A 142,508-nucleotide genomic window follows, 5' to 3' on the forward strand; every position below is an offset into this window, starting at 1 on the left:
TCATTCACAATGTGAAACATGAACACATATTTCTTTCCTTTTTCTGTGCATTCTGTGGATTAAGGGTTCCTCTGACAAAAAATATCATGAAGCTTAAAGTACATTTAAAAATATATATTTTATAGTTTTGTTTCTGTACTAAAAGTATCAGTGTAAAAACTACTGTATATATTTCTTTTCAAATATTTGTCATTATTAGGAAGTGCATTGATGACTGGTATTTCCACAGTAAAGTGGATTAGGAGCCCTGTTGGAAGCCATCTTTAATAAATCATACACTGTGAATAAAATATGTGCAGATAAGAGCGACAAGTACTGCACTATTGTAAATTCATATGAATGCATTTTCACTTGTTGTAAGTTGAGCCACCCAAACCTTTGGTTCCTCACCCTGGTTGTGGAACAGGAACCAAGCTGGACAAAAGGCAGACTGTAAAATGAAGCTCATTGAAATCACCAGCGGTGTGCCTACTGACCTGAGTGCAGTTAGCAGAGTGGGCGACTACTCACCCCGCCGGCTTTTTTTAGCCACCGCCATCACAACCTCATTAGCGCTGACCACCACACACTCAAGGTCCGAGATGACCAGCTGGAGACCAGTTAAGGGTTGCGAGGCAGGTCAGCAGCATGACTCCATCAAATAGAAAAACACCATGAAAGATTGATGCGCTCACTTTTGAGCGTCGGCGTGCTCCAGTCACTGCAGGAGGAAAGTGTTTGGCATTTCAATCAGTTTTTACACCTTTGGAGTGTGACATTCGGAAATGTGCTTAAGATTCATGAATTAGTTGAGAGAAGTCGCCGTTGGTTTTAAGCAGTCATGAAAATGATCATTACTATGCAGTGTAGGGCCCTAGAATATCCTTTTTGATTTATTTTTTATTCTGTATTTATCTTTTTACACTTATTTTATCACCACAGATGTTTACTTGTATCTGTGAATAAAATGACTTAGATAAATGCCAAAATCCATTGCAGATGCAATTGCAAACATTTTATAATAATATAATATAAGATAGTTTTTAAATACACCCTTATTTTATTACTACTATTACAGAATGTGTTCCGTTCTTATTAAGGCCGAAAATATGGTGTGTGTGTTGAAAGTGTATTTTGACTGTTGCTAATTAAAATAGTTTTTTGCAAGTTTGCCAACTTGGGGACTTTGTGACTAAATCTGACGACATTCCAAACCATCTTGGCAACATATTTTCTCTATGACTGCCAGGAAATCTTTCTCTGAGGCAAGCTCAGGCAGAAAATGGTTGGAGTTGGTGATTCCCAGCAAGAAAAAAATATTTTAATCTGTCAATGCCATTTCACACGGGACTGTTTTTGTGTAGATGACAATGAAATATCCGCTAAACTGTTGCTGAATCCAGAAGCCACCCGCTCTCGCCAGGAAAGGTGCATTAATGTCAGACACATTATGCCTGCACTCTGTAAACGCAAACCTACGTTACCACTCTTTGAGTTCATACACAGTAAGTCAAGGGTCTCCAGCCAGTAGCTCATGATCTGCCAGTAGCTCCTAAACACTTTTCAATAAGCTCTCCAAATGTTTATTCATTTATCAACTCCTATAGAGACACAATTAGAAAATATAGTGAGTATGATACTTAGGAGCGCTTTGGGAGTGGGAATGCTCGGAGGTGGGCCGTGGGTGGAATAAGTTAAAACAGACCGTTTTGGAAATCCAAGGAAATACAGCTAGAAAAGGTGGAGATTCTGGAAGATCTAGCAAGTTTTCTGTACTGGTTAATGTGTGTAGCTGCTCTACAGGAGTCCATAACTCAATACTAAGGGTAGAAATTGAGCATAATAGGTCCCCTTTGACCTTTAGCTCTACCCAAGCTGCGTGTTTGGAGCTAAACAGCGTCAGCAGTACTAAATTTTGAGAACCACTGCACTAGAGCATTACACTGTGCCATTCTTATAAACAAAGCCTGAGAGGAACGATCCTAATCTATAATGGCACATTGCATCATATTTTTGTAGATGACCCATCACAACACACATCTGCTGGGTTTGGTGATCCATGTGCTCTGTGCCCTTCATATAAAATCATAACTGTGAAGATCTGTTAACATGTAACATAAAACATTACGTAGCATATTGTGCTGAGGTTGAAGGTGCAGTAAGAAACCTCACGTGTAACAGCTGTGTTATAGCATTTAGTTCAGCAATCATAATATGTCGAACACACGCACAAGAACCTCTCATTACTTTGTCACTTGCCCTGTCGAGACTATTCCTTGGACAACATATAATGAGATCGCCTAATTAGCCTTGGCTCTTAGGGAATGTAGTTGCCCAATGCTGTAACTCATGCTCTGTGTGTGTGTGTGTGTGTATAGTCCACAGTAATCTGTAGTCACACAGCACTCTGCCATTCTTCTACAGCAGCACATACTCTTGCATCCATCGATTCAATATGAATAATGTCATAGTAATAAAGTAGTAATAATACAAGTGCACACCTATAAAACTCACTCTGCAAACTGTGGTTTCTTCTTACTTTGTCCCTCTAATAAGACATAATAGGAGTGTCAATAGGGATGTTATTCCATGTCTAATAATATGGACATGGCTTAAAAATAATGTGAGAATTTTTTTGTTGGTTTACTTCTCATACTTATACATTTGAATGACTGTTAAGAATGAAAAAATATTAGATGTGTGTACAGTTGTCCCTCATTTATCGCAGTTAATTGGTTCCAGACACAACCATGATAAGTGAATTTCCACTAAGTAGGACTCAATGTTAATAAATGGAACATTTTTATAGTCAGAGCATAGAAAACCTGTTTATTACAATCTTTACCATAATTACAACCCTCACCTCGACACTCTGATTATTCTTTGTTTACACCACATTGCTCAACCGTAATGTGCAGTATACAAAATCACTGAAACACAAGACAACCATTAGCTTCAACCATTAGCAAGCTGGCAAGCTAGATAATTAGCCTTCCCTTTATTTACTGTATTCTAAACTTAAAGGGTTTAAAATGGAGTGAGGAAGAAGGACAAAAAAGCCCAAAACGTACCAGTTCCACAAGGAATGGGAGGAGAATTTCAGGCATGTCATGGCTGACTCCATGCAGTGTAACAATTTCAATGTCATGCCATGCAATTTCAATGTCATGTCTCAAAATGGAACATTAATTATGCCTATGGCCAGAATACTACTTTTTCTTTTAATATTTATGGACGAATACTACGCCATAGTCAACCACAAAACAGTGATCAATAATGAATTAATTAACGACCGCAAAAGGGCAACACTCATTTAGTTCATTCCCATGTCCCAAAACGAACTCCAGTTTTGTCTCCCAAGGATCCACTAAGAATCCATCCCACTGATTTTTTTTTTTTTTACACACCGATTTCGACATCTGGAGGAGTTCAAAAATAGCAGGCGGTGACGTCACTATGAACAAACAATGTGCAAGGCGGTTCAATATTTCAGAGTGGTGCTCTCACCAAAGAACACAAGCACAAGAGGATCATTATTCATACACTTTCCAAAATACACAGCATCATGCACGCATCTGCGGAGGGAAAAAAGTGGGAATTCCGAGTGTCGGTCAATTTGTTGTTTTGTTAAAGTCTATTCAGTAAGGTTACTTGTTTATATGTTTCCTCATTATATTGTCTGGGGGACGATATGACCACATGACGCCCCATCCCCCATCCCCCGGGGAACATTTAGCAAGGCTAGAATATTCTTTCTAATAAAAGCTGCTGTTGTTTTTCCACTCATTGTCCTATTTGCTCCAGGTCACTCACTGTGCTTTGTGTCCAATAATCCTATCTTAGGAATTAGTCATTGTAAAACACAGCATTTGTGTGATGAAACCTTCCATTTGGAATAATTAACCCTTTCTTGCCCCTGCCCTCTCATCTATGTTGTTTTTAATTTTTCCACTGTAACTAAAAGAGAAAAATACGAATTTCTGCCTCTTGCACGTGCACTCTCGCCTCCTTTCTGACTCAACCGCTTGGCTTTTTTCATCGACACTATTAACACGCTGATACAAACATCACACATACTGTACATGCAACATTGACTCACTGTATGTGATTTTTTTGTTTTTGTCCATGGCTGACGTGATGATAGCTCACTTTTTTTTTTATTACATTTTACTTTGTCTTAAAGACTGGGCACGTTACTTGGAAATGCTAGGAAGTTATATATACTTCAAGAAAAAAATTAAAAAGTGTATTATTAGTATGAATTTCGGCTGACAATGAACATTGATCAGAATGTTTTACCTGAACAGGAAGTTGCCTCTGACATCTTCAGTGTAACTTCCTTCAAAGTCCATTGGGATCTTTCTCTGACATAGAACAAAAACACAAAATATTTTATGTAAGTTTAAAATTGTCAGAGCGCTGACAAAAAATATGTACCTTCTGGTCTTCAGCCTAGATATATTCGTTGTTTAAATCACTAGCATTCTTGATCTGTCAATCAAGAAAATGAGTAGAGAACATTGCGTCTTGGCAGAATGTTAACAAGGCATCACACCTTGGGTATGATGTTCTTTATAATATGAGGGGAATCCCTTTGGATATGAAATGGAAGCTGAACAGGATGCCACGGTGTTGGTGGGTGTTTGAATCCCCATCAGAGTGAGGGGGCTGCAGGCTGGCACCTTCTTCCTCCACCTACTCCTCCTCCTGTGTCCCACAATGCAACTTCAAGGACATTGCATCACAGGGTGGGGAGCCTGTGCAACGTGACGTCTTACTCCAACAGATGGGCCTTGAGTTGATTCTTGGGAATAACATAATTGTCACTTTCCGAGTATTTTGTAGGACATTTTTCTGTTTTACAGTTTGGAGTAGCTGTGCTGACATTCATAGAGAATAGTAGTAGATATTATTACAGCCACAAGGGGGCTAATTTGCATATAGCATATTATATATAACTTACCATTCCATTCTTAGAATCACTTTTCTAACTTCATTGACTTGAATACATCAACAGCTGTACCATCCCAACACCATGTACTGTATGTATTTCCAACGTATTTGTGTTGTTTCAGCTTAAAACGGCACCAGACATGTGCTCTTCTATTGTGGAGTTGCATCATCACCTCTTTTTATTTAAATTTCATATAGTTTTATATCATCATATTGTGAATCATCCCCAAAATATTGTGATATATGCTGAGGTCCATATAGTAGCCCAACCATTAAAAACATAGACATAATTGTGAATGGTGATTAGTGATGATTATTTTAAAAACTGTGATTAATCTGATTAAAATTTGCAAACATTTGACAGCCCTGGTTATTTTCTCTTCTATAGTGGCAATACCATACAAAAAATGCAAGGACAACCCAAATTATTTGTGATTTGTGACAATTAAAATGAAGCAATGTAGAGTAGATGAACAGAAATGTCTCCTACTCACATCACGTCGGTGTGTGGCAGTTTGATGCTAGGCATAAACTGTCGGGCTCCATCATGACTGCCCCATAGGCCAAAAAAAAGATGCCACACTGGAACAGGAACAGGAAATGACAGCCCAAACTACAAAAGCATGAACAGACATTCATTTTGTCTGTGAGTCATTGCTCTGTATTGGATATAAAATAAGAATGGGGAAAAGGAGCCACCAGCTGGATCTGGCACAAAACTGACTGTATGAGCCAAAAGATCCTCCCATCTCCTCCCTCCCTCTGTACCTCCCTCTCTTCCTCATGGTGGCGCGAAGGCAGCGTGCATGTGGAGGAGTCTGCTCTTCAAGCACAAAGACAGAAGACTCTCTCTCAAGCAACCCTCCAACAGTTTTTCCCTTCACTTTCAGTTTGGACACCTTAGACACCTTCTTCTGTGTTCCAATAAGATTTGGACCTCCTCCTCCTCTTTCTCAGACATTCTGGATGACTTGGCAGAAGTTGCCCAGGTCACGGTGACTTTCAAGGCATGGACACGATGTAAACATTGGAAGATAAAACTGAGGGGAAGACGAAAGAAGAGGAGGAGGAAACAAACTCTACTTGTTATTTTTAGAGATAGACACAGGATGATCCCGCCAGCCAACACTCAGACTCAGGACGAAAGTGGGGGGAAAGAGGAAGAGCGGGACCAGAATGAGACTCCTAAATCTCCAACCAACACTGCCAACCAGGAGACCAAGGTAAGGGAGATGGGAATTGGGACTAAAATTCTTGAAAGGTTTGAAAAGTGCTAGAATGTTAAGGTAGTGCTTTAAATTTAAATTCCATCAAAACTTATAGAAATGGATTCATTAATGGGATGACTTTGATATGATGAAGTAAAATAATATATATTTATTTGACCTTTAACACAAACCCTTATTTTTCCGCACAAATAACCAAACGTATACTTACACATTATTGCAACTTTAAAAGGGTATAATGCACTGCACTTGTACCATCCATAATTAGCACTGCTAAAAGGACTCCAACCCCCCCTGTCAACCAAATGTGGTAACCAAAATACAATAAACCGTGTGCCTGCTTGACGATCAACAGAATAGAATCAGGTACCCAATAAAATCGTCCCATGACGCAAAACGGCTCCTGAACCTCACTTTGGGAACCCTTGCTCAAAAGCACTATAGCTGTACCTCATTGCGAGGCTGCATGTCATATGGAGTTAAGGTTCCCTTTCTAAAGATGTGAAGTAAAGCTGGATTTGTTTTTTGTTTTTTTTAATCCTTCCTGTAAGACGGTGAGGCCCGAACACCCCAAACGGAAGGTGAGGCGCCATGTTCGTGCATGTTGTATGCATTGCAATATATTACATGATATACAGTAAGATAACTCTTAAGTCAGTCATTGCAATGCATTGGCTATTACAGTAAGGGCTTTTGTTGATGATTTGTTTGTGTGCCTGCACTTATAGCATATATAATTATGTTTGATTTAATTTTACATGTTTATTTTTATTTTTAATTGATTTATTAAATTGATTTTGCATCGCTTGGGTGATTCGTCATTAAGCGTCCATGCCTGACATATAGAGAGCTGCATTTAGTGTCATTTAGTGAAAAGGTAGTTCATTTAATAATCATCTTTTGTAGAGAATATATGTATATTTTTAAATGTAACAGTATAGAACCATTGTAATTGAACTGTATTAAAATATTTATGTAATGTCATTTCATTTTGACTATTAAGAGCTTTTGTAGATTATGTGGTGTGTCGCTGCACTTTTAGGTTTGCATTTCATTCGATTGTGTTTGTCATTAGGCTCCCATGCTTTATATACAATATACTGTAGAACTACATTTGTGTCTACTTATAGCTTAAGCATATACTAGCTCTTCAGTATTGATGTTTTATCGCTGGTAAGGGTGCGTGTGTGCAAGTGAAGTAAATTGAGGACAATGTATTGTGTACATGTGTCCCAAATTGATTATTTGTGACCCACACAGCTTATTGATCGTCACCAACCGAACACTGCAACGATAAGCAGTCAAATAGTTCTATTTGCTGCAATATTACTAGACAAAAATAATGCTTTCCATGAAAATATGAGCGATCATCTTCTGTTTGTATGTTTTGAGGGTGGTTTGTGCAGCCTAAGTGGGACATAAAGACTCATTAGGACTTCTCCTCCACTCTTCATTTGCTTCAGAACAGAATCAATTCCCCACATAAGAGCCCTCACAGCGTTATTACAGTCGGGCTGGGATTCTTTATAGCGAGTGCAGGAGGATGAGATTAAATGAGAGGTTGTCAATGTTGGATATAATGAGATTGATCAATGCTTTGGCTGGGAAGCAGGCAGTGGGCAGCTCACTGTGTGACAAATGGTATTGATGCGATCAGCTGCACAGCACATCTTCCAGGTGGGGGACTATAGGTGATTGCATCAAAACGCACATGGTGATGTTAATGGTAATGGTTTTGAACATGCATCAGATTACAATTGAGGGCATCCCATAATCAGTTCACAGTTCCACAAAAGGAGTAGGAAAGAAGCAAAGCTTATTAAATCCTACCCCTCCATCTGGTACTTTTACAATCAGTAACGGTTACATTTGTTCACTTCCTGCCTTCCTAATATATATATATATATATATATTTATTTTTGTTTATTTACTTTTTGTCACATACCAAAGTACGAGGTGATATGACCATACAATGACATAATGGGTACCATGGTAAGTGTCAATATAGTGATATATATAGCACATCATGACTGGTTCAAGACTCTTCATCCTTGTATTTAGCAAACATCAACTGCTTGTATTGTTTCTTGAATTGGCTCATGGTTGTGCATTCAAGAAACAATACAAGCAGTTCATAAAATACACAACAGTTAATGATGCTGATACATGTGCTCCATATGGAGAAAAGTAGTGGCCCAATGTATGGGTAAAATTTCCATATTTTGATGCTCAAGCCCAAAACACCCCCCTCAAAAAACCACCAACAGTGTTCCATTAACAGTACATAACTGACTTGGATATTAACCAAGCTACATTGATATTGTTATTGTAGTGGCTAACACAAAAAACTATATCTGGCAGAGTAACACAACACCTCACTAGCCGCTCGTGTCAGAGTCACACACAGACGGAAGAGTGGATACCTAGCTCTCAATTTTGCTAAGAAGACTCAACAGGATGCTCGTTTGCTTTTAACATTTTTTAACTGAGGATTGGAGCACACATCTTGTGCTGGAAGATACAGCCACCACAATGAGAGGGGACATTGTAAGTTTCGTTGTTGTTTTTATGCTGCTGTTGTTGACGGAAGTAGCGTAACTAATGCACCTAGGAAAGACATTTCGGAAATGCTTTTAAATCATCCAAATATGGCCAGTCTACCTTTTAGAAATAAGTGTTGCAAAAAACTACTATAAGCCAAAGAAAAAGCAAAACATGGTCAGTTAATCATTCTGCCCTCATTCTGACAGCTCGCGTTAAATCAGGCATCGCAACTCAACATTTTTGTGTGACTTTATGGGCATCGTTATAACAGAATTCCGAAGTGTATGAGGTGTTCAAGGGGGGTTCGACTTTAGAGATTCCGCTCCAAATGACTGACCAAGACTTCCGTTTCTTTCAGTTGCAGAAGCTCAAGCGCTCTTTGTCCTTCAAGACCAAGAGCATCCGCAGCAAGAGCGCCGACAACTTCTTCCGGAGCAGTGGCGACAACAAGACGGAGCTGCTCTCTGACGTGAGCAGCAGCACGGGCCACCTCTACATCGGGATGGCACCACCGCACACCACCAGCCTGCCCATCCCTCCGGTGCCGCCCGCCATCCCCTGTGCTCCTCCTCCCACGTCACGCTCCCAGACACGCAACCCTCTGCAGGTGGACTCGGCCGGGCACTGCTTCATGGAGCACATCTTCAAGAAGCCCACCTTCTGTGACGTCTGCAACCACATGATCGTAGGTACGGGGTTGATGTGTGTCTCTTTTGTTAGCTTTCTAGTCTGATTATGACATAGCGCAAGAGGCTAGCAGGCTTGATGTTTCTGCGTCTACATAATCCACACAGCTTCAGGTAACAATTTACCATAATAGATGAACTTGCAAGATTTGAGGCCGCATTGACTGTCAAAGCCAGTGCTTCCATAGCCAAACAAACTTTGGCACAGGACGATGGTGCGTTTAAGGACCACCAAAACATTATCAGCAAAGGATAAAGACATAACATGGAAAGAAAATGTGTTATATACAGGCTATATGCTGGGCATTTTACCTTTTCTATCACAAAATTATGAATTATCAACGAGTTAAGGTGAATTTTCCGCGTTGAAAGGCCAACTTCTGAAGATTTGTGTGTGTGTGTGGGGGGGGGGGGTATACCAAAAATCCCTGAAATTGTGTAGCATTTCTCCTAAAAGTCATAATTATGAGATAAGTCATGAAATAAAAAGTCAAAATTACGAGATAAAAAGTCACAATACTGAGATAAGAAAGTCCTAATTATGAGATTAAAACATAAAAATTATGAGATAAAAAGTCATCATTATGAAAAGGTGAAAAGTCTTAATTACAAGATGAAAAGTCGAAATCAAGAGATACAAAGTGCGCGAGATAAGGTGATACATACACAGTTTATATCTCGTAATTTACACTTTTTATCTCATCATGACTGTTTATCTCTTAATTTCTACTTTTTCCTCTCATAATTATGACTTTCCTATCACATAATTATGACTGTCTATCTCGTAATTTTCACTTTTTATCTCAAAGACTTTCTTCTCTCATAATTCTGAATTACAATTGAGGTATTCTTTCTTTCACTGGTGAGAACAGGCTTTTCATACAATTGGCAAACCTTTTTTTCTCTCCTCTATTTTAAGCAAGTGTCATCATCATTACCAACAGTATACGAATCATTATTAATCCAGTCAACATTCTTTTTACAAGGCGCAGACAGGCGACACTAAACACCCACCTGCTTCTTGCATCACAGTCCCTTATTGTATGAAATGTCTGATGTGTGTCATACTGTATAAATAGGCTTGAGCTATATTGCAGCACATGCACTCTTTTAATGAAATAAATAAGAGGAAAACTAAATCAAAAGTATGAACACACAAAGAGACACTGCACATGATGGAACATTACTCGTGTTTTTTTGTTTTTTTTTTACAAATTCAGATGTAAACTGGTGCTTTATGAAAGTGAATTAGATTCAGTAGTACATAAAAATACTTGTGTGCTGACGGTGATATCGATTGCAGCAAGTTGCTAATTAAATAAACACCTACGTGGGCGAAAGGAAGCGTGTCTGACAGAGGGTGAAATGTAATTTACACTTGGAATAAGAGTATTTTATCAGCTTTTCGTGTAATAAATGTCTTGAATTAGTCAGGTTTTCTTGCTTTGGAGTTATCAGTGACTTGAATAAGATGAAAAGTACTGGGACACTTGATATTTTGTACTTAGGACACTTGATATTTTCAGGATAAAAGATACAAAAGGTTAATCTGACCCTGTAATTCTGTCCTATTACATTAATTCTCCTATTGAGGAGTATTTTCTGGCTTTGTATTTTAATAGCAAAACTGATATGGTTGAAAGTAATTAGTCTGCGAGCGCTTAAAGGTCAGCGTGTAAATAGAGGAGGAGGTGGAGGAGTTATTGGCAGGAAGTAAGGAGGTGTAGACTGGATTAGTGGATCAATGTGTGGCTATTCTAAGAAGAAATTAATAGAGGTTTGTTTGGAGGGTTATCCAAGACTATTCCCGAAAGAGCAGCAACCTCACAGATGTGACCATGTCACTGTGGAGTGGAAAGACACCTACACACACACACACACACACACACACACTCATGTCAGCATCCGCCATTGCCCAACTGTCAGTTTGTGATGCGCTAAGCTGCTAGTATGGAGGCGTCCCATTCTGCTCCCCGCATTGGAGTGAGTCAGACCAAACGAGCCGATGGACAGCAGCTTGACAAGGACATTAACGTGTGTGTGTGTGTGCAGTGAGACAGATCTGGACATTAGTTACAGTTGTTACCTAGAATGACACTCACTAGAGTGGAGTAAATGACATAAATGACAAAGCGCTCTGTTTGTTGGATGGTATCGTGTCCGGGTTCTGCAACTAGCAGTCTGCGCTCTGACAAGAACGAGACAGTAGTAGGCATTGAGTTCAGGAGAACGCGAAACAAGTCAAAAGGCATAGCAGATGTAACTGAGTCCCATCTGTGAGGATAATCTAGTTTGTTGATTGGCTGGAATAAATCATATGTTCCTATTGTAAACGCACTTTCGTTACCCAAAATGGATCCCAATAAAGAGCTACTTTTAATGTGCAGTTTCATCCAAGCATGCTAGCTGTCTGACTTTAATTTAAGAGGTCAATCTGTTGCTCAGCTCTGTCAGCTTTGCTTCTGTATTGATTGGTCAGTAAGCACATGCTGTGGCCCCGCCCACGCTGTGTGCGTGTGAAAATGTGCAAAGGAGCCATTGATTACTGGGGTCTGTTTACTAGAACAAGGACAGGCTATGTTTTTTCTATTATTAGCCCATTCTGTTCTTGCAATGTCCTTCGAAATCATGCAATTACATTCAATTTCAGATTACAAAGCAACAAGGCCGAATTCTTTTTCTGCTTTCTCTGCACGTGTTGAGTGTAATGGGAGCCAATGCTGGAAGCTGGAACCTGACCCACCAGTTACAGTGAGAGGGGAAAACGTGATAAACGTGATCTTGATCCAAACCTTGTTGAGCAGCTGCAGATCACCACGACAAAGTATCAGTATCATTAAAGCACAACCTGATATGTTCCTTTAAGGTCAGATGACCTCACCGGATTTAGATCTTACAACAGTATATTAACAACGCAAAGACAAAAAGTATTCTTACTGTTTGTTTGTAACTCTCTAGCTGGAATTTTAGTCAATGGGATCATCTGTGGTAGTGATTCTGCACTGGTTTGGCTGCTCAATGACAAATGGCAAACCAAACTGCTGAATCTTTTTAAAGTCAAAGTTTTCAAATGTCTATTTGCAACACAACATGAGCTACAGCAGTGAGGCGCTGTACTCTCTTTACGGCGTGGTATTCTCCAGCAGATATCTGTAACTGTGTGTCTGATGGATGGCACGTTAAAGCTCCACTCAATTTCCTTCCCCTCTTGGTCAACCTGGACAAAGTCAGCCATTAATATGGCACAAACCCTGTGACGGCGTCGCAAGCGAATAGCGCATGTTAGCATATGTTTTTGTTTTTTTTTTACCAGGCACACAGTGCTAAACATGAAAATGTGACTTGTGGTGATTTCAATACAAAAATACTTTTTGGTATCATGTTTTATCTTCTTATCCTTGGATACCAGCCATTATTACCATTACATACATATATTGTACAATATGTCTTCACAGGGGTGAGCGCAGTGAACTGTCAGGGGGGATGGCGAGAGGCTTTCAATGTTAGCGCACACCTGTCAATATGTCGAAATGTACTCAACATGCAATTTGATTGTTGAATACACTTGTATGCTGTCCATTTTGTTGTATTTTCCTGGTTTCAGTTTCAACTTCAGTGTGTACAGTACAGATAAATGAATAAATATTGTCTGTTTCTCTAGCATTTCAAATTGGGCGGGGTGTGTGAAAACATTCATGTGCCTTTGGGGGAACATGACAGGAAATAACTGAGAATCACTGACGTAAGATTTAGTGCAGTTCGTGGTGCAAAAGCCTAAAAATGTAATGTGACGCAAAAATATTTGAAGTCTTTGTATGTATACCAGGTACCACAGCCAAGCACGTGGTGTTCCTGGCGGGCAACACGGCAAAGCATGGCCTGCGCTGCAAAGCCTGCAAGATGAGCCTCCACCACAAATGTGAGAACGGCGTGGGACAGCAGCGCTGCATGGGCAAACTGGTGAGCACCTCTCATGTATAATTAAGATCACTAGTCTATTTTAGTCTTAATCAATAGCACCTCTGCTGGTCACATCCAAGTACTGCGCTCCATTTTGAATCATTTGTTTCAAGACCTGATTAATCAAATCATCAATCGATTCCACATTATCAACCAAATTCTTCATAATCAACAAAATAAGGATTTGCCACCAGAATGTGCTTATTCAGATGTCACACTCTACTGTATGTGTGAGTGTGTCAGTACATCTGTGACTCTATCTAGCCACCCGTCTTCGTCATCCTCCTCCTCCTCCTCCTCCTCCTCATCGTTATATCATTCCCCTGCCAGTCAGTCGGCTAACTAATTGTCACACAGCACGCCACTGACAAAAAAAAACGCTGACCTCCGCCTTGGCCTGCTGTCACCATGAGCCTATGAGGGCTTGCAGGATCGATACGATTGCAACCCTGAGCAGCTTTGTTAGAGTCATGTGACTGTGACACGCCAACAGATATGTCGGCCTCACCCTACAGGGTCATTTGCAAATTTACAATGCCGATTGTAGCATTCATAAAAGAGAAGAAAGACATTGTAGTATGCATTAAATAGAAAATATAATTTTTTTGTGGGCTAAGAACAATTGAATAATTGAAATGATCAATAATCACAAATAATTATCAATTATATTATATTATTATGATAACGAATGCTGACCTTCACGTTAGATGTAATGCAGTACTGAGCTGCAACCATCAGAGGCCCTGTTGAGTCAGTCTTAACCAGTTTGCTGTGAAAAGATGAAACCTTACTGTTAATGGATGGTGCCGATTTACTTTGGCAAACCTTACCTGACACATTATATCCATCCATGTATTTTCTATGACGCCTATCCACACAAAGGTCGCGGGTATGCTGGAGCCTATCCCAGCTGTCTTTGGGCGAGAGGCAGGGTACACCCTGGACTGTTCGCCAGCCAATCACAGGGCACATATAGACAAACAACCATTCACACTCACATTCATAGCTATGGACAATTTGGAGTCGCCAATTAACCGAGCATGTTTTTGGAATGTGGGAGGAAACCGGAGTACCCGGAGAAACGGGGAGAATACACAAAGATGCCCAAGCGGATAATCGAACCAAGGTCATCCCGATCCCGATATACTATATATATATACAAATTATCATACATATATATATATATATATAAATTATTTTTTCTTAGTTATTTGTTTTAAAGTTCATTCATGGCAAAAGAGGTGATACCCGGTGAACAGTATATCCTGTCAAGACATCTTTCCAGTAAGGCGATGAGCGGAAGGGCCTGATGATGTGATCTGCTCTCAGGAGTGGAAAATGAGGTTGAGAGGTCAAAGCGGACAAAAATTTCCCCAGCGGGACGCAGCTCTAAATTCAACTCTAATCTTGGATACATCTGCAGGCATGCTTGTTACTCTTCGGCCTGAGAACCCTCCCCGTCACCGTGCACCTGTAACGATCTAATGAGACCCAACAAAAGCCACGTTGGTGCACGAAAGCACTGCATCGTAATGAGATCTGTTTCTACAGCAACCACAGCATGAAGCGTATGGTAATACAATGACCCAAATGACACAGTTGACAAATCTGTCATCATTTTGTTGTTCACTATGCTTCTAGCTAAGGAAGCTGGTGCCAAAACACATGCACTGATATGACCCCCGCTACTCAGATATCAAGGTAAATAATACATGAAAAAGGATACCAATTCTCAGTCACAACTTTAGTCTCCCACTTTTTCCACCGCTGAATGTCATCCGTGGAATAAGGTGATGATTTATGACGGCCATGCATGATTTAGGACCGTAATCGCTCTCAGTCTTTTAATTCAGATGTAAAGCAATTTCAGAAGGTGGAATTCTGTGTGCTCATCCACATCATTTTTCCATTATCTTGCTCAGTAACTGAGACTATTTCTATGACGACATTTGCACTGTGGTCTTGGTGTGCAGCTAGACCCATTAGTGAACATTTAAGGCTTGCTCTGTTTGTCTCTGTCTCGCATTGTTTTAGTTAGAGTTTGACTTTTTCTGACCCGAACAAATCTCTCATCTCTGAGAAGTCATTTAGTCACAACGCTTGTCAAATATACACAGTATTATTGCCATTGCCTAAAGGGCTTTTTTCTTTTGCTTCTCCTGTTGAACTGTTGCATTCAGAAACATAAAAGTTTGCCAAACCATGCAGCCCCACTGTGTACACGGTGCTATTACTTTTCCAAGTAATCCTCCTCATGGTGGTACTGTCTAAAAGGCACCACACACGGGATGCAACATTGCTTCTACTCCATTCATTTTCAAAGGAACTTGCTCGATAGGGCGACATGCGAAATTCAGTTATTTGACATTTCTAAAAAAGAATATCGGGATATAAAGAAAAAAGCAGAGTAAACATATCTTCAAGTTTAAGCAAGTTTATCTTCAATACTAGCAACACCCGGTACGAGCAAGAGTCCTCAAGTAACCCTGGTCGCTTTTCCTCCTCTGAACAACGTTGATACCCCCAAAATTCCCTCCATATCTGACAGCGAATAAACCATGCAAGACTCGTACAATTCGGTCTGGATGTGAATGCGTTGCTTGTTGTCTCCCATGTGCATGGTTTGCTGTGCCTTGGCGATTTCGCCAATCATAGTCGTTTGTTGCCTCCCGTGTGTGGCGCCATAAAGCTCCAACGTTATAAAGTTTGACAGGCCACGTCGGTCAACTCTTCTTCCAATTATCCAAAAACTTGACTGATAGGCAGTCCAGTGATGCAAATCATTTCCTCTCTGTTTCTACATGTGTTTCTCTTCTTAGCCAAAAGGATTTAGGCGCTACTACAGCTCGCCATTACTGATCCAGGAACAGTACGGCTGCATCAAAGAAGTCATGCCCATTGGTGAGTAGCTTGATTCTTCCTAATGTATTAACATTGCTTTCTCTCCAGCCTTTAACATTTGTGTGCTCCCCTACAGCTTGTGGCAATAAGGTGGACCCTGTCTATGAAGCCCTGAGGTTCGGGACGTCGTTGGCTCAAAAGGCCAAGAGGACCAGTGGTTCGGACTCTCCCCAAAGAAATTCGGTAAGAACGGACTAGAAGGTTGTCATTTGCAAACAAATTTAGACATTTTTAAATATTTTAAAAATCTAATCATGTTATGTTAAGACGTAGGGCGGCACGGCGGTCGAGTGGTTAGCGCACAGACATCACAGCTACGAGACCAGGGTTCAATTCCACCCTCGGCCATCTCTGTGTGGAGTTTGCATGTTCTCCCCGGGTACTCCGGTTTCCTCGCACATTCCAAAAACATGGTTAATTGGTGACTCCAAATTGTCCATAGGTATGAATGTGAGTGTGAATGGTTGTTTGTCTATATGTGCCCTGTGATTGGCTGGCAACCAGTCCAGGGTGTACCCCGCCTCTCGCCCGAAGACAGCTGGGATAGGCTCCAGCACCCCCGCGACCCTCGTGAGGAAAAAGCGGTAGAAAATGAATGAATGAATGTTAAGACGTTAGTGTGTAGTTCCTTCCTACAAGATAACTAATGACTAAATGCAGTAGAATCACCCTTGCCCTTTTTGCATCTTATTAGCTAGCAGACAAAATTAAAGTTTTCATGACAGTCTTGTAATAATGTTTTGACACAAACCCACACAAATCAGATAAGTTACCTGTCAACTTCTCTTTCAAGTTACCAAATAAGCATTCCAAATGTGTGACAGAAAACACATCTCCACTCTGTGTGGAGCATTTAACTCCATGTAGCATACCCATGGACTCATAATGCCACACATACCACAGTGCAATTATGTCAAATGTTATTAAACATCCCATTCATCTTTGTCCTAACCTAACACTATGATGTCGAACACCCATACATCCGACTGTTGGTCCACCTCGGACACGTTGTTTATTTGGCCCCGCTGCCTATGACATGTTGAAGCTGATGGAGCAAATAGATACCACCTCTGCAGAGCCATAAACACTACCAATAAAGGCATTCTGGTCCAAGCAGTCTAGAAGGGAGCTGTTGTGCAAACGCTCATGTTACAGCCTTCAAGATGAAGTGGACTGATTATAAGAGCTGTGCACTCTCAGGCCACTTCTGCATCTCTACATTCAACGGTGGCATGTTTATGTGAAAGAGGGCTAATCACTTTGGGAGGCTACACACTGGTAAAACCTGTTTTTTTCTCCTGCATTGACAATACAAATAGTACAGCCCTGCTTTTCACATGTGTTAGATTCTGGGGCCAACAGTGAGTGGTGAAAATCCACAAGTAATTGCCCATACAAATGTCTATTTTTGACAAACTGCTCGCTCCCTACCCCTCCAAAGCCTCCTGCTTGCTTCATGTGGACATTCTACTCTGATTTCAGATCAGCATTTGCAATATGAGTGATTGTGGTAATTAGTAGACAGGACCCCTCCCCCCTTTGCTTGTCTATATTCCTCACAGATTTAGTAAACACGTTTACAATCATAAAATGCATAGGTACTCATAGGTATAGGTTTCACTTTTGCGTCTCATTGCAACTATGGTGCGTTCAAGTTACGTCTTACTAAGTGTGAAATCTCAACTCTTGATCAAAATAATACAAAAAAAAACATCAGTGAAGCGTAGCGACAAACTTAATAACGATGGGCCTTTTTTTACAAGACTTTTTAAAACGTATGCTTTACATTTTACCTGTATTATCAGGGACTTGCAGGGCCGTGAATGCTGAATCGTGAATGTGCATGGATGCACTGTAATAATAAAACATCCTTTCAACAGAAATGCTTGTTGCCAGGCAGGGTTCAATCATAACTGCCTCATAGGGTAATGAAAAATATCTTTGTGTGACATCACCCTTGACATCCCGCCTTTATTGTGGGGACATGTTTTCTTTGTGTGGACATTTTTCCTGGTGCACACATAAAAAAATTATAGGATGAATTGCTTTTGTACTGTTACACCATATGTGTATCCACATTTACAAATATGACATTTACAGTGCCCCTATTAGTTGTGGTCAAAATGCTTTGGAAGACATCTAATATAGATAAACTCAAACGTTTTATAATCGAGTCAATAACTTATGGATAATTACTTGCTGAGTCCCATCTACGGCCCTGAAAGACACTTTGCATGATGGCAGCCATGTTTTTCCAACCAAGGTAAACGGCGACCCGTCCCACTTTGTTCGAAGGTCCTTGAATGCACCGTAGTTGTGTCCATATGCTTTCTTTTTCCCATGCTGCACGGATCGACTACTATACTGTTTTTCTTTTGCGTCATATTTGGTCCAAAATGCTGATACTATGTGAGAATGTATAAAGGTTAGGTTTGATTACATTATTGAGGTCTAATATGCATATTTGTTGGGTGCACAACCTTACATAAAATCCATGCTAGTGTGGATGCGTGTGCTGTTAGCATCCATCAAACAGCGAGGTTATAATCTTCTCTCTGAAAAACAAACTCCAGGCTTGTACATGAGCCGGTCCGTGGGTGTAAAAAGGTTAGAGACAACTGTTCTAAAGTTGTGTACCAACTTTGGTAGTGATTCGGTTAAACACCCTGAAGTTACAGTAGGTGTTTTGTTTTGGGTGGTGCATAGAGCTGTGTGAGAAATTTCAAGTCAAGGGTCAAACTCTGGGATTTAATAACAGCACCAAAAAAAAATAAGGGTTGACTATTATTGACTTTTCTCTTCTTGTGTGTAGCGGTTCAGAAGCAGAAGAGTTCTACCTTATCTTTGTGTGGCACAGCTCTTAACATCCAATTTTTCTTTGTGTGGAGATTTTTGGCTTCTTACCTATTTTTTCTTTTTGCCTTGTCTTTGCAGACCAGTGACTTGGATAATGTTCCAGAGGAAGCGGTGGCTCACAGCAGCAGACAGGAGCTGTCAAGAAAGCACAGTGATGATGGTGAGTCGCTGTTGGGTCTGAGCCATGTAGTGACACCGCGGTGAAAAACGTCCCACAAGGAGTCTGTCAGAGTTGTATCATCCATCAAACAAGCATTTACCCTTTTGTTTTTTCCTCCTGCTCAGCCGAATATGTAACATTTTGGGTTGGTGGTGCGGATGTGAAAAAACGAAATATACAGATCGACTGCTCAGTCATTTGGGGCATAATAGCATGCTGTCTTACATTTTTCATTAACAGTGGAATCTCGGTTTTCATGATTATTCTGTTCCAAAAGGTAAAAATTGAAAATGTACCCAAACAAAGGCAATTTTTCCATAGTAAATAATGTAAATTCAATTAATTATCATCACTATGGTCGTGTGTATGCTGGAGCCTATCCCAGCTGTTTTTGGGCGAGAGGCGGGGTACACCCTGCACTGGTCGTCAGCCAATCACAGGGCACATATAGACAAACAACCATTCACACTCACATTCATACCTATGGACAATTTGGAGTCGCCAATCAACCTAACATGTTTTTGGAATGTGGGAGGAAACCGGAGTACCCAGAGAAAGCCGATGCATGCCCGGGGAGAACATGCAAACTCCACACAGAGAGGCCCAAGCAGAGAATTGAACCCAGGTCTTCCAGAACTTTTGACTGTATGGCTAACCACTGGTCCAGACTTCCAGTACGAATAATAATTAAAGTAATTTAATTCAATTGTGTTTTCCATTTTCTTCATGTGGAAGTGCACTTTTTTGGCCCCATAGCAGCAACTCATTGAGTACCCAAACAAAACACTCTTTTTCACGGAATGATGCAAAGAGACTAGTTTGTTTACTGCACATGCTGTACAAAAACCAGGACCGTGTGCAAAAACCTAGGAATTTTTTGGGGGTGAAAATCATACACAAACTGCACGATAGGTTTGACTGTATCAATTTAATTCAATTTTGTGTTTATTTTCTCTCAGTTTTCACGGTTATGGAGAACGGGGCAGAGCATTACCACCCACTTGAGAGAACGCCCCACGACTCTGAGGTGAGAAACATTTGGAGATACAGTATGATGTAGTGTTTGGGTTTATGCCTGGAGACTTTGCCAGTTGGATACAGTCGTCATAAATGCTTTAAATACCCTGTGCCATTACCGCTTCAGTTCCCAGGAAATAGAAGGAAAACTTCTTTTTTCTTGCAGTAATAAATCAAATTGGAGCTGACATAAGCACTGGCCTGCACTGACAGAGCCAAGCCTTGACCTTACTGTTTGGATCTCTGCTGCTTTATTCTCTCTCTGAAGTAAGACAGGAAGAAAATCTTGAATCTCTATTATAAAAAACACCCTTTTCTTCTTAATGGAATTTGTGTAGGAACTTCTCCTGGAGTGCAGATTTTGCTTACGTTTTTAGTTCAACATGTTTATCTCTGCCGTCTGTGAGAAAATAGACCACAGATACTAGGACAAACACCAACCAACCAAACAAATAACCATACAAGGCAAATACACAACTCTCTACTCTCCTCGGGCAAGCAATGGAGCAGTGCATCTGTCAAAAAGGGAAGTGACTTTCGTGTATCACGTTGCAGCGTTTAGTGGGTCGAGCTAGCGGCGGGGCTGTTAACGTGTCCTCTGACAGGTTTATTAGCCCCGCCTAATGGACAGACTGATGGAGATGCTGCAGGAAAAAACAATAGAGATGGGGCACTCAATTTCAGGAGCCAAGTGGGAACCTCAGATATAATAAGCTGTGATTACACTCACCCTATCAACAAAGAAAAATACTAATATTGAAAAAAGTATACTGTATATACGTATATACGTAATATAAAGTAGTGTGAAAAAGTGATGTTAACAGTCATGTCCTCAAGGTAAATGTCCCTGCAAGGAGTGTGGTACTGTATGTAGCAAGCAGGCGCCACACTTAAACTGACACAAAAGAAGGACACCCACCAGTTTTGGCGCCAACGTTTCTCCGACAACTTCCCGTTTTAACATCATCGGTGAAACCCGGATCCTGTTTTTCACACTTTTGTTGACAGTGGATTCAAAGGAACAGATTGCAGTTCAACTTTCGCAGCTCCTTGGTTTATCGGTAAAGCGTAAACAAGATGCTGTGTGCTTTGTCGGAATGCCAAGGTTATATTTACAGTTAGAAAAATAATTATTTAAAAGCATTGAGGAGGGTTAGGATCTCAACAGTGTGGGTATCTTACTACAGGGTTTCCCCAATTTAGGTTCGGGATCCATAATGAGTCACAACTCAACTGAGTCGATTAGGAGCAAAATGTTGTGTATTATTGACATTCTTGGCCCATTTGTTTGATTTATTTTTATGGTTGATAAATTAATGTCTTTTGTGTTGTTTTTAGTTCATGGCATTTCAAATGTGGATTGAGCTTTGTGAGGTTGCCATCTTTAGCCTGCGGGTGTTTTTTTATATAGCTGGTGACCAGCTGGCGACCAGTCCAGGGTGTACCCCTCCGCTCACCGCAAATTTTCTCTGGGTACTCTGGTTTCCTCCCACATTCCTACCAAAACATGCATGTTAAGTTAATTGGCAACTCTAAATTGTCCATAGGTATGAATGTGAGTGTGAATGATTGAAGTTAGAAAAGCAGCAGACTTCCGCCTTCTGTCGTCATCACAGAGAGACATGGCTTGCCATGATGTGTATGTGTTAATTACAAAACGTAAATAGCACAGTTAATGAACTAAATTCGTTATCGCCATTAACGTGCTATTTTTGACAGTCCAAATAAATAGTATACAAAAGAAAAGGGGGGAAAAAAAATCCATAAAACCACAATGTATCGCACTGGGCATCGTCTGATCTTTACCATTTGGTTATGCAGTTCAATAGACACAATCACATTTTGCAAAAAAATGTTTGAAGTTAAGACGTAATCATATTTGACCCATGCTGACAACTTAAAAAACTCTCACAAACTGCTCACAAACTGCATTTTGTGCCATTTAAATAACAAAAAGCATATGGATAAGACACATGTAATACTTACGTTTTGTTATCAGTGATATCTTTAAGAAGTCAGCCAGGCCAATAGCGCAATTAACATACGTATATCGTAGATTAGTACCATGAGAAAAATCAAGAAAAAATATGTTTTAAGCTTACTAAGCAAAGATATGTTTAAAAGGACAAAATAATAGACTTCTAGTTCTTACAGTAATATCAAGTCTGTGATGTACAGAGAACTCACAAATATATGATCCAGGAGTAGGGGAGACCCCAACTGTATTACCACAAGATTCCTGAGCTATTATGCCTAAGACTAGATCAGTTTCAAGTTGTAGTTGTGTTCCTTGGAGTGCTGCGTTGAACTCACCTCTAAAAGCAAACCGCCGTGTTGTTTGTTTGTGTTTGCCGTCTAGCTGGAGGACAGCCAGCTTCACAAAGATGCACTCAAGCTCAACACCTACGTGGCCTTGTACAGCTTCACTCCTCAAGAGAGCCATGACCTGGAGATGAGGTTAGTTTGCAAACACAACAAACACAAACACACACACACACTGTGGTTCTCCCATGATGACAATACGTGGTGTCATTAGCACGTGCGGCGCCTGCACCAAGGCTGCAGATGACATCCAGGTTGAGCCAAGCTGGCCTACTTACTTCTCCTGGTTGTTTTCTTTTGCAGACAAGATTGTTTCTTTGTCCGACAGCGAAGAGAGATGATTAAGAAAATAAGATTTCGAAAATTTTGATTTTGAAGGTGTTGTCGTTATTTTTGGGTTCATATGGTACATTGCATTGATAAGCATTCGAGACAATCATTTAGTACTTTGTAGTCCGTAGAGACAATTCCTTTCAGATTTTATTGGCAGCCTAGATCTTTTCCTAGATTATTCCATCCATCCATCTTCTTTCGTTCCTAGACCAGTTGAGTGACATCTTCTCTTTAATCGCCAGCCAATCACAGGGCACATATAGACAAACAACCATTCACACTCACATTCATACCTATGGACAATTTGGAGTCGCCAATTAACCTAGCATGATTTTGGAATGTGGGAGGAAACCGGAGTACCCATGAGGAGAACATGCTAACCAGTAATCCACCGTGAAGCCCAGTTGAGAGACATAGTCTTTCCCTGAGGCCTCCTACTGGTCCTGAACACCAGATGCCCAAGCCACCTCCTCTCATATTTCTAAAATATTATCAACCTATGGTGAATGAGATGATTTTCCTGTGGACAAAAATGCCTATTTTTGGAGAACAAAAAATGTTGAATGCAGAATTGCAAATGTGCACGGATCCACAACTATTGTTCCAATACTTTTATCCTCCAATCTTCATGAACTACTATATAGTCTTCATTTTCAAAATGCATACATGTTGCCTGCCTCTATTAAAACTAGTCCCAGCCACAACTATTATCACCACTCCGACAAACTAAGAATAGTTATGATTGATGAGCAATAATTTGCGACATACTTTGGAGACAGGAAGTACTAGTCACCATGTGTGGTCCTTCAGCTCAAGCAATCATTTGTTCTCAAATTACTCTGAGGATTTTAGGATAAGAGAGAGCACACTCTGACACTTACCGAGTCTTCCCCTTTGATGACAAATGCGCAATTTCTTCCTCTGTGAGTCCATGTTTTGCTCTTCCATCTTCCTGCTTTAATCAGCACATGCAACAAAAAAAAAATATTCACCAAATGATTGAATTTTACTTTGAAGTGAGGAAATCAGGTTTTAAAATACTTCCACTTTGGCATGCCCTGATTAAATGATGATGATGATAATGAGAGCTGCATTTTTTAGAGCCCTCTGTTGTATTCACCAACTTTTTGCAGCGCAGGAGATTTTAGATGTGGAAATGTTGTCTGTTTGATCTGAGTTGAACTGTGTTTTCTAAGAAATGGTGATCACTACCAGGATACCAGCACACTCTTAATCGAAACACAAGAGGTGGAAATGAGGGGGAAATTACGTAAACCCGCATTTTGTTCATTGGAGAGACGGCCCTTTACATTTTTTTTATTGGTCAAACTTTGGCAACGTGGCTTTCAGCAGCTGCTTGCAATTACTGTACAGAACTGCGGTACTGGGATTGATGTTTTTCCTGGAAAGGAAGAATTACTCACATAAAACGGGCTGGTGTGAATGATCTATTATAAAAGTCATAAACACCTTTTTTCTGACATTTGCTATTTTTATTGCTAGCATGGTAGCTTAGTTGGTGTTTATCCTTTAAGTTCATTTTTTGAAACGTATTACAATTTCTAATTGTTGTTGGTGTTGGTTTTTAATGACGGAAAATAACTGAGAACCACCAGCTTAGTACAACTAAAATAATGATGGAAAATTCTTTCAAGTAGCCATTGTTAAAAAAAAACAAAACACTATTTAAATTCATATTATATTTTCATTTTGTGAAGTATTTAATAGCATAAACTTGTAAAATTTGGAACAAGGTTTTGATATTACAGCTACTGTGAGAGCAATGTTAGCTTAGCTTAGCTTATCTACACCTAAACAGAACCAGAAAAGAGTGGAATGTTCTTTCAACCAACCATTGTTAAAAAGCACAATTTAAACTCAAATGTCGGTTTTAATTTCACTTATTGCAAGGTTTTTTGTATTTTTTTTTTAAATACTGAACAAGGTAGTCCAGAAATTTTGAACCAAGTTAAGCTATTGTACAAGCAAACTGTAAAAGCAATGTTAGCCTAGCCTAACTAGTGCCCATAAAAGTAGTTTAGTACAACAATAAACATAAAAAAAATATTGAAACTAGCCAATATTAAAAATCACAATAAATATTTTTATTTTCTCTTATTGCAAATATCGTTAATCTAAGATTCATCTAATAAATACATTTTATCTTAGCCTAGCCTAGCATCCATAAACATACTAGCTAATAGCAATATTATACATTCAACTAGCTACTGTTAAAAATCCAAATTTAAAAGTGAATAAGATAAAAATGTGTCGAAAGAAATATATATATGAACATATATATTTATATTTTACATTATATTTTATAAATATATATATTCTAGCAGCTATCCTGACAGCTCAGAAATGTATTTAACTACAGTTTGATTTCACCCAATACTGGATGACGGTAATCCTACCGTTTTGGCTGATTTCTTCTTTGTTTTGTTGTTTATTGCAGGGCAGGAGACAGAATATTTCTAGCTGATGACTCCAATGATGATTGGTGGAAGGTAGGCGTTATATTACCTTTACGCAGCGTGACTTCTTGATGCTATTATAAAAACTGAATCGTTTAGTAGCCATGAATCACACTTCCAATGTTCTTTCCCAAAATCACCAAAAAATGAACCTGGAAGAGATAAATTGGTGGATTAGCGTAACGGTAAATGATGGGAGCAAAGCAAAAGGCAACACTGAGTGTATATGATGATAATAATGGAAATATTATCATCATATCATAACAGTTCGCTTACCGTGAACAAAATCCTCTGCTGTTTTTCATCAGGTTGTGGATGAACACAGACATCTGGCCTGTTTGAATACTTTCACAAGACACAACCCCCACGTAATACTACAGTAATACTGGAGTTGCTGAGCTTTTATCAGCACTTCTGAAAGATGAAAAATCCTCCTGCGTGCCTTGCAATTCCCTCCTTGTCACTTATTAGTTGTTTGATATGTTCCAGGGGGTAATTGAGGACAGGATCGGATTCTTCCCGGCATCCTTCGCGCATCAGCTGAGGGTGGGAGACCAGGTTTTTCGATGTAACAGGACGTTTATTGGCTGCAAGGAGCAAGGCCAGATCACACTGAAGGAGGGACAGGTACTACCAGATCACATGACTTTGTCATGATGGCACATTGGCATTTTTTCCCTGCAAAATTACGGCAAGATTAGGCATTTTCTGCTTGTGTGCTTTTTACACAGAACCCAGCCAAATATTGCCACATCAGTGTGAGCTTGAATACAGCGATGCAGCATCATGCAATCAGATAATTAAATGATGTGTCTTGCATGACATACAAAATGGACAATTATCTCCTTTCGAAAGTACAGACACTTTCATACAGACATTGAGCAAATGTATCCACCTGTGGTTTTTATACAGGAACTATTTCACTATTGTAAAATACAGTATCCATAACATTATCCCCTTTTACACAGCCGGTGAAAACAGGTATTTTCTGTCTCACTGTTCCATATAAACAAAGTTCCAGTCAGTAGCCTCTTTCATACAGACATCCCGCACATTCATCCACCTGTGGCTTTTGTACAGAACCCTTCAAAATTTGATGTTGCAACTGTGTGTGCTTTCACACAGCATCCCGCAATCAGATATCATCTTATCCCCTTATCTGCCTTTGGCGGTAGTCACCCCTTTCATACAGACATCCTACAAATGTATCCATCTGTGGCTTTTATACAGGAACTATTGAAATTGGACATTGTTGCAACTGCATGTGCTCTCACACAGTGTCCCGCGAAACAGATAATTAGATGATGGAATGACGTAAAATACAGTATCAGTAACATTATTCCTTTTTACACAGCCGGTGAAAACAGGTATTTTCTGTCTCACTGTTCCATATAAACAAGTTCCAGTCAGTAGCCTCTTTCATACAGACATCCCGCACATTCATCCACCTGTGGCTTTTATACAGAACCCTTCAAAATTTGATGTTGCAACTGTGTGTGCTTTCACACAGCATCCCGCAATCAGATATCATCTTATCCCCTTATCTGCCTTCACCCCTTTCATACAGACATCCTACAAATGTATCCAGCTGTGGCTTTTTATACAGAACCCTTTGAAATTGGACATTGTCACAACTGTGTGCTAACCCCATCTTTGTTATGGCTCTGATACTGGCTCAAAATGCAAAAAACATGTCAGGTCAACTTTGTCCCACCAATCCGTGTTGTTTACACAGAACAGCCGTATGGCAAAAAGGTGGAAAAATGTCAGGTTTTACAGCTGTTCATTGTACAAAAGGCTGGTGTTACCTATTTACCAATAAGAGTTCATTGTTTTTCTTTGTTAGAGCTTCTTGTTTGGACCAATGTGACATGGTTTTTGCAGTTTGGTGTGACTTCCAAAGCATTTTTTAAATAATTCCTGCACCTTTATACAGATCCTCACCAAGTTTTAATGGGTGTGCTTTTTCATGTAATCATGCCAACTGCCTGTCATACGATTTACCATTGCTGCTATGAAAAACAAGGCAAAAGTACTACAATCAATGTTTTGGGGACGCATTGAAGAATCTTAACCTCCCATGTGTTGTGCCCACCTATGTGACTCGCCTTCCGAGCAGTTACTTCAGAAGTTCTTTTCTCCCTGATGGATTTACCCACACATGATCCGGCAAATCTGCATGTATCATAAACTTAAATCAGCCGTCCATTTTGCCCACATTGCTTGTGCCTGAGAGATTCAAACAATTCCCCAGTGGAGATGAAACCACTGAACACGAGATCAGACTGTTCCGAAAGAGCCGGGGGAAGCAGGGAACACGATGTGATCACTAAGGAGACCACAGGTCACATGAACACATTTTCTGGGTTGACTTGAGAGCTCAGCGTGGGCCAAAATCTCCCTCAATTTGGACATTTTTAACTCAATGTTACAACTTAACTAAAGGGAGACAAATTGTACTTTCATCCACTATTGGCATGCATGAGAAAAATCTAAAAGATACTCAGTATAATACGTTGTGGTTGTCAACAAAAGGTTTCCTAATTTTTAGTAACATTTTATATACAAGTTATGTTAAATAGGGAAATGTGAAGTATTTTTTGACAACACAAGGATACTGTTTAAAAATGGATGCAATGTCAGCGCCCCCTCTGCTGGACAAACTGTGTAATGCAACATTTTGCAGCATCCTCCTACAAATTGGGATTTGATGACCTATTGTAACTCAATATTCTGCAATACTTCCAACTATTTCAAATTACCACGTGGCCAACAGAAAACATGCTGGCTCTTACTTAAAAAGACTTATTTTTATTCGCTCAACTTTGTGTTTGTTGAATGGGTGTTTTGTAGCTGGAAATGACAAATTATTTTTTTTACATTTTGATCAAATATTCCATGTTAAAATTATTCACAGCATACCATACTTAATTCATATTTTAACTTTAAATGTATATAGAGATTCAAGGACAATTCCTTATCTTATTGATACGTTCAGCCTTCTCTTGTTACATTGTGCACTATTTTCCCAGTTTTTCTTTTTTTTTTGCTTTATTTTGGTTTACAATGCCAATAAAAAAAAACTACAGGCCGCACTTGGGGGACCCCTGCTCTAGACTATTGTAGAAATTAGCAGTATTTTTCAAACGACTGCAGGTATGGGAAGCATTTTCACAATTTAACTTAGAATGTAGCTAGTGTATGAATAATTTTGGGCTTAATTGTACTCGTCAGTTACGTAAATGTGATAAAATCCCTTTATTGTGACCAGTGGGTGGTTAAACGGTTTGTTTTTATTAAAATTAGCAGCATAAACATGTTTAGTAAAAGGGTTTTGAGCATGCAAACAAAAATATACTGGTGTACTTCTTGTTAGCATCAACATAATACACATTAATATGTGAACAATAATTACTTTTTTTGTGGTTCAAAGCCACCTATCACAATAAAGAAATATATTTTATTATTATTATTATTATTATATGATGAAAAAATATTGTAATAATCACAATTTTTCTTTCTACTTTTGTGACTTTTCCCATATTTTATATCATTATTTTTACTTTTTCATTACTATCATTGCCTTTTCTCAGTTGGCTGTTTGTAATCAAATGGATCTGCTGCCTTACAGTGAGACATTGTCACTTTCCAAATTTGATTCATAACCCCATAAATGATTATTCTTATCATCTGTCTCTTGCCAGATTTGTGTCAGCAGTGAGGGGGACAACAACGGCTTCATCATGGTGGAGAGCGGAAAGAAGCGAGGCTTTGTGCCCTGCGATGTCCTTGACATCATGTAAGGGCCAAGAAGCCACTAAAACAAAGATAACGTAGAATGTGATGCCATGGAGGTGAGACACGGTGGAAGCTACTGACTGCATCTGAAAGGTCACAGGAGGGCACGTCTTAAATAAATAAAAGCGCTGCTCTCTGTTGGCCAACCATCACTGGATTTAAGTTATACAGCTGCCTACTTTTTGAGCATCATTGAACTCATTTCTTACATTCTATTACAAGGTTTAAGTACATTGCACACACAAGGTTGGCAGTTCAAGTCCAGCCAATGATAATGCAAGAGACTCTATAAGAAAGTCTATAATGGAGTTCTGATCCTCAGAGAAGCACCAAAAGATCTGTCCACAGTAAAGACCCGATGTCCGTTTCCATAAGTTGACCTTTAACTTGAGTTTTCATTCTTGCACAAGTTTATTGCTATGGTATAGACATAAACTACAAAGGGATGTTTATTCTGGTTTTAATGCCTGAACACCAGTGGAAGCGAGTGCAGTCATCTAGCGTGTGGAAACGTTTTGTTTGAGTCCTTCTGAATAAAGATTGTGCATAAGAAGTCATAATATATATTATGCAGCGAGTTGTCCACCAGCTCTGCAGAATGTAGAATATATTGTACATAGTGTATGTAAAATATTAAAATTCTTTATCACACTGTTTCTTTGTGTTCTGAACTTGTATTATGTTTTGAGTGCAGTAGTTTGATCTTTTAGATAGCCGACTGGGAATTTAATAAAGGTAGGGTGTTTAATTAAAGAAGACTTTATGCTTTTCATAATATTTAACCATTAATTCTGTATTTATGTATAAATAACCATCACCAAAATTTAAGAACATTTGTTAGAAGTAAGGTGTTCATTAGAGAGGGGATCTTTATTATTTTCTAATTGCAAAAATAAATGTTTTAAATATTTAACCACTAATGTATTTCTATGCAAATAATCACTTCAAGAAGGTAAGTAATTTTATGCATATTTACTAGAGGTGTGGTGTTTATTATAGGAGGCATTTATTGACTTACAATTTTTTGTACCACTAATAATGTAGTTCTATGCAAATAACCACTTCACTTCAGGAGGATGATGTAATTTTAAGCACATTCACATTTGTTACATGTGAGGTGTTTATTAGAGAGGGAGCCTTTATTTTCTTTCTTACAAAAATGTATTTTTAAAAACATTTATCCATTAATAATGTAGTTCTATGCAAATAACCAATTCACTTCAGGATGATGATGTAATTTTAAGCACATTTGCATTTATTAGATGTGAGGTGTTTATTAGAGAGGGAGCCTTTATTTTCTTACTTGCAAAAATGTATTTCATAATGTTTAACCATGGGTGTATTTTTTGCGTGCAAATCACATCACCTCAGGACTGGGAAGCAATTTTAAGTGTATCAGCATTTATTAGAGGCCGTATTTTTTCTGATTTGAAAAAAATAATAATTATATAATTATGATATATGATGTACTAATTTAAATAAGCTAAAGCAAATATTAAATACAATAACTACAGAAATAACAGCCTTGGAGATTGGAAGTTTTTTTTTTTTTTACTAAGATCACAATGCACCCAGCAATTAAGTGAGGCACTTCGTCTATTAAGACAAAGAACTCTATTTGAAGAACTACAGTAAGTAATGTAAATTCTGTATTAAATGAAAAGATTAGTTCTTTACAATATCAAACTTTGACTAGTACATTAATTTTTTTTAAGGACAAATACAAATCTAACAAAATGCCTTTATACAGCTTTCAAGACCTTGCATAAGCACATAAATAAGTTGAACGAAGCATACAAACTATGTACACAAAAGTGTCTCAAAGAATATTTTTCCTTACTAGATTATGATGGTAATAATGTGTGGATTCTGGCTTAAATTGTATACTTAAAAGTTAGAGTATTCATATTTTTTTATGTGTGACATAAAATGTAACTGCAGATTTGACATGATTCCCAAACAAAGATCTGCCACTGTCGCTGAAGCATCACAAGGAGGCCACAGTGGTGAGCAGGCATGCTGCCTTTCTGTCTACGAAATACCCATTAGGCTGACTGTTGGTCCACGTCTGCTTTAGGGTTTCCCGGTCCAGCTTGTTGAGGCTCTGAGAGCAAAGACGGAGATCTCGGACGAGCTCTGACAAACTGTCCAAGTCTTCCACTCCTAAAGGCCCTGACACCTGGCAACCTGAGGATGGCACAACAAACACTGGACTCTTTTCCTTCCTCCAATAAAAAAAGATGTTGTATTTAAAATCGTACATGTACACATACCTTGAAGGTTTAGAAGGGTTAGAGGTCGACGCGCCTCTCGGAGGGCGTTCAGGATGCTGTGAAATCCAGCTGAGGTGATGGAGGGGTTTCCTGACAGGTTCAAATTCACTAGAGTGGGACATGTTGGCAGGCATCTAAAAATGAAGGGGGAAAAAAAGACTAAATAAGAAATATTAGAGCAAGAAAATTGAGAAAGAAAGTCAAAGTACAGGTATAAATATTTTTTAAATATATTTTTTAAGCACTGTAACTGCAATAATTTTTGAAAATAAATATATTTAGGAAAGTTATATATAAATATAAATGCATTTATGAAAAAATATTAAGGGATGACAAATAATAGAAATCTGCAACTTAAGAAAACTTAATATTGGAAGAGTACAGTTATAAAATTAATACAAATAAATATTTAATTAAATTGAAATAATGAAATAACAATTGTCATATGAATATAATTAATTTTTAATTAGTAAAAAAAACTGTAAAAACTATATACCATCTATTTAAGAAAATATACATTGAATATTATCACCAAACCACAACAACACAAACTAACCTGGCCAAAGTGGCTGCGCTGGTGTCTGTTAACCCATTAGCGGCCAAACTGAGGTGGCTTAATGAGCAATCATCCTATTAGGGAGAGAAAAACATGCACATACATATATTTACTTTAAATAGCAAATGCGCACATACAATACAAACACGATGGAGACTCACGGGGGACCATCACAATCTAAAGCCATATGGTGCTCCTAATATTTTGGCTACTTTATTTAGCTACTGGAGTCCCATTGTTCTAGAAGACATATTAGATGTTTCTTTCAGAATTGTGCAGCCCACATGTCAATCAAAAATGTGCCTTATAATCTTTGTAAAGGCACAATATTTGCATATACCTGTGACAGAAGGCTGGCGAGGTGTTCCAGTGCCGGGTAATCAGCAGGCCCCTTGCGTACTGCAGACAGGTCCAAGTGTGTGAGAGTGTGTAGGGGGAGAGTTTTCAACACCAGCTCAAAGCCTGTGGAGCCCAATGGGTTGTGGGATAGACACACTGACTTCAAGTGGCCCGTCCCTGAAAGATAATCAAGATTTCCTCCACATATTGTCCATCTGTGAGACACTATACTGCAGAACTAAAAACTATATTTCTTTGTGACCTGTGAGGGCGCTGGCGAGCAGCATGCGATGTTGCTGCAGGAAGCGAGAAGTGAGGTCACAGCCACGCAGAGACAGTTTGGCCAGCAGCGGGCAAGAGGACAGCAGGCAGGACAGAGATTCTGATATATTGTCACCGAGTGGATTCAGGCTGAGGTCCAACTCCTTCAGATACTGTCAAGAAACAGAAACATGGAGCAGAACTTCCTGAAGCTGGGAGATCAAAATTAAGTGAGGTTTTGTATGTAAATTACACAACGAGTCTTGGTATAATGAGTAATAATCATGGAGTAATATTGTACAAAAAACTAATAAAATGGCTAATTTTCTGGCTAAAGTTATTATGAAATCCTAATTTTACTTAACAAAAGTTTTTTTTTTAATAGTGCTTTACCGGAAATGCAGGCTGGCTGAGTCCCTTTAAAGTGCTGGCTGCCTTCTGGAGCCCCTCCCCTGTGACCCGATTGGATGAAATGTCCAGCAGAGCGAGCCGGGGAATGGTGGCAACAGTGGTGATCAGCTCGACGACGAGGTTATCGTGAAGGCGGTTGCCTGAAAGGCGCAGTTCGGTGAGGCTGGCCTGCAGTTTGAGGGCACGGAGGAGGGCGGCAAGGGCGGGCGGTGCCAAGCCGAGGCCGCATACCAACACGGAGGAGTTGCCGTCCTGCACCTCACACAGATGGGTGACGTGTTTGTTCTCCTCTGCATGGGAACACATATAGTAAATATTAATTTGATACATTTGTGTGTGTGTGTGTGTGTGTGTGTAGAACGCTCACCTACTGCCAGGCTAAGGCACGCCTTCTTGTAGCGCTCGGGAAGAGGGGGGAGGTCCCAGGAAGACACCTCCGCCAACACCTGTAATATTGTGCACTGAAGCCCAACTTTTCCATAATGTTCTTAGGACATGAAGACAATAAGAAAAGGGTCCAAACCTCCTCGTTGGTATGCAGAACAGTCAGGAGCAAGTCATGTGGGGACAGCAGCGCGCCCTCTTTCTGCAGAGAGAGGCGAGGCAGGAGGCCACACTTGTGGTAGTAACGCTGGGCTGCCTGATGGCAGAGCCATGACACGGTGCATGAGTCTGCCTCGCTATAATGAGCGTCATTATCATGATTTAGACCGAAGATATAAACAACACGGAAGCTCTATTACATCTCGAGTGATCAAACCTCTGTGGAACCGGGATGAGGAAGACATCATCCTGAACTCTGACCCTCATCCTTATAGGTGGAGGCAGTGATGCGGGGATGGAGACAGCTGGCGTCTGAGTCAGAGGCTGAAAAGGAGACAAAAATTTAAAAAATAAAAAAAACGTCCACTTCTTTGAGGAAGACAATATAGCATATATTGAAGATTATCACATCCTACAGTATTAATTGGCCCTGTACCCTAGAAAGCGCCCATGAATGATACGGGAAAAGGCTGAAATGATACTGTGTCAAAGCCCAGGGTAGTGATACTGATAAAATATAGAGTTTAACCATGTCCAGTATCAGCCCCCGTAGCTGTCCACTCAGAGCGCGCTGCTCTGGTATCGTGCCCGTGAAACAACCAATCAGAGAACAGCACACGAATGCTTAGTGCCTAGTGCTTCTCCAGTCACCAAAAAACCCAAACTTGATTAATGGAACTTTAATTGTCAGACATTGATAAGATAAGAAAAACAATAAAATATTATTGCTGAAATATTTTTGCAATTATTGTGTTTACACTGTTTAGATGTAATACATGTAATAAACTGAACATTTTCTGGAAACAAAATGGTCTTTTGATTAAATAGTATGTGATAATAAGCTCATGATTAAATAGTATGCGACCTTGGGGGCATGATACCTGGCCTGATACCAGACAAACCATGTGATAACCTATAATTAAATCATCTCAACTGCAAGAAAAATGAATGAGAGTACAATGTTTCTTGTTTTCTGACCTGCATGTGTGTTTGTTGAGGTGGTGGAGGTGTTTCTGGCCTTGTTTCATCATCTGTCAGGGTGGGGCTATGAGACCTGTTGATCTCTCGCCTCCCCAATCGGACCATACCCGGCATTTGTGTCATTTTCACCTGCTGAGGCTTCAATGAGTTATTCTTTCTCATAGAGAGTCCTCTGCTGCTAGATGGCAGAACTGCAGGACCTGAAAAAAATGTTTTCATTAAAAAGGTATGAAATATAGATGAAGAAAGTGTAGATAAAGAAAGTTGAAATGTTACTCCTGCAAGATGTCTGAGAGTTGGCCCCCCTGGCAGTTAAAGGCAGAACATCATCTCGTGCACCATTCTGTTGAACTTGAAGCTTCCTCTTCTTCTTGGGTTGACTCTCCTGCAAATCATCCTCCAGCCAGTCGTCCACCAGATACTCCTCCTCAGGAACCAGAGCTGATTTGCTGCTGCATGAAAGGCCCCGGGTACTGGAGAAGTGAGGCTGTGAGCCCTGCAGGAGAGTTTTAGCACTGCCCAACCCTCTGATGGCGCTGTGGTACTCCGCTTGGGTAAAGACAGATCCTGTGGAGGGATCCCTGACAGTATCCCGACTTGAGCCGATGTCCTTGTTTGGGATTGTATTATTTTGGCTTGGAGCTGCTGGTATGGAGGTTCTTGGGCGGGCTGGACGAAGGGGACTGACAGGGCTGTCGGAGTCGCTGTCTTCTGAAGAGCTGCTCTTATTCTGAAAAATAGATCCAAATCACTTCTTCTGAATACTGGACTTCCTGAAATAGCGTGCAAGGGACTGATTTGTTTATTTTATTCTAGAGGGCGGCACGGCAGTCGAGTGGTTAGCATGCAGACCACACAGCTAGGAGACTAGGGTTCAATTCCACCCTCGGTCAGCTCTGTGTGGAGTTTGCATGTTCTCCCCGTGCATGCGTGGGTTTTCCTCCCACATTCCAAAAACATGCTAGGTTAATTGGCCACAGGTATGAATGTGAGTGTGAATGGTTGTTTGTCTATATGTGCCCTGTGATTGGCTGGCGACCAGTCCAGGGTGTACCCCGCCTCTCGCCCAAAGACAGCTGGGATAGGCTCCAGCACCCCCGCGACCCTCGTGAGGAAAAAGCGGTAGAAAATGAATGAATTAATTCTAGATTCATTAATTAATTAGATTAATTAATTAATTAATTCCTTCATTTGTACAAATTCTTATGTAAAGTCACACTCTTGTCAATGGAAATGTGCGTCCTTTTACTTTACCTGGCAACTAATTGAATTGAACTAAGTGACAACCTACAGCAAGACAGTTTAACCTGTGAGCAGATTACTGTCATATAGAGGATCTTTGACTCTATAGATATATTATTAGATACTGCACAGATTTGCTTTGCCACCTATGACACAAAGCTAAGATGTTTGGTCAGAGAGCTACTTATATACTACTGCTTATATATACAACTTTGACTACCATAAACATATTGCTTCTGTTTTAATTAATGAGTGCATCTATAAATACAGTATATTAGCCATTTGGGGAGGTATTAAAATGTACAGTGGCTGCTCGCATTAACATTATATACAAACCAGAAGAATAGTGAGCTTAGTTTTCTGCATGGTAAAGGCCTCTATTTAAGCAAACAGTCAGTATAGACAGTATAGACAGTACCGTATAGACAAGAGTAGCCTCTGTGTCTCTGGCTCGGGGACGCTGAGATGAGCCACTGAGCTGCCGCCGTTTAATGCTCGCGGACACTGCCGTGTTCACCCCAGACCTCTCGGTAGTCCCAGGCCAGTCTTGGCTGGAGGCACACCCCCCATCTGAGGATGTAAGGGACTCAGAATTCTCTGCGTCAAACAGTTGGCTGTCCTGAAGTGCATCAAAAGGTTTGGGTGGGGCAGCAGCAAATTGGACTGCAGAGGGAAATAGATACAATATTATGTAAAAAACATATGCTAATTGATTGGAAAAGAATCTCATTATTTTCTTAGACAAGTCGCACCATATATCAAAATATATTCAGTTATCCCTTGTTCATCCTGGTGAATTGGTACCAGGCCTGAACACAATAAGTGAATGTATGCCAAGTAGGATTCAACATTAATAAACTAAATATTTTCATAGTTTGATGCAATGTGGCCAGGCGTCATTTAGTAAAAGAGTCTTCTTCAAGAACAAACTGACATTTATTAAACAGGTATGTTTTTAATTGTATCCATATACTTTAAAAATTACTTATTTCGGCTTCTGTAGTGTTTGTTGGTATAAACATTGCCCACCCTTCCTCTGGCTTCATCTTCTTCTCGAGAATTTACTGTTTTTAGGAGCGCCGCTATGATACCCCGAAACAAAAAGCTCATTCCGATGATAAATAAATCATAAATGATGTGCGACTTCTATGTATTTTCCTCTTCATGATGCATTTTTTGATTGATGCAACTTATACTTAACTTACAACTTAAGAGACTCTTAATCTGGAAACTACGACATACTCATATACTGTATACTTGCCTCCTCCTGCAAATGCCTTCTTCAGCAGTCGCTCCGTAGCAGCACATTCCTGCCTGGCTTCATGGTCCAATTCTTTGCTGTACATCCTCTGCCACTGACGGAGTGTGTCCAGTGCAGTCTCACCCTGACGGATAGAAAATATTATGAGACTGATAAACACCAGCATGTATGACAGTATTTCCGATGGTGCACATACTGACAGACCTTAGAGTTGCGGAGGTTAACAGAGGCCCCTCGTTCAACCAGGAGCCTGGCGACTGTAAAATTGCCGCACGCCAGGGCGTCGTGAAGAGGAGTTACCCCCTCACACAAGGGGCCGCCCTGGTCGTTGATGTTCGCACCTCGTTCTAGCAGCACAGCTACAATATCTGGATGAAATCAAGTGACGAAAGACTGAATCAATGATCTAAAATGAAACTTTGTTTAATGAGTTTAAATCTGTTACCATGGTGACCGTGGTTGCAGGCCTCATGTAGCGGAGACCAGCCACAGTAGTCCCTGGGGTTTATTGGGTGACCCTGACAACATAAACATAATAGCTCAAATACAAATATAAATACAGTAAATGTAACAAATGTTGTAGGAAGTACAGTATTTGTACATAATATTAATAATATATACCGTACATATATCAGATCCCTGTTATTCTTAAAAACACGTATAAAGGCTGGCAACCAGGCTGCACGGTGATTAAGTGGTTAGCGTGCAAGGCACACAGCTAGGAGACCTGGGTTTGATTTCCCCCTCAGGCATTTCTGTGAGGAGTTTGCATGTTCTCCCTGTGCAGGTATGTTAGTTTAATTGGTGACTCCAAATTGTCCATAGGTATGAATGTGAGTGTGAATGGTTGTTTGTCTATATGTTCCCTATGATTGGCTGGCGACCAGTCCAGGGTGTACCCCGCCTCTCGCCCAAAAGACAGCTGGGATAGGCTCCAGCACGCGTGTGACCCTCGTACACTTTGCGACATTAAAGTTGGCTGGATAATGAAAGTACATTTACGTGATGTCTTTGAACACGTCATTGCTCATAATAACAGGGTTTATTGTGATGCAAAAGCTGCTAATATTAAATATTATATAAATAATATTAATATTAAATAGACTCATGTTTTGATAGACTCACTTTTTTTTTTTTTAGCTTGATTGAGATTTTTCACGTCACATATACACACCTTAATCCTAATAAACACTAATGTTTACATAATAAACTTCACTGGCCAATGTATGACAAATTATGGTGGCATTTTATGATTTTTTCCAATGTATCCAATTAGACCCACCTGCTCCACCAGATACTGGACCTGCCTCAAGTTCCCGTCGATGCACGCCCTGTGGAGGGACGTCTCACCCTTCTCATTCCTCTTGTTCCACTGCAGCAGGAAAAAAAGAAGTTGGTCTTTAACAACAAATGTGTGCGACATAGTTCATCATCAAACTTAACATCTGCTACTCTCTTACCCGTACCACTTTCCTCCTTCCTGACACCATCTTGTCATATCCTTCCAGGTCGTCATCTAGAAACAACATGATTTTATGTTATGGTAATGGTTTTATTTAATTTGAACATACAAGTTACAATGAAATTGACAGTGTGCATAGCATGCATAAGGAGTAGAGGCATCATAACATTAAAACGTGACAAGATTTCTCATTCAGAATAAAATGTGTCAGGGGAACTAGACCAAGGATGATAATAAATTAATTTATTAATCACACAATAAATGAAAATGAACTTTGCCATGAGAATGCATGTCTCTTTTCCTCGTCTCCAGCCTCCAAACAGGCAGGAAGAGGTTTTCATTCTGTGCATTAGTTCCAGCACCTTGACTCTTTGTCTTGGTGGCTGGAGGCGGGGCCATTTGCCTACACACAGAGTGCAGCAGAGTGTAATGTAGTAGAAATTATACTAACAGACTGAAATATTCATTCATTCATTTTCTACCGCTTTTCCTCACGAGGGTTGCGGGGGGTGCTGGAGCCTATCCCAGCTGTCTTCGAGCAAGAGGCGGGGTACACCCTGGACTGGTCGCCAGCCAATCACAGGGCATGTTTTTGGAATGTGGGAGGAACCCAGAGAAAGCCCACGCATGCACGAGGAGAACATGCAAACTCCACACAGAGATGGCCGAGGGTGGAATTGAACCCAGGTCTCCTAGCTGTGAGGTCTGCGCGCTAACCACTAGTCCGCCGTGCCGCCCAGACTGAAATATATTGTTAAATATATTTTTCAATGTACTTTTCTTAAAAGTAAACTTAAAATTTCATATCAAATTTTTCGTTTCATAGGCCCAATCTTGACTTCTCATCCCGTGAGTGTCTTATGACACCTCTATTAAGGAGTGTAGGCTGTAAGACAAACAGCTATCACACCTACCTGAGTCAGAGAGAACAACATCACTATCATCCAGCGGTTCACTGTTGTCTACCCCCTCCTCTTGCTCTTCCTCCTCCTCCCCGTCACTGTCATGTGGATTCAAGCTCTCTGACGCACACAGCTCCAGCAATTTGGCTTCAATGTCATCGACGTTGGCTGAGCCACTTCGCCTCTGAGCTGCCAGCCATAGCCTCAATACACGCTTCTGTACAGGAGTGAGGTGGGCTAATTAACGACTTGCCACAATATTAGATACACCTATACAATACAAGAGTAATGTATTTTACAGATATTCTGAGGTTATTTAGATATTTTAAACACATAATGCAAATAAATTATAATATATACAGTATTTTAACCATGTTAGTATATTTAAAAAATATAAGAAAAAAATATTGTAATATATCTTTATAGTCCTGTCATCTGCATGTAAATCTCAATCTCTGCTTGTTTGTTTCTTTCATCTTTTTCCTGATTACAGAGTCGCTTTTTTAAAATCAGCATAGTGATTTGGCTTGAACCCTTTATATTCCGGATGCCCTTCCTGATGAATACCAATGGTGCTTACTAGAGGAGATTCGAACCCAGGGGCATCTGCTCCAAAGTCCAGAACGCTAACCACTACACCACAACGGGCTCGTAATTCTTAATCTCTGCAGTATATGAAAAATAAGAACACAGTTCATGTATGTTACAAATATAAGTCAGAAAGGGATGACTATTTATTCATTCTGCTCGTGGCTTCTTCTGGCTGTTACCATGGCAACATAGGTCCTAAAAGAGTTTGTGGATGCCTATTTTTATTTGGGATTGACATAATGATTGCATAGGTCCATATTGGCTTTCTTGTCAGTATCCTATTTATAAATAAACAAATGTTTGTGCAAAAATAAGACAATCACTGCATTATGCAAACATTTTTAAGGAATTGTTGCCAATAACGCTGCTACTATCAACAAGTATGACAGGTTCAAATTAATAAATTAACAAATAAGAATCAAATTAAATAATGCCGGCTATGGTACAATTTGGAAAGTTTCACATTTCTATGTGGCACAAACATCCATAACAAAGTGTAAAAATTATAACCTGGGCTCATTCAGCATGTCATGCATGAACACAGCATGAATGAAAAACATTAGATAAGGAGTATTAAAAGGACACCGCTTTACTCTCCCATTACCCTAACCAACACTTCATTTCAAATTTCATATTTCCAATCCAAAGGAAAAAAAATTAAGCTAGCAAGCTTATCGCTGTGTGTAGCACAACAAGGGCAGAAAAACCAATAGCGAAATTTTTTTTATGCCAATATCGGACGATAATATTGGTCGGCCGATATCAGACATCTTTAGTAATAACTGTGCACTACTGGCTGCAACCAGTAGAGGCACTGTTGATTCAGTCTTAACTAGAATGGCCACTAAAGCATCAGTTGAGGGAAGTTGAGCTACATTTATAATATTGCAACTCTTCTAAGCAGCATTATTATGCTCAATATGGCATAGAAACAGGAGTTCAGCACATTCAGAGAGAGATTCACCCATCCCCTCACATACATATGTCTACTTACTTGCAGTGTGGCCCGTCCACATGTTTCAGCACAACGTCGGGCCGCACAGAAGCTTTTCTCCTGATCCTCAAAGGTAGCACCACTCTCCTCCTGAGCTGCTGCAATGTTGAGCCAGGTGCTACATTCCTGACACACACACACACACACAATAAATCAAAGTCGACAGTGTTTTTCCACACATCACCGGTCCTGTAAATCTGATTACCTCGGCCGGGCTGCCCTGCCGTAATGCCAGCTCCTGCTTGTAGTGCAGCACCGCTTCACTGTGGCGACGCAGGTCAGTGAAGGTCGCGGCCAGAGACACATGGATGACCGCCAGCTCGCGTGCGGGCTTCCCCAATGCCTCAGCACCTGTGAGCTAATCCAGATAGATGAACGACATGTGAAATGTGCATTCATAGATTACATTTAAATGTAATTAAGTGAAAAATCACCTGGGCTTGATATGCATCCACGGCTTTATGGAAGCAGCCAACCTTACAGTAGAGATCTCCAAGTTGTTCAGCCAAACCCACGGCCTCATGGGAGTTCCTTCTCTGATTCTCACCCATCTCCTCTTCTAACTTAAAACCCTGGTCGGCTATACATTGAAGAAAGAAAAAAACAAACTTAATAATCGCTATCAAAATGCACTGTGCAAAAGATCTTACATACACCACTAGCTTTGTTGTTTTAATGAGTGAGTAATGGAACACAACAGGATTACACAGAAAAAACTACATCAAAGTGTGATGCATGAGAAGCAGAAGAGTTCATTGAATGATGGTGAGAATCTGGATAAAGGTGTGGATACAGGAATTTACATCACTATCGCATTGATGGAACAGTCCAATCCTGGGAAATGTTTGAAATGTTTCACTCTATGTGAATGTGTACAATAAATGGGTTTCACATTCTGAAATGAGTGACCAAATATATGGTACTTTTTCATGATATTCTCATTTGTATATAAGTGGGCTCTTTTACCGTATTTAAAAGCTTTCTTCGCTGCCTGCCTGTCCACAAGCTGCTGGGAACCCAATACCAGAGCCTTTTTCAGAGAGCGTCTTGCAGCCACAAAATCACCCAAAGAAAGCTGGACCTGTGGGTGGAAAAGAAGAAAAAAATCACTGACTTTGCCACTTAATTTTTGTCAGCAAATCCCAGCCCCCTCCCAAGTTGCCACCTTGCCAATGCAATGGAAGCACTCGCTCTCGCTGAACTTGTCCTTCATTTTTCGGGCGCACTCTTTGGCCTGCTCCAGGCAACGCACAGCATTGGAGTGTTGGCCGTTGCGGAAGAATATGTTGCCAAGGTTGAAGTTGGCACGGTAGAGATCTTCCAGGAGCATGCTCTTCCTATTTGGAGTAAAATTTGAATGGTACAGTGAACACTTGAACCAACTCAATTTTCAGTTTACATTCTAAAGGGAAATATGGTTAAAAAGGGTAAATCTTTGTATTTTGTTTAAAGTCTCCATCCATCCATTCATTTTCTATACCGCTTATCTTCACGAGGGTCATGGGCATGCTGGAGCCTATCCCAGCTGTCTTCGGGTGAGAGGCGGGGTACACCCTGGACTGGTCGCCAGTGTGTGTGCATGCAATTATGCACATATTATTGTGACTTTACCCACTGGGGCTAGACATTTTTCACGTGTTCTATTATAGGAAAGAGTGAAAGGATGCATTTCCACTCCACGGTACTGTGATGGTTCAGGACAGTTTTCCACACAGACTACTTTGAAAGCCCTGCGGCATTGAATGCATCAGTTAAAATTAAAAAATGTAATGAAAGTGTCATGAATTGAAGAGAAAACATACATTATATTCATATTATATGCACCATTTGGACACTTCTTACTCTGCGATGAAGACGCTGCGTCGAATGAACTCGCTGCAGCGCTTGGGCTCCCCCAGGTGGTCACAAACCAAACCAAGATTGAGGAAGAGTCGAGCTTTCATCTCATTAATCTCTCGCTCTGGCACTGTGCCTTTAATCAACAGAAAGTTTTAATAAGTTAAAAAAAGAAGAAGTTTAAAAAAAAGTACATCTTCACACCTATTAGATCATCTGCAATGGCCAAGCTCTTCCTGAAGGCATCTTCTGCTTCTTCTAGACTTTCCCTCGAGTGGTCCGATTCGTAGCGGAAGAGGTAGGTTCGGCCGATAGTGGCCAGCGCTCTCTGCTCCTCAGCGTGGTCGCTGACAGAACGGGCCAGGTCCAGGTGACAGCGCTGATGCTGAACACACACAACATGTCATTTATTGTTTATTTTTATGTGTAGTCTTACAGCAAATTCACTCACTTTCAAGGCTGCCTCAATGTTCCCCAACTCTGCATAGCACTCTCCTATCTTACGATTGGCCACAGCTCGCCCGATCACATCATTTAAAACTTCAGAGAGCGCCAACTCCTGCCGGTGCTCCTCAATGGCGGCCTCATAGTTACCTATCAAATAGACAAATACAAGAAAAGTCATTAAAAGGTAGGCAGGGGATGGCATTTTCTGGAAAATGCCCTTGCTATAGACTGACATGTTCATTGTTTCTAATTTATTTATGGTAAAACCAAACTTTTCATGACAATAACAACATATACTGTATTACACAGTGCCCCACAACTGTGTAATTTGACTGGGAATTAGGGCTGAAATCAGATTCCTGACCATATTTTTTTTTCTTTAGCCATTTTTCAGCCTATGTCAAGAGGTAGCTCTTTTAAAATTGCAGGAATTTTTATTCTGGATTAAACTTCCTTGTTCCTGGGTAAAATTCCTGCATTGGAACGGGCAAAAGATGCTCTCTAGGGTCACTGGGGCATCCTGGAGTTTATACCAACTCTATTTACAAGTCAATCATTTCAGGGTAACTGTACAAAAGAGGCGGATAATTATCAATATTGTACTGGATCCAGAATGTGACGCTTTAATTTGAAATGAAATACAAATCAATAAACTGTACAGATCAGTGTTGTTAAAATTACTCTCTCCAGTATTTTCTTTATGACTGAGCGATGATGGATAAAAAGAAACACTAAAAAAGAACTTACCATTTCTTGATAGCAGCTCTCCGAGCTGATTGCAGATGTTAGCCTCCTCTCTTATGTTGCTGCTGTTCTGGGCTTTGTCTTTGGCCTTTTGAAGCACTAAAACCACAACGATCACAAGCGATCAACAATCACTATAAGGTCAAATTACAATACTTACGTTTTATTTCCCGTGAAAAGCTCATCTTCGAGGTCAAAAAAACCAAAAGCTGGCTTAGTCGCTGACTGCTCGTGGGGCGCGCTTAACTCAAGCTGTTGCTGAGACACAAGTGCTGACTAGCGAACAGAATCACGCACGTTTATACTAAACTGTTACTTAGAGGCACGATTATTAGTCTACTTTGGTTGTTGGCGTCATTTATATGGCCGATCGCGGGCTTTAGCTTGTATTAAACGGCATAATTTCAGTTGATGATCTTTTCTTCCTGTTAAGGAACATTAGAAAGCCCCGCCAGGGCTGGCGTTAACTACACCAAAGAGAGCCCTACAGTTTGACTGAAAGGTACACGATCCACTCAACCTGCAGGGATAGAAATGTAGTAATTCAAGTAGTCTAAATATATCCACCCAGAAAATATTTATTATAACAATTATCAGATTATATGTCATTTTTTTAAAACATCAACATACTTGCAGAATACGATTGTAAGTCCACAGATAGAGAAAAGTAGTACCAAACAGAAGCGAGTTTTGATTGGTTATGGCAGACCACGTGACACAGACGGCGCTTCCTCATAGCAACAATATTATTCAGTTCTTCAGCGTCATGGCCCAGCGACATTTCTAATGTCTTTGTTATATTTATTATTTATTCGGGTGATATGAAACACTAGAGAACAGAGTTTCAAACAAGCAAATGTTGCTCTTTTTTGTAAAACAGAGGATTTGATTTTCAAAGTATACTACATGACGTGCAATGAACAATGCGGTGTGGTGTGGTTTTTGAACCGATAATCGTTTTTGTATTGACTCTTGGCATATTATTAATAAAAAATATATAATCTTATTGGTCGGCCAATATCATTTTAATAAATGATTTTAATATATGATTATTAGATATTGCTTTGTGACACTCCGGTTTCCTCCCACATTCCAAAAACATGCTAGGTTAATTGGCAACACCAAATGTGAGTGTGAATGGTTGTTTGTCCATATGTGCCGTGTGATTGGCTGGCGACCTGTCCAGGGTGTACCCCGCCTCACGCCCAAAATCAGCTGGGATAGGCTCCAGCATACACTGCGACCTTAAATGGGTCAATCAATCCAGAAAATGCCCCTATGTACCAAGAACAAAATATATGATTAAAGTTTCACCAAAAAAGACTAAAACATGTGTAGGAATTAGTGTACTGTAAGTGTGATTAAGCTGAGGGCAATGTCACATTAGGGCAACAAAGACAGCTGCACAAACAAAGCCTAATATTACTTACACCAATTTTCAGCCTGACGTCCATGGAGCTAACCCAAATTCGTGATCTTATAATCCAACCGTCTGTGTGTTTAAAAAAAAAAAAGATAAATAAATAAATGCTGCGATGACGTCAGCACTGTGACACTTTTCAATTGGTGTATCTGGAGGCAAAAGACGCTGTGACTAACAGTGATCTAGTCCCCTGCGTGGTCTAATACTGGAGTTCTTAACCTTTTTCTACCTTTTTGCAGTCTTTATCAAAGTGGCAAAGCTGTCCGGTATGTTTAGTTCCATCGCCCCAACATATTATATTATACGTACAGTAAGTAAAAAGCGCCGTGTTAATTGCCATGTTGTTGTGTTTTAAAGAAATCACTATTTAGTTTTATTAAGATTAGAATCTTCATTGCTTTGTTCTGGGACTTTCTTGATAGAAAATAGATGCAATAGTACTTTATAGACAAGTAAACAGAGCAACAGAAATACTTCTCCATAACTTTCACTACATGTTTGGCGTAAAGCTTAAAGGAAAACTGCACTTTTTTGGGAATTTTTCCCATATTCCCCAATCCTTATGTGAGACTTCTTTTTTCTGTGTGTTATAACGATATAAGAAATACCAAAAAGGGACAGCTAGGAATGTTCAAGAAAATACAACAACATGGAAAGCATACCAGAATATTCAAGAGTCAAATTGCATGTTGAGTACTCAAAATGTGTACATATTGGCAGGTCTGTGCTAAAATGAACCTGACAGTCCACTCCTCGATGGATAGTTTAACAAAGCCTTATTTCTATAAACTACTTGTAGTCACTCACTCTGTTAAAAGATTTATTGATTATTCATTTATTTTTATAATGTTATTTTTTTAGGCATCAACCAATAAGTTTCTCTCAAATCTACTTGTGTAAGACACTCAGTTAATAAATAAATTCATTCATTCATTTTCTACCGCTTTTCCTCACGAGGTTGTTGACACCAACAACTGGTCGCCAGCCAATCACAGGGCACATATAAACAAACAACCATTCACACTCACATTCATACCTATGGACAATTTGGAGTCGCCAATTAACCTAGCATGTTTTTGGAATGTGGGAGGAAACCGGAGTACCCGGAGAAAACCCACACATTCACGGGGAGAACATGCAAACTCCACACAGAGATGGCCGAGGGTGGAATTGAACCCTGGTCTCCTAGCTGTGAGGTCTGCGCGCTAACCACTCGTCCACCATGCAGCCTAATAAATACATTTGTCAATAAAACAGTTTTAGAATGTTTTTCATAGCTTTTTCTTCATAATAGTCCGGCCTTTTTTATTGTAATATTTAAACATTTGTTTCTTGCAAAATTCAGACTTTATTTTGTCATAACATTGTAACTTTTTTCTCGCTTTTCTCGGTTTTAAAAAAATTTAAATGTATCATGTTATTATTGAAACACTGTGAATTTTGTGATTTAGTGCAAAAACACAATAACAATAACCTTTGTTTAATGAGAATAATGCATCACAACTACAGCATTTTCTCATGCGAGGCTGGCTAGGAGTTAAAAAACCTTTCACATCAGCATCAATCCCCCCCCCCCCTCCTCTACATCTACCTTCCATCCCCATCCCCTCTCACCAACCTGTGTGAGTGTGCATCTCTAAAGTGTTGACCTTCCACGCGAGCACGCCGCATCATTGTGGGAATTGGTGTTTCTGGGCGGTGCAAAGTAGAGTAGAGCACATCAGTGAGTGCAGCAGAGAGGCAGGCGCATCCGCCGCTCGCTCGCTGCAGGGATCAAATCTGCACCATCTGACGCTGAAGGATTTATGGGTTTAGTCAAAATTGCTTTTCCCACTGTGGAGATTAAGCACCGGAGGACGTAGGATGTTTTCCACTTGGCCCGTATAGAATAACCCAGTGTAGCGTCGCTTGTTTTTTGTTTTTTTTTTCTCCCAACGTAGGAGCTCAGACGCTGGCTGATGGGAATGCCCGAGGAAGTAGTTGGATCCCAGGAGGGGAGCAGTGCGTTCTGACTGACTGGTCGAGGTCTGTCCTCCGGGTATTGTGAGCCATGCGGATGGATACTGCTTTTGTGTTCTACCTGTGCTTTTTCCTGGCGGGCGCCGCTGGGAAGACGACTCGGTCGCGGGGTCACAAGCTGGAGACCTTCAAACAAAGCAGGTACAAACTACCAAATCACTGCTTGTTGCAGGTTCGAGTTACAGGATGTGGGCCGGTGTTTCCTGTGTCACCTGTGCGCTACCTCACCCCCCCCCCTCCTCCTGTTTGGGATTTTTTTTTTCATACAACAGATTGAAGCGCAAGGGAGACCTAAATCCCCACATCTATTTATGTACCACTGCAGAATACTTTTGCCCCACAACCGCCGCAGGCCAGTGAGCCAGCCTTTTTGTCCCCTGGTGGTCACTTCCTGCTGACCCTGTATGCTAATTGTTGCCTCATTAATATAAATAGGATTACTGCTTTTGCTGTAATTCCATTACAATTCCTCCTTCTTAGTCAAGATGCTGGGAATTTCATCTCAATGAACGCTTCATGATTAATTATCTGGAGTAGCAAATTAATGGATTTGTGGTTAATTCTAGATCCATCGGTTTGATGAAGAAAATTATTTTGTTTGGTCTTCATTCCTTTGGTTAATATTTATAATCATTTATTAGAATTCTAAAAATAAAAAAAATGTCTCCTATAATTTGGACTGTAAAAAAGCGAAACTTCCCATCTTTTTATCGTTCGGATTATTTTCTCACACAAATACCCACTCAAGCTTTAGTCGTAGCCTGCGGCCAACCAATGGGGTTCTGATTAGTTCCTTCTGAACATGATAAGATGTTCGCAAAAGGTCGACAGCAAAGCCCATCATATCATAATCCCACCGCCTTTAGATACACTATCACTTGTCCAGCTGTTGTTGCAGGGATCATAGATCATAGATCAGAGACATTAAACGGCTGATCCGTTCTCTCCTCATAAGCATCATCAGGCGCAATAAAAGTGCCTCGGGTCATTTGGGAGCGTGGAGTATTTTGTCACTAATCATCTCCGGGCTGATTGGTACTTGTTAAGTAGAAGAAGGAGAACAATCATCTATCTGCACAAACTCGATTGAAAGACATAATCCCTGCAGACTCTTGTTATCAATCTTGCTGTCACACTTAGTTTTTTTTTTAAAATTACAGTAGAACCTCTAAAGGGGCCGAACGGTGAACGAGTGGTTAGCATGTAAGACACACAGTCAGGTGATCGGGAACAACTGGGTTTGATTCTCCGCTTGGGTGTTTGGGAGTTTGTATATTCTCCCTGTGCGACTCCAAATTGTCCATAGGTATGAATGTGAGTGTGAATGGTTGTTTGTCTATATGTGCCCTGTGATTGGCTGGCCACCAGTCCAGGGTGTACCCCGCCTCTCCCCCGAAGTCAGCTGGGATAAACTCCAGCATACCAATGACCCTTGTGAGGATAAGCGGCATAGAAAATATATTGAATGAATGAATGGAGAACCTCTTAGGTCAGACACAATATGTGTCTTGGATTTGTTTATATCAATTTTCTGATAGGAACTAATGAAAATAATCCATTCCAGGGTCAAACTGTCACAGGGGCTTCGGAGGCAATATTCACATTGTTAATATTCATATAAGTATAAAAATAAGTTAAACATTCTTTCCTAAAATAATAAATTGTGCTCAATACTGGCTTTCTTCCTGATACCATCCAGCACTTCTTTAACGATACTGATGTCACCTAACAAACATTTTGCAAATGAATACAGACTGTGTGAAATAACACAAATATCGCAACATGCAATATTGTACATGCATAGAAAAAGTGCCAAAACTTGCATGTGACTTTGACTTTAATTCTGCCTGACATGATTAGAATTAGATTGGAAGCACTGAAAGAAGACGTTGTTACTCACCCCTTTAGGTCATATTCTACATGACAGGTTGGACTTTAGGTTTGTGAAGGCGCGATGTGGCTGGAAAGATTGTGCAGAAGTGGCCGTTTGTCATTAGTAGTGAGTATTAATAGTATAATAATATTAGTAAAATGTTATATTTGTATATAATATTAGTATAATAATATTAATGACCAGTCCAGGGTGTACCCCGCCTCTCGCCCGAAGACAGCTGGGATAGGCTCCAGCAACCCCCGTGACCCTCGTGAGGAAAAAGCGGTAGAAAATGAATGAATGAATGAATGAATAATATTAATAGTGAGTCTATTTAGGTGGAACCGCTTTACATCCAAAGAGCAAAACCTTACAATCATTGAAAATAGAACATTTACAAACCAAGGACTAAAGTTGGAAATAATTCCAAACTGTAGATATATTAAGCTGGTTGCTTTGTGAGCACGTCATCACTTGTGTAAAGATACAATTATAAATATACATACAACGGCCATGTTGTACTGAGCAGCCATGACAGCGACATGTGACACAATAGCTTTGTTGCAGGAAGTTCAATTTCATTTTCAATGATTGTCATCAAGGCGGAACGGCGGTCTAGTGGTTAGCGTGCAGACCTCACAGCTAGGTTCAATTCCACCCTCGGCCATCTCTGTGTGGAGTTTGCATGTTCTCCCCGTGCATGCGTGGGTTTTCTCCGGGTACTCCGGTTTCCTCCCACATTCCAAAAACATGCTAGGTTAATTGGCGACTCCAAATTGTCCATAGGTATGAATGTGAGTGTGAATGGTTGTTTGTCTATATGTGCCCTGTGATTGGCTGGCGACCAGCCCAGGGTGTACCCCGCCTCTCACCCAAAGACAGCTGGGATAGGCTCCAGCACCCCCGCGACCCTCGTGAGGAAAAGCGGTAGAAAATGAATGACTGAATGAATGATTGTCATCACATTTTCCCTTTTTGCGGTAAAAGTGTCCAAAGGGGTTTGGCTCTGAGCTTGTTGTTTATATGCATATTCTGAAAATACAATTAATTTCAACAAAATAAACGATTAACACAGTACTTCTTACTTCCATCATAGTGTGGCAGACCCAGTCGTTTGAATACAAGTGGTTGTGACATGAAACATAAACCAATAATTGCTTTACATGCTCACTGAGCTGAATTCTCACGAGATGTCTCACATACGGCAACAACTTTAAAGCGGTATTTCTTCAGAAAAGCCGAGTAGAATTTGGAATTCTACGACTTCAGAGTCGTTTGTCTTTATTGGTTTCACTGTCGTGTTCATCCTGATGGCCCGCAGCATTTTCCCCACGGAGGAAAACATCTCCCTGTCGCTTAACGCCTCCTCCCAGAGTGTGAAATTACAAAAACATGCCGCCGCTGAGAGGTTGTGGGTGTTTTTTTTTTACTGTTACTTTGATTTTCTTCCCCTTACTCTCTGCCTTAAGAAGGGAAATCTCGGTAGGACAGCGCCAGAAACCACCCCCCACAAGCTTTTAGGCAGGGCTTGAAGTAGAAAGCAGAGGAATGATCCATTCTACATGTTCAAGTCTTCCTATATAAGTGATGCTGCAAACAGCAGAGGTAAAGCAGAGTGCAGACAGACAGTCAGCTGTGTTCTGATGACAGTCCGAGAGGGGATTGGAGCATCATTTCTGCCAAGAGGATTAGGAACCAGCTGCTGGATGGATGCAGACGAGTAGCACCCATCGGCCATCAGTACAGCCAGCAGCCATCATTTGCTCTTATTTCCTTTTCCACCCCCCCTCCCTTCTCTTTTTCTTTCTTTGCTTATGCCTCTGTGCTGTTTTCTTTATGCATGTCTGTGCTTGTCAGAGGGATTTGTCTCTGTCTGTCACAACATGCTCTACTCCATTAATCCATTTTAAAGGGAGCTTGGAATTCATCTTTTCTCTCCCTCGTGCCGCTGGTGGTCTGACGAAAGCCGGCTAAGTGATGAATGTTCAGAAAGGCACGTCTCTGGAAAAGTCACACCATAGAAGACATGCCTCGATTCAAAAGACTTGCCCTTTTGACCTGTGTGTGATTGGTGCTTTCATTTTAAGTGTGTGTGATGTACTGTAATCACAGCCTATACATCTCCTTGAGGACGCGGCAATCCTAACGTTAGAAAATCAGATTGTAAAGCTGTCTATAAGTCGATATATTATAGATTTGCAGGCTCTAGAGCAACGTAACGTCACATTTTGCGTACTATGTACACACACTGGGAAGGTCCCCTGTTATTACTGTAATGTAAATGCCATGTGTTACTATGAGTGACAGTATACTTTGTGTATTTTATCTGTTGTTTGACAACTAATTATTATTTTTTACAGAAACACAAATTAAAACAAATGTCTTGGGATACCGCTCCAAAACAAATAATCAAAGAAGCCCTCGCTTGAGTCCACGCTTCCCACATAGGAAGGGAAGACCTTTTTCTTGTTCGAAATATGTGACGTCAACACACTTTTAACATAATATGATGGAAACCGAGGACCTCCTCGTTATTGTATGATCATCATTCGCGCGGGTATGCTGGAGCCTATCCCAGCTGTCTTCGGGCAAGAAGCGGGGTACACCCTGGACTGGTCGCCAGCCAATCACAGGGCACATATAGACAAACAACCATTCACACTCACATTCATACCTATGGACAATTTGGAGTCACCAATTAACCTAGCATGTTTTTGGAATGTGGGAGGAAACCGGAGTACCCGGAGAAAACCCACGCATGCACGGGGAGAAGATGCAAACGCCAAGGGTGGGATTGAACTCGGGTCTCCTAGCTGTGAGGTCTGCGCGGTAACCACTCGCCACAGCCTGTATTATCATCATATTTTATATTATTAACATATTGCATTAAAACTGCACGATAAAGGAGTGGTTAGTGCGCAGGCTAGGAGTTCGATTCCACCCTCAGCTATCTCTGTGTGGAGTTTGCATGTTCTCCCCGTGCATGCGTGGGTTTTCTCCGGGTACTCCGGTTTCCTCCCACATTCCAAAAACATGCTAGGTTAATTGGCCACTCCAAATTGTCCATAGGTATGAATGTGAGTGTGAATGGTTGTTTGTCTATATGTGCCCTGTGATTGGCTGGCAACCAGTCCACACTCTGAAAAGTAATTCAGAGTATCTGTTGACACCACTTTATTTAATACATAAATGCAATGTAAAAAAATGTAATTAATTGATTTAGATAAACTTTCTAAGTTGCTAACTTTATTTTTTAAGTTATGTTCAAATAATAATGTTGGCTATTACATGAACTTAATTTAGCATGTCACATACACTCAAATATTATTTATTTATTTTATTTTGCAAATTTTATATATATATATATATATATATATATATATAACAAATTAAACTACTTTGAATAAAGTGATTAAGTCAGTTGACATAACATATTTTTTTGAGTTACAAACTTAAAAACTTTATTATTCTTTTTTATTTAAAAACAATTATTCAGTAAGCATTACTTAAAATAAGCTTTGAGTGAAGAGGAAAAGCTAATTCGTGCAATGCAATATTGTTTGTTGGTTCAAAGCAATTTCAAATTAAGTTGTCATAACTAAGAAAGACTAATGGAAATTGTTGCGTTGATTTTTTTTGTTGAGGCTAAACGTTTCTTTTTTGAGTGCAGAGTGTACCGCGCCTCTCGTCCAAAGACAGCTGGGATAGGCTCCAGCACGTCCGCGACCCTCGTGAGGATAAGCGGTAGAAAATGAATAAATGAATGAATATATTGCATTAAGGGCCACAATATGCTTTAATTACGGTTCTATGGTTATCATCACACAATCATTGTCACCCCACTTTAAGAGCAGCATAAAAATGTGTGACATTATGTGTGATATTTTTTCATTCCAAAGTTTTGCTTGACTCTGGAATTATACATTACAGACAAACTCGGTTGAACTCCAAATTGGTCAACTGTTATTTGGAGGTTGCACTTTTACATACTTGTCCATGTCCATCATTAGGTCTCGAAGAGAAACAGGAATGGATGGAGGTTCAGGTCACAAAACAGGAAGGTGAGTCAAAGACATTTTAGTTTGTTTAGACCCGCTTTAGGGATTAATCTAAAAAGGAAATTGTATAAATTGTGCTTCGATCCGCAGCCCAATCTACAAGAGAAGCCCTGACATGACCAAGTCCCTAATGACCAAGTCGGAGCAGCTCCTCAGAATAGACGACCACGACTTCACCATGAGGCCTGCCTTCGGAGGTCAGCGGAGAAATTAATGACTGTTTGTTGCAAAATGTGTGCTATTGTCACCGATCAGAGACGCAAAGTGTTGTGTAAGAGGAGCTCTTGTTGTGCTTAATGACGTTGTCAAGGCAAACCGAAGGCTGAGTTCTTTACATCGACATCTCGTCTAGCACTCACTCTACCCAAGAGTGATCTGATGTATAGTAGACTGAACTAGCGTGTGTATTTATTGAATATAGACTCATTAGTCACTTTATTGGGTACGTCTGCAGAAACACATCCATTGTAAGAAAATTTCGACTTTGATAGTAATGCTACGTTTTTGCTGAATTTTTAATACAGCTTTTGTGTTTGTTCTCAAGTGGGCCCTAAAAAGTGTCTCTTACCGTTGCTATGAGAGCTTTCTTTCATGCTGTTGAGTGTAGCCATGACTCATCACGCAAAAATCACATTTCGCCGCATCACATTTTATCTGCATGTCCTACGGAAAGTGGAAGAGCACGCTGGATTTTTATCTCTGCCGCCGCATCAATTTTGATCCATTATTGCGACCTAATTGTGTCCATGCACTTATCGGAGGATGATGTTGCTGAGTCAAAAAAGCAGAAATAGGTCACATGTACTGTACAAACTCGGGCTCGACTGAGTCAGTCACATTGTAAAGTATGTTGCATTCACTGCTACTACTTACTAATGAGCTGTATTGCAGGTCCTCCCATTCCTGTCGGAGTAGATGTTCAGGTGGAAAGTTTGGACACCATCTCTGAGGTGGACATGGTGAGTGGGAACTGCAAGCACATCAATAAACATATTTACTGTATGTATTGGAGATAATAATATATATCAGCTGATACATGCATAAAAATGAGATATCGGAGTATATCGGTATCAAATTGTTGTGCGAGTGAGACCTAATCAAATTGCGCCCCATACCATACCATACCTTATCACATACTACAGTATTAATTGGCCCTGTACCCTAGAAAGCGCCCATGAATGATACGGGAAAAGGCCGAAATGATACTGTGTCAAAGCCCAGGGTAGTGATACTGATAAAATAAAGAGTTTAACCATGTCCAGTATCAGCCCCCGTAGCTGTCCACTCAGAGCGCACTGCTCTGGTATCGTGCCCGTGAAACAACAGCGCACGAGCGTGAACACACACTATAAATATTCCTACTGCTTCTCCAGTCACCAAAAAACCCGAACTTGATTAATGCAACTTTAATTGTCAGACATTGAAAAATAAAACTGTTGATAAAATATTGTTGAAATATTTTGGCAATTGTTGTGTTTACACTGTTTAGATGTAATACATGTAATAAACTGAACATTTTCTGGAAACAAAATGGTCTTTTGATTAAATAGTATGTGATAATAAGCTCATGATTAAATGGTATGTGATAATAAGATCATCACATAGTTTGTCTGGTATCAGGCCTAGTATCATGCCTCCGGTCTCAGGCTGATACTGACACTTGGGGGCATGATACCTGGCCTGATACCAGACAAACCATGTGATAACCTAAAATTATCACATACTACAACATTAATTGGCCCTATACTCTAGAAACCACCCATGAATGATACGGGAAAAGGCTAAGATGCAGTGATACTGATAAAATACAGAGTTTAACCATGTCCAGCTGTCCACTCAGAGCGCGCTGTTTTGGTATCAGGCCCGTGAAACAACCAATCAGAGAACAGTGCACTAGCATGTACACACAGCGTTTGTTTTGCTGCCGTCTGTGCTCTGTCAACATGTTGGCGGTTGGCACTCCGGGCGAAAGACAAATTGGGAAAATAGCAAACAGAATATTAGAAATGGAACATTTAATGACCATTAATGGGGAGAACACTCGAAAAAAATAAAAATGCGAATACAAGCCAGAAAAAAGTGACCTAAAGCTCTTTTCTGAATGGCTCAAACTTCAAGAACAAATGAAGACTAGTAGAAAGTATTCCCCCACCTGAGTTAGACAAATACATATCTATGTTCATCTTAGCTATCAGAAAACAAAATGGGGATAAATACGAGCCTGATTCCCTCCAGTCAAAATTCAACTCGCTGCCACGTTACATGATGAAAAAAATGAAAGCTAAACTTCCATGAAGGCGAACAGTTCAGACACATGTAATAAACTGGAAAATGTCTTGAAATAAAATAGTCTTTTCATTAAATAGTATATGATAATAAGATCATCACATGGTTTGTCTGGTATACATTTAATGCCAGTATCAACCTGAGACCGAAGGGGGCATGATACTGGGCCTGATACCAGACAAACCATGTGCTAACCTATAAATACCATACCATACAGTAATTTAGAAATAAGAACATCACACAGTATACATGAGTAAGGGGTCATTATTCAATACTTCTAATGTAATTAATAATAATAATGCATGCACTACAACAGATGTAGATGGGGGGAGGGGGGTAGGATTATTTGGTCATGTGGAAATGTGAATTGAATTATGTTATGTATTCCATGTATGCATGTTGAAATAAAATTAAACCATTACATTACCATAATATCAAATCCCAGGAAAATGCACCTGAGCAACAATGTAGCAAAATAATAAGCGACTGTTAAAAAAAAAAAAAAAAAAACTACTCAAGTAAACCCAGTGTGTAAATTGACTGATTGTATTAGTCCAGAGTTTCATGTTTTGCACTTTACTTTGCTCTTGTGTGGGTGTTTGTGCCATGTGAAATGTGCAGCTTTCAAAATTATATCATTGCTGCTACTGTTACTGTAGTTGACTATTGGTCAGGATTTTTTAAAAATTTGTTGAGCCTAAATGTTTGCAATAAATATGGCACTTTTTTCTATAACTTATTTTGCATATTGCATAGTTTGTCCTATTATGCACAAAACAATGTTTCTTTGTAAAATGCATCCAGAGGAAACACAGTAAAAGAAGCATAAAAGCACTCATTACACAATGTGGGCAACCATGAAAAGCAGCTACCAATATCAGCACCCCTAAGGTAGCCAATATGGATCATCCCAAGGTAATTATTATATGCTGTCCTCCTGTAGGACTTCACCATGACGCTCTATCTACGCCACTACTGGAAGGACGAGCGCCTGGCATTCCCCAGCACCAACAACCAGAGCATGACATTTGACAGTCGCCTGGTGAAGAAGATTTGGGTTCCAGACATGTTCTTTGTGCACTCCAAGCGCTCTTTCATACATGACACCACTACGGACAACGTCATGTTGAGGGTTTATCCAGACGGCAACGTGCTGTATAGCCTCAGGTAAACGCAGCAGCAAACACGTCATTGTGAGCTTAGAATATTATAAATATGCATATTGTTGTGGTTCCAATCCAATCCACTTTATTTATATAGCACATTTTATAAACAGAGTTTCCGAAAGTGCTGCACAGACTAGTAAAATAAAAAGTGAAAATAAAATACAATAAATAAAAGGTACAAATTGGATTTAATCCAAAATTAAAAGATCATTTAAGAATTTAAATAGTAAAATAGATATTAAAATATTAAAAACAAGAAGCAAAGCATTCATTCATTTTCTATCGCTTTTCCTCACGAGGGTCGCGGGGTGTGCTGGAGCCTATCCCAGCTGCACATATAGACAAACAACCATTCACACTCACATTCATACCTATGGACAATTTGGAGTCGCTAATTAACCAAGCATGTATTTGGAATGTGGGATATTATATATATATTATATTATTCATTCATTCATTTTCTACCACTTTTTCCTCACGAGGGTCGCGGCTATCCCAGCTGTCTTCGGGCGAGAGGCGGGGTACACCCTGGACTGGTCGCCAGCCAATCACAGGGCACATATAGACAAACAACCATTCACACTCACATTCATACCTATGGACAATTTGGAGTCGCCAATTAACCTAGCATGTTTTTGGAATGTGGGAGGAAACCGGAGTACCCGGAGAAAACCCACACATGCACGGGGAGAACATGCAAACTCCACACAGAGATGGCCGAGGGCGGGAATTGAACCCTGGTCTCCTAGCTGTGAGGTCTGCGCACTAACCACTATACCGCCGTGCCGCCCTTATATTATATTATATTATAATATAATATAAATAATATATTATAAGGACTGATGATACCTTCTACACAGTCAATAGTGTGCTTTGTATCACTGCTCATGCAGTCATTGGTCAGTCTCACATGTCAATCACTGGTCACTCTTTGTGTTTACATATCAGACAGTTCTACACACACTCTATCTGACATGTTGTGCTTTTTTTTGTCTCTGTTCTTTCATAAATTAGGGTCACAGTCACCGCTATGTGCAACATGGACCTCAGCCGCTTCCCTCTGGACACCCAAACATGCTCATTAGAGATCGAGAGCTGTGAGTACATCACATATGGAGACTGGTTGGATTTGACCACGGGCGGACATCACGCTCCCAATCATTTTGTTCTCTCTGTTAATAAGCTTACAGTTTCTCTCATCATTCTCACTGCGTACATTTGTGATATCAATACTAGAACTCATATATATGTACATTGAATACTTAACTAGTATCTCACATACGCTCGAAAAATAAACGTTTAGCCTCAACAAAAAAAATCAACGCAACAGTTTCCATTAATCTTTCTTAGTTATGACAACTTCATTTGAAATTGCTTTGAACCAACAAACAATATTGCAGTTGCACAAATTAGCGTTTCCTCTTCACTCAAAGCTTATTTTAAGTAATGCTTACTGAATAATTATTTTCATAGGGACAAGTTCGTAACTCGAAAAAATATGTTAAGTCAACTGACTTAATCATTTTATTCAAAGTAGTTTAATTTGTTGTCTACTTAATTATAATAACAATGCACACAGCTTTTTAAGTAGCAGTAACTATATATATATATACGTATATATATATATATATATGTGTGTGTGTGTGTATTATGTTACCAAGCTAATTTTATTAAGTCATGGCAACTTTATATATAACATAACATTATTATTTGAACATAACTTAAAAAATAAAGTTAGCAACTTAGAAAGTTTATCTAAATCAATTAATTACATTTTTTTACATTGCATTTATGTATTAAATAAAGTGGTGTCAACAGATACTCTGAATCACTTTTTAGAGTGTACATATATACTAGTGTGGAGTAAATTCAATGATGCAATATTGCTTTCGATGAGAATAATCTGATCATCCACCACGCGATCCCACCTTCACAGATGCCTACACCGATGATGACCTGATGCTTTACTGGAAGAAAGGAAATGAATCCTTGAATACGGATGACAGAATCTCGCTGTCCCAGTTCCTCATCCAGAAATTTCACACCACCACCAAGCTGGCTTTCTACAGCAGCACAGGTAATCTTCTCCAGCGTGTTAAATTCAAATATGAGCATTCACAATCACATTATAATTTCAATTTCACTCAATTTTTGCTTTCCGAGTCTATTCCACAAGGGGGATCAGACTAAATGAAAACTAAGTTCCTCGTATATAACCCGCCCGGAGGACTGTGCTAATATTTAATCTCCCTAGTGATGCCAAATGAACAACGTGTGCAGCGCTTTGAAGGCCCTGTAGCACTTCTCCAAGAGCACATTTTTCTCAGAAGAGCCTCAGAAGTTCTAAAAGGATTTTGTGTGCTATCTTCCCTCTCCAGAAATAGAAGGAGACATTTTTTTTTTCGAGTGGTTTCATGTGACATCAGCTGCTGGAACACAGTGCAAATATATGCATGTGTGTGTGTGTGTGTGTGTCTAACCAAGGTGTTTCTTCTTGCCAGGCTGGTACAACCGCTTGTACATCCACTTCACCCTGCGGCGTCACATCTTCTTCTTCTTGCTGCAGACGTACTTCCCTGCTACGCTCATGGTCATGTTGTCCTGGGTGTCCTTCTGGATTGATCGTAGGGCCGTCCCTGCCAGAGTCCCTCTAGGTAGGACCCGGTCCAGTCTTCTTCACACTTCTGTATTCTGTGGTAGCTCTAATGCCAATAGAGAAAAGGTTTCACAGTCATGTACCTTTTCAACAATACCAACTGTGTATTCATTCATTTTCTACTGCTTATCCTCACTGTGGGGTATGCTGGAGCCTATCCCAGCTGACTTTGAGCAAGAGGCGGGGTACACCCTGGACTGGTGGCCAGCCAATCACAGGGCACATATAGACAAACAACCATTCACACTCACATTCATACCTATGGACAATTTGGAGTCGCCAATTAACCTAGCATGTTTTTGGAGGGGCGGCACGGTGATCGAGTGGTTAGCGCGCAGACCTCACAGCTAGGAGACGAGGGTTCAATTCCAGTTTGCATGTGCGGGTTTTCTCCGAGTACTCCGGTTTCCTCCCACATTCCAAAAACATGCTAGGTTAATTGGCGACTCCAATGGCTGTTTGTCTATATGTGCCCTGTGATTGGCTGGCGACCAGTACCCCGCCTTTCGTCTGGGAAGGCTGGGATAGGCTCCAGCACCCCCGCGACCCTCATGAGGATAAGCGGTAGAAAATGAATGTTTTTGGAGGAAACCGGAGTACATGCACACTCCACACAGAGATGCCCGAGCAGGGAATCAGACCCAGGTCTCCTAGCTCTGCACTCTAACCACTCGCCCACGCCAATTGTGCATATTAAGCACATATTTTTTCAGTTTTATTCCCATACCCCCATGACAATTTGTGTAACTAACTAACCTAGGCCATAGAGGACACTCAAATAAAATACAGCTGGGATAAGCACAAACAAGACAGAATAAATTGCAAAAACATTTCCAGTGCCAGTGACATTTAGCTGCTGATTTATATTTAATCACCAAATTCAGATTGTCATATGAACTATAATGAGATTGAAAAGAGATGCTGTCACCCATCTTAATTGCCAGAGAGAGAAAAAAAACACCAACTGAAGAATTTTTCTGTCTTTCAGCTCTTCTCTGTCAGGGGTCGCATGAATGGGTTTTATATCTGCATTGAAAGGCAGAAGCACTTATCATTACACCACCAGGGAGAGCAAAGTGTGATTGGCAATCACATGACATCACAATGCTATAGCAAATAAATGCAAGTAATTGAATTTAGATGAGATTATGCTGCTGCATTGAGGAACTTTAGGACTGCTGTTTTGGTCTGAAGGACACTGTAGGAAGAGGTGCAGAATCTGGAAGCTCTAGAAAACTTTCTATGCGGGTTATTGTGTGTAGCTGCTCTATAGGAGTCCACAACTCAATACAATGTGCCGGAAATTGGCACAATAGGTTCCTTTTAATGAAAAAGAGTTTGATTTCACAGAGAAAGGTACAAACTAAGGTGTGCACCGATCGATCAGCCATCGACCATATCAGTGAAAAAGTACGTTATCGGCCGATACTTGCTTTAAAATGCCAATCCCCTATGCTCCCGGTGCAGCATTCAGCTCAACCATGTCTGCCGTGTGTGAGACTTCCTGTCTTTGTGAGAGTGATATAAGTTTTGCACCCTACAAAACATGCCTCAAATATGTCTCACCGTGGTGGCGCTTTGGAATCTGGGGGTGACTACTTGGCGGGGTGTGGTGAATTTGAGGCTCGCTATGTGATCATTTGTCAGGCAGCGGCTATAAAACCTCGGTACCAACTCGTTGTACTTGCAAGTGTGGGCAAAATTTTTCGGATTAGTACCGCCTCAGTACGGCACTTTTAGTGCAGGAGGAACTTTTGTTGTATGCGAGGCTGCATTGGACTGCGAATGATGTGCGACACGCGTGCCGTCTGAAACCATTTCTAACTCTGTGGAGGATGCATGTCAGTTTCGGCACTGTCCAATGATCGCGTGGACCATGACGAATGAGTGTTTGCACTCTGCTCGAAACACGCATTGTGCACACTGATTTCATCAGTGGTGCCCAGCTGACGGACGAGCGCCGGCATTTTGTTGGGGAGTCGGCAGCGGATGTGACTGGAGGGGCCCAGCAGAGGCGGGCAAACTTGCTTTTCATTCAGGTTTTCAGTTAATAATGTGGGAAAACTAGAAATAAATACAAAAGGTGAGTTGTGGGTACCAGCATTTTGTTCATGTTCTGGTAAAACAAGCATATTGGATTTGTTTGGCTTGAAATAAGCTAATGAGTAGCCCTTGGCCAAAGTAAAAGCCCTAATATAGCCAGTAGTATACATTTAAACATTTATACTTCATGTATGTGATTAGTATTGCTATCTGTATTGGATGATTTCACTCATGGATTAAAAAAAAACGTGATCAGAACATCCCTAGATCCTCGGTAAAAGTAAAGTTATTTACTATGTGGCATCAGTGGCTTCTATTGTTGATGGGGTCTTCAACACTTGTACACATGTGCCTTCTACACAATAGGAAATAAAATGCAGTTTATTAAAGTCCTAATGTGACGGTCCGTACCCGAAGGCATGCCAGAGAAGATGCCTGCAGGCACAACATCCTGTCCTGTATATTTATTTCCTGTCTGACCTTGCTGTGACGCACGGCCATGCAAGCTGCCTCACATAATTTAACATAAAGTGTTTGTGTGTGTGTTTCTCACCGCAGGCATTACCACTGTCCTCACCATGTCCACCATCATCACCGGGGTCAATGCCTCCATGCCGCGAGTGTCCTACATCAAGGCAGTGGACATCTACCTGTGGGTCAGCTTTGTTTTTGTCTTCTTGTCTGTGATCGAGTACGCCGCCGTCAACTACCTCTCCACCGTGCAGGAGAGGAAAGAGAGGAAACTCAGGGAGAGAGTAAGCACCTTTTTTGTCATTTTGTCCGTCACAGTCCACAGCTCCATCAGCGCTTTTGTCATATCATCTCCCTGATAGCACTTAAGCAAACAAGTTATTGTTTTATTCAAATCAATGAATAAAATGCACTTTTATTTAGAAGCAACAATGCTCCCAAAAGGTGCTCATTTTCGCGTCTTCCTGCTTGAAAATGTTGGTTTTTTATTGTGAATGCAAACGAGTTTAATCTGCTTGGCGTCTACTGTATGTAGAGCACATACATAAACACTTTTTGCCTGCATAGTATTTTTTCTTCTACTGTGTGCACACACACACAGAAAAAATGTCTGCCTGTATTTCAATGTATTTCTCCTATGGGAAACAATGCTAATTGAAACAGTCCATTCCAGGGTCAAATTATCAGCATCATATGTTGCATTTTAATATTCAGAACTGCCATAGAAGTGTAAAAAGAAGTTAACTGCAATAGGAAAAACTCCAGTGCTGACGTACAGTATGTAGACCAATGCATAATACATAAAGTCATTGCTCTGCGGTTATCATCACATTTTTCAATGTCAGAAGTGTCAGAGCCACACTTTTGGAGTTGAGCTGAAGCCTCGTGTGATGCTACAGAAAAAATAATGATATATAATTGTATAGAAATTATGTAATACATTTTTTTACAATTATTATTAATTAAATAACATTATTAAAAAAAATTCTCACGCAAATAGAGACACACGAGATGTGAAGACAGCTCTTGCAACAATACCATCCCACTATACCACTATAAATACCATGTAATACGTCCATATTTGCAATACATATTTTCTAAATTGCATCACTTTAAGCCTCTCTTAGGGCTACAGCCAATTATTGCTGGGACTTGAGCTCATGGATATTAATATTTTTCATCTGCCAAATGCAAAAGGGCAGATGCAAAGAGGTTTACCTAAAAAAAAAAAGATTTAAATCCTATTTGGTATTATTGTGATATGGCAGATTTCAAATGTATGGTTAGATTTTTGCAGCTAAAATTGTTGCAAATACAGCAGTATCTTAATCGTTATTAGTCCTGGGGTGTCCAAACTTTTTCCACAGAAGGCCACATTCTTAAAAGTCAAAGGATTCGGTGGACTACTTTTATGTTTTTAGATATATTTATTAATGATATAAAAGGGCTTAAAATGTTAAGATTAGCATGATTTATTCATATTAAAATTTCTACTTTTTCTCTTCTCATTGTGCTCCCACCGTTTTTTGCTGTTTTATTTTACATAACAAACAAACGTAGGTCACAAATGATGGACACCACTCTCTGGGCACCCCTTTTTTTGTTTACACGGCAGGTTGCAGGTTATTAAAGATGCATCAATAATCTGAGAAGATATTCTACAGTGGTTCATTGCGTCATCACATTTCACATGTTTTTTCTCACTTCACTTTTACGGTCTTGTTCACGAATGAGGGAGTGTGGAGTTGTTGGAGTGTGAGGTCGATAAGCGGATCGGTGCTGGGTCTGCAGTAATGCGGTCGCTGTACCGGACCGTCGTGGTGAAAAGAGAGCTGAGCCGGAAGGCAAAGCTTTCAATTTACCGATCGATTGATGTTCCCACCCTCACCTATGGTCATGAGCTTTGGGTCGTGACCGAAAAAACAAGATCACGGATACAAGCGGCTGAAATGAGTTTCCTTTGTAGGGTGGCTAGACTCACCCTGAGGAGCTCAGTCATCCAAGGAAGGGGGGGCTCAAAGTTGAGCTGCTGCCCACGCATGCACGGGGAGAACATGCAAACTCCACACAGGGATGCCCAAGGGTGGAATCGAATTTGGGTCTCCCAACTGTGTGGCATGTGCGCTAACCACTCGTCCACTGTGTATATATACACACACCATATTTTCTGGACATAAGTCGCTCCGGAGTATAAGTCGCACAAGGCCAAAAATGCATAATTAGGTAGAAAAAAAACATACATAAGTTGCACTGGACTATAAGTCACACAAGGCCAAAAATGCATAATTAGTTAGAAAAAAAACATACGTAAGTCGCACTGGAGTATAAGTCGCACAAGGCCAAAAATGCATAATTAGGTAGAAAAAAAACATACATAAGTCACACTGGAGTATAAGTCGCACAAGGCCAAAAATGCATAATTAGGTAGAAAAAAAACATACATAAGTCGCACTGGAGTATAAGTCGCACAATGCCAAAAGCACTGGAGTATAAGTCGCACAAGTCCAAAAATGCATAATTAGGTAGAAAAAAAACATACATAAGTCGCACTGGAGTATAAGTCGCACAAGGCCAAAAATGCATAATTAGGTAGAAAAAAACATACATAAGTCGCACTGGAGTATAAGTCGCACAATGCCAAAAGCACTGGAGTATAAGTCGCACAAGGCCAAAAATGCATAATTAGGTAGAAAAAAAACATACATAAGTCGCACTGGAGTATAAGTCGCACAAGGCCAAAAATGCATAATTAGGTAGAAAAAAAACATACATAAGTCGTACTGGAGTATAAGTCGCACAATGCCAAAAGCACTGGAGTATAAGTCGCACAAGTCCAAAAATGCATAATTAGGTAGAAAAAAAACATACATAAGTCGCACTGGAGTCTAAGTCGCACAAGGCCAAAAATGCATAATTAGGTAGAAAAAAACATACATAAGTCGCACTGGAGTATAAGTCGCACAATGCCAAAAGCACTGGAGTATAAGTCGCACAAGGCCAAAAATGCATAATTAGGTAGAAAAAAAACATACATAAGTCGCAATAAACATGAACAGAAAAGGTGTCCTGTGTTTATGTAACATAAACAGTTTTTTCATTTATAAGTCGCTCTGGAGTATAAGTCGCAGGAACAGCCAACCTATGAAAAAAAGTGTGACTTATATATATATATATACAAATTAATATCGTACAGGGTTAATGTAATGACAGTTTAAATATTACACAACCAAGAATAATATATTATCTTCATTTGCAATGACTATGTTGTTAAATTGCATCATTTTAAGCCTGTCTCGGGGTTATGGCTGATGACTGGCGAATCTTGCTTATATTACCGTACTATTTTTCATCTGGCAAATGCTGCGGCATATGGAGCCAATCACCCACGCGGCCCCCAAGGAACATTTCCATCACAAACATCCCTATTTATGGGCCCTGATTGAACATGAATAAAATCATCATTTTGTCTGCCCAGCTGCCCTGCACGTGTGGCATCGGCAACCCGGACGACATGATGATCGACCCAATGATCACCGGATACGGCACCATGGATGTCAACACTACGGGGAATTACGGCATGCCAGAGAACGGCGGGCGGCAGGAGCGGATTCTGGCTCAGGTGGCGCTGAACGATCCTCAACTCACAGGCCAGGTGAAGCCCACCAGGGGCTACGTGAACATTTGGATCGACACCCACGCCATAGACAAGTACTCGCGGGTCGTCTTTCCCGGGGCTTACATCCTCTTCAACATCATCTATTGGTCCATCTACTCGTAAGGATCATCCTTTGCTACACTGAGCGCATTTTCATGCTCATGAAATTGTGAGGAACGCTGCCCGCCGCACACGAGGACCACTGCCTTCTCAACCCCTGGCCTCTTACAACTGGTTCTGGTTCCAGTGTCTGTGGTGTCGTGCTGTTCATGGAAAAAAAACTGTTGCTAAGGCTTGATGTTGCTCCTGCTCTGAGAGATGATCAGCATCCACGCAGGTCAGTTACAGTTCAGAGACACTCCATCACCTCCTCCTACATCTTGGCAATCAGTAATACAAACACTATGACAATCAGGCCCTCGCTCATGTGGAAGTGGTCTTTTTCAGCACATTCGACGTATGTCTCCTTGTGAATTTTCTATCGCTGTGACGCTAACTGCAATGCATTTCTGTGATTCGACAACGTTTCATATTTTAAAAAAAATGCAAATGTAAAAGAAAAAAAAATCCAAAGCATTGGCTATTGTAATTGTACTCAAAAAAAACTTTATTTCTTCTTTTTTATATATATATATATATATATACTATATATAAGTGCAGCTTGTCTCTTCTGTTGGTGTCGTGAGGCTTTGAGGTTGACTGTGAGCCGAGGTGCGAAATCTCAATGATGAGGAAAAACACAGGTATTAAACTCCTAACCTGAGATGTCAAGTGTGTGATGTTGTGTTTTTTTAACCTTGTGAAGATTTCCGCCAATGAATGATCAGTTTACATGTGACGGAAGACAACTGGTGCAGACGTAAGACAATACATACATACAGTAGGTAAACATCGCTCTCTGACGCCGTAAAGGGGTAGTTGGGATTTTTGGACATCAAATGATATCACCATCAGCAGTGTAGTCCATCAACTTTGACTTACCCCCCCACTTGGTCCTGTGAGCCCAGTTCTGGTTGGATTGTTTTGAGAAGCCAAACTATAGTTAACTCATTTGATCCCAAAGATGTACTTATATCTTTTATGGTTTTTTTTGTGTGCGAGAGGTGAGGTGATGTTGAAAATGACCACATGGTGGCAGAAGTGCATTTTATAAGAACTCAGGATGCATCTTTCCTGTTTAAATATATATGCTACGCAGCAATCAGGAAGTGAAAAGCCATCTATTTCATCGTGTTGTGTGAAGGAAGTTATTCATTGAAGGTAAATTTCAACCAATTTTCATGCACACAATTGTGAAATATTTTATGGTGTTATATTTCATTCATTCATTTTCTACCGCTTTTCCTCACAAGGGTCGCCAGCCAATCACAGGGCACATATAGACAAACAACCATTCACACTCACATTCATACCTATGGACAATTCGGAGTCGCCAATTAACCTAGCATGTTTTTGGAATGTGGGAAGAAACCGAAGTGGTGTTATATTTATAAATCTATTTTTTTTGTGTTGTTTATGTCGTGGCATTGTTGTTTAGAATATTTTGGCTAAATATGTATAGCTAAATTTGTGTCAAAGTAAAAGTTATGCTATCTTTTGAAAAAAGATGTTGAGAACTGATAAATTCCTGAAACTTCCCGATTGTTCTACTGCTGATTACTAAAGAACGGAAAAAGGTAGAAACAAAATTTTTTTTTCTGATGAAAGTTGAGAGTCTAATCTTTCTTTGGGTAAATACCATGTCTGTATAGTCCAAGAACACAATATTCTGTGTGCCTTGAAAAATCGGCCAAAATCATAAAAAATGGCTGGGATTGAATAAGATAAGTAACCTCAATAACAAACCAGAACAATATGTTTTTCATCACCAAAATTCAACCAGAACTCGGCTCACAGGGCCAAGTGGGGGGGGGGGGGGTAAGTCACAATTGATTTACTACACAGCTGATGATAAATAATTTGAGTTCAAGTTAAAAGTGTATTATGTATTTTTCAATATTTTCACTTTTACGGCAAATGAATATCAGCTCCAAATGTGGGTTATGGGTCTCCTTGACTACTAAATATCAGTGTTGACAGTAGTACTGTAGGTGCCGGGGCCATTTTGATGCATTTTGTACCTTTTTTTAACTTTATTATGAGTATTTCCTGGTGCTATATGATTTTGACTTTTCTTTCACTTTTTTTCACTAGCAACCCTTCCTGACGCAACCCTGGCCGGGAGTCAAACCGATACCCTTTGCCAGGAAAAGCAGAAGCATGTACCAAAAATACATGACACAACTCCTTTCAGTGGGATTTTCTGTATTGTACACTTTAGTGTCATTTAGACATTTTATTGCATTTTCACTAATAGCCTTCGCTGTCATCGTTGCCACGCCCTAGTGAATTTCACATGGATAAATACACACCATACCTCAAATAAGGCACTGCATTGATACTGTATCTCCTCCATTGATATTTGCAGAAAAAAAGCATTTGCCTAAATAAAGACCTCACCCAAAACGAATGCCTTAGCCGTGACAGACATCTGCTGTTAAACTTGTGTACTCATGTCAACTCCTCAGTTCTCCTGCTTCACTTTGGCCTGAGCAAAGTCGTCTTTCACTTGCCTCAGCAAATGTGGGCTGCACAGCACATCCACAGCTGTCATTGCCAGAGCTTTGGCCACCCTCAGGGTGTACATCTGGGCTTCTTCAGAGCCTGGCACAGCAGACGGAACAGGGGACGCACCAAGTAAACAAGCAAAACCCAAATGACCGTCACGGCTTAAACAGAGAATAACAACGCTGTGTGGTACTACCTGCCGCTTTGGCGAAAGCCTCGGTGTGGTTATAAGCGGTCGTGAGGATGGAGAAGATGGGGTGGATCCCAGGGATCACATATGACACGTTGCCGAAATCTGTGGCAACTGCGACAAATGACAAAAGTTTAACAAATAATACAAAGCACACTTTCCTCTTGTGATATACTCAAGCCTGGTGCTAAAATTGAAATCACTCTGCTCAATAGCTCGAATTTTATCTTTTATATAATATTTTATATTATATTTATTTAAAAAAAACAAAAATTTTGGCCAGGGCGGTTTTTGTCTTGGCCCACGGCACATTCTAAAAAGACAATTAAATTAATTAAACAAGAAATAAGAAATAAGAGAGAGAGAAAAAATTAAATAAGAAATAATAATAATAATAATAATAATAATAATAACAATAACAATAATAATAACAATAACAATAACAATAACAATAACAATAACAATAACAATAACAATAACAATAACAACAATAATAATAATAATAATAATAATAATAATAATAATAATAATAATTAAATAAAAAATAGAAAACCCAGCAAAAATTGATAAACTATGCTAATTTTACAATGAAGTGAAAACACAGTGGAATAAAATAAAGTGAGAGAAAGAAGTTGTGATCTTGCGAGAAAAAAAACAGTAATTTCAGAAGAATAATGTAAAAATATAAACTTGAACTAGTTGGCACTTTAAAAAAAACAGTAGTGATTTTACAAGACCATCATCAAAATATACGATAAAGTCATAATAAAGAGTACAACCGAGTAAAGACAAAACTTTGTGATATTACCAGAATGAAGTTGCATTATATATATATATACATATATATATATATTTTTTTTTTAAACATAATATATTGTACTGAAATTGGTCAATATCAATACCGTCATTTTTCACAGAAATCAGCTGATCCTGATCGGTGGCTATGGATTGGAACACCCCCAGTTTGCTTATGTTAAAAAGTGATTATTATATACGTACCAGCATAGTCGGCGATATTTTCCGGAAACTCAATCCCTAAAACTTGTGCGTTAACTTCATAAAGCTTCTCCAGAGTGGCGTTGGGAACAATGTTCAAGTAGGTGTGTTCTGGGTAGGTTATCTCCACCTAGAAAGCAAGTATGAAGTATGATGGACATTCTGCAATAAAAGTGGCAAACCATGAGAGGTAACGTTGACCCATCACTTTGCACATGTTGTGGATAATTTAACGTAAATAATTTCATGTACGCTTACTTGGCAGCCAGTCGCTATGGCAGCAGCCTTGAAGCAAGCCTCGACTTTGGCCTTCAGCTCAGCAACCTCCTTCATCATGGGTGCGCGCAGACAATACTGGAGCTCTGAGTAGGAGGGGGTGATGTTGGACTTCACCCCTCCGTGTTTGATGATGCCTGAGGAAGCGAGCAGGTGCATTCAGGTGATGTATTTATACTCATAAACATCATTTATACTGCATGAAAACATATCCAGAAAGAAAAGCGGCACAAAGCGTCAGAGTTGAAAGCTCCATTTATAATAATACATACATATAATCTCCATTCATACTAACACTAACAGGGCAGACTGGCCCTGGTCGGCTTCATTCATCAGCTTGTGGGAGGAGTGATCACATTCATTAATTAATTGAAGTGAGTGGCATCTTTTGTAGAATGTGCAATTTAAGCCATTTAAGACATAAATAAGATATCAGGTAAATATCATTAGTATGTACTAGACTTTGGAGTACAGACTACATAATACAACAATATGAAAACCAGGTTGAAAGAGAGAAAGTATCCATTTTCAAGGCAAATAGAGGACTACCACACTTTGTACACATTTGTAACCATCATACCCTGAAAGTACCGCTAATTCGGACTATAAGCCGCTACTTTTTTTTCCCAAACTTTCAATCCTGTGGCTTATTCAGTGATGCGGCCAATTTATGTAATTTTTCTAACGGCCGCCAGGGTCTGTCAAGTAGAAAAGGTAAGATTAATTATGCGTCGAGGAAGACTGCAACTTCTTGTCTTGTGCATAAATTAAATTAGCATAAACATACCCTCATCAATGCAAAAAGAAAGGCATATGAAGCAGCTTTCAAGCTAAAAGCAATGAAGCTTGTCCGATAAAGAAGGAAACAGAGCTGCTGCACGTAAACTTGGCATAAACAAATCGATGGTGAGACGCTGGAAAACGGCAGCGGGAAGAACTGAAGCAATGTAAAAAGACGAAAAAAGCTTTCAGAGGTAATAAAAGCAGGTGGCCCGAACAGGAAAAAACATTCATTCTCTGTGTACCGTCTTTCTTTGCAAATACAGTAAAGTCTCGTTATATCGATATTCTCGGGAGTCGGAAAAAATACCGATTTAACCGGACTATCCATATATCCGATCCTGCGCCGAACTGCATTAAAAGTGGGTGGATCTTTGATATGGCATGTCATTTTCTCCTTGAGTTCATGGATTGCGTATCTAGCATGCTTTTGTACTACAATAAATTTTGTACTACAGTAAATAAAAATAAACTTACGCTGTAGTGATTACCGGTTACCGGGACATAATTCACCCCGGAACTATCGATAGGGAAGGTGTTGCCACCCGGAGGGGTAGGCGCGAGGGACGGGTGTTTTCCGCTGTGTGTGCTGCACTCTGGTGGTGGAAGTGTGAAAAATAAAGTTGACTGGAAGCAGCCGTTCGCCGTGTTCTTTTTTGGTATTGAAATCCTTAAGCAAAGATTGATTTAAGCTGCTTTTGTATCGATATAAGCAGACCAAATTGGCTGGCGGGAGATGAAAAGGGCATCGTAGTAACCGGATTATCATAATAACCGTGTATCGTACTAACGGAGCTAATTATATCATAAAAGACTAGAAATTTGCCGGGAAATGAAAATAGTATCGTAATAAGTAGTAATTCGTTTTAACCGATATCGATATAACGAGACTTTACTGTATGTTTACATGTTTTAATGTAGGGCGCCACGGTGTTCTAGTGGTTAGTGCGCAGACCTCACAGCTTGGAGACCAGGGTTCAATTCCACCCTCGGCCATCTCTGTGTGGAGTTTGCATGTTCTCCCCGTGCATGCGTGGGTTTTCTCCGGGTACTCCGGTTTCCTCCCACATTCCAAAAACATGCTAGGTTAATTGGCGACTCCAAATTGTCCATAGGTATGAATGTGAGTGTGAATGGTTGTTTGTCTATATGTGCCCTGTGATTGGCTGGCGACCAGTCCAGGATGTACCCCGCCTCTCACCCGAAGACAGCTGGGATAGGCTCCAGCACCCCCCGCGACCCTCGTGAGGAAAAGCGGTAGAAAATGAATGAATGAATGTTTTAATGTGGCCACATGCGGCTTATATACAAAATCGGTTTTCCACTACATTCCTCTAAAAATGTAGTGGGTGAGGCACATAATCAGTGCGCTCTATAGTCCGGAAATTACGGTAAAAAAAAAAAAAAACTCCCTTATTTGTAGTAGCATCACCGACGCTCACCTTCAAAGTTGCAACCAGGCTTGAGCTGATTCCTCAGCATGGTGAGGTTGCTGTAAGCCTGCACGGCAGCATCCAAGGCGCTCACACCCATCCATGGCAGAGCGGCCGCGTGGCTGGCCTTCCCATGGTACTTCACCAACATGCTGGAAATGAGAAAGATCTGTTATCAGGCTGGCGGAGAACAAGGAATGATGATGATGTGTGGAAAAACTTGCTAGGTGCGTGCACGGCCACGCATGGAGACTCCATCCTCCGCACCAGGATGGGCCATGAAGACCAGGTCGATGTCCTCAAAAGCTCCCGCGTTGAGTAGCTCGATTTTTCCTCCGAACTCCTCCTCGGATGGAGTTCCCAGAATTGTCACCTGGACAAAATGGTTGCATGTTGTCCACTTTTGATTTAGAGAAGAACATTTTTATGATGGGTACGTAGTCTTTATCAGGCAAGGAACGATTTACTCACTTGCTGACTCATTTTTAAAAGGACATTTTTTAAAGTCAAGTGACGACGGCACTCACAGAACTGTTCAGAGCAGCCTGTTCCTCACAATTGTCCATAAAATGTCCTCTGTGGCTATGGATGATGAGCGATGAGGTATGATGAGTGACAAAATCTGCGCATCTAACAACGCCAATGCTCTGCTGAGCGTTCGGTTTCGACACAATGACGCTTCAGTGTGTAATCGCGACTCAAAAAGACCCAAACTCCTTCTACATTGTCCACCTGTCCACAGTCCAGTGTGCAAGGCAACAAACAAAAGTAGCTACTTGTTCCCTGAAGTAAAGTCATACACCAACCAAGGCCGCCATGGCAACAGTTGAAGAACACAACGCTCCTGATGGAAGGTTATCTCTTAGAACAAATTCATCTTTTTCATAACTTGACTGTTACTCTCAATGGACCCATTAAAGTGCAGATTTTTATATTTTTTGTCATTCTTTTTTCTGGCCTTAACCTTCATTAAAGGATTTACTGTAACCATGACAACGGTCATATCATATCACATAAAGGACGGTCCAGTGCCTTAAATTGTACTGTCACACATAATAAACATGAATACAGTGACAACTTAAGGTCTGGTCGGATTCAATTGGGCTTGTCAACTGGTTCTGTTTCTGTTCTATGGAAGGAAAAATATGAAAATGATAAAGTTGAACTTTTTGAAGAGATAAAGTCATAATTATGAGATCAAAAATCCAAATTTCAAGATGATGAGAAACAAACTGTGCATGTCCAATGTGCAATGTGATGAAGACTTTTTTGTTGTATTATTTTGATTTTTCACCTCATAATTCCTCTTTTTTTCTTTCAGTGAAAAATCATTTCTTATGATTTGTTACTATTGTTGTTATTTCTTACTGTATATATTTTGTTTGTGTTCATTCATTCATTTTCTACCGCTTTTTCCTCACGAGGGTCGCAGGGGGTGCTGGAGCCTATCCCAGCTGTCTTTGGGCGAGAGGCGGGGTACACCCTGGACTGGTCGCCAGCCAATCACAGGGCACATATAGACAAACAACCATTCACACTCACATTCATACCTATGGACAATTTGGAGTCGCCAATTAACCTAGCATGTTTTTGGAATGTGGGAGGAAACCGGAGTACCCGGAGAAAACCCATGCATGCACGGGGAGAACATGCAAACTCCACACAGAGATGGCCGAGGGTGGAATTGAACCCTGGTCTCCTAGCTGTGAGGTCTGCGCGCTAACCACTAGACCGCCGTGCCGCCCTGTTTGTGTTCGTTCATTCATTCATTCATTTTCTACCGCTTTTTCCTCACAAGGATCGCGGGGGATGCTGGAGCCTATCCCAGCTGTCTTTGGGTGAGAGGCAGGGTACACCCTGGACTGGTGGCCAGCCAATCACAGGGCACATATAGACAAACAACCATTCACACTCACATTCATACCTATGGACAATTTGGAGTGGCCAATTAACCTAGCATGTTTTTGGAATGTGGGAGGAAACCGGAGTACCCGGAGAAAACCCACGCATGCACGGGGAGAACATGCAAACTCCACACAGAGATGGCCGAGGGTGGAATTGAACCCTGGTATCTGTTTGTTTAATTTATTTAAATATTATATTTATTTTAATATTTTACACAAAGTAGAGTGCTAATAAATACACTAAATACTGTATATTTTGGGCTTCAGTTGCAGAATTGTTCCTTTTAGCTGGACAGGGGTTACCTTCACTCGGAGCGGAAGTTCTGGCTGGCCCTCCAAAGCCGCTTTCAGACCCCAACCGGCAGCGGCTCCCACCTCAGCGATCAGGTTGTGTCCGCACGCGTGGCCTATATCAGGCAGGGCGTCGTACTCACACAGGAAGGCCACGTTCAGAACCGGGTCTCCCTCATTGCCTCCCACCGGGCCCCAGCTGGCCCGGAAGGCGGTGGGCATCTTGTAAGGACTTTGGACTCTCCAAGCTGGGTCCAAGTGGAAGAAGCGCAGGAAGCGCTCCATGGCGTACTTTTCTTTCCCGGCGAGTTCAGGGTGGGCCCAAATGTCCTGACTCAAACTGTGTAGCTCGTCCTTGTGAGCGTCTATGCATGACTGGACCGACTTCTTCATCTGCTGGACTTGTTCCATGTTGTATGAAGCACTGCCTGAAATGACACAGAACCTGTCTTAGAACGGGTCTTTAAGCTCCCTTAGTTTGACATAAACACACACTCATTAATAGCATTATCATAAAAATACAGCTTCAGGGCTCTTTTCATTCATTTTGTCAACCATACTGTAACTACTTTTTTATTAAAACTAATAAAAAAAACAAAGTGTAGCAGCTTAAGAACAAAAAAATAATATTTTAGACCTGCTTAACTTTGGCCACATGTCTATACATTTATATTATATAAAAAATTTTGATATCTACTCCGGTTTCCTCCCACATTCCAAAAACATGCTAGGTTAATTGGCGACTCCAAATTGTCCATAGGTATGAATGTGAGTGTGAATGGTTGTTTGCCTCCTGGACTCCTCCCTGGTGAGGTGTTCCAGGCATGCCCAGCCAGGAGAAGGCCCTGGGGTAGACGTAGGACACTCTGGAGGGATTATGTCTCACAGCTGGCCTGGTAATGTCTTGGTATCCTCCCGGTGGAACTGGAAGGGGTGGCCAGAGACCAGGAAGTCTGGACTTCATGACTGAGACTGCTGCACCCATGACCGGACCTGGATAAGTGGAAGAAAATGTAATGGAATGTAAAAACTTGGTTGGTTTATAAATAGGGATGTCAAATGATACAACATTTAATTAGATTAATCGGTTTTCAAAATTAATTAATCATGATTAATGAACTATGAAGTAGGCCAATGGTTACTGTATTTTATTGAAAGAAAGATAAAAGCCAGGGCAGGATTATATTATATATGCAGTATATTTATATTATGCAGTATCATAGATTATATGCAGTATATGTACTGTATGTATCAACAATATTCTTTCACAGTAGCAGAACATTTAAATCACACTTTAACTGTGTTATTATGAGCCATGTGTTTGGAGATGGATACTATCTTGCACAATATACATCTGTGTTTTATTTTTCATATTTTATTACAAATACATTGAATTTTATTCATTGAATTTAGAAGTGAAATACTTTATAATCCCTGTAGTACCGTTTAGTATGCGTCTGACTTCCTGTTTTTGGTTTTCCAGTTCCAACTTTCCTGTTTTACAGTGAGGTTATGCATGAATTCCGCCTGGCAACAAAAGCCTGACTTCCACGCTATTGAAACTAAAAATATAGACAATTTGTAGGTTAAACATGCTTTAACTTGCTCAAATACCTTTTTCTTTATTTTATCAAGATGCTGCACCTCCTTTTAAGAAGGCTCTTCCCATGTCTTCATAACACTTTGTGGAAATTGGCTGCAGTCATGCTTAAACAGAATAAGACAAACACAAGTCAGGGCGGTGGTACCGGTACAGCTAACAGGTTATTTTGCGCACTTTGTCATTAAAGTTAACACAAAACTTCACCTCTATTATTAACAAAAGTATTATGGTATCAACAGTTTGACCCTGGAACAGGTCATAGGTAGATAAATTAATCAAAAAATTAAGGTAATGACAAAACCTTAAATGTCCGATATAGGCAGATAAACAGATAGTAGATAGATAGAGGCGCCCTCTGTTGGTCACAAACCTTTAGAAGCCTTTAAGAACCTGTTATTGTTATTATAATAATTGGAACTATTTAAAAAAATCAATACAAGCAAATGAAGTAGACGTATGCCCGTTGTTGTTTACCAGTGAACATCACGTACAGCAGCTGATGTCACGCATAAGCAAAAGTGATGCATTCAGCTCTATTGTCCTTCTTGTTTGAAAAGGTCAGCCAGAGGTCGTGTATGTGATGTCCAAAAGATGAATGAATGAAATTCACTCCCAGTGTAACATCTCTCTGTGAGCACACTAGAGGGACCCAGACCTCCTCTGTGTGGTGTCCACAGATAAATGATGCGTTCGTGCGCGTGTGAATGCAGAGGATACATTGATGTTATTACAACATGCAAATGAGCCGCTCTCCTATAATGAGGTCAATGGAAGGCAGATACAAATGTGCGTGGGAGAGAGCAGGTGTGTATGTGTGTGTTTCTGGAGGTTAATTGGGGGCGGCTGTCACTCAAGAGGAGGGGGGGACATGTTGAACAGCTAGACGTCCCTCTGATGCGAGCTGTCTGTCAGCGTGGTTTTACGCACCGTCGACCATGCCGTCACTCTCTATTGTGCATCAATTAAGTGACATGGACTGGAAGGGAAGTAAGGGTAGGGGTGGGCAACCTATTGTTTTGTGCAACGATTTGTCTGATGGGGAAATGTGCTGGATTTCACACCATTTAGCTATGAATTTAATTTGCTTCCATAAATCCCTGCAAAGTAAAGTAAACTGAAAAAATAAAACAATAAACAAATATACAGTAACAGTAACAACACTTCATGAAATAAAGTACAATGCATAGTAAAATAAACAAAAAAACAGATACATTTGAAAGTAAATGTAGAAAAAAAGCAAATGCAAAAATTACATAAATACTACAATAAATACTACATAAAACAAAAAATATGTAAGGTGAAGAGAAAGACCCAGGTCTGCCTCACAGGAAATTTGTGTTTAAAGCTACCTAATGGAGTCTGAAGTACCACTTTTGCGCAGAGCATACCTGAGCTAACATCAGCAAGGATGCTGAGGAAGCGTGAGATCAAACCGTGGTCGTCAAACGACCACAAAAATCAGCAAAAAGAACTAGTTTAAATAATGGAGTTGCTGAATGGTTTGCCAAAGACTGCAGATCCATCACATATCTGAAGACAAGGGTCTTCACGACGTCATACAGATACAGTAGCCACAGCTGGCCCACCTTCAAGGGGAACGGTCGTCATAAGAATTCACTTATTAAACTATATGAAAATTAAAAGGCAACAAAGATGGACCAACGTTTGTTGCACTGACAGGAGACCACTAAACAGCAGTAAGCAACCAGAACTACCTTGAGTTAACACCACTTCTCATCCACGATAGTTGGCAGATACACTCATTCGCACTAGGCGTAGTGAAATCGTAGGAACGACATTCCCCCGAAGCATGTGCTCGTCGGTTTCATGATGTTGCTATGGAGTGGGGGATAATAGAAAAGGTTACCAGTATAGGGACAGATGGTGCAGCAGCCAGGAGTCTACCATATGAGCATCACGGGTACAGGCATTACTTAGCAAATAATGACTTTGTAATGTCTTTATGTTTATACTGTTAAAGTTTTACATTGATGGTTTGTTAAATGTTCCTTTATTCGTCATCCATCATCCAATGCACAGCATCATCTCCCAACAGAGGCAGATTACTATCACTGCCTTACTCCACGAAAGACTGAGCAAATCATTCTATCTGTCTGCACTACTCTTATTGCAAAACAAACTTCAAGCCAACTGTAGTATTTCAATAGATAGAGTTGACTTAGGGTAAATGCGTGATTAATCATGATTAATCACAGACACCATGTGATTAACTTGATTACTTTTTTTTTATTGAAAGACAGAGGAAATCATTCCAGCCATCTCTCTTATCTGTAATACTCTTACCTGAAAACAAACTTCAAGCCAAATGTAGTAATTCAATAAAAAGAGTTGACTTAAAGTAAATGTGTGATTGATCACAATTAATCACAGAAAAGCCACGTGATTAACTTGATTACTTTTTTTAATCGATTGAAAGACAGAGCAAATCATTCCATCTGTCTTAGTATCTGTACTACTTTTATCTCAAAACAAACTTCAAGCCACCTGTAGTAGATAGAGTTTGACTTAAGGTAAATGTGTGATTAATCATGATGAATTACAGAGACGCCATGTGATTAACTGAATTATATATTTTTAATTGATTGAAAGACTGAGCAAATCATTCCATCCATCTGTCTTATCTGCACTACTTTTATCTCAAAACAAACTTCAAGCCAACTGTAGTACTTCAATAGATGGAGTTGACTTAGGGTAAACGTGTGATTAATCATGATTAATCACAGAGACGCCATGTGATTAACTTGATTACATTTTTTAATTGATTGAAAGATGGAGCAAATCATTCCATTCATCTGTCTTGTCTGTACTACTTTTATCTCAAAACAAACTTCAAGCCAACTGTAGTAGTTCAATGGATAGAGCTGACTTCAGGGAAATGTGTGATTAATCATGATTAATCACAAAGATGCCATGTGATTAACTGAATCATATATTTTAATCGATTGAAAGACTGAGCAAATCATTCCATTCGTCTTATCTCTATTACTTTTATCTCAAAACAAAGTTCAAGCCTACTGAAGTACTTCAATAGATAGAGTTGACGTAAGGTAAATGTGTGATTAACCACAATTAATCAGAGAGCAGCCATGTGATTAATCTGATTAAAATGTGTAATTGATTGAAAGCACTAATAAAAAACATGTACTGGACAATTGTCACCTACAAAATCAATGAGCGAAAGATTTCCCTGTGCTACCAAGCGGATTCAGAAGGAACTCCATTAAGAGTTACAGCGAAGCCATTTTTAAAAAATATTCCAAATGACCGCTTACAATCATCCTCATGTCCTCTGGTCTATTTTGCTCCAAACAGAAGACAAGGTGTTGATGAGTGTGATTTTAAACATGAGGGTTCCGCCTGGCTGAAGGAAGCTGACAAGGTGTCAGTTTGAGACTCTTCTGCTGCCGTCAGCATCACGGGCCAAAAAACATACACTGAAAGGGGGGACCCCGCAAAATGTCTGGAACTCCTGTCATACGTGTTACATCCGTGCACGCTTGGTGTTCTCCGTGCTAGAATACATTAACACCTCCACTGTCCAGGCGGCCTACATCTTCAGGGGATACTGGATGGGGGGGGCTGTTGTGCATGCTGTTTCATGTTTAACTCAATGAAATGATTTGTGGCTGCAAACAACAAATAATCAGGTGACAAGACGCTTTTTCAAACCGTGATCCATCTCCAACTGAGTGTGGTCAAAGCCATTACTGCTGTGCGTCATGACATTGATTGGAATACTTGGTTAAGAAGACAAATAACAAATCAGCAATTACAAAAAGTGAAAATGATATTTCCTACTAGTTGAGTAACCACAGCCCTGCGGTAGACACCAAGCTATTCCTTTGTTTGACAGTACTGGGAGGGATGCTGTCTGCTCCAATAACATCAACCTTTTAGTGGGAGCGTGAGAGGAAGAAGAATGTGTTGAGCAGACCAGACATTACCCTTAAAGAGTGGATGATTTGTTTCCGTAATGTGTTACTGTAATAACGTTGTGTCTATAGCTGCAGCTACACAAAGGTAAAAATGAATATAGGAAAAATACTTCAAAGTATTATTCTGCTGATTTTTGGCGACAACAACAACAACAGACAACAATTCACACGGTCACTTGGTGGGAACTGAATCCATGCTGCCCTTACAGGTCTGTCCAGTTAGTCAATAAATACTAACTAAATAATTCATTAAATCAATGAACAAATAATTACTTATTATAATTAAAGAATGTATGAAATTGTGAAATAAATAAATATTGACAATAATATTATTATATTAATGTATAAATGTTATTATATATTCTATTAATTATAATAATATATAAAATAAAAAAAATATTACAGTATTCATAATTATTTTTACATTAAATTAACTGGTATTTTAATTATTTAATGTAATTATTGAATGTATTAAATTATTTCATAACACATTTATGTATTTAATTAATGTCCTATTTGATCTTCCATATTCAACCACTAGATAGCCCCAACTACACTCATGCTAATGATCATAATATTAGTATTTATGGCCCTGAACCTAACACTGAACCTAACCGCGCCATGCAGTTTTTCACTAACAATGCAAGGAAATGGGGATTAACCTGTTTGGCATATAAAGCCTTCTAAAAAAAACCTCCTATACATCAACCTGCATACCTGCATACCTGCATCAACCCATCAACCAAGCTATAGCAACACTGTTATTGTAGGAGCTCAAAAAGATATGGCTCCGAGTTCTCATATGTCTTAATGTCGTAGCGGCAGTGGTGGCTCATCCAAAATTTGCCCTGATTACCGGTGGCAAAGACCAGAATGTACTCTTTAAAAAGAAAAAAAAACGTCAAAATATATAACAGTAACTGTCATAATTGCATGATGAAAATTTACATGAAGAACGTTAAAATAGTTGAAAAATCAACTTAAAACAGCAGCAGAAATGGAAAAAAACTGCTCTAATTTTACGTGAATAAAGTCAAAATACTAATTAAAAAAATATTCTAACAAGAAGAAAGTTGCAATTTTATGAGAATAAACATGTGATATTATGAAAAAAATAATAATTTTAGTAATATAGAGATTAAATATTATATAATCATAATATAAGAGACAGATTAAACAAAATAAAGTTGTAAGTTGGGATAATTACGTCGGGAAACGTATTATAACTCTAGAATGTAGGTCTTCCATAAACGTGTTATAATATTATGGCAATCCAGTCATAACATTCCTAAAGGAAAAGTTATGAAAATTATTTCAAAGAAAACCTGTACACTCATACTCAGGCATAACATCCATTGAGACAAAAGGGGGACTTATGTGATCTTTGGCCATGGGCATGTTTGGGGGGGGTGCAGTAAGGAAGACGGAAGTGCTAATCTGCTTGTGCTCAACTGCTCTGTTTTGCTGCCACGTTATAAATAAAGGCTTGCCTGAAGCAGCTCCCTGAAGAGCTATGATCTATTATCCCTCTGACACCTTAGTCTCATGAATTTACAACCTGCTATAACCCCTATCTTAACCCAAAGCCTTAATATTGATTATAATAATATTCATATTTTATTAATTATCATCTTTGTAATGCCAATATCTGTACTACTAATCCTGATATCATCTTCTATAGGTGGCAAGCTTCATTTTGAGCCTCCTTAGTGATCTCCTGGAGGATGAGAGTAATTTCAGCACACCAGAACAGGAAGGAGGCAAGCAGAACTGATCGTTGCCACAAGCACAGGTTAAATAAAACATGGAGGATACTGGGAGGCTTGGAGGGAAGAAAGGAGGGAGGGCGAGAGCTCTGTGATTGTTAAACTATGTAAAGGAGTCGCAATGCATTAGTGACCATGACACAAAGTCAATCTTAATTAAATAATCTTAATGAAATTGCATCTTTACAGTGTTTCTTAATCCTCATATGGACATGACATAACAAATGAGTCAGTGCAGGTCTTTGCATCCCCTCTCCACTGTCAGGGCTTGAGTGTTAATTGGGAGCTCTCCCAAGGGGAGCTCGTAGGCGTCTTTGTGTTTATCTGCTAATGTGATTGCCACGGATTCGGAGCTAATCCTGAATAATGAACACGCTTGATATTCCTTTCATACTCCTTATGACCTGTTGTGCATGAATAATATTCAATGATTGCAGCTGATGAGCCTTTTGGATGAGAGTAAGTCACTTGAACGGTGGCTTGGAACATGATGGTTTCAAGAACCCCACAATAGATGTCAAAAGTGTCGTGTCAATGCAAACAAGGATGCGGTTGTTTAAGGAACAGCGTTATTAATTCTTTCCAAAAAGTCAGGCAAAAACGGAAATTTTAAGAAATAAGAAATAATGTAATGTAATGTTTCCGTTTCCGAATCAAACTTACTGACAAAAAATATATTTAAAAGAGAATGATTATATCGTGGGGCGGCACAGCGGTCTAGTGGTTAGCGCGCAGACCTCACAGCTAGGAGACCAGGGTTCAATTACACCCTCGGCCATCTCTGTGTGGAGTTTGCATGTTCTCCCCGTGCATGCGTGGGTTTTCTCCGGGTACTCCGGTTTCCTCCCACATTCCAAAAACATGCTAGGTTAATTGGTAACACCAAATTGTCCATAGGTATGAATGTGAGTGTGAATGGTTGTTTGTCTATATGTGCCCTGTGATTGGCTGGCCACCAGTCCAGGGTGTACCTCTCACCCAAAGACAGCTGGGATAGGCTCCAGCACCCCCCACGACCCTTGTGAGGAAAAAGCAGTAGAAAACATACAGACAACAATGTAAAATAATCATTAATGATGAATCACGCAAAGCACAAGTGCAGTGTTGGTTTGTTTGTTGTCAAAATAACGTGAAAAGTTCTAAACAAATTTTTATGAAATTTTTCAGAATTGGATATGGAAGAACTGATTACATTTTGGGGGTACTTGTCTGTGCTTGTCAAAGGTGTGTCCTAAATTAAACACCCTAAATTGTTTGGTACTGTCCATTGAGCTCCGGGAAATATAAAAATATGATTTATAGTGTTTAATAATTTGAACAGACAAGTCGGGGTGCGTGTTGTCACAAATGTTCACCCTTTTGTGTGCAGCGGTTGATGAATAGATGAGTTATCTAGCACAACAAAGTCATATGTACATTGTCACTGTAGATAGTAACCAAGGGTAGTACTTCTTTATGCACAACAGATAATGGCATTTCATGTACATTATATATAGCTTCATCCTCAAACTCCCAGAGCTCATATATCAAGAAAATAATGAAAAAACATTGACGCATCCTACATACATACGCTTTAGGTAGCCGTCAAGGAGGGAATAATCAGATAAACACTGTGTTTGATTTCTTTATAGGAACAAGTGCCTCAGCGTGACACGCCATTAATCAATCACCAGTTAACAATGAACTCCCGACTCTGGTGGTCATGACCCCCGTGACCTAATGAGGGGTTGACGGGCGTTCCCCCAGCGTGAGGCCAAAGCTGGAGCGGATTAATGAGCTGATGTCAAACCTGTGATACGTTGGAGAAGTAATGGGTTTTTGATGTTTTTTGGGGGAGCAACGGTAACTCAGAGACGTACGCCAATAAGTACACCATTGTAGTAATAAATATAACCAATATGATAGTATTCAAAAATATTTTTTGTCAGGGGAAACCTGCAGAAAACCTGAAACTAAGTCGACCTGTATGGTAGCGGCATCACTTGCTTTCCTTCAACAGTCAACTTTGTTACAATCCAAACTCATGGCGACGCTGTTATTAAATTAAATAAAAGTCGGATTTACTTTTTTGGGATAATCTTTCATTTTCTCAGTCATTGAAAAAAAAACAATTAGTGAAAATTAACTCTTAATTTGACAAAAGAAAAGTCGTAATTTCATGAGATTAGTCATATTTTTCATGAAAATAGCTTTCATGGAACTAGAATGTTTTTTAAACAGCTGTATTTTTTAATATAGTTGAAATGATACAAGAATTTTTACAGAAAAAGTCAAACTTATGAAAATAATCATTTTTTCAGGAAAAAAACTGGAATGGTATTGAATTAATGTTTAAAGAAAATAAACCTGTTTATTTTATTCATGAGGATAGTTATATTTTTTCCTGAATTTTGTTTTTATAATGGTAGAAGAATTAAGTCATTAAAAACGGCGTAATCTCAGTTGAATAATCTTAATTTTTTAAATATATATATTTTATATATAAATACTGCAGTGATACAATTAGCTTATTAGAAATAATTACATGTACTTTAATATTTATGAGAAAAAAAGGTGTAATCTTGTGAGAAAAATGAAAATAACTGTAATGCTATCAGAATTAAACAAACTACGAACTACAAAAAAGTTGATTTCATCCAGAAAAAATTGTTCTTTTTTTTTTTTTTTTTTTTTTTAGAAAAAAAAAGGCAGAAATTTAGATTTTTTTTCAATAAATCTTGATGGAAATTATTTATTAAAGATAAAAGTCCCAATGTTACATATATATGTTGTATCTGCTCCAATATGTTACATAACTGATTATCATCTTAGCGTCGATGGTGAAGCGTGGACTGTAATGAGATGCTACTTCCTCTCTTTGTATACTGACGAGCTGGAATGTAGGTCTTCCACGCTGGATAAAATGCACAGATTATTGAAGTTTAGTGCACGTATTCCACAGCCTCGAGTCGATTACACCGCAAGCTGTGAAGTGATAACAAGTGCGCTTGTGTGTATGTAGGTGTATGTTGGTGTAGTAAAGGATTCCTCCCTGCTTTTGCCAATTTCCTCACGATGGCTGGTGGCTGGCCGCCAACAGAGATGTTTTCTACACTCCAGTCATCGATCTATTTCCCAGCACAGATGGCTGTGATTGCTTTTTGGAAGGAGGACAGATCTGAGTCCTACCTGACGAGGATTACAATCCAATCTGCTTGTATTGTTTGTTAGACCCAAATACTGCTTTTTTGGACGTATTTTATGTGTCTAAGACATTGTATTATAGAATAATATACTTCGATCAGTCATTGAAATGTTTACTATTCCGATAGAGAGATACTTTACAACAGGGGTCTCAAACTCAATTTACTTGGGGGCCACTGGAGCTCGGGTCTGGGTGAGACTGGGCCGCATCAGGTTTTCAAAAAAAACGCATTTATTAAAAACAAAAAAATTAAAAAAAACTTCGCTTTGGTTCCAATTTTCTACAAGAAAAGCTTTGAAAAAACATTCCACTGTTCTCAAATATCTTTAATACTAACTAACTAAAATAACGTTTTATTTTTCTACACAAAATAAGATGGAAAAATAAATAAACGAATCAGGAATAAAGAAAATCAATCAATCAGTAATAAATAAATATAATAATAATAATAAAACGGCAAATAATAAAAACTTAAGAAACCACATATAGTTGGTGGGTAGACAAATTATTTTTTTTAGATTAAAATGAACAAAGCATTATTAGAGCCCTGTAGACATGACAAAACACGACTATAGTCACATTTATACTCTTTTTATTTACAACATATTGCGCAACTGCAGGGTCTTGAGACACATGCTAACTCGCAAACTAGAGAGCTCGCGACCTAAACGGTAGCCTTCAAGTTATTTCCTTTAAACTTAAATAGCCAAAAACTTACCACTTCCACACGGATAGGGAGGATAACTATTAACAGTTATTTAACCTTTAACATGAACATTAATCAAACGTAATAATTTTTTCTGGGTACATGATACCATACAGCATCCATATCAAACTTACGCGGGCCGCACTAACATTAAACTTTCATATCAAGGCGGGGGCCTCAAACTAGTGTCCTGCGGGCCACATTTGGCCCGCGGGCCGCGTGTTTGAGACCCCTGGTTTACAATATGTTCTTCTAAAAATTTTGCAGAAAATCGTGAAAAAACAGATTAAGTACTGTGTGTTTGAACACAATGTACTAATAATGAAATATTCTGCTCCCACTGCATATTGCCAATGCCGTCACAAATAACTGGCCAAGAAAACTCCCAAAGCAATTTTAAAGTAATTTTTGGAAAACTAAGGGCTAAAATACAAAATGAGTTGACCATTATATTGTATTATGTTGTATTATCAAGTACGGTGATGATGTATTGCTTTTACACCTTTCCCTGAGAATGTAATACCAATTTAATAAGTCGAATAATAAACTAATAAGTGTAATCGCAACCATGACAAAATGGAATATGTGCAAAACTGAAGAAAAATGTTTTGGTTTTTTTCTATTTAGAAACATATAGAAACTTTTCATGGTTATATCATCGCAAAAAGAAAAAAAAAAAAGATACATTCAGTTAGAAACCCCAGTGGTGAACACAATGGGAGGTGAAAGTCTAAAAATACTCTCCATTTCACAAGTTGTCGTGTAGCTGACAGAAAAGGGCCAAGTGATTCCAGGTAAAGTGACTGCTGTGTTACGGCAGTCAGGCCCGTTTGGGTATCAGGTCAATCTCTGAAACAGTGCAGCTGCGTTTGGACCCGATAAATTACTATTTGGCTTTCTGGGGAGATTGGAGCTTCGTGATCATCCTGTCATTGCATCTCCTCACGAGGAAACATGGAGATGATTCTCTGCTGCTGCTGCTGCTGCTGCTGCTACTACACAGGTTGATTTGCATATAGGTTGCACACAGGGAACACTACACAAAGACCGCTGCCTGTTTCTCCTCTCGGCTGAGCGAGGAGATAGACTAGTTAACAGCTGTGTTACATAAAGCGGCTTAAAAAATACATGACATAAATCTGGTTATTGTATTGTACGCATGAGCCACATTAATTCTGTATTGTAACTCAATTAAATCTGGTCAGACAAACCACATTTAAAGCAGCAAAAATTGCACATTTTTAGACAATGTATTTGTTAAAATAAATATTTCATTTATTTAGGCCCCAATGTCTAGGGGATATATTTGTATTCTTATGTCATATTGTTCACATTTGAACCTCAATAACCCCAATAAATGCTGTGCCTGGAATTTATATCTCTTATATGTCTGACCTCCTCTGCCTAAACAGAGACATGGCATCTGTAAAGCTGCCATTTGTGGTGCAGTGCAAAGATGGCAATTGACCCTTCAGTGACAACATAATGAATATGAGTTGAAATCATATGTGTTACAGTACATGTATATTTGAACGTGCAATAATATCTCATTCATCATGGTTAATTATTTTCAGACCTGCGAATAATAAGCAAATTTCCGTTAAGTAGGATTCCTTATTTCTAAATGGAATTGATGTAGTTAGACCATAGAAAACTTGTTATCCTTGTTGTGTGTGTTGCTGTAAATGCGTACCGGTGCAAGAGGAGCTGAGTGGGGGCGGACAGGAAGTGATGTCACGGGTTCAGAGCTTAATTTTAGGCTTACAGCCGTAACAGTAGCCCGTGTTAGGGATTATTGTGTATGTTGTGAAATAATTCAACCCTGCAATATGAGCCTGTTGTTCTGGTGAACAAGAACAACAGGCTAGCGTTGTTGAGTGCAGTGTTTATGAGTAGAGTAGTTACTGAAGAACTAAGGCAGCTAAATTTAGAGTAGTTACTGAGGAACTAATTAAGAACCAATGAGGAGAGTGGTTACTGAAGAACTGAGGCAGTTACATTTAGATTGTGATTTAGATTGTGATTGGCTGGCGACCAGCCCAGGGTGTACCCCGCCTCTCGCCCAAAGACAGCTGGGATAGGCTCCAGCACCCCCCGCGACCCTCGTGAGGAAAAAGTGGTAGAAAATGAATGAATGAACTTGTGGAAGTGATCCTAAATGAAAATATCATGAAAAACAAGCTTTGACAACTATTCCTCCTCCAGTTGTGCATCATTTTCCTCCCTTCTCACAAACACACCAGAGACAGACCCCCCGCCCCCCACTTCCAAATGTCGTCTGGTAACACGCTGAGTGGAAACACTGTACTTCCATCCCTGATTGCACACAATCACTGCTTGCCAAGTACCACCTCTTGTGGATGCATGATAGCTTAGAACAAAGATGAAACAAAATGTATAGTTCCGGGTAAAAAACAAAAGAAAAAAAGGAAGCACTCACACAACAGATCAATATAAAATCTGATGTGTTATTTTGCTTTTGATGCTAAAATCAATGCTGGTAAATGGTTTGCTGGTGCGTTCACTGGCAAACATGTAATAGTAGCAGCAGCGGCTTCGTCTATATGTCACCCTGACTCGCATGATGATACTAATGATTGATGCCCTTTTTAAGAGTCTAAGCCAACTCAGCCCTGATCAAGCAAAAAGGTGTACAATAACATTACATTTTCCGTATATCACTTCATGATTCACATAATCGGTCTTCACTTACATTATGTCAGACATCTTTACATACGGTTGTGTCAGCAGTGATGAGCAGATGCTTCTGTGAGCTGTTTTTAAAAGCGTTGTTTTGTAGCCAAATGGCATGTACTTCCCATTAGATGCATGTAATTTGGGCAACGTCTCTGCTGGGAGAGGAGGACGGTAGTGGGAATAATTTTCATGCAGCTGCACAGGACAAAAAAGGAAATGAGGCTCTTAATATAGAGTGTGCGTGAGACCAACAAATGAGGCGACTAACAAACCATAGCTATACTCAGAGGATGTCCAGTGGGATACATTATGGTCATCTACAAGCAATTCTGACATTTTTGTGTAGAAAGTACAACATACCGTATATAATAGAAGTCGATTCCTGTGACCTGTCTCAGTAGATGTAGTAGTGCAGTCTTCAACACAACACATACTGCCTGCAGAGACGACATGGCATCTGTAAAGCTGAGGTTTACAGTGGAGTTATATCACATATGACAACATACAGTGGTGTGAAAAAGTGTTTGCCCTTTCCTGATTTGTTATTTTTTGCATGTTTGTCACACTAAAATGTTTCAGATCATCAAACAAATGTGCATCAATTTTGGCCAACTCATTTTTGCAGAATTGTTGTCATTCAGCTACATTGGGGTTTTCCAGCATGAACAATCCAAAGTCATCATTTTGTTTGAGGTGGACTTAAGGGTGTGTTTTGGATCAATGTCCTGCTGCAGAACCCAAATTGGTTTCAGCTTGAGGTCACCAACACCGGACATTCTCCTTCAGGATGTTTTGGTAGACAGCAGAATTCACGGTTCTGTTTATCTTCCAATACCTGAAGCAGCAAAACATCCCCAAAACATCACACTACCACCACCATGTTTTACTGTTTGGTATGATTTTCTTTTTCTGAAATGTGGCGGTGATTTTACATCTGATTTAATGGGACACACACCTTGCAAAAAGTTTAACTTTTGTCTCATCAGACCACATAGTATTTTCCCAAAGGTCTTTAGGATCATCCAGATTTTTTCCGGTAAAATTGTGACAAGCCTTAATGTTCTTTTTGTTCAGCAGTAGTTTTGGTCTTGGAATTATTATTTAATTAATTCCTTATTATGGTGGAGTCATGAACACTGCCCTTGACTGAGGCCTGCAGTTCTCTGGATGTTGTTGTGGGGTCTTTTGTGACCTCTTGCATGCGTCATCTCTGCTCTCTTGGGGTCAGTTTGGTTGGCCAGCCACTCCTGTGACGGTTCAACTCTGTTGCATGTTTTCGACAATCACTTTTTCCTCACATGGCTATGTAGTTTTGGATTTTTTTTTTCTCCCGTAATTATAAAAAAAATCATTTAAAACTGCATTTTATGTTGAGTTGTGTTGTCATTGACTAATAGTTACATTTCTTTGATGATCTGAAACATTTAAGTGTGACAAACACTTTTTCATACACTCTCTATGAGGGTATCAATATGCAGTGGGATCAAATTATCTCTCCATTGCCTTTTTAATTATATTCCCAACGCTATAGTAGAAATTATTACTAAGATGATCAGAATAGATAGAGATGTCGTACATTGTCTATATTAAAAGTCTTCATCTTTTATCAGAGATAAAAAAATTAAAAGTGTCTCATGTATGAACTCTCTTTTGATGAAATATGAATATATAAATATATGTATGTATATCATATATATATAATGTCATATATGTATATCAATATTATATGAAATATGATATTTTTAGGGTGTTGCAAGTGAATGATAACAATCTAATAACGTGCATTATAGCAAATGTAATATAAAATAACTACACTAGGATTTTCTATGGTGATCACTCCATATTTCCGTATGCATGTGGCTCTTTATTATTATAAGAGTAGTTGTTTTGGTCACCCCTCAGCTAAAGAGGAGGGGCATGCGGCAGCTTCACCACGTGACTCCGCCACCACCCCTCCACCCCACCCTACAAAAAAAAAAAAAAAAGCCTGACACACATATACACTCATGCACACACATGCCCACACACTCCACTGGCTGCCTGGATGCATTTATCTCACTCTGACATCCTCTTCTCCATCAACACGCAAAAACATCATATTACCATGATAAAATCAGATTTTTATTTATTTCTTTTTAATCAACAGTTTTTCATTAAGATTGTTCATTAAGACAGATGCTTTACTCGGCGTATAGTTCAATGAGGAGTCATGTGTACAAGAGCCAAGTTAAGGTATGTTGCTTCTTCCTAACTCTTTAATATTGCAGTGAATAATGTAAGTAAATGAAGTAGCAGTAAGTTCTCTTGATATGGTTCAAACAGGTTTTCCAAAGTTCACATTCACTTTGCTTGTGGTAAATTGCACATCTGCACCATATCAATAAACAGTGCAGGTTTCTGCTTCTATTTCTCCATGGAACAAGTGGAGCAGGTAACTACTTGTTGAAAACACTTCATTCTAACACTCAAAAGTACTGCTAGTTATCTTTGCCATGCTAGACAATACAGCATCTATTTAATTATATGCAAATGTTTGTGTTATTAAGCGTCTATACACCCCAATATCTTGTTTCCCCCCTCCTGACGATTAATTTAATGATTACTAAATTAAAAAGCTAATTCTAATTGATAAGCAAAGCTGGCAGTGTCCTACATGTTAATGCAATGATTTCCCTTGAGGCCGTGCAGCCTTGTCATCATCAACTGTTCACTTTCTCACTATTGTCTGTGCTGCATCTGCTCTTCAGTCAGCTGGTTGGGGCACTGAGTCATACATGCAAATACAATTACATCATCTTTAAACGTATACACATATTGCTATATGCTCGCAACGCTACATTTATGTGTGTACACTCAGTGACCTTCATTAGGTACCAAATCAGGTTCGGCAAAGTTTAGTCAGAGTGGCATTAACTTAACAATGCGTTTATGATTTATGATTGCCTCAGGGGCTCTAAAGAAACTAAAGTGGTACTCGGGCTTAACAATTGAATTTGAAATTATATTATCACCTACTACATTTGCAGTACCAGTAGTTTTAGTATTAACATGTATGTAACACTCAGACACCATCCATCCATTTTCTATACCACTTATCCTCACTAGGTTTGCGGGGGTACGCTGGAGCCTATACCCCAAGACTTAAATATCACGTCCAGCCCTCCACAGCTCAGTAGTAGTTTTAGGGCGTGTGCTCTTTTATTATATTCACAAGCCATCGGTCACATTCATTTTTCATTGTCATTTTTAAATCAGAAAAAGTGTCATTTTATATTTTAAAAGAATTTCCTAAGAAAAATGCCTTAGCTATTATGGGAGTACCAGGCTGTTTATTTACTATTTATGTATTGCTATACCTTATAACGAACTTTTTCCACCCAGAGCCAAGGGCCACTATGATATTTTGCTAACCAACACATGCAGTTACACAAAGTGTACTATGTATATGTAAAGAAAAAACTGCATCTCTGCTTTATAGGTGGAAAAGCCTATTATGAGTATGAAATTTACTTGTCGTATTATTATGACTTTAATCCAATTCCAATTTTTATTTCATTTCCATGATATTATAATTGGGATGAGTGGTTAGCGTGCAGACCTCACAGCAAGGAGACCCGGATTCGATCCCACCCTCTGCCATCTCTGTGTGGAGTTTGCATGTTCTCCCCGTGCATGCGTGGGTTTTCTCCGGGTACTCCGGTTTCCTCCCACATTCCAAAAACATGCTAGGTTAATTGGTGACTCCAAATTGTCCATAGGTATGAATGTGAGTGTGAATGGTTGTTTGTCTATATGTGCCCTGTGATTGGCTGGCGACCAGTCCAGGATGTACCCCGCCTCTCGCCCGAAGACAGCTGGGATAGGCTCCAGCATGCCCCGTGACCCTCGTGAGGATAAGCGGTAGAAAATGAATGAATGAATATTATAATTTTCCCCAACTTAATTTTCCTAAAATATATTGAGTTTTATTATAATTTATTTTTTATTGCATTTAAATATATTTTTCTTTAATATTTCAACTTTATGTTACTAAAATGAGGAGAGCAGCAGCTGCAAGAATAATATGTCCAAACATACATTTGGACTAGAAGAGAAAATGACAATTCCGAGTACAAACCTAGAAAAGACTTTTTCTACTTTTTTGACCTATAAATGCTGTCACAATGCTGCGTTCTCGTGTTAAACGATGACAAACCATCAGATAATGAGGTTTGCACATTTGGAAGCGAGTCCTGAAAGGAATTTAGGAATGGCTCTGCAAGCTCAAGTTTTTTGGACTTCCTTGTATGGGCTGCAGATTGCCTGCACTTATTGAACGCGGACCTACTGTACTTATCCAGAGGTTCTCGGGATTGCTTGGAAGTGTAATAAATCTATCATGTGTAGCTGCTCGATAGGTGTCCACACCTCAATACAAAGCACCGAAAATGAGCATAATAGGTCCCCCCTCGCAACTGTTATCATTGTTACGGTCACAAAAAGGGAATTTAAAACAACACAAACATCTACATGGAAGAGCATCTGACAAAATGCATAGCTGGAATTGCTAAGAAAGCATCTGACTTGAAGCAGCAGGGAAAGATCCAAGGGACTTGGAGTGACAACTGCAAAATTGACATCAACTTAAACGGAGGACCAGAGGCCAGAGTGCTTGTGGTCAAAGACATCAAAGATATGGACCAATACTAAAAACCACATCAACAAGACAACATGGAAAAGGAACACAAACCACATACAAGAGCGATACAGAGGGAAGGATCACATTCAGCATCATTTGACTAAGTCATCGGTAACTTCATCAACAGGATTCTTGACAGGAAATATGACCTCAAGGAAAAGTTCATTAATTCATTCATTTTCTACCGCTTTTTCCTCACGAGGGTCGCGGGAGTTCTGGAGCCTATCCCAGCTGTCTTCAGGCGAGAGGCGGGGTACACCCTGGACTGGTCGCCAGCCAATCACAGGGCACATATAGACAAACAACCATTCACACTCACATATGGACAATTTGGAGTCGCCAATTAACCTAGCATGTTTTTGGAATGTGGGAGGAAACCGGAGTACCCGGAGAAAACCCACGCATGCACGGGGAGAACATGCAAACTCCACACAGAGATGGCCGAGGGTGGAATTGAACCCTGGTCTCCTTGCTGTGAGGTCTCAAGGAAAAGTGAACTTAAAAAAAAAAAAAACTTAGTGAACATGTACAGCAGGGGTGGGCAAACTTTTTGACTCGCGGGCCGCATTGATATGACAAAATTTACGGGGGGGCAGACTATATATTTTACACGTAACAGTCCACCTGGTATTATTGTATCTGTAAAATTGTCATGCAATCTGCTATTATTATTTATTATTTTATATTTATATTTAAATATTTAAAAAATAATAAAATATTATAATAATTACAATAAAATTAAAATAATAATTATTATATTATTATTATGTAAAATATGCAAATATAACAATAATATTATATATAATTAATATAATAATTAGCATTAATATAATAATTATAATAATCATAATAGTTCTAATAATAATTATAATAATCTAATAATAATCTAATAATAATCTAATAATTATTATTATTATTATTATGTGCTTGTGTCCCTTTTTTCAGGAGCACTTTGTAAACAACAGACCATGTCAAAAAACGAAATTGATAAAACCATCAAAAGGTTGGCTCAGGCCATGATGCCAGGTTGTATGTTGAGTTTAAATGACATACTTTGGAAAGATTGGGCGGGCCGTATTCAAACACTTGGCGGGCCGGATGTGGCCCCCGGGCCGTAGTTTGCCCACCCCTGATGTACAGTATACTTGACGATAACACTAAAAACTTTCAGCATTTCAGTACGTGAATCAAATTACGTCACGGAAACTGTGTACATACAATGCATGTCTAAATACTACTACACTCACTGCTAACCCTTCATTCTTGTAAGCCATATCTTTCATTTCTCAGTTTTTTTTGCATAATTTAAGGGTGTGCAGGCATGCTGCCTTTAAATTATTAGATTTTTTATTTTTTATTAAAGTGTACCGGTCATAGTACATTCACTGTACTAGGTCATATTACCTGGTGCTTTCACATGTGTTATGTGAAAAATAACCATATTTATTGTCTTTTTTTTTTTAGACACTGATCCACTGATCCTCCCTAGCGTCACCTCTCAGCCATGAAGTTGGCTTTACGCCGGCTGGCGAGCACCACCATGACCGCTCTGACAACAGGGGTGCCGTACCTCGGCTCCAATGATGCAATCTACAACGACGGTTCCATCCTGGCCAATACTGGATTCCGCTCTGATAAAACTGCTTCCATTAGTAACTCCAGCAAGGAGGTCATTTACAACGCCCTCGCTCCTGTTCTGCCCACAAACGTGACCAACATTCTGCTCGCTAATGGGACTTCAGTGGAGAGCGGTGGAGTGGCGCAGTGTGCTGACAACTTTGCGGACAACATGGAGTGTTTTATGATCCTGACTCCGGGTCAACAGCTCGCTATCGTCATCTTGGCCCTCACTTTGGGGACATTCACAGTACTGGAGAACCTGATAGTGCTGTGCGTCATCCTGCACTCTCAGACGCTGCGATCACGCCCCTCCTATCACTTCATAGGCAGCCTGGCCGTGGCCGACCTCATCGGGAGCATCATTTTTGTCTACAGCTTCCTGGACTTCCACGTCCTACACAGGAAAGACAGCCCAGGAGTGTTCCTCTTCAAGCTGGCGGGCGTCATCGCCTCTTTCACTGCCTCCGTGGGCAGCCTCTTCCTCACCGCCATCGACCGCTACATCTCCATTCACAGGCCCATGGCGTACAAGCGCATCGTGACCAAAACCAAAGCGGTGGTGGCCTTCAGCCTCATGTGGAGCATCTCCATCGTCATTTCACTGCTGCCTCTGCTGGGCTGGAATTGCAAGCGTCTCAATTCGGTGTGCTCGGACATTTTCCCCCTCATTGACGAGAAGTACTTGATGTTCTGGATCGGGGTGACGAGCATCCCGCTGCTCTTCATCATTTACGCTTACATGTTCATCCTGTGGAAGTCGCACCATCACGCCGTGCGCATGCTGAGACGTAGCTCCCAGAGGAGCGTCATCATCTACACGGCGGAGGGCACCAAGGTTCAGGCGGTGAGGCCTGACCAAGCCCGCATGGACCTCCGCCTGGCCAAGACTTTAGTCCTCATCCTGGTTGCCCTCATTATCTGCTGGGGCCCGCTGCTGGCCATCATGGTGTACGACCTCTTTGGGAAAGTGGACGACTTCATCAAGACGGTGTTTGCCTTCTGCAGCATGCTGTGTCTTCTCAACTCCACAGTCAACCCGGTCATCTACGCCATGAGGAGCAAGGATCTGCGCAGGGCATTTAGTAACATCTGCACTTTGTGTCGAGGAAGTGCGCTACCTCTGGACAACAGCGGAGAGAGCGACGGGTACAGCAGGAGCATCAGAAGTGGTGTTAGTGGTGCAAACGTGCGAGTCAAAGTGGCACAGGTGTCCATTTCTGGAGTGACGGAGTCCACTTCTACTGCAGAGCCAGTGTGAAACTACTGCGGCCTCAGTGTGACCATTTATTTATACATACCCTCCCTACTTTTCACTGTGAAATGTGCCAAAAAGTGTTAACAACCTTCTAATAGGCGTCTAGAAAAAAACACTAGAAATGCTTAGACGACCACAATGTCCCCCATAGGGTATCTTCCAGTATCTTCAGCCAACAGCTTAATCACAAGAAATCTTTTCAAGGGACAATTCATATATAGACATAAAATGTGGATATAGTCAGTGTACAGCTTGTATAGCACTAATTATGACTCGACAAACAACCATTATTGTCGAAATAACTGGCAACACAAGTGAGTAGCAAGATAACTGCATCCATGCATAGTCTCAGGGCTGAAAAAGTGTTTTTCCGGCATTGGAGGGTCTTGGGTTCAACTTCTACTTAGACCTTGTGAACCAGAGCACACCACACAGGCTGGGGCTCAACTGTGGTACTGTTCAGGTGTTATCTCATCTCTGTTGTTGGGTCTGATGTTACTCATCTTCCTCTTCAAAAAAAAAAGCTACAGATTCTCTATGAAGTTTGGATCAGGCTAATTTGCAGGTCAGTCCAGCACAGTAATACCATTGTCGGTGAACCAGTTACCAGTCTAAAGCCCAGGTCAGGAGTTTCTAGGGGGTTTTTATTAGCAAACTGAGTAACTGTCAGAATATACGTGGATTTTGGGTTTTTCTTGAGTTGTATTCCATAAAAATCTAGATTAAGATTAAGATATGAAGGTTTCAAAATTTGAATGATATTATGGAAGAAAAGAAGGCAAGTTTTGCTGCTAATGTTTTGAACTATTTGGGCACTTTCCTGACCACACATCGGGATCACAAGAACAGGACAGCACAAAGGACAGCCTTTGACCTTAATTGGAACAGCCGTGAGGGACAAATTCATTGACAAAAAAACAACTATAACTGCCACCAGCGGCTAGGAAGCTCAGCTCAATGGCGAACAGCTAAATGTCAAAGCAGTTGCCTAGCAAAATGCAAAGTAAAAAACCAAAATGATTCTAAATTCGGGCTCAGAGAATATATCCAAATGTCTGATGAGTTTCTGGAAACAGAATAAGAGGGAACTGCAATTATATACTGCCATGAAGAATCTACTGATGGAGCAACGGCAAGAAAATGCAGCATGAATGTGGCAAGATTTTAAATGCTTGCATGCACGGATTGAAAGTCACACAAGAACACATGAACAACTTCATGAGGACCCTTCAATTGGATCTGAAATGACTGCAATTACAGGCTGAAAGTTTGCAATCACAGCAAAACTTCAAGAACAGTGGTTTTCAAACTGGGGGACGCACACCCTGGGGGTTTTATGACGGGGGGTGCGGGGGGGGGTCCGGTTTTTGTTTATTCCTGCTGTATTTGAAGAGTTTCAGCTAAAATGAAAGGAAAGGTATACAAAGCTGTGGTGAGATCAGCTAAGTTGTTTGGTCTAGAGACAGTGCCACTGAGGAAAAGACAGGAAGCAGAACTGGAGGGAGCAGAAATGAGGATGCTGAGGTTCTCATTGGGAGTGACCAGGATGGCTAGGATCCGGAAGGAGTACATCAGAGGGACTTTACATGTTAGAGGCCTTGGAGATAAAGTCAGAGAGGCCAGACTGAGATGGTTCGGACATGTCCAGAGGAGAGATAGTGAATATATTGGTAGAAGGATGCTGCGTTTAGAGCTGCCAGGTAGGAGGCGTAGAGGAAGACCAAATAGGAGGTTGATGGCTGTAGTGAATTGAATTGTGTATTGTAAACACATGAAGCACTCCAATATAACTCGTACCAACCATCGAAATAAGTTAAAACCAACCACGATGGTATTGTCCCTTGAGAAGTTATACTACTGTAATTTATAGTGGTTGCTGAGATGTCAAGGGTGTACTGTACTTATTTTTGTAAAATGGACAATAGAAGTGTCCAGTGAGCATAACTCACAAACTAAATGAAAAATTATGTCACATATGGAGAAATGTATCATCATGAAAGATCACCGTAGTTGTTGTTCCTTTAGCACACCATAGCAATAGTGTGGCCATAATGCTTCCAAAAGGCTAACCAGAAATCGTCTGTTAATGACTTTGTAATCGATATGTTCGCCATTTCAGAGTTCGTGTGAAGACTGTTAAACATGCTTGGATTTTTGGTAGTAGCAAATGGTTGTTGCGCTTGTGGAAATGTGCTTTGTGACAACACTACACTACCATATTGATGTCAATAGCATCCATGGTGCCATTCTGTGTTGACAACATAGTCTACAGTTTTTAATCATACGATTGTCATTGTATACTGTGATGTTTTTTCTAAATAAAACCATGAAATGCAACCAATCACATTTGTGTATCTCAGTTTCATTCATACACAAAAATGGAAGGGGTAGAAATAGTACAAATTTTAAAAATGGAATACAAATATTGGACAAAAACATTATGTAAATGATGACATTTTAAGGAGTAAAATAGATATTTTGCATTTCAATCAATTTAATGTTATTTAATTTGAATGTATGGAATAGATTGAGTAAAACATATTGTAAGATAAAATAACCTTTTTTAAATGAAAGTGTTTTGTGCAATACTGCCCTCTTGTGACAGAAATCATACCTTCATTATTGTTATTAGCTCAACTTGGTCAGGTGAGATGAATAAAGCCGCTGTGGTCCCTCTGATGTTGGTCCTTGACGTCACAAAAAGACACCTAACAAAGTAGAAACGAACAGTTAACGTCAGACAGTAAAGAACTCTTTTTCAGACGTAGCATCGTCATTGTTATCGTCTCCCTTTGAAAGCTCTGTACTACATGGTCCAGAATGCATTGCAATGAGGTCACTCGTGACGTCACTAGCCGGGGGGAAGCCGATAGCTTGGTATCAAAAACAAGCAGCAGAGTTACGTTGGCTAAGCTAGCTCCGCTATCTCAACGGCAGTCAGCCCGCAGCTGACTGCTCGCTTCCTCAACTTTTTTGGGGGGAGGCACTTGGAACTTAACTGCCACGGTTAGAATACGAACGACCTATTTGAAAGGTAAGTTTGTTTTTGTTGAAATCTACCGTGTCGTATAATACCCTGGCAAGGAGTAGCTAAAGCTACAGTTAGCTTTGTTTTCTTCTGTTATTAGTGGCTTGGGAGCGACGCAAACGTTAGCCTGTTAGCACACATTTAAAGCCTCAGCTGCGCAACATGATGATCATGTGCCTGATAAACCACTAAATGCGTTTTGAGCAAACAATTTCAACTGTCAAAGCCGAGGATTCACCACACTTAACGACTAGAAACGTATGACAATTTACTCTCTTCATTTCGGTGCGTTGTAAACATCTTCTCCCTCTTTTTAACTTTGAAGCAATGGCGTGTGGTGCTACCCTGAAGAGGAGCATGGATTTTGATCCGCTCATGAGCCCAGCTTCTCCCAAAAGACGAAGGTGTATGCCCGTTTCACCGTCGTCCTCGTCCCCAAGGAAGTATCTAAGCTTGGAACCCTCGCCATTCGGGGAGTCGTCATCCAGGCTGAGCGCAGGTAATTTTAACCGTAGCAAAGTTGGACCCGCAAGGCCTGAGCAACCTGTTGTTCAGTCTCGGTAAAACCGCTAAAGAAAAACCCTCATCAATGTGTTGGTTCTCCATCCATCATGTGCTTGTCTTTTGTTCCACCAGAACAAATCCTCAACAGCATCAAGCAGGAGTACAAACGCATACAAAAGAGGAAGCATCTAGATGCTGGAGGCTACCAGACCGCAGACTGCTGCTGCCCTCCAGAATCTCCACCCCAGTCCAGTATGTCAGGTTGGTGAAGTCACAATTTACTTGATTGTACGTTTGTAGTAATTATTTGATTTAAATACTCGACTGTCTAGGATGACTGTTCTATGTGATAAATCTTAATAGATCCACTTTGAATTTTAGAATATTTTTTCTTCTAGTCAATATTTGATGATTGACACACAGACCACTCAATGACTAAACAAACCATAAATTTGAAAGTCAGTGATGGTGTTGTCTCTAAAGTGCAGTTGGAACAGACTGCATAAAGTGTCCACTGCAGTTATTGACACGTAAACCCTCCGAAAAGATAAGATATGCCTTTATTAGTCCCACAAGGGGAAATTTCTGCATGGACATTAACAAGCTGGCCAACAATGTTGCCATCGCCAGACTGCACAAACAGTAAGTGAATATGTAGACCACATATGACCAATTCAGGCCCGGGGGCCAAGGCCCTAGCTGCAATGTCATCTGGCTTGCGGAACTGTTTGGAATAATAGCATTGAGTTGGCCCACCTTGCAGACCTTTACAAATTCCTTACAGCAATTTGCCCAATTAAGCAATTCTTCCAGTGTAAACTACTCCTTTAGAATAATGATTTTAAAAGTGGAAATTTTTTTTCTGGGTGCCAGATTCAAACCAGAAGTCAATATAATACACCCGACAATCATAGTAGGAAAGGTAAAAATTTAAAGCAGTAATTAATGGGCACAAAAGGCACTTTTCCGTCACTGTAATGTCAAGTTATGCCCGCAATCCAACGTAGGCTTTTTGAGTCTTGGCCCCCTGTGCGATTGAGTTTTACACACCTGATGTAGACAGTCCAGTGACGGCATGAACAGTGATTAAAATGTTGGCATGAACAGTGATTAAAATGTTGGCCAATGACAGTCATCGAGGTACAAACCACGCAATGACTGTACAGTCCTCAGTATGTTGCCATCTCAATAATCACATGAACAATGACTATTGACGCTGACTAAACACCTAAAGACTGTATGAAGAATGACTTAAGTACAGTCAAACATGTAGCAACCCCAGTGACTGTCAATCACTGCCGCAGGGTGGGACTATAACAGAAACATGACATGAAATAATACATGCTGACAATTTTAAAGATACACGGGGAAAGCTGAGGTGTCCACAGTAATGCTAGAATGCACTGTAACTGGTGTTAATATTACTAGTTCCTTTTTAGCAACACTTTGTATGTTTGTTTGTATTGCAAGTGAGTAACGTATAAGTGCACTTCATACAAACACTCACAGTAATGAAGGTCTCTTGACATTTGCAGCTTCGTCCTCTGGAGGCAGTTCTCCATCAAGGAAAGAACAGCCGCTATTTACCCTCAAACAAGTAGGGATGATCTGTGAACGCCTGCTGAAAGAAAGGGAAGAGAAGGTCCGGGAGGAGTACGAAGAGACCATGACTTCCAAACTGGCAGGTAGTATTGGTAGAAATGCAAGAATGTCGAAGATGTTTGTGTACTTACAGACATCCATGTTGCATCCCACATGCTGCTCACAAGCACCAGGGAATACTTGCATGGTCTGGGGATTGCTATGATGGCGACCATTGTTTGGCTTTTCACTCAGTTCGCGAAATTATCAATTGAACTGTATTTTTGCAATTGTTCCTCATAAAAGTGCTTGTTCTTGCAGAACAATACGACACCTTTGTGAAGTTCACGCACGACCAGCTAATGCGACGATTCGGCGAACAGCCTGCAAGCTGTGAGTCCCATTTGTCTCAAAAAGGTTCCCACATTCCCGTCTTGCAGGGAAAGGGCTGCCTAGTTTGAAGTTACACATCTGCTTTCTTAGCTATTATTTCATCTGTCTGTCTTCCCCAGATGTTTCCTGAGCACACAGATCCTGTGAAATGTCCAGGAAGGAAAAAAAAAAACAACACATACAAAGCTCATCGTTGATGTGACAAGATTCCGTTTATAGCTAGCTGAAATAAAACTTTTCTTACTGTGCCATATTTCTGTGGTTGGGCAAATGGTTGTAAACAACCCGGTGCTTCCCGATGTAAGCGGACCCCCCTCCTACCCCCCCAGCTCCCTCCACCTGTGGTTGGTTCGTGTCCCAGATCTGCACGTGCCGACACTTCACTTTTTGTGATGATTTCCCAGCATTCCAGGCTTCTTCACTCTTCTGTTTGTTACGTGTAAATATGGCAGAGCAGCGTAATTTGCTGGTCAATCTTGGAGGACAACCATTAAAAAACAAGAAGATGCTTGCATCTCTCCTTTTTATAATTAAGCATTAAGTAGGTTAATTAGATTTTTTTTCCTTCTCCTTCCCTTTCCTGACCAGTGTGTTATTTATTTTGATTTGTTTTACTGGTATCACTTTGAATTCAATGTACTTATCAGAAAAACAATAAAGGATCTTTTAATTTTAAAGCATGTCATCTGTGGACCGTGTTTACAGAAAATACTTATACCTGCACAATCCAAGAGTTGCTTTCTTTGTGTATCCGCTTTTGACACTTTGTTGAAAAAAATACTTTTCAGTCACTTTCACACTGGTAAATCTACAGTACGTCATTTCAGTGACTGCACTGTTATTGGCTGAGACAATGCAGATAAGATAAAGGGGGAATTATGATACCAGGCACTACATTTAATTAGAGGATGGAAAAAAAACAATTTGCATGTTATCAATTTGGATGACAGGAGGGTCAGCATCCCCCCCAAGTGAGTCGGGCCACATGGTCTGTCTTCTGCTTGGTGGACTTGATGAAGCCCAAAAATTCCAGCTCTGACACAGCCCGGATGAACCGAGCACTGGAAAACGGTTAAGGAAGTCAAAATGAAGTTCTAAATTAAACTAAATTATTTTTAAAGAAATATGGAAGGATACTGTTTAACGTCGTCTACTTTCCCAAAGTTGTCAGAATCTGGATCGTGGCCCTCTGCAGCCGACACTACAGTGGCGTAGGCCTGCAACAACAACACGTCACCCAATTGAAGATCAATAACTTGACACTGATTCAGCAAATGTGGAAAAACAAGTCCTAACATGTTCAGGGTTGAAAGGTGACGTTTATTGTTCTGAGGTTGAAAGACAAAAGAGTGCACTCACTTGCATCCAGTCGTAGAGGTTAATGAGGCGGCCACACTCCAGGTGCAGCTTGTATGTGAGACAGATGTCAGGCGCTGCATTGGAGACGTTCCCATCTTCTGTTTTTAGATTATCATTCTGGAATGCAGACGATAACAGATTTATTATACTTTACATGCATTAATGCATTCAATATATCCAAAGTAACAATTTTACTTTTTTATATATACTTAAAATATACAAGTTTTTGAATTGTTTTTGTGCTTTTATGTTCATGCCAGATTTATGTGTATATTTTTTTCATTTTATATTCATCGAATTGCTCATCACCGAGCAGAAATGATGTTTGAGAAGAGCTTTGCCCTTGGTGCATGCATACTGTATGTACCAAAAGATAATAGTAAGGACTGCTGAGTGCAGCCTGAATGGAGGTGCGGGGTGTCGCGTTGAGGTGGCGTCTGACAGAGGACGAGGAGCTGTAGTAGCAGACTTCATTCAGTGTCTGACACTCTGGAGGAGAAAGGTGACTCCTAATAAGGAAGGAAGAAAGGAAATTGGCAAAACAAGATGTTGTTGTGTTCATTTCAAAACAATCACGGGTCCCACTTTACGAGGTTGTCTATAAACTCCAGTGCTTCACTTCGCAGGATCTCAAAAGGACTCTGCTTCTTGGATCTTCTGGACTCATTCATCTCTAGAAGAGCCTGGATAGAAGCGGTTAAATCTGCAGTCAACTATCACAACAAAAGGAGCCTCCAGGTGCTGGTGGTTTACCTTTTGCAGCTGGAACAGATCAGTCTTTTTCTGAAGGTCCTTCACGGGAGAGGTGAGACTTCCTTCCTCACATTGAGCCACCTCACTGGCAGCTGTTGGTAGAAAGCACAGACAGTGATGCTTATGGGTGCGGAGGATGATGTTTTCCAAAACTTACCATCCAACTGCTTCAATTTGGTGAGCATGTCTTCCAGCTGCGCAAAGGCGGTCTTCATCTTCTTTGACTTGACGGGTTGCAGGATTTCTGCACACCTCTGGAGCAAAGTAATCAGCTCGTCTTTGGCCAACATCCTGTATGAAAAAAATAATATGGTTGCTCCAACCCAAACAAGGCACTACAACGTAGTATATACAATAATGTTTGGCCACTGGGGGGCGCAGTGAACACATACTTGAAGCACAATCAAAGGCATCACTGGCCACTACAAATACAGCATACCGTCTTAAAAACCTTTTATTAATGTAGTGTATGATACACTGTAGTATTTATAGAACTGTTCTTTCCTATTTTGCCTGTATTTTGATAAGGTAAAATATAGTATTTGTACAAAAATAGTGTATTAGGGACACACTGAAAACTAAAATACCAATACTAGAAGAATTAAGTACAACTATTATACACATGAATAAAATTATATTAATGTATTTTAATGAACAAATAAACATTTTTTACAAAATTAAAGACAATATATAACAGGTTGCAATTTTTTGAAAATTAACAATAAAAAGTACTCATTTTATGAAAATAAATAGAAAATACTAATTACACAACAATATAAGAGCAAATACATAATTATACAAAAATAAAGTTATGATATAACATTAAAAACAACCTAGATTTTCCTAGAATATCACAAAGCCATAAAAAAAAACCTTAAACTTCATAAATTACTCATCACAATACATCTTTTTCCTTAGTTGTAATACAATACTTACTTTTTTCTTTTCAGTGTGGCCAAAATACTCCTTATTTTATGAGAATCAGCTCATACATTGTCTCTCATAAGATGATGTTGGCTACACTATCTATATATTCAGTTTGTTTTACTCCATCCTAAACAAGCAAAGTTTTTTTTACATTTCAGCTGTTTAAATGAATCATGAATAACGGGCTGAATTATCCAGGCTTACTTAAGCAGCTTCAAGGCTGACTGGTAATCCTCAGTCTCCCAAACAGTCTTCTCCAGGCAAATTAAATGGAGCTCTCGGATCTGCAGATAATCCCGTGTTACACCAGAGCAACTATGAATGCGAATACTAAAATGGATATATTGTTTGGGTAGAGAGGAAAGACTTCTTGCCTGTTTTCCGAGGGGGTAGCGAGGCAATGACGAGGTTAAAGCGTGGAGACACTTCAGCGTAGGGTAATAATTCTTGTGATACTTGTGAAGGTCCTTGATCAGTTTGTGGCAAACCTCCTGAAAACGTTGAAAGTCCTGTTCCGTGATGGTGATCATTTCAGCTCATGTCAGTAGAGACAAAGCAAAGACTTTACCCTGAATTGAGCGTCATTCTTTAACAGTTCAGCCCGCTCCTCAGATTCCTGCTTCTCAACATACCTGTGAAGACATTACACAAATACACACAATCATATTAACCATAAACCCACAAAAGTACTGTGACAGACTTTTCACTCAAGTCTAAAGTTGTACAAATCACAATTAGTCTACTAGGCCTCAGCGTCCCAGAGTTTTTTTTTTCTTTTTCATTGTCTTTTAGTGCCACACTTGATCATGTCGCTTGTTGAGCGTTTCAACATTTATACAGTGATTAACTTCTTTTTACGCTTGTATCATAACAAAACTAACCCTATTGCAAAATTAAGACTATCATTTTGAGAAAAACATTTCATAATCAAAAATACATAATCAAATTAGAGCTATCAATTAAAATATTTAATCAAAATTAACTTGTCCATAATTAATCACACTTAATTGAGGATAGAAATTAATTTTCATCTATAACAAGTAGGTTGTCAATCTCTTTGTGGTAAACGATTTGATACAAACCTACCTACATTCTACTGATTACTGAAGAGAATATGTTCACATTCAGAGGTTCCATTGTAATTTGTTAACCAGACTTTATTTGCCCATGCATATGAATTCTTCATATTACCTAAACATGTTGTACTGTATGCTTCTAACTTTGGGCCATTTTCTGTTCTGTTTCTGTTGAAATGAACTAAAACCGACATAATGAACCAGCAGGTCCAACATCAGTTACTTTAGGTGTAAAAAAATAATTCTTCCCATGACAGTGCAACTGTTCAAACAGCAACTTCCCATTTTCACTTCTTTTATGGTTTTATGGTTTGTTGTCTATACAGAGTATGTTTAACCTTTGACCAGTCCAACACGTACCTTGTGAATGATGGCAACTTCCTGATCCTCTCCAGGTCGGCATGACTGAGTTGCATGACATTATGCAGAGCTTCCTTCTTTTTGCAGCACAGCACACTGAGAGGCTGTGAGTGAAAGTGCTCCAGCAGGGCCAGCTTGAACACAGAGGGAGCACAAAAGAGCACAAAAGTCCATCACACACACACACAACTTGTTGAGACGTCTAATGATGCCAATGGAAGGATTAAAAATTATTAACAAATGAATCATGATTAATCACCATTTGCCACTGTGTGTGAATTATGCCAATTTCTGCTGTATTTTATGAACGAAGATAATTTTAGATTTGTGCCTTTTCAAGACCATAATGAATACAATTTAAGACACATTTCACATCAATACTCGCAAAAGAGTACAAATGACATGAAGCAGAATCAGAGGCCCCATGCCGTGCACTCAGCACACTGGCTGATTGTGCTCCATAAATTCTGAGTGGGCTGCATTGTACTGTCTTGTAGTTTTGTGATAGCAGCTTCAAAATGGAAACATTTAAGTGCAAGACTGAAGTTTGTTTTAAATACAACTAATATATTAAGATAATTTGTGATGTTGTAAAGCCTGCAATTTTTTCTTTTCTTTCCTTCATCACTGAACTGTTTGCCCAAATGCTTCCCCCAGCATTCATTGGTTATGCTTAATGTATTCCTAATTTCTCTGTGTGGAGTTTGCATGTTCTCCCCATTTGTGCTGGGTACTCCGGTTGTTAGGTTAATTGGCGACTCCAAATTGTCCATAGGTATGAATGTGAGTGTGAATGGTTGTTTGTCTATATGTGCCCTGTGATTAGCTGGCGACCAGTCCAGGGTGTACCCCGCCACTCGCCCAAAAACAGCTGGGATAGGCTCCAGCATACCCCTGCGACCCTAGTGGGGATAAGCGATATAGAAAATAGATGAATGGATGATATTTCCAATTTATTTTATTCTATATAATTGATTTAATTTATTCTTTCCTTTAATGTCGTTAAGCTATATCACTGTCAGTCAGCCATACCTGAATGCCCTTGATAAAGTTCCGCACTGAGAAGTCATGATACAGGAAGACGCTGATAAGCACCTGCATCACTTTGCCAGTCAGCTTAAATGGGAAATGAGGTGTCAGGATCAACTGGGAAAAAAAAAGGTTAAAACATTTTTAACAAAAAAGTTAAGTCAAAATTACCAAATGTTAGTTTTGTGTTCATCTTTGCGCACCTTGTCTATGACAGTCGCCAAATGTTGAGTACACGACAGAGATTGGAAGACCTGGATGCACAGCAACGACGACACGGAGTGGGGGAGCATGTGTTGGATGGTGCTAGGTGACGTGGCAATGCCAAAGATGAACATGAGGGGAAGCCGCTCGATGTAGCGACTACAAAGCAGACATAGATCACTGTTCAGGTACAGTATGACAAATGGCATATTTACACAAATGTACTGTACTATATTATATATATATATATATACACACATATATACATACATATACATATACACTAAAAGTTGAATCGCCCACATGTGGTACAATAGAGTTCATTTTCTGAAAAATTATGCCTAGTTATTTTTTTTGTAAGTACATATTTTCTAAGCAGTTTTTAACAGTTTTACCTGCAGATGAGTATGAAGTCCTGAAGAACTTTGTGGTTGAAGGCCTCCAAATCTTTAAAAATAACCACAATGGGGGGACTCTGATCTATGCTCGGAGACCTGCGCTTTTTCCCAGGAGTGTCTGATTTCTGAACGTCAAAAGGTGAAAATTCAAAAGAGGTTGCAAAAAGTCTGGCACAAGTGATGCTTCAAAGTCCCACCTTTGTTTGAGTGCTGTACCATTCACAGAGAGAGCTCAGGGAACAATGCACATTCTTGTGCACGGGAGGGCTTCTCTGGTCAGACACCACCTCTTCTTCATTGTCGTCATCATCAAAAGCCACCACAGTGTCCATCAACCTCTCCAAGACCCTCTTCATCAAGTGCTTCAATGCTGAAACAATGAAGCCGATAGGTCTTACAATTTGCACTTAGACCCCAATCAGCTACGACTTTGACACACAATTGTGCATGATGTCATGTGAGAAGATGCAATATTTATTATATTTTTTGGCTTTTGGGATAGGAGGTGGCTTACCTGCACACTCTTTGGCCTGGACACAAGCCACATGAGGAGTGACAGACTGCTGCAGCAGCTCAGACAGGCTCTGGAAGGTCATGTCATGGTCCGGCACATTCACACCTAGTGATGGCAATCAGAAGATGACAAAATACATCTACGGATCAACTTTAAATTTGTAAATACGGTGCTAGAAAAGCATAATATTGTTATCATCATCACAATACCAAGCATGAGCGCTGCTGTGGGAATCTCGTTGGCCCTCATCCGTGAGGCCCAGTCGCTTTGGTGACGAGTTGAGGAGCACTTCCTGGTGAAGTCCAGCAAGCTGTCCAGGATTTGCCTGTTGAGTTCATCCTGCAAAACCTAACGGCAAAGAGTAAACACTTTTCAAACTGAACCCACCTACTATCTACAATAGTTTAATACATTATTATTTGAAGACATCTAACTGAAATAGCAAATACCTCTGTATGCGTTTTTATTTTGTTCCACAGATCATGGAAGATTCTGAAGCGTAGTTCACTGGTCTCAGAGCCTTCACAGCCATGCGTAAAGTAGTCCTCTATGGAAACACGTCAGTGAAAGCATTTTTTAAAGCTTATTAGTGAAAACAGATATTGCGGTTTACTATTTCTCTAACTTGTTTACCTAAACCGAATGAACTCTTCTTCTTCTTCTTTTGGGCGTCTGGCTTGAAAACAAAACAACCCTGAAATGTGGAGTTCCGTGCGTCAGGAAGTAGTCACATAAAACGCTGCTACATTTTGCTGCGTGTAAACATTACCTTTGATACCGAAGATGTAGACATTTCAGCATTCGTTAGCTCTCTTTCATAACGACCATTCACCACGTCGACATGAGTTCAAACATTTAACTGGGGGTGTAAACTTATTTAGTTGAAATTGTCACAGGCATTTCCTCCCGCCATGATGACGTCGGCGGAAAAAGTTGTGTTCAGGTCTTGTAGTCCTTCCTGAGCAACATTTCACAGCAGCAGTACAGTCAAACAAATCATATCTGTTTTAACTAGTTTACCTCAATGATGGTACATTAAGGAATCAAAATAATAACTATAATTTAATTAAATGGTAATTGCTTCCATGTTTTGTTTTTTTTACGCATATACCCGCTACTTTATCATGGTACCTTTTTGTCACATTGATGATCTTGAACACGCCTCTGTGCAGTTACTCCCAGTCACCACAATAGAGCGCCTTCCTCCATTTTCTAATACTGGTTACTACATCTCGAAATCGACCTCTTAAATGGGTTACTCTGTGTGTATTTTTGATTAATGTATTATTGGAAGTAGAGTCATACAGTAGTACGTAGGGGAAGTAAGAAATTTATGTCTGCCCTGTTATTGGCTGGCGACCAGCCCAGGATGTACACCACCTCTTGCCTGAAGTTAGCTGGGATAGACTCCAGCATACCCCAGTGACCCTCGTGATGATGTGGCATAGAAAATAGATGGATGGATGATGCTTTTGTCTTTACATACTGATGATTCGAAGTATCCTAAATGTTAATTCTGTGTATTATTCATAAAATATTGTTATTATATTGAATTCTGTGCATGGACGTGTGGGGTTTGCATGTTCTACCCATGCGTGTGTGGTTTTCCTCCGGGTACTCCAGTTTCCTCCCACATTCCAAAAACATGCACGTGAGGTTGACTCCAAATTGTCCATAGGTATGAATTTGTGTGTGGTGGTGTGAATGGTTGTTTGTTTATATGTTCCCTGTGATTGGCAGGCGACCGGTCCACAGGTTGTACCCCGCCTCTCGCCCAACGACAGCCGGGATAGGCTTCAGCATACTCGAGGATAAGCAGCATAGAAAATAGATGGATGGGTGATTTTATTATAGTTATTTATATTGATTATCAATAGTATTTACACTTAGATTGAATTTATATTATAATTCAAATAGTAATAAACACTCTGTGCTCAATATAGTGACAGATACTACCATATGCTACCATACAGAATCAGACTCAATTATGATATAGGTCATGATCATTCTTAAAATTCATTTCATTCATTCATTCATTTTCTACCGCTTTTTCCTCACGAGGGTCGCGGGGGTGCTGGAGCCTATCCCAGCTGTCTTTGAGTGAGAGGCGGGGTACACTCTAGACTGGTCACCAGCCAATCACAGGGCACATATAGACAAACAACCATTCACACTCACATTCATACCTATGGACAATTTGGAGTCGCCAATTAACCTAGCATGTTTTTGGAATGTGGGAGGAAACCGGAGTACCCGGAGAAAACCCACGCATGCACGGGGAGAACATGCAAACTCCACACAGAGATGCCCGAGGGTGGAATTGAACCCATTCTTAAAATAGTGTATCAAAATGCATTCAGTAAACGTACAAGTAGTATTCATTTTCCCTGCATGATGCTGCACAATAAAAGTGTATATAAAAGTAACCAATAAATGCAACCAATATACAACGTGAAGAAAATGTCACATCAGGCATTTGTAACGCCATTAAGCACACAAACGATATTTTTACAAAAGAAACAGTAACATTTTATTGAACACTTTGTGGAAGACATGTAAATATTACAGATAGGTCTACTAGTGTTGAAAAAGGATGAAATAAATACAAACAAAACTTTAAATCCCATAGGGATATATAAAAAACATAGTTTTTCTTTAAAAGTATCCATTTAGCAAAAGAAAAAAAAAACATCTTCAGTACTAAGCATAAATACAAACATGAATCTAAAATCTATGCCCTATGGATTACCTGGTTATTAGGACTAACATACATACTTAAAATCGTCAAAGACATTTTATGGTGTATAAAATAGGCCATTTCATAGTTAACTGTGACCAGGACTGTTAACAGTTGGAACTCGGATGCATTGTCAAACCGTTCTGCAGCATACTTCTCAAATCCTGAGTGAGAGTGAGGAGTTGGAAATATAATACGGGGCTATGAGCCACTGTAAAGCCACCTTTTTATTATGACCATGGGCTTCATGTCTTGTAGCTGCTTAAGCAACAGATCAGCACCACGTGAAAACGTTTTATCCATGACAATCTTCACATTGCTCACCGATTTGAGATTCTGTGGGTTTCTAAAATCTACCAGTTTTTCACAACCTGTCCTAGTCCTCATTGCTGATCTCAGTTTCAGAGTTTGTCGTCTCTTGGACGGCAGCTCATCAGCAGGTGTATCGTTGGATTTGCGTTTGGAGGAGTGTGTTGACTCTGAGGTTTCCAAGAACTTGAGGAAAGAGTCCTCCAGTCCCAAAGGTTTAAAAGATCCCGGCATCACAGCCTCATCTCGTTGTTCTGTGGCTACAGGAGTACTAGGATTTGAGTTTTCTGCTGAGCTGCTAACAGTCGTACGATTCCTAAGGGTCTGCATCCTCTCAGGACAAGCTGGTGTGGGAATGGTAGGTTTTCTGGGACGCCCTCTTTTAGCTCCACTTTCCGTCACAGTGGATACTTGAGACTCTGCGCTTTCGTCATTGGAAAGCTTGCTGTCCTCTTGGGATAATCTTTCTACAACATCTGCATCAGTCTTTTGGTCAGTAGGTTTTTCACTCTCTTCAGGTTCTGTCTCCTCAGACGACGTGCACACACCCTCAGATTTGTCAGTATCTTTGTATCTGGATCGAGAGTACTTTTTGCAGAAAATAAACTGGCTCCGCTGGTCTTCGATGTATCGCTCAGTGAGGCCGTGGGTCACGTAATGTTTAAATATGCTCTTTTCAGCTCGCTCTACTGCATCGCAGCCGATTAGCATGCATGGGTACTGTAATGACCACTTCTTAGTGCACATGGCCGATGCTTCATCATGAGTTTTTAGCGTTGGTTTCCCAAAATTGCTCCAATGTTCAATGGTCTTCCCATCTTTTTTCTTTAGAATTTTCTTCTTCATTTTAAATTTGTTCTCCACGTTTTCCTTTCCGTTGTTGACTCCTGGAAACAATCCCACTGCTTTCATCCTTCTTCTGTCAGTCGCTTTGGGATTATAAACATAATCGTGCTTCTTTATCAGGTGGCGAAGAAGATTGGATTTTGTGGAGTAAATGCGGTCGCAGCCCTCGTACTCGCACCTGCACGTGGTATCCACCGAGCCACTCTCGGAGATGGCGATTTCCTTGTGGAAGTTCTTTATGTGCTCAATGTACGTGGGCACGGAGCTGAAGGGGAGTGCGCACTCCGGCCGGTCGCAGTTGAAAGTCCCAATGGGCATACTGGCCATCATGGAGGTGGCTTTGTCCCGGGTGAATTTGTGAAGCAAGAGGTAATGCTGCACTAACCTTGTGATTCCCATGAACACTCGCGAACAGTTCTTCACTTGACACCTGATTTCTTGATCGTCCAGTCTCTCGTAGCTCTCCTGACCATTTGGAACGCTCATAGTCTCAGGAGTGCTCTCTGCTTTGCCTGGGGGCAGGGACGACTGATGCATGGCCCGGTAATGGAGGATTAAATTGTGCTGGATGGTGAAAGCAGCAGTGCATCCTTCATGAACACAGCGGTACGGTCTGTAGGGATTGAAGGCATTGTCAGCGTCGCACATTTTGAGCCCCAGTCTTTTTTTAAGCTTCTTCTGGGTTTCATCTTGAATGGGTGCACTTTTGGAGCTGCTTGGTTTTTCTGGGGAGGCTGAAGCACAGCCAGGAGGGGGGCTGAACTTTGGCGCTTTCATTTTGCGGCCTAGAGGCTGCTCTCCTTTCTCCATTAAACCTAATTGCTGTGAGATATCCAAACTTACAACAGTACCCGCTGTTAGCTGCTCAGGGGACCTTTCAGGAACTGCCTGCATACACTCAACTGATGGCCTGTCATTGGTTGAAACAGTAATATTTTGATAGCTTTCATCCCCTGGAAAACAGGTGACAGTCGGTTCTGCTTGTGGGTAACCCATGTTTACAGGATTTCCTGGTGACGCCACTTCAGGAACGTCTGGATTGTTTGTGCTATCAGTTTGAGGTACGATTGCAACGTCAAAGGGCTCTTGTTTAATTGACGTAATGCTAGTTGGGGAATTGTTTACATTGCTCGCCTCAGCTGCCGCATTGCTAGTGGACGAAAGGTCGTTCTGTCGGGGTGCCCGCCTATTTCGAGCGCCCATTTTGAGCCTTTGTATTTCAGCCTTTGACAATCGGTGAACTTTCTCATAGTGAATTCTCAGGCCTGTCGTTCTTGTAAATGTTTTGGAGCAAATCTGACAAGTGTACGGGGACAGTTTGGATGGGGTTCTTTTGAGTTCTTCAATCATGTCATTAGAGTAATCATGCATTTTACTTAAATGTTTGAATAGCGCTTCTTTTGTCATGAATGAGAAGTCGCAGTCAGCCTGGTCACATTTAAAAGGCTTGGATACCTTTGGCAACACCTTGTCATCTTTTTTGCTCGGTGTGGGTTTGCATTTTTTAATGTCTGACTTCATATCACAACGGGGGGGATTTGGCTCGAGGGACAAAGTACTCCGCATCTTCTCTTGGGCAGCTTCAATCAAATCCAGCCTTTGAAAGGCATTGGATATTTCCATCAAGTGATCCTCTTGATGAGGAGCAGAAACAGCAGTGTTCGCCAGCCCGACTGATTTCATTTGCTGGTTTTCAGGGGTAGCAGCAGACACGCTGGAGTAGTCAGTTATGTTTGTGTTTTGGGGTTCTTGTTTCAGCACCATGGAAGAGTTAAGGGCGGTCAAGCTGCACGGGTCCTGTGAAAAATCGCCGTTGGACATGTTAAACATGGCTCCATTAGTTTCTGGGACATGCGGGTCATTGAGAAAATCAAGAAATGATGTTGGCAGATCAGCAGTCAGGTCAATTTCATCTAATGGCCTGCATTGCGAGCGCTTAGACAGGTGGCCTCCCAGGGACTTTGTGCTTGAAAACTCTCTGAAGCATCTCCGGCAGATGACCTTGCCGTCCTTAATGATGGCCGGCCATTTGGTGCGCTTGCTCAGCTTGCTGCGTTTTCCTTTTTGCGCATCACCATCATCTTTATCGTCAGCGACGTCACATTCTGCATTAGTGCAGTCTCCTTCGTAATGAAAGTCAGTCTGGGTGACACTATGTGGGCTTAGCATTCCGTCCACAGCGTTGTCCATCTGGTCATAAGCAGGGGCTGCTATGTTTTCTGTTTTAATTAATTCTGTTGCTGGTTTTGGTGTCACGTGGGCTTCTGGGCTCAAACATTTCATAGGCATATTAACTGGTGAGCTCTGAGAGGTTGAGTTCTCACTCTGAGCATATGGAGTGTGGTAGCTTCCTTCGGGTTGACTGTGAATTGTCGACATGCTGTTCCCATTATCCACCTGTCCTACCAGGTTTGATTGGGCGTTTTTCCTCACATCCATAGGACCTCCACTGCCTTCGGGAGGCATTAGTCCGTACTGATTCCCTCCATTGTGCATTTGCCCTCCATTGTCAAGCATTAACGAGCTGGACAAGTATTGGGACATCAAACTTGAATCTGAAGGAGACCTAGTGGGGCCATGTAAAGCTATCATTGATTGCTCTCTTTCGGCTGGGAGAGGGGGTTGTGTGCTGTGATAAGGATCTGGCTGCCACTGCGGATAGCTACGGGAGGGGTACTCATTCACGTTGAAGGAATCTGGATAGCAGCTGTTCACCGAAGGTGCAGGCCACGGCTGCGACATGTCAGGCTGCATGATTTCACCGGTCGTGTTTGAGCTACTCCAGGATGGGTACAGGGTGGGGTTAACCATTGGAGTGATGGGCACAGGATCCATTGAGCTTGGATAACACTGGGTAGGTGAAGTTGAACATCCTACTAGGTAATCTATTTGCTCCATGCCTGGTTTGTTGCATAGTGGTCCTTGCTGATTTGTTGGCTTGATATTTGCGTTCGGATGCTGACTGGGCACAGCTACTCCAGCTGGTGCCTTTTTTGCTGTAATTTTGGCCACTTTATTGTACTTCTTGGCCAATTTCCAATCCTCAAAGATTTCAGGGTGTTGCTTCTTCACGTGCCGAGATAAGCTTTTGTTTGTACTGTAAGCCCTTGTGCACTCATTATGGGGACAAGAGTGGAGGTTTTCTTCATTACTAGAAACAACAGGCATTCCGGGGGGATATCCAGGTGCCGAAGGGATTTCCGTCTTGATTTGGCTGGGAGAAATCATTTGTGGTGTCACTTTCTGACAGTTGCTAACTTGGTTAGTTTGCCCTTCTCCCTGCTGATTTGCCACAAGATTTGTAACACTAGGTTTGGGATAAATTGGGGGAATTTTGGCTTCCTCAGTCATAGCCTGGTGTGCATGTGGCACCTCTGGTGCAGCTGGTGCTGAAGTAGGGTTTGTCAGTGGAGTGTAGTATTTCTGTGGATCTCTCAATTCAATATGCGCCACAGAATTGAGCATGTTTTCAATCGAATGTTTCACTCTAACAGGAATGAGCTCCCTAACAACCCCAGGGGAACTGCATGGTGAAATGTTTGCCTTTGATGCTTCATTTATACAAGCATCAGAATTATTGGTGTCAAGGCAAACAACAGCAGGATTTGTGTCTGGCTTACACAGCGCACTCTCCTGCGGTGGCTTAACGTTTGGAATGACAGGAGAACTTTCATTTGACATGACAACAGCATTACTTGTATTGTGAATCTGTTGGTGAGATAAGAACTGAGTCTGCGAGTAGAATACTTTACCGCAGTTATCTGTCGGGCATGTGTATGTTAGGTAATGCTGAGCCTCGTGGTCATACAAAAGGTAGGCCTCACTGAAAATCTGCCCGCAATTTGGAAACATGCACCGGGCCTTAAAGTCTGTATGTGTTTTCCGATGCATGAGGAGTTCCGAATTGGAATTAAAGTTTGCCTTGCAATCGAGTTGTATACAAATGTATGGTTTGCTGCCGCAGTGCATCTGCAAATGGTCGTTGAGATGTTGGACGTTAACAAACTGACGCCTGCAATACTGGCACACCACTTTCTGTTTTTGTATCTGCAAAAACCTCATGGCTTCTTCGTCGTCTTTGTGCGACCTGACGTGAGCCATGAGGTTGCGGAAAACTTTGAAAGCCTTGGAGCAATTTTTGACCGGACAGAAACAGTCTTGACTCATTTGCACATCAGATGTCGTTTGTTCTACCTTCTCTGGTGGGAGGCCAATTTGACAGTCATTGTTGACTGAAACCACTCTTATACTTTTCGGGGGGCTTTTTGGGGATTGAGGTGGTTTTAACCCCCCCTTTCTAGCAGTTTTCATGGCGGCTAGACGTTCTTTACAAGACTGTTTGACATGGGACGCTACATGTGGCTCTAAAACCTCCCTACTTTCGAAACTGTCTGCACAAATAGGACATAGATACACTCCATCTTTAAAATGCTTCTGAGCGTGCCGAACTATCCTGTGACCCAAGAACTCCTTGTCACACAGAACACAATACTGCATGTATGCTCGCCAGTTTCTGAAGCGCGCCGACACAAATCCTTGCTCTCTGAGTTTCTTTGCCTCTCTGTTTTTTTCTTTTTCATCTGTGATTTCATTGAGTTCATTCGTAGTGGTTAAGAAAAAGTCCTCCAAGTCTCTGTGCTCCGGGTGTTTTCCAACTGTACCTTCCACTTCTTGCTCATCCGTGTCATTGAGTGTATCAATAGATGACACGATAGCTGCTTCCTCTCCCATCAGTGCCAAGCAATTGCATTTCAGTGTTTTCCAGTCCCAGAACTCTGGATCAAAAGGCCACTGTGTCTTCAAGGCCAGCAGTAACTCACAGCGTAAGGAATTGGGCACCGGTAGACTTCCGTCCTCTTCTGGTTTTTGATCCGGTTCATTGTACAGCGACTCAACGGCATAGTAAGAGTCAACAGTAGGTTGGAGGAGGAATTCAGTCAGCTGGCATGCACGCTTCACTTCAAGATCAGTTGGCAAGAGACAGGAAATAGTCTTGCAGATCGTGGACTTGCTATCCTTATGGTCACTTGAGGTCATTTTCAGAGCTTGAATGCACATTTCCACACAAACTGGAAGCCCCACCTCTCCAACCTAAGAACATGACAGACAGAACATAAATTTTGCAGAGGATTGCATAGGTGGATAACAATGTTCACCAGATTTACTTTGAATTTAGTACTTTATTTTTTACCTCATTCTGGATGACTTTGATGAGGAATAGAATGTGACAGACACTTCTACAGAGAAGAGCCAGCTCTTTGCTGTGGCTGAGGAATGAGTCCGCAGACGACTCTAAACGCATGAGTAGCTTACTCCAGAATAGCGTCAGTTCCCTGCAAAAAAATCAAATGCGTAAGTAAAAATAGTGACTGGTGTAGCTGACAGACGTGCGCAGACTGGAAAGCTGTCAAGACGTCAGTACTAACCAGGCACAATAAACATCTCCCTGGAGAAGCTGTCGCTTGAGAAAGGCAGAGCATAAGCAGAGTGCGCCTTTCTCATCTCCTTCCGACTCCAAGTTACAGATCATTTCAAGAGCATCTTTGCAGTCCATTGATGATATCTATAGGAAAGCAACAAACAGCCAATTGAGGTGGAATCCAGAAATAATGCCAATTCACAAGATGACAAATGTTGCCTGTAGTGATTGTGTACATGTAGTTAAAGGATTTGTTTAAAGACATCTCAAAGACATTGAACAATACTCGGAAAACAATACAAACATGTTTTATTACATCGGTCTGTAATGTTTGATAGCAAATGCTAACTGGACTAAGACATGACAGGACATATTACCGGTTCTCAGGTTACGCACACAACTATTGAGGAATTATGTGTAACTATCTTTATTGCCGTATTGAATTAAATTGTGAATTATTGAATGATATTAGGTCCGCACGGTGGACGATTGGTTAGCATGTACGCTACACAGTCAGGAGATGGGGAAGACTTGGTTCGATTCTCCGCTTGGGCATCTTTGTGTGGAGTTAGTAGCATGTTCTCCCCGTGCATGCCTGGGTTTCCTCCCACATTCCAAAAACATGCTAGGTTAATTGGTGACTCCAAATTGTCCATAGGTATGAATGCAATTGTGAATGGTTGTTTGTCTATATGTGCCCTGTGATTGGCTGGCTACCAGTCCAGGGTGTACCCCGCATCTCGCTCAAAGACAGCTGCGATAGGCTCCAGCATACACGCAACTCTAGTGAGGCTAAGCGGAATAGAAAACGGATGAATGATATTAACTACTTTGGTAGTTATCTCAAGTATAAATGAAAGGTTTAGAGAACTGCTGTCCAAACTACCAAATTATATCACTTCCATTAGTCTATTATTTTTCACATTTCAAAACAAAACTTGCACAGCAGCTTACACTGCAGACCTGATTTGAGTCTCTTACCTAAAGTAAAGTGAAACAACTGAAAATGGCTGGTCGTTCAGTATCATGAATGCCATAATTTTCCTTTTTAAACACCCTTATTTTGTTACCACAAGTAAAAAGGATGACGCACAGTGCTCTTGTTTTGAAGGCTGTGTGTTGTGTGTGTTGACTTTCGACAGTTGCCAAAGAGTCTCGCTGTGTACATGAATGAATGTGCCTCCTGCAATCGTGGCGCCCATGCTTTATTGATACTTTTATGACATCAGTGGATATCCTAAAAACCTAGATTACAGTAGCTTTTCTCTTTTCACTGCTCCTAAGCGCAAACAGCGGGGCACTGGACTCGTCAATTAAAATGCATGTTTTTGGAATTGGGATGAAACCGGAGTACCCGGAGAAGACCCACACACGCACAGGGAGAACATGCAAACTCCACAGAGATACCCAAAGTGGAGAATCAGCTTCCTGATCTCCCGACTGTGTGGCCAACATGCTAACCACTTATTCACTGTGTGGCCCTTGAGGGGACTTGCTATAATTAAATAAAAAAGCATTCAGATGGCTGTGAGGACAAAGAAGTAAATGGGTCTGTTTTACTCATACCTACGGTTGCTGACTATTGCTCTGTTTGAGTAATCACTTGATCAAGCCTGTTCTAACTATTCAAAACTACAAAATAAGTAATAAAAGTATGTACGATGCGTGCTGATAGCAAGTTTATATCGATATCAACTGGTAACCAAGGCCCCAATTTTGTTATTGGATCGGAAGTGAAAATGTGATATCAAGACCCCGAGTTACAGCCCTACACTTTAGACTGACGTTTACATAAACACAGATACATATGTGGTTATGGTATGTTCAAGGGATGCCCCCACTGATCACTTATTACTATGGGCCTATTTCTGTAAAAAACATGTGCATATCAGCATATGCCAATATAAAGCCGAACCCTGAGGTGGGGTACACCCTGGACTAGTCGGCAGCCAATCGCAGGAATTGCAATGAGTTCATGGCAAAAAAAGTCGGTACCCTGCAGTGTAAAAGGGGCAGGATCTGAGAGAGCCAATTCTGTCTAGAAAGCTATCAAATATTCCACAATGTATGTTTTTGCACTTTTTAAGATGTGCAATGAACAGAAGATATACTGAGTATCCTTACTGCACAAAAAGCTTTATATCACAAATAAGTGGAACCTTCAAGAGTGTCAGTCACGTGGGGGCCCAGCAAATACAAATTGTGTATTTTGGCAAATAATTGTGAAGATTTGCAGATAAAAACAAAATACAAGAGGATTGCTTGTTTACCTCTTCCATGAGCTGGTCCTGACTTTTGGTCATGCAAATGCAGAGCAAGTAGGTTTGCTTGAAGTTCCCTTGTCCTTCATATCCTGGGTACTCTGAGCAGGTCTTTGCAAGGGTGGCAGCTTTATCAACACTGTCTATTTTGATAAGGTGCTTTATACGCATGCTGAGAAGAGTGGGACCTTCCATCTCGAGATACTCGTGAACTAAACACAAGAAGAAGGGAGAAGAATGACACAAACATGAGTCAGGTACATAGGTGAATTATGATTTGTGTCACAAAACACCAGATTCCACAAGATTAAAACGTGACGATGAGCCAAAGTCTATCAGACTGTGAGCTATGGGATTGCTAGTATGAATGATAATGCATGTAATATGGAAGTGGCAGGATTGAAGCCGCACATTAAGTGCTTTGTGCATATTAAATCTTGCAATCCAAGCCACCTTGTTCCCTGCACCACTTGGAGGGTGCTATTTTTCATTAGAGTTTAACAGCTTCGGTAGAGGCTGTAGTTATGCCAGGGCCCAAAGAAATCTGTTTTATTTTTTCCCAAATTCCCTTTTTTCAATTTGTTAAAACTCTGTTTTATACTTTTTATACTTATTTTACCAGCATATTTGGGGTGTTAGTTAATCAACTATCCATTAATAAATCCGAAAATTCTGATATTTATACATCACTGGACAATTTTGTCCAGTAATTGTAAATGTAGATTGGCTCACTTTTCTAAGGCGATGTCAGCCCTTCCACACATTGCTCCAAAGTATTCAACAAACTGTAATGTTTGTGCTTGTGATTAAGGAAGATGTAGTGACCGATGCAATTCCAGTCACATTATATTATATATACTGTATATATATTTATGACACCCTTATTTTATTTACACAATTAGATGAGAAATGGCAAACTGTGCTCTTATTTTGAAGGCCGGATATGTGTCTGATGAAAATGTCTGATCAAGCTTATTCACTCTTTTTCAGGTCAAACACAATGGCTGTATGACACGACAAAACATGTATAGGATCTTCACTTTTGGAAATTGACTACTTTTTGTTTCGACATGCTAAGCATCATGGGAAATGTTTGTCCTGTCCTATACTTTGTCATTCTTGTTTTCTCAATCTTAGAATATTGTCTCATGAACACAATATCGGGTCTCGTCACGTGAGCTGAGTGTATTGTGACCCCTGACAAGATATGTAAACAAAAGTGTAAGTGAGTGGGCAAGAACCTTGCTCAGTTTGAAGGGTGGTGTTGGACAAGATGCTGCTGAGTGTGGTGTTGGACCAGATGCCATCTTGCTGTGCCAGAGCAAAAAGCGGGCGAAGCTGTGCACTCCCACTTTCTTGCAAAAGGCTGTGTGCCAACTGTAACAAAAGACAGATGAATATGTCGTCACAGAGGAATCACTTTTTGGCTGACCACACACCAGCAAGGGCATTCACAGAAAAATATACACATTTTTCAACTCAATGCATTGTCGTTGCTTTAGATATGGCCTGTCGTCGCATAAGAAAAGCAGACTGACCTTCATAGAGGACTGAAACTCCTCCCATAAGGCACCAGGGATGTTCTGGGGCAGTAGGAGCACCAGCTCCGCACAGCTCCTACAAAACCAAACACACAGAAGTTGTTAACGCCACATTTACTATAGGTCACCAAACAAATAACGATGTGTAAGAATAACATCCCAAAAATGCGGTGCTGTTATGCTATTTTCACCTATAATGAAGAGGGAATATGGAGCAGCAGTAACAGCAAGTTATACTCAATTTAGCGTTAATTATTTCTTATAAAAGGGCCGCATGCACTTAACTTGGTATGTATAGGATTATTTGGGATGCCTGCACAATCAAAAAAGATACAGTTAAAGAGCTGTGTCAAAAATTATGCCTGTACAGGGTTGACAATGTCAGTATAACATTGTAACAATATGGAGTGTGCTGAAAAGATGCATCTAATCTCTCCTGTAAATATAGTAACCAAAAACCCCTCAGATAATAATGTAGGGCAATTTTCTGCCACTGCAATCTACCAACACAATAATAGCCCTAATTTTGTACAATGTATACAATTTTTAAAAAACAGTACTATCAAGACACACAATCTGATTGTGTAGGATCTCATTGTGCACAAGCACCTAATGTTGTGGTCGGTGTAGTATGCATTGCAATTTAAATAGCCAATGTACAATTTGCATAAACCATTGTCTGCCCTATCACAAACAAGCAAATAATACACAGACATTAGTGGTGTGGGACGGCGCTGCATCATTTCGTATATTTTGGTTACCTTATTTGGATATGTCACTTACGTTTAATTAATATTTGTTCGTAGTTGTACAACAGAGTTAGCATGTGAGAGTAATGAAGAGTAATGTAGAAACTTTTCACCTTTCCTTCAGGGATGCCGCTATGATAACATACAGTAATGCACTTATAATAGTAGTAACAGATTCATATTGAACATTTCATATTGCTGCTTTCAAGGTACCCAAAGCACATCACTCCCCAGTTTCACACTGGTGGTGGTAAACTGGTAATCTACATTTGTAGCAATTTGGGCCTACTGCTTCTCTGACCAGCCCCGAACTTCATTCACATTCATACAACTGTGTGGGCAGCAATGAAGGAAGCGCAGGTGAAGTGTCTTGCCCAGGGACACAACAACAGTGACTGGATAAAAGAAGCGAAGATCGAACCCCCGACCTTCCGGTTTCTGGACAACCTGCTATACCCACTGAGCCACTGCCGCCCCTTCACCCATCAGATCAAACAACAGAAACTCTTGACAAAATGACACAATTCAATAAGACTACAGATGGTACTCACAATGCTAACTTTTCAAGTAGGAGTGGCACATTTTCACATTCGGAGGAGAGACAGGAGGCGGCGTTGGCGAAGCTGAGGACGGCCACCATGTAAACCTCCAGCAAAGGCAGCGGATCCTCATCAGTTTTCCAACGGCTGGCATGTTCCACCAGGACCTACCGGGGGAAAGGAACAACACAAGACAGTAAGAATAAGTAAGAATGTGCTACAGCCTCCTGTTGATGATACCGTCTCTGTACGATATACTTGTATGTACGATTGAGGTTTTTCAAGCTTTTTAGGAGTAGGGTAGTTACTAGTAACTCTAGTCCGGACCAAACATTCAAATAAACAAAAGAATACTTTGGTATAGTCTAGTTTGCGTTCACACTTGTGTTTTTGTCAGAGGACTAAACCATTCTATCATATGTCTAGCATATGAACAAAGTCATGTCTCGATTGGGACTGCATGTGTGCCATATACGTGCCTGATGACCTTGCACACCCAAAGACAAAAGACATTTAGAGGATATTACTTTATATGGTATATTTTTTGTCATTGTAAATGCTGCACGCATACACCATTTCCGACGACTTCACCAAACTGTAATGAGCAACACAACCCGTTCATTGACAAGAGCCAGGCGTATTTAACTACTGTATTTACGCTTCTGGACTTAGATTTAACTTGATGATGATGACTTATGATTTAACACATTTTCTTATTATTTTCACTCAGTTTTTCTGTTGGGCGTTGCTATGGATCGTTTGATTCCGATCGAATATAAAAACGTGGCACCATAACCATTACCATAACCTCATTTAGGTTCACCGAGACTGTATCTACTTGACTGTGTTATGCCGTTTATAACATACGAGCAGAGTAACGAGACCAAAAATTACGAGTGTGAACTCACCCTTAGACAATTCAAAAGGAATAATCTCAGATAATGGAAACATCTTAACCTTATTTATATTTATATTGGTATCTGTTCTTCTGCCAATAATGATGTCAGCATACGAGTGATGATGTCCACGATCTGGACTTATTTCCAAGTTTCACTTTTGGATTAGAAATAAGCAATTTGCAATGAAAAAGCGGGTTATGCAGTCAGGTGTCTTCCCGGTTCTAATTTTGGTAATGAGTTTCATACTTGACATTTTACTTTGTTCTTATATTGATGCTTGTGTCACATAGAAATGTAGTGCACAGTCACCACCTGAATTTGTGTGCCAGAAGGAGAACCTCTGTTCATGGGTTTTAAGTGAGTTTTGGTGAGACAAATTGTTTAAAATAAATTTTGAAATTTTAATTGAAACTTACATTGCAAACTGCAGTATTTGTCTCATGTTGTTTTGTTTGTGAAAGATACAGTATAATAAGCATAATGTGTTAATTCATTACACAAGTTATGACATTAATTTGTGGGAATAGCTGTTGCCTATATTGGTATTGGAAATGAAGTGCTGGACAATATCGCTATATCTGATATAGTTAAGAAAATAATGATTACAGATTCATTCCCAAGTACATAGTGATTGATTAATGTGTAGCTTAATGCAAAACAACAACTGTATTGTTAACCATATGTTTACTATTGTGGTTATACTGCATTGTACTACTGCAACTGAGAATATTTTTGCAGACAGCTTTTGAATTACATTTTAATAAGTGAAATAAAGATTTGTATAGTCAGAAATAACCAATTCTCCATTTTTATAATAACCAATTTCCCCCATTCATGCTAGATTTGGGCATCATGTAGATGCTAAATGACTCGATTATTCCTCAAGGTTTGCAAACACCACTCCTTCGATATGTTAAGTGCACAGAGGCCGAGGTTGTTCGCCCTTTCACACAAAGAACTTGGTTTTAAGTTGCAGGATATCAACACTGGAAGCAGGATCTTTGTTAACTTCAAAGCACAGCTAATAGAGTAGCCACCAAGAAGACGACGATTAGAAACAATAATTCAACGTGGTCGTAGCAAATAAATAAGTAGAGTTTAATGGAGTTCATTCATGCTCGTACCTCAACCAGCTGCAGTCAACGTATTTGCTGTTGCTAATGTGGCTACTTTTAAATGAACATCTCTGTGGTGTGATTAGCTGGATGAAATGAGTGCAAAGGGCCTAAGCTAGCATTGGCAACAAATCATTGATTTTTCTACCTCATCAAAGTAGCCTATTTCCTTAGCGATCAAAAACATCACCGTGCTGGACTATAACGGCTGTATTACGCAATTAGTATCAATGTAATAAGCTAATTCCGTGCATTTAGGTTGCAATCGCTCACTCACACCTCCATTTTTTTGCACAGCATGACCACTGCACAGGACAGGGGGACCCCGCATACCAGCTAGCAGCATTGATCTAATGCTAGCAATTTGGCCTGGTAAATGTGAGCAACACAAGCATTGTGCACGCACATGAGCGTGTTATATCTCCACTAGTATAGTCGGGTTTTGTGGATAATGACAAATAATAAGCACACATCAACGGGGGAACGGTTGAAAAGCACGTTCCTGTTCTCGGTTTTGGAATTAGCTGCAAGCTAGCACAGCGGCTAGCTGCTTAGCTACATTGTTGTAGCCAATGTAGACGCGCATCCTCGGCCAGGAAGCCAGAGAGGAGGGCTGCCCGAGGGGGGTGGATGAGCGAGCGGGAAGAACGGGGCTAACCTGGCAAAAGTCCTGGCAGAAATGCAGCGAGGCTTCCAGCGGAGACTGCGAGCTCTCCCTCAGTGCCGTGGTCAAGCCGTGGAAGCGGCCGCGGAGCTCGTCGATCGCTTTCCGTGTGTCATATTCCCTCTCCGTCTCCCCCTCCGCCATCTTCACAACAATCACGACCGCGTACGCACAGATGTTACGCTGCCAGAATGGCACACGCACGCGCACGCAGGCAGGCAGGCGGGCAGGCAAAGTGGGGGAAGAGGGAGGGGGCGAGGTGGGTGGGTCAGTTTCAATTGGGGGATGGGGGGGTTGTAACGTCAACAAAGCGTCCACTACCTTCTTATAACTTACTCTTATAACGTAGATACTTAGGTCTTTCACTGCATCACCTCCATGAAACAATCCATGATTTTTACATGATGTTTTTTCCATTCATTTCCCTCAGCGGTTTAATAAAGCATATCCAAATATCACAACTACATTTTTCTAAAGAAAATACCAACTTGATTCATAAAGCACAGCCACAGCTGGGAAAAAGTACTGTACAGTGAATCCCAGACATATTTGTGGATTTCTTATCAAAAAAGAAAACACAACCAGAGCTGTTTCTCAGTAAAAAAAAAAAAAATCCACAGAAACTCGTCTCATTCACTCTAAGTCTGGAATAATTTATAAATACATGATGATAAAGAATAAAATATAGAGCATTATAATACAGCATACATGTACTCAACGATGTGGGACGTAAGATGGCAATGCTTAATGTGGCAGCACTTTCTTTCAAAAGTCAACTTTATTAAAATGTGTTCCAAACCAAATTCATATACGATCATAAAAGCTTTATTACGCTACAGCATCGTCACTACGGCCGCCCTTTTGACCTGTTATAGGTCCTGTTATAGCTCTTTTGCGGGGGCTGAGCGTGTGACTTGCAATTCTTTGATAAAACACAAGGGGCAGTGTTTTCCCAAGGGGGAGCCACCACAACTCGTGTTGACTCCTTATTCAGCTTTTTGTGTAGTGTGAGTGAACAATGGCAAATGAAGTGACTTCCAGAATGTTGTTGGAGACGGAACTAATCCATGTGGAACATGAGTCACTTTTAGTTCATATTTTGCTCAGAAATCACTCATAGTTACATCATATTCATATAACTTCTCATATCTGTTTATTCCATACTTCTTCACTGAGACACGCCACAATTAGAAACATTTCTATTGTGATGGCAAAACCTTTGCTGCTTTTGCAGGACAGAAAATAACACAATTAGAGTTGTCCCTCATTCGTCACGGTTAACTGGTTCCAGACCCAAGCACTAAATAAGTGAAGTAGGATTCAATATTAATAAATTGAATATTTTTGTAGTTAGAGTATAGAAAACCTGTTTATGACTTTGTAAATACAGTTGTTACTATGACTTAAAAAGGGTTTCAAAGGGAGTGCGGAAGAAAAAGTAAGGAGTCAAAAACGTACCACTTCCACACAGAAACCGAGGAGAACCTGTTTTCACTGACAATCATATTGTCTGACTCCATGTACTGTATGGTAATGTCTTTTCAATAAAACACAACTGACACCCAGTGACCAGAATACTACAAAGGACTTGTGTTTCAATATTTATTGACTAATAATACACCATAGTCAACCACAAAACAGCAAATATCTTTTAATGAATTCATTTTTGAGAATAGAACGAGATAAAGTGAGGAAGCGATGTTCAATCCGCCAAGTGGCGAGGAACGACTGGATGTAGTAAAAAAAAAGAGATGAATCACAGCTGTCCGCTTTGCTGTTGATTCAAGTTTTGAATCATTTTTTTGGAGTTGCCATCAAAATGCCGCCACAGGGTTTGGAGGGGGAAGAGCGAGCCGGTATCGCTTACGCTGTCGCATAATGATGCCTTAAATTGTTACTGGAATTACAACAGGCAAGAATTGTGGATTATGTAGATGCTGAGTTGGAGGAAAGCCTGTGTCATCTCTGGGAGAACCCAGCAGCCTGTGGAGCTAGCCGCTTTAGAGGGAGATGGATCCCGCTCCACAGGAGATGGTAGCGTGGTTGTTGTGGTCGCCTGATGACCAGGCTAAAGGCAAGACCGTGACTCTGATTCTATCTCTTCTATGGTCTGTCATTGTCATTCATTAGTGGTGTGCATATACAGTGAAGAAAATAAGTATTTGAACACCCTGCTATTTTGCTATTTCTCCCACTTAGAAATCATGGAGGGGTCTGAAATTTTCATCGTAGGTGCATGTCCACTGTGAGAGAGATAAACTAAAAAGAAAAATCCAGAAATCACAATGCATGATTTTTTAACAATTTATTTGTGTGATACAGCTGCAAATAAGTATTTGAACACCTGTGTATCATCTAGAATTCTGACCCTGAAAGACCTGTTAGTCTGCCCATTAGAAGTCCACCTGCACTCCATGTATCATCCTGAATCAGATGCACCTGTTTGAGGTCGTTAGCTGCATAAAGACACCTGTCCACCCCATACAATCAGTAAGACTTTAACTTGTAACATGGCGAAGACCAAAGAGCTGTCCAAAGACACCAGAGACAAAATTGTACACCTCCACAAGGCTGGAAAGGGCTACGGAGCAATTACCAAGCAGCTTGGTGAAAAAAGGTCCACTGTTGGAGCTATCATTAGAAAATGGAAGAAGCTAAACATGACGGTCAATCTCAATCGGAGTGGAGCCCCATGCAAGATATCACCTCGTGGGGTCTCAATGATTCTAAGAAAGGTGAGGAATCAGCCCAGAACTACACGACAGGACTTGGTCAATGACCTGAAAAGAGCTGGGACCACCGTTTCCAAGGTTACTGTAGGTAATACACTAAGACGTCATGATGTGAAATCATGCATGGCACGAAAGGTTCCCCTGCTTAAACCAGCACATGTCAAGGCCCGTCTTAAGTTTGCATATGACCATTTGGATGATACAGAGGAGTCATGGGAGAAAGTTTTATGGTCAGATGAGACCAAAATAGAACTTTTTGGTCATAATTCCAATAAGCGTGTTTGGAGGAAGAAGAATGAAGAGTACAATCCGAAGAACACCATCCCTACTGTGAAGCATGGGGGTGGTAGCATCATGCTTTGGGGGTGTTTTTCTGCACATGGGACAGGACGAGTGCACTGCATTAAAGAGAGGATGACTGGGGCCGTGTATTGTGAGATTTTGGGGAACAACCTCCTTCCCTCTGTCAGAGCATTGAAGATGGGTCGTGGCTGGGTCTTCCAACACGACAACGACCCGAAGCACACAGCCAGGAAAACCAAGGAGTGGCTCCGTAAGAAGCATATCAAGGTTCTAGCATGGCCCAGCCAGTCTCCAGACCTGAACCCAATCGAAAATCTTTGGAGGGAGCTCAAACTCCGTGTTTCTCAGCGACAGCCCAGAAACCTGACTGATCTAGAGAAGATCTGTGTGGAGGAGTGGGCCAAGATCCCTCCTGCAGTGTGTGCAAACCTGGTGAAAAACTACAGGAAACGTTTGACCTCTGTAATAGCAAACAAAGGCTACTGTACCAAATATTAACATTCATTTTCTCAGGTGTTCAAATACTTATTAGCAGCTGTATCACACAAATAAATTGTTAAAAAATCATGCATTGTGATTTCTGGATTTTTCTTTTTAGTTTATCTCTCTCACAGTGGACATGCACCTACGATGAACATTTCAGACCCCTCCATGATTTCTAAGTGGGAGAAATAGCAAAATAGCAGGGTGTTCAAATACTTATTTTCTTCACTGTATACACTTGACTATTTAATTTATAAGTTTATTACGGAGCTGAGTGTGAAAAAGTCATATTCCGACTCCCTCCCACATAAAAATAAATGCTTCTTAGGTTAACTGGTGACTCCAAATTGTCCATAGGTATGAATGTGAGTGTGAATGGTTGTTGGTCTATATGTGCCCCGTGATTGGCTGGCGACTGGTCCAGGGTGTACCCCGCCTCAAGTTAGATGGGATAGGCTCCATCATACCCCTGCAAGCCTAATGAGGACAATAGGTATAGAAAATTAATGAATCAAATTTTGAAATGAATAATGCACAAACAATTTGCATCAACATTGTTTGTTTGGTTGCTTTATAGCTATAATGTGCCGCAGGCCAAAAGAAATGTTGCCGTCCACAAATGGCCCTCGGGACACACTCTGGACAACGATGCTTTTGGCGCTGAGTTTGTGGTGAAAAAAATCATTGTCCTACTATGGTGTCACAAACAACAACATTATATTTGCTGCAGCTTGTGGCGCATGAGTTCTTCTTGGAAAAGCGATCAAAAAAAGCAATCACTCAACCCCAAAAAACCTTTGAGTGGCTCTGTTTGTGTCAAGGAACTCTTCACTCATTAAACTACTCATGACAACTAATTAAGACATAAAAATAACCCAATATATGCCAAAATATTGAGCCCTCATTTTACCCGACTGTGGTACTAGCTAATTATGAGATTCTATAATAGTGCAGTGCCCAAACGATACGGGTGCCACTTTTACATTTTTGACACCAACCCATCCGTCTAGATATGCAGTTATGTTTTTTATATTTGTTTAGTGCAACTGAACAATGGCAAATGAAGAGACTTCCAGATTGTTGTTAGTATACATTTTGCTCCGAAATTGCTCATAACATACCACTTCCACACAAAATGTGAGGAAAACCTGTTTCCTGTATCATATCATCTGACTGTTTTCAACAAAACAAAAAAACTATCTACAGCTTCAATAATTATAAGGTCATTCTTTTTGTCCATTTTATTGCATCTGCTTAAGTCTAGTCACAACAACCACATACTACACTTTACACATAATTATATACTTTCCAATGTTGCATATGAACAAATAAAACAACACATGGGCTCACATTATTTGGGTCCACGACACATCACAAGCAAAACAAAGTTACAGAAACTATGATCTGGTAATATGAGAACATGTGTTCCTATTCCTAAATGGAGAAAAACTTTTATAATGTGATTACGGAGTGGAGTCGACTCATTTCCATCTCCTATCAAATCTTGTGATATATGCAAGTGCCGCAATAGCACCCGGTGTGGTTTCTCACGTTTACGTTATTCATGTTCTTCAGGCTTACCTGCAAGACGAACAGAAGGTTAAAAGAAAACAACAGAAGAGTAGCAATACTAAACCTCACAGACCAATAAATAGAATTCAATATAAAACTGAGCTTTCTTTTATGTGCAACCCGTTGTTTAAATTCAAATGAAACTATATCCAGCATATGAGATTTTTGCTGCTTTGTTAGAAAAAAAAACATTTTTTTATCATCAACATGCAGCAATGCACAGGTTAAAAAAAAAAATTTAAGAATTTTTTTAGAAAAGCAAAACTACTTCCACGGTGCTAAATAGAATTTTTTTTAAAAGTTTTTTACACATAAATGTTATAATTTAATCACTACTCTCTGTTAAATACAAAATATTGGTCCATATTGGAAAGAAACCAAGAAAAGCAATGAGCCCCTCCTTTAAATGGGCCAACAAACAGTCATTGGATGTTTAGTGTTGAAAGTAAAAAAAGATGAAACCTCATCCTTCTGCTGTTGTTTACCTCATAGCTGTCCTTTGCCACACAACACGTTGCCTCTGAGGTGAAGTTCTTGGGGATCGCCATAATGTTTTTGACGTTAAGAGGTGTCGGGTAGGCCATGGAGAAGCAGCAACCCATACACTGATAGATGGGAAGATCCCGTGAGAAAAAGTCGTTCTTTTTCAGTGAGCACTCATCACAAGGAACTGGAGAAAGATAACAGAAGCTGTATGAAGAGTTTGCAGTAGTACGAACTTCACAAGAATCTCTGAAAAGAGACATGTTACCGTTTGAGGGGTAGTTGGGGTAAGAATCAGCCATGTAGAGAAGAGCAGACAACAAGAGAAAAGACGCTGCGGCTGATTTCACAAAGCGCAACATGGTTGCAGTGGCTGACTGATCACAGAGACAAAACAGCAATTCAAATACTATACATACATTGTTTAAAAAAAGGGCCTTACCATTCTCAGAGTGTTTCTGCTCTGCTCTGGAGAACTTCCCAGTGTACCTCCCTTTCATGGCGAGATCTTTTATACCCGGATACTCATAAGTGAAAGCGGCCAACCTTATCTATGATCTCGCCAACTCAACATGCATGTTGACCTCTTTGGTAATCCCTTAAAAGCATGGAGAGAAAATCATGGAAAGTCAACCTCCTCATTTCTTACCATCCTGATGATGATGATGATTGCTGGAATTAATCCATTGTGTTACCAGGTTACCGAGGAGTGTTTTCATTTCACAAACAAGGAGGAGGTGCGCTTTCACTGAACTATGTACCATGACAATAAACTATTAACTAAGTATTTTGATAAATTTATTTTCAGGGACGAAGTGTGTTCTGAAAACTCGCCTTTAGAACATAATCTATTTTCAAGAAGCTAACTAACAGTTTTTGGGAAGCTGACATTTTTTTTGAGTGTGTTAAAAAATAATTGCTGAAAAAAGTGACATGAAAATCCATGCCAATCATTGACCTAACAACACAACTAATAATAATAATGGGCTGGCTACCGGTCCAGGGTGTACCCCGCCTCTCCCCCGAAAACAGCTGGGATAGGCTCCAGCACACCCGCGACCCTAGTGAGGATAATCAGTGTAGAAAATGGATGAATGGATAACAATAATAATAAGCCAATAGTCCTTGAAGTGTATATTATGGAAATCGAAATGTTTGTTGTTTGGGTTCATGGAGTTTGGATTTTCTCTCCGTGCGCACATGGGTTTCCTCCTGGTACTCTGGTTACATCCCCCATTCCAAAAATACAGTAATCTCTCATTTATTGCGGTTAACTGGTTCCAGACACAACTCTAATAAGGACAGGCCGTATTGAAAATTGATGAAAGGATGGATTTGACATGTACAGTGGGGCAAAAAAGTATTTAGTCAGCCACCAATTGTGCAAGTTCTCCCACTTAAAAAGATGAGAGAGGCCTGTAATTTTCATCATAGGTACGCTTCAACTATGAGAGACAAAATGAGAAAAAAAAATCCAGATAATCACATTGTTTGATTTTTAAAGAATTTATTTGCAAATCATGGTGGAAAATAAGTATTTGGTCACCTACAAACAAGCAAGATTTGTGGCTCTCACAGACCTGTAAGTTCTTCTTTAAGAAGCTCCTCTGTCCTCCACTCGTTACCTGTATTGATGGCACCTGTTTGAACTGGTTATCAGTATAAAAGACACCTGTCCACAACCTCAGACAGTCACACTCCAAACTCCACTATGGCCAAGACCAAAGAGCTGTCAAAGGACATCAGAAACAAAATTGTAGACCTGCACCAGGCTGGGAAGACTGAATCTGCAATAGTTAAGCAGCTTGGTGTGAAGAAATCAACTGTGGGAGCAATTGTGAGAAAATGGAAGACCTACAAGACCACCGATAATCTCCCTCGATCTGGGGCTCCACGCAAGATCTCACCCCGTGGGGTCAAAATGATAACAAGAACGGTGAGCAAAAATCCCAGAACCACACGGGGGGACCTAGTGAAAGACCTGCAGAGAGCTGGGACCATATTAACGAAGGCTACCATAAGTAACACACTCCGCCGCCAGGGACTCAAATCCTGCAGTGCCAGACGTGTCCCCCTGCTGAAGCCAGTACATGTCCAAGCCCGTCTGAAGTTTGCTAGAGAGCATTTGGATGATCCAGAAGAGGATTGGGAGAATGTAATATGGTCAGATGAAACCAAAATAGAACTTTTTGGTATCAACTCAACTCGTCGTGTTTGGAGGAGAAAGAATGCTGAGTTGCATCCAAACAACACCACACCTACTGTGAAGCATGGGGGTGGAAACATCATGCTCTGGGGCTGTTTTTCTGCAAAGGGACCAGGACAACTGATCCGTGTAAATGGGAGAATGAATGGGGCCATGTATCGTGAGATTCTGAATGAAAACCTTCTTCCATCAGCAAGGGCACTGAAGATGAAACGTGGCTGGGTCTTTCAGCATGACAACGATCCCAAACACACCGCCCGGGCAACGAAGGAGTGGCTTCATAAGAAGCATTTCAAGGTCCTGGAGTGGCCTAGCCAGTCTCCAGATCTCAACCCCATAGAAAATCTTTGGAGGGAGTTGAAAATCCGTGTTGCCCAGCGACAGCCCCTAAACATCACTGCTCTAGAGGCGATCTGCATGGAGGAATGGGCCAAAATACCTACAACAGTGTGTGAAAATCTTGTGAAGAGTTACAGAAAACGTTTGATCTCTGTCATTGCCAACAAAGGGTATATCACAAAGTATTGAGATGAACTTTTGTTTTTGACCAAATACTTATTTTCCACCATGATTTGCAAATAAATTCTTTAAAAATCAAACAATATGATTATCTGGATTTTTTTTTCTCATTTTGTCTCTCATAGTTGAAGCGTACCTATGATGAAAATTACAGGCCTCTCTCATCTTTTTAAGTGGGAGAACTTGCACAATTGGTGGCTGACTAAATACTTTTTTGCCCCACTGTATATTTTTGGTTAATAATAGCAGATTCTGTCTGATCGTTATTGGACAACACGCAGCATCAGTAACGACCTTCATTTGGGTATCATCAAGTGTCTTAAGAGACAGGCATTCGCATTCTCGGGCTCATGTCCTGTGAATTTTTTGGGGGGTCTACCACGTGACTTTATTGTTCCATAACCCTAAGGATCTTTGAAGAAGATCTCAACAGCAATGGTGAAAGGCCATGCACATCCAGCTCAACAATGCGACCATGTTCAAAGAAGAGAATGCTTTCTCGTCTTTGCCAACAAGAGATCATGACAGTGTGAACACCTGACAAAAATGACATTGAATCCACTTTTAGGCCAGGATTTTGGCTTTTAAAGGCTGTGGTCTTAAACAGTTGATCAGCTGATGAACCAGACTATTCACCTTAAGGCTTGTTTGCAATAAATCTTGCAATGCATCTTTTTGCATTTCCACTTCACTCATAACCTTATGATCCAACAGTGCAAAATGTAAATTCATGCTATTATTGCTTAAAACTTGACACTCAAAAACGTATAAAACTATTGTAGACATACACATAACTTAGCTGTTGTGTTATTTCTACTGCTTTGTTCGGCTCCCATAAACATGGTAGAAGGCCTGACAGAGGATGTTGTGAATAAATGGAAAGAAACCCGATAGCCTTCAAGAGGCCTCCATCTGCCCACTCGTCCCAGTTTCTGAATGTCAGGGATTAATAAGAATATATTTTGTTTCTTGCCACTGAAGTGCCCACATCCTTGGTTGTTTGGGTGATAAATCCCACAGCTTGTGATTTCATTAACAAAGAAGGATGCGTTTGGTCTCATGTATTGCATCGTTTGTACACCTGTGAATGTTAGAATTTTGAATGTCAATTTTATATGCATTTTTATTGCAAAAAAACACAAAAAACAACTCACACCACATTTCTGATGCATGGTTTTATCCCCTCATGGTGGGATTTTTTAGCAGCTGTGCATGGATTTCTGCAAGGAATCAATACTTTAAAACATCAAATAAGAATGCACATTATAAATACATATAGACTACTATTACAGAACATCATAAAGAAAAAAGCGACAAAAGGAGCCACATTTTTTCAGATCATTAAAGCCTTAAAGGGATGAAATTCACACCCTGCTGCAAAAGAGGATTACTTCCCTCTATATTTCTGGTTTACAGTACGGTGCTGAGGTTGGCGTGGACAATGGCTGAGAACTTTTTGATGGCATCATCGACAGTAAGTATATGAGGAGGAAGATGTCAGAGGTCATCAGATTTGATGGTTAGCTAGCCGTGTGCACAAAAAAATTACATCTGTGAGTCATTAACAAAATATTAGAGTGTTGAGTAGGGTCAGTCCATTATTTAGGCAAAAATGCCGAAAAGTTTCTAAAATATGCATATTTTTGATGAATGATAAGCCGTATTCAACCAGCATGATTTATTATGCTCGTTTTCAGCCCTTTGTATTGAGTTGTGGACTACTTTTGAGCAGCTCCACACAAAAAGCTTTATAGATCTTCAAGAATCCGCACCTATTCCAGCTGAATTTCCTTGGATTTCCAAAGTGGTCTGTTTTAATTTATTCCACGCACGAGCCGCCTCCAATCCAATCAATTTTATTTATATAGCACGATTAAAGAACCACAAGGTTTCCAGGTGGCTTCCGGGCACACCCACTCCGCTGTGGTTGGTCACACTCAGCTTGTACACTTTATACAGCTTACACAGCTTGTACCCAGGCACGCCCATATAAGGAAGTCACCGACTGGCTGGAGCTGGCGACTTCTCACAAGACTCACAGTGAAGTCACAGTGAGCCATGTCAACTTCTTTCAGGGCCCACTTCCAAACTGCACAAACCTCATTATCTGAAACTCTGGCATCGTTTAATGGGAATGAGGTCCTTCCCCAGGTGGAGCGGTTCAAGTATCTTGCCGTCTTGTTCACAAGTGAGGGAAGGTTGGAGCGTGAGGTCGACAGGCAGATCGGTGCAGTGTCTGTAGTATGTACAAGTAATGTTGGGTTAATTGGAGATTATGACCATATAAATTGTGAATGTGTGTGTGTGTGTGTGTGCCTGTGATTGGATGGCGACCAGTCCAGGGTGTACCCTATGCCTGTCACTTGAAGTAAGCTGGGATAGGCTCCAGCTGAACCCAAATAAAAACAAGCGGGTTAGGAAATGGATGAATGGCTGCTTAGAAAACTTGCTAAATTTAGCTGTGTTTGAGGGCAAAATGAATTGATTTTTAGTTGCTATGGAATAATCCAATAATAATACGCCCTATTTTCCATACAATTCAATTTCCAAAATGTTTTCATACAGGTAAACATTGTGCATAGCAAAGTAGTTTGTAATTCACTGTATTTTTTTTTATTATAAAAGTTATATTATCACTGGATACCACACTATGTGCTTTGTCACTGATAACACAAAGTTATGTTTTGTTCAGATATTTTAGCATACATTGAGCTACACTAGATTGGTTTTAGCATCCTTAACGTACAACTAAAAAACTAATTAAATGTGTCCTACTCCAGCATCCTATTGCTTTACTTGGCATACATGCACCCTTTTTTGTGTGCATGAAACCCATGACAAGGGTGACACAGTGTGGGAGAAAGCCAGACCTACAGCACTGCAGTGTTTCCAAGGCTGCTCTTTGTTGTTAACATACTCTGATGTAGAGTATAATATTTAGCAAATGGTGTTTAACTAAAGATATGCAAGATTAAGTACCCGATCTGACTTAGTTTCGTTCTTGTCTTTACTCGCTCTTTAATATCGCCGAGTTGTAAGTGCGTGGTATAACATAGAAGTACAAAGGAGGAGCAATCCACAGCATAAGCATTATAGTAACAGTTGCAACCTTGATGTGCAGCCATAGTGGATGATGCTCTCAACTGTACACACGCTTACAAGGCAGAGAGCCCATGCACAACAGCGCAAGAAACCCCGTCGACGAGACAAAACTCGAGGCGTGAACGTGGCAGCCATTTTACATCATCAAGAGTGAATGACTGAGGCCGGACCAGTGCCGGGAGTTTTCCACTTTTTCTGTCTTTCTAACATAACCCCTATCTTCCAAATTACTCTACACCACACACGGCGGTGATCCAGCGGCAGGTAGGGCGATCGCCACTGTTTACTCACGTAATTCTCGCTCCGTTTGCTTTGTGAAAAGTCCGAGTCGCTACTGTGGTGTTTCAAACAATGTGGGAACTGGTGGTGGCGGCTGGGAACGACTTGTCCGGACCGGCTTTTTGAAAATGGACTCTTCCTATGTGGCGACACGTTGGCGGACCGCGCACTGAGCAGGTTAAATCCTTGGCTTCCCCTGCTTCAAACGATACAATATTTGTCCTTTTGGTAACTAGCGAAGTCTTAACCGACCATTGGGGAGCTAACAATGGCCTGACTGAAATTCCGTTCGATTAGCATGGTAGCCTAAGCTAGCCTATTTTGACAGATCATGGAACTGACACGCTCATTGTCATCACATGCTAACTGAAGCTAGCTAACTATAGATATTTTAAAATGTGATCCGATCCGTTTAAGTATAGACACAGTCTGTTCCCGTACGACGTTCGGATGCATTATTTGAAGACATTGCACAAACAGCGCTATGTTACTGTTTAATCATTCCCCTGCTAGTTTGATTAGCATTAGCTCCGCAAGCTAGCTCGTTAGCTCGACCAACGTGCGCGAAGCAGTCAGGCTACTTAAACAACTTCAACGCTCTTTGAACTAATCTAAGCTCCAAAACTCAAATGTAATCGGTGTATACGTTTGAATTGATGCTTATTATTGATGTTGCAGAGATGTGGAAATTCTCATCGGAAGCACGTGTTTGTGACAATGTGCAGTAGTCACTTCAAGGAATACTTTGAATATTAGATAAAGCATCAGCACATGTTATAAATATAAAATTGATCTTAAGGTAGGAAATTATACTCCTCATTTTGCAGAAACCGTGTTGCCGGGTACTGCGACGTGACCTAATTGTCCGGCCTACCCAGGCATAGACCAAAACAATCTAAGTTGATACATTGTCTGACTAGATCTTAAGTATGGATGTCATTGAATATGGTTTACAAAACGTTTTTCAGTTTGAGGGATAAAATCATCACACACTGTACGTTAACTAATAATAAAGCACACCGAACGCAGTAATTTACAACCTAAGGTAAACTGTGACCCATTTTGGGACCCCACCCAAAGTTTAGGAGCATCTGTCATAGGGATCCTGCTAAAGTGACCTGAAGCCAAAAGGTGAAAGGGTTCATTCTTTGCATATACGTGCCAGAAACCGGAAACTGCAGCACACTGATGGAACACGTGTATCAGCTATCTAGTCGGTGCTGAAGTCAGCACTGAGACCATGTAATTTAGAGGCCAAAGCAGGCATGGAGTCTGCCCTAGAAGCGACTTAGTGCTAACATGTAAACTTGGCTGAGCCTCCGTCACAGCGATACTGCCACAACAAGTGCTGCAGCGTTTTACACGATGTCATATTATTGATGTCCGTGGAGAATCGGGTATGTGAGTTGAGTGCGATACAACAATTATTTGAGAGAACTGTGTCAACTGACTGTGTGAGTTGCTTCATTTTAGAGTCAGGATGGTGAAGTCTGTAGACTTCAGGAGACCACATAGATTTGATAATTTATACACAAATGTAAAGCAATTGAAATGTGAATTGATCTGCCTGTCAAGTTTGAGAATTTCCACTATCCTAAACACATCCCAGACTATGCCATTGAACCAGGATTAATTTGGGTCATTGCATTTGCACAGATTTCTGGAGACATGGCCACAGAACATATTAATGGAAATGGTCCAGAAGAACCAATGGACACCTCTGCTGCAGTTACCCATTCTGAGCACTTCCAGACTTTATTAGAAGCTGGTTTACCACAGAAAGTTGCTGAAAAACTAGATGAAATTTACATAGCAGGTAAGGCACATTTGCATATGCTAATATGCAACTCTTTTTGTTGATTGATCTCTTGCATGTACTGTCACTTCATCACCATTTTGAGTGGGGAGTTGGGATCCCGAAGCAACTTTTTGTGGTTCCTACCAAAATGGGTACTGCAGTGCTACATATTTTGTAATTACCCATCATAACAGTGTAAATGTGTAAATGTTTGCAGCATTTGCATTTCCTATGTGGTTGCTTGACCCTAGGTATATGGGGGCAACTGAGTTGTCCTCCGACTATACTAGATGTCTTTCTAGACCTATCACATTGCCATAAAGGAGTGCTTATGTTTTAATCAAAAGTGTACAATTTCATACAAGGAGGGCCACAAAGAAACTTTGGTAATATCTTTACGACCTAATTGGTCAATCGCATTCACAAAAGTACCAGTCGATCCAGATGGATCGAATGCAGAAACAATGGCAGCAGCTGCCTGGTGTTTGGCTGCCTGGGACAGGTGACGGCCCCACTACTGAGCAGTACACACACCAGCTCATTAGCAACTCAAAGTAGAGGAGCACTGGCATATCAAGTTACATTGTCACATCTGGTGTGATTAGTTCTGCAATATCGTGTGTGGACTAAAGCATAGAATACATCTTTTATGTTATACATGGCATAGAAAAGATCCCTGGTAAATCAACTGATTTGCAAAATGACTGATTTATAATGCTGCCTTTTTAAACTCAGAAGTTTGATATTGAGTTCCGCCTCTCTGCATGTGCTTTTTCTTCCCCTCTACTACAGGATTGGTGTCACACAGTGACTTAGATGATCGAGCGATTGAGGCTCTGAAAGAATTCAACGAGGAAGGTGCTCTCCAAGTCCTGTTGCAATTCAAGGACAGCGACCTCTCACATGTTCAGGTGTGGTAGCAGCATCCATGATCTTTAAACAATTGTTCACATTGGGGATGGGCATAATTATATGGATTGTTAATTATTTTCATGATGCAGAATTAATTGAAGCATTAGATGCAAAGTTTTGTGCACTGCTTGGCTGCAACCAGCAGAGGCGCTGTTGATTCAGTCTCAACCAGTTAGCTGACAGGCATCAACTATGGAAAGTTTAGCTATGTCCACACACATGTGGGCAATTTCTGCTCAGGACAACCTCAGCAGTGAAACAGGAATTTATTATATTGCCATAATTGATCACAATGAAATGCCTGCTCTTACTTTATGCCTTGCGGACATGTTAATTTGCAATAACTCAAAATGTCACAGCCTTTTTCCCTTTTTACTATGCCTTTCAGAACAAAAGTGCCTTTCTTTGTGGCGTGATGAAGACATACAGACAAAGAGAGAAGCAAGGGACCAAAGTGGCAGACACCAACAAAGGACCAGATGAAGCCAAAATCAAAGTGAGAACCCATTAAAACAAAGTGTGGTTGCTTTCAAGAGCAAAAAATGCATGTGATTGTGAAGATGTGTGTTCTATGAACCACTGTTGATCAAACCATGTTCTCTGGCCAGGCATTGCTGGAGAGGACTGGTTACACACTGGATGTAACTACGGGCCAGAGGAAGTATGGTGGTCCACCACCTGAGTCAGCTCACTCCGGAGCACAGCCGACTGTCGGCACAGAGGTACAGAAACAAATATACAGTTTATAAGTTGATTTATGAGGTCTTAGTGCGTGCTGTATGCATTCATTGTCCATGTGATGAGATTCATCATCTGTAGTAACCTTGGTTACAGTGATGGCTTACCGCTAAGAACTGACTGGACACCTTTAGCCTAGCTCTTTGCTATCTTTTGTCTGCAACATATCTATTTAAAAAAAAAAAAAAAGGACGCACATGATCATTTTTCTCTCCCTGCAGATATTTGTTGGCAAAATCCCCAGAGATCTGTTTGAGGATGAGCTTGTTCCTCTGTTTGAGAAAGCTGGGCCCATCTGGGACCTACGCCTGATGATGGATCCTCTCAGTGGCCTCAACAGAGGCTACGCCTTTGTCACTTTTTGCACTAAAGAGGCAGCACAGCAGGCTGTCAAATTGGTACGTTTTACTCTGCTGTAAAAAAGAATAATGAGGGTATAATATAATTGTAAAGACAACCATGTAATCTATTCAAAATTAAGTATACATGTTGAGTGCACAACCCCAAATGTATTAAAAATATCAATCAAAACAAATTGCATCATCATAATCCTGATGCCCCTTTTTGTCTTACTACTTGTTCTTTTATTGCTTTGCAGTGCAACAACAATGAAATTCGACCTGGCAAACAAATTGGCGTGTGCATCTCAGTGGCCAATAACAGACTGTTTGTTGGCTCTATCCCCAAGAGTAAAACAAAAGAGCAGATTGTTGAAGAATTTGCAAAAGTCACAGGTGAGTTGGTGCTTTTCATTTCCTGCTTTCTTCTTGACACATTATCACTATATTTTTAGACTTGGACTTTGCATTGGGCACTGCTGCATATTCTAATGATGAATATATGAGCTCTTATCAAAAATGTTGTCTTTACAAAAAGACGATAATGTCCAATAGAACAAGTAGTGGACTCACTCAACAGTGTCGCTGCTAGTTGCAGCCAATTATTGCATTCATTTGAACTATATATTTCAGCATTTTTACCTCTTATGGTACAAATTAAGGATATTTGTCTGAAAATGTACTTGTTGCCATAAGTGGAACATTTGACATGCACCGCCTTTTGTTTCTGATTCATAGAGGGTTTAAATGATGTCATATTGTACCACCAACCTGATGACAAGAAGAAGAACCGTGGCTTTTGCTTCCTGGAGTATGAAGACCACAAGACAGCGGCTCAGGCCCGCCGACGTCTGATGAGTGGCAAAGTGAAAGTGTGGGGCAATGTGGTCACCGTTGAATGGGCTGATCCTATTGAGGACCCCGACCCAGAGGTCATGGCTAAGGTGAAGCTCAGGGCCACATCATTATATAGCATGAAGACTTTCTTTTTACCTACTAGCACAGTCCTGTAAAATGTATATTTGTTTTCAGACCATCCCATGAGGCAAACATTTCACACTGAACTGTTTCCATTTCTTAGGTGAAAGTGCTGTTTGTGAGGAACCTAGCAAGCTCTGTTACAGAGGAGATTCTTGAAAAGGCCTTTAGTCAGTTTGGCAAGTTGGAGCGTGTGAAAAAATTGAAAGACTACGCATTCATCCATTTTGAAGAAAGAGATGGTGCTGTGAAGGTACTAAAATAAAAATGTATACTCTGAACATGCAAGACCGTGGTTGTTCACACACAAATAACTATTTTCTAATGTCGTCTTCAACAATTTCCACAGGCCCTGGCGGATCTCAATGGAAAAGACCTGGAAGGAGAACATATTGAGATAGTCTTTGCCAAGCCTCCTGACCAGAAGAGGAAAGAGCGCAAAGCTCAGAGACAAGCAGCCAAAACACAAATGTAAGGAATCAAAACGCCTATTGCTTTTAAAAGAAAGCTCTATGGTGTATGACGTATTTGTCCTTGCAGGTATGATGAATACTATTACTACGCACCCCCACACATGCCACCACCAACAAGAGGCCGCGGACGAGGCGGGCGTGGTGGTTACTCTTACCCCCCAGACTACTACAGCTATGAAGACTATTATGATTACTACGGCTACGACTACCACAACTACCGGGGCGGCTATGACGACCCGTTCTATAGCTACGATGATTTCCAGGGCTCTGGGAGAGGAAGAGGAGGAGCAAGAGGTGGTCTCCGTGGTATCAGTCAAACCAGGGGCCGCGGCAGCATCACACCTAGAGGGAGAGTGGGCTTCTCACAGCGTGGCGGCTCTGGAACGAGCAGAGGTAGATGACATGTTAAAGTGAGAGTGATATAAACGAGTCCTATAGCGAATACAAAGCTTGTCATTGGTGTCCGGTAACTTCAAAAAACAATTTCTATGGTACAGTAGATCCTACCTATTTGCGGTTCGGCATTCGATCCCCTGCATATTTTCAAATTTCTCCGTCAAATTGTACTTTAAAAAAGAAAAAAATGCAAAAACTTAAATAGAAAGTGGTTTGATGGCGTAACCTACAAGGGGGAAAGAGTGCTGCAGCTCTGAATCCAGCAAAGTGCGCTGTCTTGCAGGTCAATTCACAATATTCTCCAGCAGGAAGATGCTTTGACAAGATGTGATGTGTAACTGCAC

The 142,508-nt window shown here is 40.4% G+C and overlaps 10 protein-coding genes and 1 long non-coding RNA gene across 18 annotated transcripts in view; 5 read left to right on the top strand and 6 right to left on the bottom strand.

The window, feature by feature from the left end:
• Window positions 1–516: 516 nt before the first annotated feature.
• Window positions 517–22,774, bottom strand: LOC144901727 (uncharacterized). Its single transcript, XR_013629799.1, has 4 exons — window positions 22,596–22,774; window positions 19,154–19,240; window positions 4,279–4,343; window positions 517–700 (listed from the first exon to the last, which is right to left on the bottom strand). It is a non-coding gene; the product is annotated as an uncharacterized LOC144901727 (long non-coding RNA).
• stac (SH3 and cysteine rich domain) lies at window positions 5,746–29,879 on the top strand. Of its 2 annotated transcripts, XM_058089915.2 has the most exons (12): window positions 5,746–6,155; window positions 6,710–6,739; window positions 9,061–9,391; window positions 13,215–13,348; window positions 16,168–16,249; window positions 16,326–16,432; window positions 19,184–19,265; window positions 20,225–20,292; window positions 22,642–22,739; window positions 25,396–25,447; window positions 25,904–26,041; window positions 29,119–29,879. In XM_058089915.2, the coding sequence occupies exons 1-12, from the start codon at window positions 6,042–6,044 to the stop codon at window positions 29,215–29,217; spliced, it is 1,335 nt and encodes a 444-aa protein (XP_057945898.1). In that variant the 5' UTR covers window positions 5,746–6,041; the 3' UTR covers window positions 29,218–29,879. The 2 variants fall into 2 exon arrangements, with proteins under 2 accessions (XP_057945898.1, XP_057945900.1); XM_058089917.2 differs by lacking the exon at window positions 6,710–6,739 and having other exon boundaries at window positions 5,751–6,155; window positions 29,119–29,878.
• Window positions 29,880–30,754: 875 nt separating this feature from the next.
• tonsl (tonsoku-like, DNA repair protein) lies at window positions 30,755–44,523 on the bottom strand. Its single transcript, XM_058089907.2, has 28 exons — window positions 44,216–44,523; window positions 44,059–44,154; window positions 43,316–43,458; window positions 43,069–43,249; window positions 42,871–43,000; window positions 42,194–42,365; window positions 41,995–42,109; window positions 41,463–41,608; window positions 41,234–41,386; window positions 41,029–41,154; window positions 39,456–39,660; window positions 38,540–38,595; window positions 38,362–38,451; window positions 37,525–37,597; window positions 37,284–37,447; window positions 37,080–37,203; window positions 36,237–36,481; window positions 34,853–35,306; window positions 34,574–34,776; window positions 33,813–33,919; window positions 33,576–33,732; window positions 33,420–33,498; window positions 33,035–33,342; window positions 32,643–32,814; window positions 32,382–32,557; window positions 32,042–32,115; window positions 31,486–31,619; window positions 30,755–31,399 (listed from the first exon to the last, which is right to left on the bottom strand). The coding sequence occupies exons 1-28, from the start codon at window positions 44,238–44,240 to the stop codon at window positions 31,200–31,202; spliced, it is 4,308 nt and encodes a 1,435-aa protein (XP_057945890.2). The 5' UTR covers window positions 44,241–44,523; the 3' UTR covers window positions 30,755–31,199.
• Window positions 44,524–47,153: 2,630 nt separating this feature from the next.
• Window positions 47,154–66,470, top strand: LOC131140525 (gamma-aminobutyric acid receptor subunit rho-1-like). Its single transcript, XM_058091027.2, has 10 exons — window positions 47,154–47,638; window positions 53,381–53,431; window positions 53,519–53,625; window positions 54,320–54,387; window positions 56,658–56,881; window positions 57,895–57,977; window positions 58,817–58,957; window positions 59,382–59,534; window positions 62,138–62,334; window positions 65,526–66,470. The coding sequence occupies exons 1-10, from the start codon at window positions 47,529–47,531 to the stop codon at window positions 65,826–65,828; spliced, it is 1,437 nt and encodes a 478-aa protein (XP_057947010.2). The 5' UTR covers window positions 47,154–47,528; the 3' UTR covers window positions 65,829–66,470.
• Window positions 66,471–67,998: 1,528 nt separating this feature from the next.
• On the bottom strand, window positions 67,999–74,599 carry LOC131140526 (peptidase M20 domain-containing protein 2-like). The gene is made up of 7 exons (XM_078796013.1): window positions 74,195–74,599; window positions 72,212–72,360; window positions 71,997–72,139; window positions 69,757–69,911; window positions 69,502–69,628; window positions 68,509–68,616; window positions 67,999–68,408 (listed from the first exon to the last, which is right to left on the bottom strand). Exons 1-7 carry the CDS (start codon window positions 74,591–74,593, stop codon window positions 68,269–68,271), a joined length of 1,221 nt encoding a protein of 406 aa, XP_078652139.1. The 5' UTR covers window positions 74,594–74,599; the 3' UTR covers window positions 67,999–68,268.
• Window positions 74,600–90,144: 15,545 nt separating this feature from the next.
• On the top strand, window positions 90,145–96,972 carry LOC131140330 (cannabinoid receptor type 1B-like). Its single transcript, XM_058090617.2, has 2 exons — window positions 90,145–90,326; window positions 94,237–96,972. The coding sequence occupies exon 2, from the start codon at window positions 94,277–94,279 to the stop codon at window positions 95,648–95,650; it is 1,374 nt and encodes a 457-aa protein (XP_057946600.2). The 5' UTR covers window positions 90,145–90,326; window positions 94,237–94,276; the 3' UTR covers window positions 95,651–96,972.
• A 1,522-nt stretch (window positions 96,973–98,494) lies between these two features.
• LOC131140595 (akirin-2-like) lies at window positions 98,495–101,830 on the top strand. 2 transcript variants are annotated; one of them, XM_058091174.2, is made up of 6 exons: window positions 98,495–98,681; window positions 99,001–99,174; window positions 99,312–99,440; window positions 100,715–100,864; window positions 101,082–101,153; window positions 101,273–101,830. In XM_058091174.2, exons 2-6 carry the CDS (start codon window positions 99,003–99,005, stop codon window positions 101,281–101,283), a joined length of 534 nt encoding a protein of 177 aa, XP_057947157.1. In that variant the 5' UTR covers window positions 98,495–98,681; window positions 99,001–99,002; the 3' UTR covers window positions 101,284–101,830. The 2 variants fall into 2 exon arrangements, with proteins under 2 accessions (XP_057947157.1, XP_057947158.1); XM_058091175.2 differs by lacking the exon at window positions 98,495–98,681 and adding an exon at window positions 98,781–98,933.
• A 59-nt stretch (window positions 101,831–101,889) lies between these two features.
• Window positions 101,890–108,731, bottom strand: orc3 (origin recognition complex, subunit 3). The gene is made up of 20 exons (XM_058091173.2): window positions 108,543–108,731; window positions 108,407–108,467; window positions 108,223–108,320; window positions 107,983–108,121; window positions 107,774–107,878; window positions 107,457–107,629; window positions 107,257–107,384; window positions 106,861–107,020; window positions 106,661–106,774; window positions 105,629–105,762; window positions 104,761–104,824; window positions 104,567–104,683; window positions 104,397–104,476; window positions 103,423–103,556; window positions 103,266–103,357; window positions 103,098–103,195; window positions 102,880–103,021; window positions 102,513–102,629; window positions 102,291–102,370; window positions 101,890–102,214 (listed from the first exon to the last, which is right to left on the bottom strand). The coding sequence occupies exons 1-20, from the start codon at window positions 108,564–108,566 to the stop codon at window positions 102,109–102,111; spliced, it is 2,166 nt and encodes a 721-aa protein (XP_057947156.2). The 5' UTR covers window positions 108,567–108,731; the 3' UTR covers window positions 101,890–102,108.
• Window positions 108,732–110,258: 1,527 nt separating this feature from the next.
• On the bottom strand, window positions 110,259–125,029 carry znf292a (zinc finger protein 292a). The gene is made up of 8 exons (XM_058091085.2): window positions 124,847–125,029; window positions 122,187–122,341; window positions 120,884–120,962; window positions 120,587–120,722; window positions 119,355–119,557; window positions 117,092–117,228; window positions 116,857–116,998; window positions 110,259–116,756 (listed from the first exon to the last, which is right to left on the bottom strand). The coding sequence occupies exons 1-8, from the start codon at window positions 124,994–124,996 to the stop codon at window positions 110,712–110,714; spliced, it is 7,047 nt and encodes a 2,348-aa protein (XP_057947068.2). The 5' UTR covers window positions 124,997–125,029; the 3' UTR covers window positions 110,259–110,711.
• A 4,553-nt stretch (window positions 125,030–129,582) lies between these two features.
• Window positions 129,583–130,986, bottom strand: cga (glycoprotein hormones, alpha polypeptide). Its single transcript, XM_058090339.2, has 4 exons — window positions 130,868–130,986; window positions 130,694–130,802; window positions 130,428–130,612; window positions 129,583–129,951 (listed from the first exon to the last, which is right to left on the bottom strand). Exons 1-4 carry the CDS (start codon window positions 130,868–130,870, stop codon window positions 129,868–129,870), a joined length of 381 nt encoding a protein of 126 aa, XP_057946322.1. The 5' UTR covers window positions 130,871–130,986; the 3' UTR covers window positions 129,583–129,867.
• Window positions 130,987–136,338: 5,352 nt separating this feature from the next.
• The window catches only part of LOC131140066 (heterogeneous nuclear ribonucleoprotein Q), an 8,051-nt gene continuing 1,881 nt past the window's right edge, over window positions 136,339–142,508 (top strand). For 3 of the 6 annotated variants that reach the window (XM_058090149.2, XM_058090150.2, XM_058090151.2), the window contains exons 1-12: window positions 136,581–136,708; window positions 138,188–138,347; window positions 139,122–139,240; window positions 139,630–139,737; window positions 139,850–139,963; window positions 140,201–140,377; window positions 140,578–140,713; window positions 141,056–141,261; window positions 141,399–141,548; window positions 141,645–141,766; window positions 141,836–142,161; window positions 142,448–142,508. The exon at window positions 142,448–142,508 is cut by the window's right edge. In XM_058090149.2, the coding sequence (XP_057946132.1) occupies window positions 136,673–136,708; window positions 138,188–138,347; window positions 139,122–139,240; window positions 139,630–139,737; window positions 139,850–139,963; window positions 140,201–140,377; window positions 140,578–140,713; window positions 141,056–141,261; window positions 141,399–141,548; window positions 141,645–141,766; window positions 141,836–142,161; window positions 142,448–142,485 (1,692 nt within the window). In that variant the 5' untranslated portion in view covers window positions 136,581–136,672 and the 3' untranslated portion in view covers window positions 142,486–142,508. Of the gene's footprint in view, window positions 136,517–136,580; window positions 136,709–138,187; window positions 138,348–139,121; window positions 139,241–139,629; window positions 139,738–139,849; window positions 139,964–140,200; window positions 140,378–140,577; window positions 140,714–141,055; window positions 141,262–141,398; window positions 141,549–141,644; window positions 141,767–141,835; window positions 142,162–142,447 lie in introns of those variants that run through there. The other 3 variants (XM_058090154.2, XM_058090153.2, XM_058090152.2) reach the window with 3 other exon arrangements.

Source organism: Doryrhamphus excisus, linkage group LG14 (assembly GCF_037039965.1).
Source record: "Doryrhamphus excisus strain RoL-2023G ecotype Guam linkage group LG14, RoL_Dexc_Guam_v1.1, whole genome shotgun sequence".
NCBI classification, from domain to species: domain Eukaryota; kingdom Metazoa; phylum Chordata; class Actinopteri; order Syngnathiformes; family Syngnathidae; genus Doryrhamphus; species Doryrhamphus excisus.

What these genes read in the sequence shown, in the direction of transcription:
- stac (XM_058089915.2), top strand. Translation starts at nt 6,042, where the DNA reads ATGATCCCGCCAGCCAACACTCAGACTCAGGACGAAAGTGGGGGGAAA. An exon ending in CTGCCAACCAGGAGACCAAG is followed by an intron (nt 6,156 to 6,709) that starts GTAAGGGAGATG and finishes CCTTCCTGTAAG; the next exon opens with ACGGTGAGGCCCGAACACCC. An exon ending in CTGCAACCACATGATCGTAG is followed by an intron (nt 9,392 to 13,214) that starts GTACGGGGTTGA and finishes TATGTATACCAG; the next exon opens with GTACCACAGCCAAGCACGTG.
- tonsl (XM_058089907.2), bottom strand. Translation starts at nt 44,240, where the DNA reads ATGAGCTTTTCACGGGAAATAAAAC. An exon ending in CTTTTCACGGGAAATAAAAC is followed by an intron (nt 44,155 to 44,215) that starts GTAAGTATTGTA and finishes TTGTGGTTTTAG; the next exon opens with TGCTTCAAAAGGCCAAAGAC. An exon ending in AGCGCAGCCACTTTGGCCAG is followed by an intron (nt 31,620 to 32,041) that starts GTTAGTTTGTGT and finishes CTTCATTTTTAG; the next exon opens with ATGCCTGCCAACATGTCCCA.
- LOC131140525 (XM_058091027.2), top strand. Translation starts at nt 47,529, where the DNA reads ATGCGGATGGATACTGCTTTTGTGTTCTACCTGTGCTTTTTCCTGGCG. An exon ending in TCAGGTCACAAAACAGGAAG is followed by an intron (nt 53,432 to 53,518) that starts GTGAGTCAAAGA and finishes TTCGATCCGCAG; the next exon opens with CCCAATCTACAAGAGAAGCC. An exon ending in AGAGGAAACTCAGGGAGAGA is followed by an intron (nt 62,335 to 65,525) that starts GTAAGCACCTTT and finishes TTGTCTGCCCAG; the next exon opens with CTGCCCTGCACGTGTGGCAT.
- LOC131140526 (XM_078796013.1), bottom strand. Translation starts at nt 74,593, where the DNA reads ATGGAACAAGTCCAGCAGATGAAGAAGTCGGTCCAGTCATGCATAGAC. An exon ending in AACTTCCGCTCCGAGTGAAG is followed by an intron (nt 72,361 to 74,194) that starts GTAACCCCTGTC and finishes CATTTTGTCCAG; the next exon opens with GTGACAATTCTGGGAACTCC. An exon ending in GGCTTTCGCCAAAGCGGCAG is followed by an intron (nt 68,409 to 68,508) that starts GTAGTACCACAC and finishes CTGCTGTGCCAG; the next exon opens with GCTCTGAAGAAGCCCAGATG.
- LOC131140330 (XM_058090617.2), top strand. Translation starts at nt 94,277, where the DNA reads ATGAAGTTGGCTTTACGCCGGCTGGCGAGCACCACCATGACCGCTCTG.
- LOC131140595 (XM_058091174.2), top strand. Translation starts at nt 99,003, where the DNA reads ATGGCGTGTGGTGCTACCCTGAAGAGGAGCATGGATTTTGATCCGCTC. An exon ending in GTCATCCAGGCTGAGCGCAG is followed by an intron (nt 99,175 to 99,311) that starts GTAATTTTAACC and finishes TTGTTCCACCAG; the next exon opens with AACAAATCCTCAACAGCATC. An exon ending in ACCCCAGTCCAGTATGTCAG is followed by an intron (nt 99,441 to 100,714) that starts GTTGGTGAAGTC and finishes TGACATTTGCAG; the next exon opens with CTTCGTCCTCTGGAGGCAGT.
- orc3 (XM_058091173.2), bottom strand. Translation starts at nt 108,566, where the DNA reads ATGTCTACATCTTCGGTATCAAAG. An exon ending in GTCCTTACTATTATCTTTTG is followed by an intron (nt 102,630 to 102,879) that starts GTACATACAGTA and finishes TCTGCATTCCAG; the next exon opens with AATGATAATCTAAAAACAGA. An exon ending in AAAGTAGACGACGTTAAACA is followed by an intron (nt 102,215 to 102,290) that starts GTATCCTTCCAT and finishes ACCGTTTTCCAG; the next exon opens with TGCTCGGTTCATCCGGGCTG.
- znf292a (XM_058091085.2), bottom strand. Translation starts at nt 124,996, where the DNA reads ATGGCGGAGGGGGAGACGGAGAGGGAATATGACACACGGAAAGCGATC. An exon ending in CACCCTTCAAACTGAGCAAG is followed by an intron (nt 119,558 to 120,586) that starts GTTCTTGCCCAC and finishes TCTTGTGTTTAG; the next exon opens with TTCACGAGTATCTCGAGATG. An exon ending in GGAGATGTTTATTGTGCCTG is followed by an intron (nt 116,999 to 117,091) that starts GTTAGTACTGAC and finishes ATTTTTTTGCAG; the next exon opens with GGAACTGACGCTATTCTGGA.
- cga (XM_058090339.2), bottom strand. An exon ending in CCCCAACTACCCCTCAAACG is followed by an intron (nt 130,613 to 130,693) that starts GTAACATGTCTC and finishes ATCTTTCTCCAG; the next exon opens with TTCCTTGTGATGAGTGCTCA. An exon ending in TGGCAAAGGACAGCTATGAG is followed by an intron (nt 129,952 to 130,427) that starts GTAAACAACAGC and finishes TTCGTCTTGCAG; the next exon opens with GTAAGCCTGAAGAACATGAA.